The sequence below is a fragment of the Cervus canadensis genome, chromosome 1, assembly GCF_019320065.1.
Source record: "Cervus canadensis isolate Bull #8, Minnesota chromosome 1, ASM1932006v1, whole genome shotgun sequence".
NCBI classification, from domain to species: Eukaryota; Metazoa; Chordata; class Mammalia; order Artiodactyla; family Cervidae; genus Cervus; species Cervus canadensis.
In genome coordinates this window covers 117,528,394-117,635,830 of record NC_057386.1, presented here as the reverse complement: position 1 = coordinate 117,635,830, position 107,437 = coordinate 117,528,394, and the positions used below count along the sequence as shown (strand labels likewise).

General features: G+C 47.0%; 2 protein-coding genes across 7 annotated transcripts; one reads left to right on the top strand and one right to left on the bottom strand.

Moving 5' to 3' along the window:
• Positions 1-9,197: 9,197 nt before the first annotated feature.
• On the top strand, positions 9,198-86,952 carry BICDL1 (BICD family like cargo adaptor 1). Of its 5 annotated transcripts, XR_006263935.1 has the most exons (12): positions 9,198-9,792; positions 15,454-15,669; positions 59,993-60,109; positions 61,033-61,044; positions 63,838-63,984; positions 69,343-69,522; positions 70,149-70,367; positions 71,367-71,510; positions 76,695-76,825; positions 83,925-84,045; positions 84,840-84,948; positions 86,776-86,911. XR_006263935.1 is itself a non-coding variant. In XM_043439198.1 (11 exons), the coding sequence occupies exons 1-11, from the start codon at positions 9,355-9,357 to the stop codon at positions 86,935-86,937; spliced, it is 1,887 nt and encodes a 628-aa protein (XP_043295133.1). In that variant the 5' UTR covers positions 9,203-9,354; the 3' UTR covers positions 86,938-86,952. The 5 variants fall into 5 exon arrangements, 4 of the variants coding, with proteins under 4 accessions (XP_043295133.1, XP_043295156.1, XP_043295165.1 ...); XM_043439198.1 differs by lacking the exon at positions 84,840-84,948 and having other exon boundaries at positions 9,203-9,792; positions 86,776-86,952; XM_043439221.1 differs by lacking the exons at positions 71,367-71,510; positions 84,840-84,948 and having other exon boundaries at positions 9,211-9,792; positions 86,776-86,952.
• A 1,758-nt stretch (positions 86,953-88,710) lies between these two features.
• RAB35 (RAB35, member RAS oncogene family) lies at positions 88,711-106,183 on the bottom strand. 2 transcript variants are annotated; one of them, XM_043439246.1, is made up of 6 exons: positions 105,930-106,170; positions 100,601-100,651; positions 97,017-97,140; positions 92,145-92,269; positions 91,945-92,069; positions 88,711-90,943 (listed from the first exon to the last, which is right to left on the bottom strand). In XM_043439246.1, exons 1-6 carry the CDS (start codon positions 105,979-105,981, stop codon positions 90,815-90,817), a joined length of 606 nt encoding a protein of 201 aa, XP_043295181.1. In that variant the 5' UTR covers positions 105,982-106,170; the 3' UTR covers positions 88,711-90,814. The 2 variants fall into 2 exon arrangements, with proteins under 2 accessions (XP_043295181.1, XP_043295192.1); XM_043439257.1 differs by lacking the exon at positions 91,945-92,069 and having other exon boundaries at positions 90,837-90,943; positions 105,930-106,183.
• Between the last annotated feature and the right edge of the window lie 1,254 nt (positions 106,184-107,437).

Sequence of the window (107,437 nt, the reverse complement as noted above, 5' to 3'; positions counted from 1 at the left end):
TTTTTCCCTATTGGCCAATTTCAGTCAATTAAATTCTACAATTTGAGAGCATTCCTTTGGATGTTAAAACATTGTCATTATCAGTTGTGACTTCACCGGCATCAATCAAGTTCTTATATTGGCTGTAGTGACCAGTCCTTATGAACATGCAAGTTGGGTTATGTGATGGCCAGAGTGTGGGGTACTGCCTTTGGGGGTGCTGGCTTTGTCTTGCCAGAGCACAAAATCCTGGGAGTGTGGGGTGTGTGGAAACAGAGGGAGGGGCACCAAAGGAAGAGGTAAGAATAGATAATTCAAATAAACCCCTCACAAGTTGGTTTGTGCTTTGAGAATACGAGTTGTGCATATTCCAACCGAAAAGAAACAAATGTGCTCCATGAGGTCAGACTTTGTCTACCGAGAAAACTTGTGCAGTAGTCACGCCTTGGAGAATTTCCCGTCGATAACAAGATCAACATTTGATCAACAACTCTACAATGTAAGCACTATTTTTTTTTTATTGAAGTATAGTTGATTTACAGTATTATGTTAATTTCTGCAGTACAGCAAAGTGATTCAGTTTACCATGGGATATTGAATAGAATTCCCTGTGCTATGTGGTAGGACCTTGCTGTTTATCCATTTCATATATAGTGGCTTGCATCTGCTAATCCCAAACTCCCAATCCATCCCTCTTCCACTGCCTCTCCCCATGGGCAACTCCGTAGGTCTGTTCTCTATGTCTGAGAGTCTGTTTCTATTTTATAGATAGGTTCATTTGTTTTATATTTTAGATTCCACATATAAATGATATCATATAGTATCTTTCTCTGTCTGACTGACTTCACTTAGTATGATAACCTCTAGATCCATCTATATTGTTGCAAATGGCATTGTTTCCTTTTTATGGCTGACTAATACTCCATTGTATATACGTACCACATCTTCTTTATCCATTCATCTGTTGATGGACATTTAGGTTGTTTCTGTGTCTTGGCCTATTGGATAAACATCATTTTAAAACTTCATTTTCAAGTAGGAAAACCAGGGTTCAGAGGCATCTATGACCTGTCCCTGGTCTATTGTCTAAAAGGCTCAGAAATCTGACCTTTGCCAGCACATCAAGAGTAGGTTTGTATTTTAGAATTGGACTCACGTTAATTCAGATTATTAAGTCTAATGTTGAAAGCCAGGATGCCAAATTATTGACTTACAATGAGAAAGGTAAGCTCTCAAAGACCACGGTGCTGAGGTTCACATACCTAAAAGCACTCTCCCTATATAGGCACAAAAAGCAGATTACAATCAGATCACAGCTTAAAGAGCATATAACTAAAACAAAGAGAATTAGATGCATGAGCTAAAAGAGCATTCCTTGGTTTGGTTTTTGAGACGCACTCTGCCTGTCTTGCCAATGACTCAATAATACTTTTAAGTCCATTGCTGAACCATATTTGAATAGGACTCTCCATATTTATTTCTGTGATGCTTTTTTCTCTGTGCTTTCAAACAGACCAAATTCTCTTCTGATGGATGTTTTTTGAAATTGTGTTGAAGCCCTGAATTCAAGGCTTTCTCTGGCTTAGAAGTCACCGTATCTCTCTATTTCATTTGGTATATTTATTTTATATTGTTGTTGTTCAGTCTCTTAAGTTGTATGTCCGTCTCTTTGTGGCCCCATGGACTGTAGCTTGCCAGGCTTCTCTGTCCATGGGATTTCCCAGGCAAGAATACAGGAGTGGGTTGCCATCTCCTTTACCAGGGGATCTTCCAGACCCTGGGATCGAAATTGTGTTTCCTGCTTGGCAGGCAGATTCTTTACCACTGAGCCACCTGGAAAGCCCCATATTTATATCATAGATCTCTTTTATACCACCAGATAAGTCTTATTTATAAACTTCACAGAGCCTGGCTCAATCATTATATGAGGCAAGTCCTCAGTAATATTTGTTGAAAGGAGAGTGAAAGAATGAATAAGTACATCTCAATGACAGATGACTTAAATATAGCTCTCCCATCAATGTGGAAAACAGTATGACAGTTCCTCAAAAAATTAAAAATAGGATTACCATATGATCTGGCAATTCCACTTCTGGATGATGCTCTAAAGAAATGAAAGCAGGAACCTGAAGAGATGTTTGTACACTCATGTCCATAGCAGAATTATTCACAATAGCCCAAAGGTGGAAGCAACCCATCTGTCAACTAATGAAGGAAGTGGTAAACAAAATGTGGCATATACAAATGATGGAATGTTATTTGGTCTTTGCTACCACATGGATGAACCTCAAGGACGTTACGCTAAAGTGAAAGAAGGAGCTCACGAAAGGGACATACCCTGTCTGACTCCACTTGTATGAGTTACCTAGAATTGTCAAATTCATAGAGACAGAAGGTGCCCTGGCAGTTCCCAAGAGGCTGAGGAGAGAAGGGAATGGGGAGTTAGTTTTTGATGGGTACAGAGTTTCAGTTTTGCAATATGAAAAGAGTTCTATGGTTGGACGGTAGCGATGGTTGCCCAGCACTATGATGTATTAAATGCTTTTGAACTATACAATTAAACATGGTCACAATGGTAATTTTTATGTTATGTGAATTTTACCAGAACTGGAAAAAAAAAAAAAGCTCTTTCATGCTGACTCATGACTTGTGTTTTTAAACCAGCGCTGTCTCCACAAAACCAGTGTATCAGCTTCTCTATCTGTCTTCATGTAGTGCAGTGGTTTGTCTTGTTGCCTGTCATTCTGTTTGAGACTATGATATAATCTCCTATATTAGCAATATGGTATAGTTGTGCAACACAAAACACTTCAAAGTAAAACCACAAACAACACTGTCCCTACCTGCCAATTAAAAGGACAGACTTTCAATCAAGAAAATAAATACATCATTCATGGTGGATAAATAAGGAAATTTATATTGGGTTAACAACTTTAGCAATCTTAACATACTTGTTTTTTTTTTTTTTTTAAAGATCTGCAAGAAACATATGTACCAGCTGAATGCCGCTGAAGAAAATCGTTATAGGATTAGCAGTTTTCTGACCCACTTACTAAAAAAAAGCCGAATCGCTCAATTGAGACCCCAGGGAAATGCAGATTTATACCTTTGACGTATTACTTGGCTTTTCTTCAATTAACTTAAATTCTGTAACCAGTTTTTGAGTCTTTGCCATCTTCTTTTCTTTTAATTGGGTGATTTTATATGCCTTCTTGAATATAAGCCTTTGCAAATTCTTGGTTTTTCTAAATGCAAATGTATAATGAAACCTGCATACAGCTTTCTCCTGTGCAATTATTTTCTAAACCCATCAGGAGGGCTGCTTCTTTCCCTAATCCGTTCCTTTACTAGATTGGGGCTGGATGGGTGGAGTGGGCAGTCGAGAAGAGAAGTCCAGTGCTCTTTGCTTCCAGATGGGAATTGGGGAAGATGGGGAAGAGGGTCTCTCCACCTGTGGCCATAGGGGTCCAGTAAATGAGAGGCGCTTCCATTCCCACAGGCATGGAGCCATGATCAGCTGTTTCCTGTCGCCTGGCCTTGACTAATCCTTTTCCAACCACTGGGAACAAGCCTTTTCCTCCTGTCAAGTACTCTAGCCCCTCTCTTCCATCCAGTGTAGCTTTCTTTAAGAAGGTTTCTTTCAGTTGAGGAATCTCTTCATTTTCAAGCCCACTGATACAATTCCTGACCAACATCTCCACAACTCACTCTTACAACTGCTGTGTTTATGCTGATTACATGCTTGTCTTATTTCCCTGTACAGGCCAGACGTCCTCGGCCACAGCCAAATCCCAGGGCCTGATTGTGGAATTCTCTTTTTTCTGGCTTTCTGGTTTCTGGCAATAGCACCATCATTCTGTTGCCCCAGTCAGTAACCTCAGAGGCATTTCTGCACCCTCCTTTTTCCACACTTGCACTCCCTAATCTCCAACCAGTATCCAAATCCTAGCAGTTCTTTTTTGTTATTATTTTTTAGACTTTATTTATTTTTGACTGTGCTGGGTTTCTGCTGCTGTGTGGGCTTTTCTCTGGTTGTGGCAACCGTGGGTTACTCTCTAGCTGCAGTGCGCAGGCTTCTCATTGTGGTGGCTTCTCTTGTTATGGAGCATGGGCTCTAGGGCCCAGGCTCAATAGTAGTGGCACATGGGCTTAGTTGCTCTGCAGCATGTGGGGTCTTTTCCTCACCAGGGATCGAACCCATGTCTCCTGCATTGGCAGGTGGATTCTTTACCACTGAACCACCAGGGAAGCCCCCCTAGCAGTTCTTTCTTTATAACCTCTCTGACTTCTTTTCTGTATTTCCCTATTTCTTTCATCCCTTTCATGTAGACTCTTCCAGCTGCATCTTAACTGTTCTCACTGGTTCCCAGCTCCCACCATGAGCTCGTCCTTAACACCAGCGCCAGGTGGGTCTTCCTGAGCTACAGCTTTATTCAGGTCACTTCACAATTTTAAAATCACCAATAGCCCTCTGTTGTCTTGGGGTTAGCATTCAAGGCTACATAGGTGGAAAGACCACAGGTTTTATAAGCAATCTGAACTCTGCTCACATACCAACTCTGCCCTTTACTAGTTGCAGGGCAAGACCCTGACCCTCTCAGAACCTGTTTCCACATCTATAAAATGGAGATGATAATACCCATCTGGAAAGGTGATTGTAAAATTTAAGCAAGATAACGTAAGCTAACCCTTTGGCCTCCCATAGTAGGCTCTCAGTAAATGGCATCTTTCCTTCTTCTGCAAGTCAATGCCAGCCTGTCTTTACCTTTACAGCTTCATTCTTCCTCCTTGGTTCTTCTCCAACACAACTTCCTGCCTCCTGTGTCTTTGGAGAAGCGGTTCTCTCTACTTGCCTTTCATCTTTGCCCATGGAGTCCCCTATATCCTTTAAGGGCCAACGTCATGAAGTGTTCCTTGATCAATTTTGTCAAATACTGTCAGTGGGATGCCAAGGAGGGAGGTGAGGGTATGTTGCCACTGACATTGTTTAGAATCACCATCTCATAGTGATAATAAAAAGCATACAGGGACTTCCCTGGTGGTCCAGTGGCTAAGACTCCTCACTCCCAGAGCAGGGAACCAGGGTTCAGTCCCTAGTCTGGGAACTGGATTCCACATGCCACTACTAAAAGATCCCTCATGCCACAAAGACTTGGCACAGCCACGTAAGTAAATATATATATATATATATGTAAAAGCACACAGACTTTTTTTTCGCCTCACCACACAACATGCAGGATTTTAGTTCCCCAAATAGGGGTCTGAACCAACACTCCCTGCAGTGGAAGCATGGAGTCCTAACCAGTGGACTACCAGGGAATTCTCTGTGCTCAGTTATTTTATGCATTTATTTATCTATCAAGCACCCACACTGTGCCTACCATGTGCCAGGTGCCATTTTAAGTGCTGTATGTTTATGAAATCTTTTTAATAACAAGCTGAGGGAAAAGGGGGAAAGGGAGTGTGAGGTGGGGTTGAGGCCCCAGAAAGGACCCTGGGAGGGTGAAGGGAAACAATGTGAGGGGGCTGCCAAGATAAGAACCTAGCAATGAGACAGGCTGGGTAGGAGGTCCCAGCAAGGTGAGCTGGGGCACAGTGACAGGTAGCAGAGAAAGCTCCCTCCTACACCAGGCTGGGCATCGCACCTGCTAAAGACTGATGCTGCTGAGCATCAGCCACTAAATGTTTTTCCCTTAAAAATCAAATTGAGAATCCCTAGAGGTACACATACCACATTTTGCAAAATGTTGAGTCAATTCATCTCCAAAAAATATAAAAAGCTTTTGGGTAACATTTTAGGAATTTTTGAGAATTTTATGTTCCCACTACTAGTTCATAAATAAAATACAAAACTTTAAAAAAATGCATACGCACTTATAATTGCTGAATGAAAATACCAAGTGTAGAACTGCTTTATCACATGTTTTGCCAGTTCCTCATATTTCTTCCACACTTGACTTTTCAAAAACAAATTTTCTGGAATGTTTTGTCTTCTACACTTTCCAGTTTTTGCAGATCAGGAGGCTAATAAAAATAAATAACTTGAGGAAATTTAATGAGTGTTATCACATTTGGAAATATCAGGATTCCTAAGAAAGACTATTTCATGCTTTGCTCTTAGGGATGTGGCAGCACTTTAATGTGAAAATCCATCCATGGCAGGTTAAGATGGGTCTTACCTAAGTTCACCAGACTATCCAGGTACCAAAAGCAACAGTGATGCAAATATATTATAAAGGAATATAAAAATGATAAAATGCAAGGCTTAGTAACCAAGAGCAATTCTTCATATATTTCAGCTAAAACAAACATCACTACATTGAATGGAGAGGCAGATATAAAAATCCATTTTCTACTGTTTGTCAAACATTAAAGAGATTTTATAAAAATGAAAAATAATGCCATTCCTCTTGCTCATTTTTTAAATTTGGGAATTGCCTTGATGGGAGGGAAGTTTGGGTGAGAATGGATACACATATATGAATGGCTAAGTCCCTTTGCTCTTCACCTGAAACTATCACAACATTGTTTGTTAATTGGCTATACCCCAATACAAAATAAAAAGCTTAAAAAAATAAACTTGGGAATATATATCTTTTATTAACTATATTATGTTAACATTTAATAGGTTTATTATAAGTATTTAAAATCAGAATTAAAATTTTTCAGTTTTAATTTTAATACAGTAAATATCAATATCTAAGCCAATATAAACTAAAGATTTTTGAGATCTTCAATGATTTTTAAGAGTGTAAAGAGGTTCTGAGAACGAAAAGGGTAAGAACCACTATTCTAAATAGTTCTCCAAACTTGGGCTGATCTCCTTTGACTATTCACAGGAAGATAGTACTTTAGGGTCAAAGTTGTAGTAGAAAATGATTGCTTCCTAGTCAGTTTAGGCAGGGGAACATTGTGAGGAAGGTTCTTCAGAAATGAGAGTTAGCATTGTAAAAGTTCATTCTCACAGTAACAGGCAAGTCTAATAGAGTAGCACCACTGAGCTTAAGGAAGGCAAGACAAAGACTTCTGGGGAGAGAGAGGCTGCAAATCTGCTTCAAGGAAAAATAAATAGCTGAAACCCCTTTTGATTAGGATTTTGTTCGCTTTTGATATATGTGTCCCTAATCTATTTACAGGAGTAGCTTCTTTCCTGATCAAAAAAGACAAAAGGGATTTGCAGTTGGGTCTCACCATGGACCCATGATTTCTGCTCAAGGGGGCATAATAAAAAGTGCTAGAACAATGCATTGTTGGAATGATACCACCGTCAACTTTCAAAACTGGGTTCTAAGATGTGTGAACCCCTCTATTGTTCGTCTCCTTCTCAGTCAACTAGAGAACAGAGTCATCCCCGAATCTCAGGACCTTCAGGATTCATACCTTCATTTGGAAGGTAGAAAGTGATGTATGTACCTGACTTTTGTTTAGGCTTTGACTTTAATAAGGAGAAAAAGCCATGAGGAACCATTTGACTCATTTCAGCCAATTGGTGTCCTGAAATATTCCATCTCACTGTGATGAAAAGGATCAAACTGTGATCTAACTAGAAAGTGGATTGTTGTCCATAAGAAAGGGGAAAGAACAAGGACAAATTCTAGCCTCAGATGGGGTTGTTTCTGAAAGCAGGAGACAGAGCATCACCAATGAGGTCAAAGCAAGAACTGACTGGAATCACCCATTAGGCTCTTCAGTCCTTGATTTGATCATTGCAGGAAGCTTTCCTGATAGAACCGTGGATACTGACCAAGGCCATCTTGGTCACAAATTACTACTTACCTTCCTCAAAACTTGCATGTGAGGAAAGTAAAGAATAATGGTATATACGTGAACCCTGGAGTCAGCCTGCCTAGATCTGATTCTGTATATCTCAGGGCCTCAGTTTCCTTCTCTGTAAAATGAGAAGAGTGACAGTGCTGACTTTTAAGATTCTTGTGAGGATTATCGAAGATAATGTGTATAAAGCACAAGACATGGCACACACTAAGTGGCTAATAAACAGAAGTTACTAGGGAGGGTCTTTGCTTCACATGCCCATTTGTGAGCTTTCTTCCCCCGTTATTTCTCAACAGCACCCCTTTCTTTCGGGGCTGCTGATCTCTGAGGCTTCTAGTTCCTTATATCCCTGAGTCATCATCACTGAGATGCTGGCTTTCTGAACTCGTCCCTTCTACTGCTTTCTAGGGCTCCCTCTCCTGACTGCTTAGCTCTCGCGGGGGCTCAGACCCACAGTCCGTGGCTGCAAGTCTCCGTCGGGCTTGGCCACCCGTCTTGGAGAAACGTCCTCAGTCCCCTTTGGAGACCTACCACCTAAGACTGAGACCCATCGCACCCAGAGAAGCTCCCCAGTCCAGAATCCCGAGAGAGGTCGAGGGCGGGGCCCGGTCTCTAGGTGAGAACGAGGCTGGGGGCGGGGCCGTGCTCAGAGGTGCGCGCGAGGCCACACCCCGAGGTGAGCGTGCCGGGGGCGGAGCCACACCGCGAGGTGGACGCGAGGCCGGGGGCGTGGCCACGCCGAGGAGCCGCCCCGACCGTTAGGGATGAGCCGGCCGTCTCCGCGGGCTGCGCATGCAGCCTCCCCCGGGCGTGAGGCAGCGCAGGGGTTAAGGCTGCCGGCGCCACCTGGGCGCCGCTGAGGAGACCGACGAACCGGCGAATCGCGCGCGGGCGCGGCGAACAGGTGCCCGTGCGCGTCAGGCGCCGGCAAGGGGCGGGGAGAGGGGGCGCGGCCGGAAGCCCGGGGCGGGGCGCGGCGCGGCTGGCCCGGTGGAACGGGAGGGAGCTGAGGCAGGCAGGAAGGAGCTCGCCCGGCCGCGCGGCGCGCGATGTGGAGCCGCCGCCTCGGCGCCTGCAGCAGCCGCCGTCGCCGCCGCTGCTGCTGCTGGGGCTGCCGCCGAGCCGAAGGACATGGAGCGCGGTTGCAGAGAGCGGCCGCCGGCAGCAGCAGCGAGCGTCGCAGCGACAGCGGAGCGCAGCCCGCCCCGTGAGGCGCTGCCCGGCCGGCGGCGGCAGCGGGAGCAGCAGCAACAGGGTGGCTGAAAACCCGGCGGCGGCTTTCCTCCCCGCAACCTCCCCTCCCGCTTCGCGTCCCTGCAGTCTTCCCTCCCTCAGCCTTCCCTTTGCCACCCCCCCTCCTCCTCCTCCCCGGCGCGCGCCGAGCAGCTGAGCCCGGGGGCGGGGGGAGGGGGCGCGTGCCGCCGGCGCGGGGGAGGGGCGGGCCGGCGCGCGCCGCGCCCAGGGCTCGCGGAGACCCGAGGGGCGCGTGCCGCGGCGTGAGGCGAGGCGCGGGGCGCGGGGCGGCGCGGCGGGGCCCCTCCCCCCTGCAGCCTGGCGCGCGCCGGCCGGGCCGCACCGCTGCGGGCTCGGCGCGCGCGGGCCATGTCCGCCTTCTGCCTGGGCTTGGCCGGCCGCGCTTCAGCACCCGCCGAGCCGGACAGCGCCTGCTGCATGGAGCTGCCCGCCGCTGCCGCGGACGCAGTCGGGAATCCAGCCGCCGCCACCGCCGCTGCCCTCATCTCCTTCCCCGGGGGCCCCGGGGAGTTGGAACTGGCGTTAGAGGAGGAGCTGGCGCTGCTGGCGGCTGGGGAACGGCCGTCCGAGCCCGGGGAGCATCCTCAGGCCGAGCCCGGGCCTCCAGCCGAGGCGGCCGGACTGCAGCCGCCGCCCGCCCAGGATCCCGAGCTGCTGTCAGTGATCCGGCAGAAGGAGAAGGATCTGGTCTTGGCGGCCCGACTGGGCAAGGCATTGCTCGAGAGAAATCAGGACATGAGCCGGCAGTACGAACAGATGCACAAGGAACTAACAGATAAGCTGGAGGTGAGGACGTCCCTCCTGGGATAGGTGGGAAGCGGGGGTGGGGGGAGCCCAGGTACCCGCCCGCCGGCCCTGGGTAGCTTCGGAAGCCAGGCACTCACCCACCTCACCCCGCTCCTTTCTTGTTTATCCTGTCTTAACAGAAAACCACCTGGGAGGTGGGTAGCATGGAGGGTTTGGGGTTATCAGACGAGGGTATTCTTTGAACACACCTGGCTTTCCTACCCTTCTCGCAGCAAATGGGTCCATGCACGGCCCCAAACGCTGTGGGCCGTTCTACATATGTACTGTACACAGCATCTAAAATAGAGGTTACAGTATGACTAATTTATACAGCACTGAGGTGATGTCTGCACACAGGAATTACAGAGTCGGGAAGCATTTAAAATATGCCCCAGGTTTTCAGAGAGGTAGTTAATCGCTAATCAGGGTGTTAGCTTAAAGCTTTTTAGCTTTGGCGTTAAGGGCTTCCACATGCCCTTGTCTTAACTTCCCCTCAGCTCAGAATGGTGGGAAACACGTGCCCCTAAAGGAGCTTTATATAGCCTTCAAATACTCACGGATTGGGAAATATGGTTCCACTGCAGAAATCAGGTGAGCCTGGGCTCAGCATGTGACAGTTGGTTGTGATTTGATTTGGACTTCAGTATATTTTGTTTGTTCAGTACTTTTGTTTCTGTTCTGGGTCTCACACATGCAGTTAGATGGCCAAACGCAACTTGTGAGAACCATGTAACTTTAACCATTGTCATAAATAACCCTTAAAATATCTGTAAGATTTCTGCCAGTTCTCTGGACCAAAGTCTTTTGCTTCTGTTTTCTTGCCCTTAACTAGAGAAAAGGGCCTTGAAACTGATACAAGTGGCCACCACTTCTAAAAAAATTTTTAGTCTTTTTTTCTTAAGTGAAGATGGGGAGGTGCATCTGTGGCAGTGGTGTTGAGCTTATCTTTTTCTGTCTATGCATTTAATATTGTCTCCCAGTTTGGTGGCAATGAGTTCTTTTTATTCTTGTTACAAGAGAATAGTACAACCCTGAATAAAGTTTGAAATTGACCGTTGTCTGGTTCCATATCACTGCTACTGGTCAAATGGTCAGAGTGTAGATTCAGAAACTTTTCTCTAGTAAGTATGTCTGTAGTCCAGCGACATATCAAAAATAAGTAAGAGAGGAAAAAAAGGAAACCAGTGAGTGCCCTGTAGTTAAGTTGGCCTGTTAACTAGGTCTGCCAGTCGATGAACTCCTGAGATACCTCTCTGAAAAGTGGTTTGTGAAACCTATATATAGATTGCCAAAAAGCAACCCAGTGAATTGAATTGTTTGATTTCCACTTGAAGTAGATGTCTCAGACTAAAAGGGTGTCTGTTTTTGAAAAAGAGATTAGATTACAGACTCTAAATAGAAGTACTACTGCAGACATGTATGCTTGTGATTTGAAATCCCTTCAGTGAGAGACTTGATTAAAGAGACAGCTATCTTGAAAGGAACATCATATCAGTTGGTTTCATGAGTGATAGTTTTCAAGGGTAATCCTGAATATGTAGTTAAGCACATCCTGGGTTCCACTTGGAACCTTTATACATGTCTTTACCAAAGGAAAAAGATTTTCAAATTCTATAACAAGAAAGGTCATATTGTAGAAGAATAAATTACATTTTACTTTTTGCTATTGAGTTGATAGACAACATTAAAATAGTTTAAAACTCTTACTAACATATTTTTAAAAATCTTCACTCCTCTCAGGTCAGCATATGAACTCAAGTGTTAAAGGTTTATTTTTAATTTCTGGATGTTGGTTGCACAACAGTATGAATGGACTTAAGGCTACTGAACTAACAGTACACTTAAAAATGGATAAGGTGATAAATTTTATGTTATGTATGCTATGATCTAAGGCACTAACTTAAATTTATACACTTTTTTCTTCAGAGATTTAATCTTTATTTTTTTTTTTAAAATAAGTTTTTAAAGTTCAGGATTCTCTCTTTTCCCCCATTCCAGGTGAGAGTGAATTCTCTCTTAATGCAGAGGTAGTCTCTTCCCTAGGTTACGTTTTCTTCCCTCTTCCCTAGGCCAATTCTAATGGTTCTAGCACTACTTTTTTAAATTTTTTTAAGAGGCAAAACAAGTATGGTGGGACTTCCCTGGTGGCCCAGTGGTTAAGAATCTGTCTGCCAACGCAGGGGTCCGGATTTGATCCCTGGTTGGGGAAGTTCCACATACTGTTCAATATGGGCACCACCCCCAAAAAAAAGAAATGTTCTTGTTAAACTTTTTTGTTAAAAAAAAGTAAGGTGAAAATGATTACATAATTGGGTAGTAGATTTAGGTAAGCAAATGCAGGAGTCCTTATTTGCATTCGGTGCTTGATCCACTTAAATAGTATTTTTTTTCTTTGTATTGTTCAAGAACCATATCCTGGACTTAGGAGAATAATATGCTTTTTTGGTTCGTGGCAGAAGTCCATTTCTGTAACAACCAATTTTAGGTGAGCTAATGATACTCACTTCTTCAGAGTTTTAAATAAACTGTTTTTAGAATGGTTTTAGATTTACAGAAAAATTGGAAAGATAGGGCAGAGTTTCCATATGCCCTGCCCCAGTACTTGCCATAATTAGTAAACCAATGCTAATACATTATTAGTAGCTATGAGGCTATTTTGGTGGCTCAGATGGTGAAGACTCTGCCACCAATGCAGGAAACCTGGGTTCCATCCCTGGGTCAGGAAGATCCCCTGGAGAAGGGAATGGCTATCCAGCCCAGTATTCTTGCCTGGAGATTTCCATGGACACAGGAGCCTGGCAGGTACAGTCCCTGGGCTTGCAAAGAGTCCAAAACGACTGAGCGACTAACACTTTAACTTTTTCATTTAGTTTAATTAGATTTCTTTGGGCTTCTCTTGTGGCTCAGCTGGTAAAGAATCTGCCTGCCATGTGGGAGACCTGGGTTCGATCCCTGGGTTGGGAAGATCCCCTGGAGAAGGGAAAGGCTACCCACTCCAGAGAGAATTCCATGAACTGTATAGTCCATGGGGTCGCAAAGAGTCAGACATGACTGAGCATGTAGATTTTTTTAGCCTTTGCCAAATGTCTTGTTCTGTTTCATGATACCCTTACATTTAGTTTCTGTATCTTCTTAGTCTCTTTTTGTCTGTATCAGTTTCTTAGACTTCTCTTATTTTTGATGACCTTGACAGTTTTGACATTAGCTTTTTTCTTATTGAGGTATAATTGACAGACAGCATTATATTAGTTTCAGGGGTAGGTATTACCTTTTAAAGTACAATTTAACCCCAAGAAGCAGGGAATAGCATGGACAGAGCCTGACCGCTACACTTTCTGATATTCTTCCTAGAGTTTACTGGTTAATTTAGCACTTCACTGGAAATGTAATTCTAGGAGAAACCTTTCTTTTCTCAGAATAGACAGAAGGCTAAGTTCTGTATGTTAATTAATAGGAAAGTCTTGATTTTTTTCCCCAGAGTGTTGGGAAACCTGAATTAGGAAGAAATGTAAGGACAGAATAGATTGATCAGCACCACTTGTCCTCAACCCTGCCTCACTCCCTGCACGTGGATTAGATTGTTTTAGTCGCTTAGTTGGGCTGTTCACTAACAGCTGTTTGCTGAATATTTTTAAGTCTCTCTGTTCTTTTAGAACACAAGCCTAATTTATCTGGCCTCTCAGTAATACTGTGATTACTGAGTTCTTGCTGTTGCCTTCTGCTCAGTCTTTTCCATTTTTGAAAAACTCAATAAATCCAAGTATCACAATTTTAGAATTGTAATTACCATTTACTTCTGCATCTCATCTTTCTGAAGTTTGTATAGTGACTAAAACATCCTCATTTTTGGAAGTTTAGCAAAATGAGGGAAGCACAGAACAGAAAATTTTCATGCTGAGAAGTACAAGTCCCTCCCTTGAGAGAAAAATCTTTTTTTAGGCACATCTCAGATGTGAAATAATGAGACTGATTTTCTTGTATAACTATACACTGCCCCTTAAGGCTTTCCAAAAGAGGCATCCTAAAAAACATATGAAAGGTGAGAACTTGGATAGAATAAGAGTGTAGATTCACAAGGTGAAAAGATGTCTGAGTACGTTGAAGGAAAAGATGCAAATGCCCATCTTAGCTTATTGAAACAATCTCAGTGCTTGATAGTCAGCCTTTAGTGCATCAGAATTTCCAATAGAACCTAAATAGATGAATGGGTAGACAAACAGATGCCTTCCTAGGCCTCATCCCATTCTTTACTGAATCACAGTCTGGAATCAGTGTTTAGGTGGATATATTTTGAACAATTATACCAGAGATTTTCTGACAGCAAAAGCTGAGGGCCATTGCTTTACTTCTCATATGCATCTCTTATACTCTGAGGTATTTACTTGTTTTTTTTTTGTACTTGGTATGCTTTTTTTTGTTGTTTATTTTTTAAATCTGTTTGTTTATTTGGCTGCATCGGGCCTGAGTTGCAGCAGGTGGGGTCCTGTGTTGTGTTGTGTTGTGGACTCTCTAGTTGTGGCATGTGGGCTCTTAGTTGTGGGACAGGTTAGTCAGGGTGTCACGGAGGCTTAGTTGCTCCACTCTGAGGCATGTGGGATCTTAGTTCCTGGACCAGGGATTGAACCCACATCCGCCTGTATTGCAAGGTGGATTCTTAACCACTGGACCACCAGTGAAGTCCTCATCCTATGCTTTTTAAGTAGGAAAACATACTTGACTCTGAGAAGAGGCATTCGTATTTATCTTACAGAAACAAAAAGATGTTCTTATTTCCTTCAATCCAAAAAAGAATTCTTTTCTGTTGTTGCTTCTTCAAACCATCTGTACTTTTCCTGTATACCATTTGTCACACTGTACAACATAATACTTTTATCAACCTCTCACTAGAGTGGAAACTCCATAAAGGGAAAGACCAAGTCTCTTTTGCTCAACATTATTTCAATGGCTAACCTATAACAGGTACTCAAGAATGAATGAATCAGAAATAAATATGCAAGGATCATAGGCTATAATTTAATAAATGTAGGCCTGAACTTGCCTTAATGATTTTGAAATGCAGTGCTTTATATAGCAGCAAATGTTTATTGAGTTGTGATTTAGAACATTAAACAGTCAAGTGAGGGAGACCCCAATCCCAACTCTCCCATTTGCTAGAACAGACCTGAAGCTGGTTGCAGAATCTCTTCTGTTGCTTCATTTTAAAAAGAGGTAGTTGATCTGGAGGATTTCTGAAGTCCTTTCTGCTCTGAAAATTCTAAGTGCCTGGTATTATGCCAAGCATAACAGATGACAGCAAAAGAAGGTTTCTCAAGGGCTTGTTTTAAGTTGCTTAAATGTATATTTCACCGATTAATAGATGACTTACTAAATTTCAGGTGAGTTCCTAAGTCTAGAACCCCCCATGCCCAAGGACAGGAATAAACATAATAACATTAAGTATTTCAGTAGGAATGGAGTTCTCTTTGTGAAGTTAGCCTTCCTTACTCTGGCAGAAAGGGATATTTTTGCAGCTGTGAAATGGGCAACTTGTCCTATGGGGCAGAGTGTTTTGTTGTGCTGACTGACTAGGAAAAAGAAAAGTTAGAAGTGTATGAAAAAAGAAAAAAAATGAACGACTCTGTAATTTTTGACAGTTTAAAAATCCTCTTCATTTTCACCCAGCACTTAGAACAAGAGAAACACGAACTAAGAAGACGATTTGAGAACCGAGAAGGCGAATGGGAAGGGCGTGTGTCTGAGCTGGAGAGTGATGTGAAGCAGCTTCAGGATGAGTTGGAGAGGCAGCAGGTTCATCTACGGGAAGCAGATCGAGAGAAAACACGGGCCGTCCAGGAGTTATCAGAGCAGAACCAAAGGTTATTGGACCAACTCAGCAGGGTGAGTCATCAGTTAAGAACTTATGATATTAGAAAAAAAGAATTTATGGTATAAAACACTAAAAGTTAAAACAGAGCTTCTGTTTGATGTCAACATATATATGGTAAGAGTAGTTCTCGTTTTTGTTGCCTTTGGTATTGATACCAGTAAATGAAGTGTTTTTCACCTCTAAGAATTTCAGCTGTGGTGAACTAGGCATCAGGAGCAAAGACCCTTGCTTGTCACTGGCTAACTGTGAGCTTTTGGCAATCATTTAACTTGGGAGTCTTCTCATTTTTAAAATCTAAGAGTTTGCTTAATGATTTGATGTTCCTTATAGCGCTACAAGTCTGTGATTCTTTTACCTAGAGAAAGCCTGTCACTGGTAAAATTATGTTAATGCATTTAGTTCAGCTATTAAATGGTGCCATCTTTTTAAAAAAAAATAAATTTGCCGTTTTTCTTTTCTTTTTTTTAAATTAATTAATTTATTTTTGGCTTCCCTGGGTCTTAGTTGCTGTGCTTGGACTTTCTCTAGTTTCAGCGAGCAGGGGCTACTCTCTGGCTGCAGTGTGCAGGTTTCTCTTGTGGAGCGTGGGCTCTAGGTGCGCAGGCTTCAATAGTTGCGACCCATGGGCTCAGTAGTCATGACATTCGGGCTTAGTTGCTCCATGGCATGTGTGATCTTCTGGACCAGGGATTGAACCCATGTACTCTGAATTGGCAGGTGGATTCTTAACCACTGGACCACCAGGGAAGTCCAAATGGTGCCATCTTTAAACTGAAAGCTTACGGAAAATTTCTAGAGCAAATGATTTTCATTGTGAATGCACATTTCTTATTATTTAAATATGAAAGGAGGTATGTGTAGCTGTATATATAAAATGTGTTCTGTTTATTTCCACATTAAATAGAAGTTCTTTATTTGTACCTTTATAGTGTGGTGTCATAGAAGTATTAAGTAACCAAAGTTAAGATTGTAAAATCAATGCAAAGAAGGAGTATGAGAGCTGAGTAGGTGGAAATCTAACTTAAATACGAGCACACCTTTTAACAAATGCAGCAATGTTGTTAATGCCCTGGGTCTCTAAAGCCACTTACTTTTGAAAATTAAGAGCTGGATTTACTTTTATACCTCATGCCTTCTTATGTATTGAAAATAAAACGAGTTGTTACTCGTATTAGAGGAAAAAAGAACTACTCTGATCACATCCCTAAGCACAGATGTTCTCAGGAGAAATCTGTCTTTATCCATGCCCTTGTCCAAATGGTTAGTGTTTGGTGCTTAGGTCTCTGGGAAAGGCTCAGCTAGAGCAGCATGTGGAGTTATTTCACTAGGTTGTGTCTTAGTTGCTTCTCATGGGCACCTTGTGCTGTGCTTAGTCGCTCAGTCGTGTCCGACTCTTCGAAACCCCGTGGGCTGTAGCCCGCCAGGCTCCTCTGTCCATGGGGATTCGCCAGGCAAGAACACTGGAGTATTGTGGGAGCAATACTGGAAGGTTGCTGTGCCCTCCTCCAGGGGCATGGGGACCCTGAGACTGCTCCAAACCTCGTGCCTCACCAGGAAGTACAGAGTACATGCTAGCGGCAGAGAAAGGGAGAGGAAGGAGGAGAGGTGGAACCACGGGTGCCGGCGGGTAGAGGGGGCAGGGGGAGACCCGAGGAGGGAGATGCCAAAAACTTGGGAAAGAGCTAGTCACCGGAGCTCTCAGGATGTATGTGAAGGTGAGAATTCAGGTGGTGGTGGAGCTGCCTGCACGTTTCTCGCTAGGGAATCAGATCGCCATTTGATTGGCTGGAAAGGAAGGGCCGGACAGTTCTTCAGGAAGTCATTACAGGGCCAGCTCAGGAGCCTTTCAGAGTCAGTTCTAAAACCTTTTTCAGCAACTGGGAAGGGAATCTCTATCCTTTTAAGATTGTATAGGTTTTTGAGCCATCATCCATCATTCATGAAAAATTCTTTTTAAATTACTGATTTATGGCTGTGCTGGGTCTTCGTTGCTGCATGGGCTTTCTCTGGTTGCGGCGAGCAGGGGCTACTCTAGTTGCAGTGCTCGGGCTTCTCATTGTGGTGGCTTCTCTTGTTGCGGAGCATGGGCTCTAGGACGTGCAGACTGTAGTCCTTATGGCGTGAGGACTTGGTTGCTCTGCAGCATGTGTGATCTTAGTTCTTGGACCAGGAATTGAACTGGTGTTCCCCGCATTGGCCGGGACCCCTGGACAACCAGGGAAGTCCTCTCATTAAAGATTGACCAGGTCTGCCTGGCCAGATTGATTTATTTGTTCAAAAACATTTAATACTTATTCTGAATTAATTTTTCTTATGGAGACATAAGAAAGGGATACAACAAACCAGAACAGTTTAAGAGGAAATTATTTCTTGGGAGCTGAGTTCATGTTACAAAGTGACATGAGCAGAAGCCGCCTCAACTCTGCTTTTTGATCCGGTGGTGGGAGAAAGCAAGTTTTAACATGACATAGGGAGAGCCCTGAACTTAGAATTCAGATGCACGTTGAATCTTGACTCTGCTTCTTTACTGGGTGACCTTGTTTATGACTCCCTCTCCTCATCTTTGAAATGGGGGTAAAAAGTCGTACCTAATGCGAGTACTGTTGAAGTCGAAATGAGATAATGTGTTTATGTTAAGCAGAATATGAAGTTAAGAATTTGTTTCAGTGTTGATGGTTATTTTACTAAGGTAGTACTTTTATAGTTGAGGTTCCTCTGCCTAATTTTTCTGTAGACAATTCTGATAAGTGGTTCCCAGAAGAATATGGGAGGATAACATTTCCACTAGATCTAGATTCTTGTTATCTTCTCTGGCCTTGAATGTAGGCCCTTGGTGAGTTTTGTGGCTTTTTTCCTTTCTCTCTTTAAGCAGGCCAAGCCCCTTGGGTTTCCATCAGCAGCCAGTTTAGATTGCATTTTATTATCATTTTATTAACTGAGTATTCAGGAACTAAAGGAGTGGAGTACTTTGAAGTGAATTAAGATTCTCTTAGGACAAGTTAACAACCAGAAAAAGTAGTAGAAGGCCGTGCTTTTCTTACAGAGTAAATAATGTGTTTTTATAAGCATGAAATGTATGATATCTAAAATGTGTTGATATTTCCGTGATGCTTTTGTCCAGAGTATTTTTTTAATTGAAGTATAGATGATTTATTTCTCCAAAGTATTTTTTTTTGTCCAAATATTTTTAAATGTATTTCCTTTGCTGCTATGGCCTCCATGTTTTTTTTTTAATGTTTGTTTGTTGAGATAGGATTCATATACCATATTTGCTTTTTAACAGTGTACAGTTTCACCATCACCACTATCTAATTATAGAACATCTCACACCTCTCAAAAAAGGAAGCTTGTGCCGATTAGCAGTCATTCCTTGTTCCTCCTAACCGCCATCCCACACCCTGACACCTGAAAACCACTAATCTACTTTTTATCTCGATGGGTTTGTCTATTCTAGACATTTCTTGTAAATAGAATCATACATATGTGACCTTCTGTGGATGACTTCTTTCCCTTAGTATAATGTTTTCAAGGTATACCCACATTGTGGCATATATCAAAACCTCATTTTTATGGCTGAAGAATATTCCATTGCATGGATGCAACACATTTTATTTATTGATTCATTAATAAATGGACATTGGGTTGTTTCCACTTTTTGGCTCTTATAAATAAGGCTGCCATAAACATTCATATTCAGGTATTTGTATGACCAAGATTCTTTTCAGCTCTATAAATAGAATGCTATGATATATATCTCTTAAGCTTTCGGATCCATGTTATGATGATGGAAGGGATGGGAACTGTCCTAATTTTATAGCTGAGAAAAACTGGAGGGACCAAAAGATATGTGACTTATTTAAGGCTCTTCCAGTTCAAGAGTGATGAGGGTTCCTTTGCCTCAGTTTCAAATTTCTGAGGTAGCAATCAAGGTCACAGGCTTTGGAGCCCAGACAGCCCTGAGACCAGACACCAGCTATGCTATTTACTAGCTGGGTGAGTACAGGAAACTTTTTCCACTCTTTAAAATCTTAGTTTCGTCCTCTGTATAGTGGAAACAATAGTATTATTACTATTATCTGATGTTGTTATGAGGACTGAATGAGTTAATGTATGTAAACTCTAACTATGATGTCTAGCATACAGTGAGTGCTCCATAAATGGTAACCATCATATCCTCATCATGAAGATGAGATTTCTGCATCTAGTCCAATGTTGATTCTCTAATTTGAGAGGATGGAAGAATCTGAAGTGTCCCCAGCACTTATAAGCATGTAAAACTGTTTTGTCTAGGAGTCAAATCTCTTTTCAAAAATATTTGTGTAAAATTGACCCTCCTGGGAGTTGAGTTAGGTTTATCCTGTAGCACCTAGTATTGACATTGCTGCATATATCCTGAGGATACCTTTGTTGTTGTTCAGTCACTAAGTCATGTCTGACTCTTTGTGACCCTCTCATGGACTGTAGCCCACCAGGCTCCTCTGTCATAGGATTTCCCAGGCAAAAATACTGGAGTGGGTTGCCATTCCTTCTCCAGGCGATCTTCCCAATCCAGAGATTGAACCTGTGTCTCCTGCATTGCAGGTGGGTACTTTATCATTGAGCCACCTGGGAAGCCTTTGTTTCTTCTTTGTAGAAATGTCTATTTATGTCTGCTCTCCATTTTTCAGTTGGGTTGTTGTTTTTTTTTGTCGTTGAGTTGTATAAGCTATTTGCATATTTTGGAAATTAAGCACCTATTGGTCACATCATTTCCAAATATTTTCCCCCATTCTGTAGGCTGTCTTTTCATTTTGTTTGTGGTTTGTTTCCATTGCTGTGCAAATTTGTTTTTATTTCTGTTGCCTTGGGAGACTGACCTAAGAAAACATTGGTACAATTTATGTGAGAGAATGTTTTGCCTATGATCTCTTGTAGGAGTTTTATGGTGTCATGTCTTATGTTTAGGTCTTTATTTTTGTGTATGTTGAGAGGATATGTTGTAACTTCAGTGATTTACTGGCAAGTGGCCAGCTTTCCCAACATGGCTTGCTGAAGAGGCTGTTTTTTTCCATTGTATATTCTTGCCTTGTTTGTCGAAGATTAATTGGCTGTAGGTACGTGGGTTTATTTCTGGGCTGTACCACATCTTTATCCATTCACCTGTTGATGGACATTTAAGCTGCTTCCCTGTCTTGGCTATTGTGAATAAGGCTGCTGTGAACACAGAGGTGCATTATCTTTTTGAAATACACAGTTTTGTCCGGATATATGTCCAGGAGTGGGGTTGGTAATTCTAGTTTTAAGGAACTTCCACAATGTTTTCCATAGCCGCTGCACCAGTTTACATTCCCACTAGTGGTGTCGAAGATTCCTTTTTCTCCACACCTTTTCCAGCCTAGGAATGAGTGGAAAGCAGCCTGATGTGACTGTGGCTTAGGAAGAGGTCAGAGGGGAGTAGTCAGTGACCAGATGATGTAGGCCCTTTCCTGCCATGATACAGATTTGGGGTTTTTATTCAATGTGCTGCAAAGCCAGTGATCTGCTTTTGGCAGAGCAGCATCAAGACCTGATCGATAACTTTTAAAATTTTATTCTCACTACTTTGGGAGAATGGATTATAGGGGCTAGCAGTGGAAGCCTAGAGGTCAGGGAAGAAGCCACTCTCCAGTGGAGAGTTGATGGTTGCTTTGGTTATAGAGGTGATGAGAAGGGTTAGATGGGGTGTATGTTCTGAAGATAGAACCAACCAAGAGTTTTGAATGGAATGGATGGATGTGAGAAAGGGAGTTAAGAAAAGAATAATAAAAAATGACTCCTGGGTTTTCGTCTTGGGCTCCCTAGGGAATGGTGGCATCATTAACTTGAGAGGCCAAAGGCTAGAGGAAAGGTTGGAATATAAAATCGAATAATTACTGTTGGACAAAGTTTGATCTACCCTTTAAACATCCACGTTGGTTTCATATAAGTAGAACAGTGAAAATTCTGTTGTATTGAGGTGAAATATTGCGTTAAATTTCCCACAGCCATCTGGGCACTCTCAGTGCCTGAGGCTCTGTTTTATAGCGCCTTCTGTTGATTGTCCCCAAGAATTTATTCGGAGTGACTGAAGCTGTATGCAGATGAGTTCTCATTCCGTCTAGCCCTGACTTCTACCCTCTATGACCCCCTCTTCTCGTTTGTCCCCCACACTCTCAGCCGCTAGGAGAACCCCTCTTCTGAGTTGGTGGCTGTGGGATGACATGAGTAGGAGGAAGTTGGTGCAAGCAGGTGCTTTGTCTGTCTTCTCCCTGTTCTAAGCTGTATTCCTCAGTCTGCCTCTAATGTCTTATCCACACACAAAGAAGGTAGGATGCACACTAGCTGGAGCTAATCTTCCCTGAAAAGACTAATTTTCCCCTGAAGAGTAAACAGATCCCTGTTCTTTAAACAGCTCGTTTGGGATTAGCAGCTCTGCATCCGTGTACTTTTTGAAGCAAATTTCTCCCAGGTTTCTTTCTCAGGGTTAAAGGCTTTAAAACTGTGACTTTTGTGGCTCTGCCTGGTGACACACAACCATCCTTGTTTCTAGAACATTTTAAAGTGAACAACAGCTGCTCATCAAAAGTAGTTTTAATTACTGAATGGACTTTTGGGGGCAGGGGCCTGTATTTTACTTGTCTTCTCCTTAAAGTCTGTTTCATTTACCAGTTTTGTGTTGTAGAAAAAAAGACATGGCAGTTTTTAGTCAGCTTATCCTTGAAAGAAGTTTTGAAGACAAGATTATTTCCCAGCCAGACAACAGTAATTCAGAGTTCCAAAAGGACACATATGGGATCTCCTCAGATCTCATTACCACTCTGTGATGAAACTGGTAGCAATTATTCTTCATTTGACAGATAAGGAAACTGATCATCAGAAATTCAGTGAATTACTCAAGGCTTTAAAGTGGTTATGGATTAACTAGTGGTGTTAAGATTGGTTTTTGTACCTTTTCTAAGAGAGGTGGTCAATCAGAAACAAAAACCTTCTCACATGTATTTCCATCTCACTGGCTTGTTTTTTTTTTTTTGTTGTTGTTGTTATTTGCTGCTTGTTGTTTTGGATGCCCCTTAACTTCAGAGTCACTGAGTAAAATGAATCCAGAGGTTTAGGGTCCACTTTCAGCAGCTTGTGTGTGTTTTATCAAGGAGGTGCTATGAAGATTGAGAAGGATTTGTTAAGAGGCTCATTTCAGCTAGAAGAGAATAGGGGTTTTTGCCTATCGGAGCTCTCTGTGAAGACAGCATTTTCAGCTTTTTCCAGATTGGTACTGTTGCTAATTAGTAGGTTAAACACATTAAGGTGGTAATTGCTTGTTCGTTCAGCATATGGGTGTTTTTATGGGTAGATTCGTATCTTGATTATTTGAGACTGATCTTAATTATTTACCCAGAGAGAACCGTGCCTGATTCAGGAATCTTAGGTTGGTTCTGTTAGTTACAACTATATCGTGTTTTGATTATCTTTTTCAAAAGAGGAGAGCCAGAGGTTCTGGCACATTAAGTCTTAAGTTTGGGGGGTTGCCAGGCCCAAGATTTAGATGAATCACTGTGGGAGTAGGTTTTCTTAATGCTGCTAGATTTGACTTAGTACATTGATAGTCAGCCTTTTTTTTTTTTTTTAACCTTGAAATCTGGGTTCCCTTGGTCTCTGTAGACAGATTAGTGTGTTGTGTTGGAGTGATGGAAACAGAGTTAAATGAGCTGCCCCTGCCTGGTGTGAGGTGAGGCCTCTAAGTTTTATACCTGGCAAATGATTGCAGGTAATAGTAAGATTGGCCTTTACTGGCAGAGAAAACAAAAAATGGCCACAAATTATGCACTCTTTTGTTACCTATGCTGGCTGACCTACAGGCCTGGTCCCTAAATATTGTTGCCTTGAAAAATAATGTATCTGTATCCAGTGAGTAGACATAATCAGTAGAAAAGCTGATAATGTTTTAACCGTGATAGCGTCTTCTCCATTGCTCTTCATTGGCATTCAGGACAGTGATCCGATGTTCTCATATACTTTTTAGAATTGAAAAAGAACTTCCAGTCTAGCTGGACTAGACTAGAAAATGTTTGTAAATGTCCTCTTTTCAGAGATTCCACTAATTTGACTATTTTTAAAATTTTGTCACACTTTAAAGAGTCATTACCAGAATACACATCATGTGCTCTCTTGAGATGAGGGCCACATTAAATGAGTGAAAGACCGTTGGTGTCTCAGGGTGTGCTGCCAGCTTACATTGCCTTTGTGCCCTCTCCGTTAACTAAATAGTATGACACTGTTGTAAGATGAGCTGTGTAGAAACTGGCCGCATTTGTAACTACTTCAGTGCTTGAAAATCAAAGCTAAATCCACAAATACATTGATACTGAATAAAGCTAGTACTATCATCCTTATCCTCCAATTTCAATTTTTTTAAGACCTAGTTATTTTTAATGATCTTATAAATCTTAGTTAAATTTATAAAATATTTAATATTAATAAAAGGTTACCCTTATCTGTATCTGTTTATTGAGGCTTCTTATAAGATTATATATGGGAAAGCATATGGAGAGGGAAAACCCACCCCCACCACCACACTCATAACTTGGACAGCTATTGGTTTAGATCAGTGGTTCTCAGACTGGTCAGAGGAGCCACAGGTTTCTAAGAGGTACCTCAGAATAGTTTCAAGGAAGGAAGATCTGTAAAGGACATTTCGCTGGTGGATTCCTGTCCCTTCCCCCATTTCCATTTCAACCTGAGCAGTTTTATGTTTCACGCATTAAAGTTCTGCGTAATATTTTATTTGGAAAAAATGTTTTTTCACCTGTGTATTATAACATGTTTGTAAATCACTGATCCATTAGTAAGTAGTTAAGGAAGCTGAGTGGGATGGCAGACTGTTGTAACAGTGCTACGTATACCATCTTGTTCCAAACAGAGAAGCTGTTGGTCTTTTTGTACTCAGGCAATATCTCTGATAATCACAGATTTGAATAAATTCCTTTGACACTATAACCTGGAATAGAATTTCCAAAGAAAAAGGATATGTTTTTCAAATTGCCCTAGGGTAGTATGGTGGTTTAGTCTCTAAGTCGTGTCTGACTCTTGGGATCCCATGGACTGTAGCCTGCCAGGCTGCTCTGTCCATGGAATTCTCCAGCCAAGAATACTGGAGTGGGTTGCCATTTCCTTGTCCAGGGGGTCTTCCCAACCCAGGGATCGAACCCAGGTCTTCTGCACTGCAGGCAGATTCTTTACTGACTGAGCTGCGACACACATTCATTTTTATATTAAGTAGGGTAACAATAACTGTTATAACAGATTAACCCTGAGATCCCAGTGGTTTTTGTTTTTCATTTTCATAAAGTCCAAATGGTGTTCCTCTTTAGACATGAAGGAAAAAAAATGGAATTCTCCTTTAATGGAAAGGGTTGGCCTGGAAAACAGAAGACCTCAGTTCTAGCCCATGCTCTGTCACTAACTTTCTGAGCTTAAAAAAAAAAATTTCACTCTGGTTCTCAGACTGTGACTGTAAAATGAAGGAATTGAACTAGATGGTTCTTCCACTCTCTAAATGTCCATGTGTATAGACTATTTATGTGATCTCTATTGAAAAGAAAATGCTTAAGGGAAACATTCTCACATTTATGTGGTATATTGAGAATCTGGGAGCTTTATAATGTTGCCTTCTTTACATATAGAACATATCCATCCTTCTCTGAGACCGGAGATGGTTTCTTCTCTCAACAAATTCTTTCCTCTGTATGATGAGAAATAGAGGTTGAAATGATTGGTGCCACTACAGAATGTATTTTCCATTCTGGTCATGACGTGTAAGGTACTTTCCATGCACACGGCTGATACTATAGGCAGCGAGGAGGTGTTTACATGCTTTTCCTGTTTAAAATTAAGCAGCATGGTACAAGCTGCTTTTTTTTAAAAAAGCCTGACATTCCCAGTTCTCTACAGATAAGTCAGGTTTTCCACACTGCCCTAGTATCATTAGTCACATTCAGTGTTGCGTGTTTATCATTCGCTGAACTGGAAGAATTCCCCCTACACACACCTCTCGTCATCAGTTGCTAGGTTACAGCTTTTTACACGGTCCCAGTCTGGTGATGTTTCTATGGATACCAGTCATTCTTTCCGCTATGACATTGCTGTGGTCAGGCTCATAGTGTAGGGAAGACGTAACCATGATGTCAGAGGTGTTTTAGCACATGGCCTTCCCTCTAGATTCATGATAAGACTTAAGTAATAGATGTCAATTTCATGTTTTCTAATATTATATAAATTAACTGAATTTTGGATATACCTCATCACTTAAGATCTTTATTCCATAATTATTTCACAGAAATAAAACTAACAAAGTTATAAACTGTGCACAGAAGACCTTCTGTTCTCTGTCCATCCAACTCATACTCCACACAGTCAGCCTCTTCCCTCCTGAAGGGAGGGCTGCCGACAGAGGATAAACATTAGCTTGTCCTCAAAGGTTAGGGGCACTGACCTGTGATGCTCTTTCTCAGACTCAGTTTATCTAAATGATAAAGCCTGAGGTCTATATTTCCTTGCCATTTAATCTCACAATGATGATGTTTGTTTTCCTGCTAGGCTTTAGACAATATGAAGGCAGGGACTGTGCCTTTAACTGATTTGTATCCCAACAATGCTTGGTATAGTGCCATACACATGGCCACAATCCTGAAAAGGTTTATTGATCTGAAGACTGAAAGTGTAGGTAATTACCACTTTGACTTTAGATTTCTAACATAATGTTTTAAGATGGTGAGAATTCCTTCTTACTACAATTTTGAAGGTCAGGTTTAACCTGTTACTTAGCTTCTACTGTCTGACTCTTTGATCTTACACTTGAGGAAACAATTAGGGCCTTAAGAGGATGTGACTCATCTAAGGTCACAGAGCAAGAAAAGCTGTGGTTTATGCAAATAGGTGTTATAAAAAGTCTATAAAACAGTGTTTAAACTCTGCGGTAAAATTAATTCTCTTTACTTAAGCAGTAGTGTTTTCTTTTATGCAGTCTGTATACAGACAGATTATTGAAAAGGAACTTCAGTGTTTAATAGGAACTCTATGAAAAGCATATCAGTTTTTATTTAGAGTCGATTCAAAGCCTTGCAGTCTATTTTGATATTTGACTTATTCTTCAAAAACCAGATTGAAGTTGAACATAGCATAGGATTGAGGCCACTTTTTCAAAATTAACATCCTATTTAAAAACTGGCAGAAATGAATTAAAAAGTCATTCCTTGCATGCACTTCCTTAAAGTGAAAGGAATTTATTTGTCAAATAGAATCCTTTGGGGGAAAAACAAAGTGAATGAAAAATGTGTCTTCTGAAACACAGACTGCCAAAGATGTTAGTAATGGACTCTAACTGACAGTGGGAGAGACAGACAGATCCCAAGAGCACTGGAAAAAATGACAAAGCAGAAGCTCTCAAGAGATGAATTGTAATTCAACATGAACCTCCCCTCCTTCCTGGGATCAAGGAATCTGCCCCCTCCTTTTTACACTGTCACATCCTTTGTTGAACTTTAGGCAATAATCACACCTTTATCTTCCTGCATTTACGCTCTGCCCCTTCATTTTTTCCTTTTGTCAGATTACCTTCTTCCATGGAAGTTCTGAACAACTCATTGCTTTCTGGGGACTCCCCTTTGCCAACTAGATAAAGTTGAGGCTCCTTGGCATGGCATTCGGGCCCTGAACCATCTGGACCCACACGTTTCCAGCCTCATCTCCCACTCCCTCTCTATGCCCTGTGCTTCGACCGGACTAGCCTGTTTCCTGAGAATGCCCTGTGCTTTCCCACCTTGCTCTCTCCTCTTGTTGCCACCTGTTGGAATTTCCCCAGGCCGTAAAGCCAAACTGAGTTACTGCTTCCCTCATGAGGCCTTTGCTGTTTGTTCCCCACCTGTTTTAATCTCTCCTCTTACTGACCACCAAGAGCACTTCAGTACTTTTCTTCTGTCACTTATGTTTTGTCATCTGTTCCGGTTAATTCATGTCCTTGATTCCATTGAGTCGAAGGCTGTGTGCTCAGGGCATCTCCTGCAGGAAGCTGAGCACCTTGATGAAATAGAGTGAGTATAAGACGACATTCACAAGTCAAATAGGCATATACTACTTAGTTCTGTGGTTCAAGTGTATAGTAAATATAACTGTTACTAAAATTTTTTACCCAGAGAATTTCTATTTTACTTCGTTTATGCACCCTCACTCTTGCTGAATTCCTTCACTATTGTCTGTATCACTGGTTCCCAGTCTTTCAGTATGATGACCCTCCTCTTTTACAACTTTAATCCAGTGGCCTTCTACAATATTTTTGAATAATGTTTTTGAGATATGGGGCTTCCCTGATAGCTCAGTTGGTGAAGAATTCGCCTGCAGTGCAGGAGACCCTGGTTCGATTCCTGGGTCGGGAAGATCCGCTGGAGAAGGGAGAGGCTGCCCACTCCAGTGTTCTTGGGCTTCCCTAGTGGCTCAGTGGTAAAGAATCCGCCTGTGATGCAGGAGACCTGGGTTTGATCCCTGGGTTAGGAAGATACCATGGAGAAGGGAAAGGCTACCCACTCCAGTATTCTGGCCTGGAGAATTTAATGGACTGTATAGTCCATGGGGTCACAAAGAGTTGGACACAACTGAGCGACTTTCACTTTCATTGAGGTATAATTTACAGTATAAAATTCACTCATTGTAAGTGTAAAATTCAGTTATTTTTAGCAGATTATAGAATTGTGCCACCATCACTGTGATCCAGTTTTAGAACATGTCTATACCCCTGCCCCAGCAAAAGTTGTCTCCTGACCTTTTGCAGTCAGTTTCCACCCCCAGTCCCATTCCCACCCTCAGCCCCAGGCAAACACTAATCTGCTTTGATCTGTATTGATTACCTTTCCTGGATATTTTGTATAAATAGAATCAGACAGCAGGTAGTTTTTGTGTCTGGCTTCTTTAGCATAATGTCTGTGAGGTTCACTAACATTGTAGCACATACCAGTAGTTAGTTCCTTTTTATTGCTGAATAGTATTCAATTGTGTGATTATACTATATTTTTATTGGCTCATCAGTTGGTAGATCTTTGTATTGTTTCTAGTTTTCAGCTATTATGAATAGTGCTGCTTTGATCATGAATTTGATTCCTGTACAAGTCTTTGTGTGGACATTTGTTTCATTTCTCTTGAGTGGAATTGCTATGATATATCTCTGTATAACTTTTTAAGTAACTGCCAAACTGCTTTTCAAAGAGGCGTGTATAATTTTATATTCCCACAAGCAGTGCCTGAGAGTTCCAGTTTCAATACAGGAGGACCCCTTCTTAATATTTTTTAAAATTATATACTCTCAAGTGATAGCAGAGGTTATTTTAGTATTTGCAGGTCGATAAAAAGTAAAACTGACACAGAATTAGTGATACTTCTAGAAGGATATATATATCTCTTATCACAACAACATTTAATGACATGATGTATTTTGTCTATAGGCAGTGCTTTGTGTGCACTGGGATAGCAATTCAGTGCCCCCAGGATTACAGTTGGGTGTTACTGGTCCAGATAACTGGTTTAGTACTAAATGTAAGCTATCTTTTTTATCCATCTTCTGTAAAAGAGAGACCTGTTTCGTAAAGTTGTTTAGAAACTAAAACATTTGGCTCCTAACTGGTACTCAGTTAGTGACAGCTGTTACTGCTGGGGATCGTGTGACTTGTAGAGCACAGGCTTTGGAGCCTTACAGGTGAGAATTCTAACTTTCCTGAACCAGGCTAGAGGAATAGCAGTCTCTCCTTTAGTCTAAGTGCCTTTGAATGGAGACAGTGTAAATTCTTAGAAACACTGCTTTTCATGCTTATTCCTTGCTGACTTCAAAATGCTGTTTGTTTTCTATCCATTTAGTTTGGTCTCATCTTTTTTGGATTGGAACCTTCTCCTCCTCCCTACCCTCCATTTATCAAAGTCACTTAGTGAATGCTATTCTTGTATTCTAAAGCTAATTCTCACCCCTGATTGCTTGTAAGGATCATCCAGGCAGCTTTTGCACTGAATTCTGATTCTTGGGTCCCACCCCCCAGAGATTCTTTTTTAGCTGCTCTGGGATGTGACCTGCACATCAGGAGTTTTTTTTTTAAGCAGGTAATTATAATGTGTAACCAAGGATGAGAATTACTATTTCTGATGTGAAACTAGGATTGGTAACAGCTGTTCTTGCCTACTTGAGTATCAGCAGCCAGTGTTACAAGTTTCTTAATTCCTTCATCAGTAAAGGCATTAAGCAGAATAGTCTCTGAGATACCCTGTTAGAATGACACAAAGCCACTGGAGGAACCTCTGAGATAAGCACTTTCTTCCACCTCAGTGGTGCAGTCAGTGTCTAAAAGGAAGTTGCGTGGAATGAAAGCAAAACCTAAGCCATGCTGAAGTTAGGGCATGTTTCATCCATCATCACTCCTAGGAGACAAAGCGGCATAGTGAGATGGATTCAGGTTTTGGTACTGGATGAATCTGGGTTTTCTTTGTTTCTGTTGACTACTAGCTGTGTTGACTGAGATTCAGGGTTTGCAACTGCACATTTTTCATGTGGACAAAAAATAGGGATTATTAAAAGCACAACCAGAATCACATTATACACCCTACAAGATTGTTAGGATTGTAGACTATAGCTCTTATCATACTTCCTGGCTTATTAAAGAGTATCAACTCATGCTAAAGACTGTCTTTGACTCGTTTGTATCTCTGGTGCCAACCACAGTGCCCTAAAGCTCAGAAGTCTGTAAAATTTGATGATGATGTAGAAAACAAAATTTGGTTTTATAAATCGATGTTTTCGCAGGTAAATAATTAAGAGAGATGTGGCACTCTAAAATTAGTACTCAGCAAGTAAATGTTGCTACACATTACTTTAATGGCAATATCCCTTCATTTTTGTTTAACGTGATTCATGGCAGAGTCATGCAATGTCATATAATGCAGGGACAAAAATAGTAGCACTTCAGTATTTAGCAAGAGATGGCTTTAATGATTACAGCAGGCGTGATATGAGCAAGAGAATGGGTATGAGGACAGCTGTGAAGAATAATCAGGCAAGTTAGTATCAGAAAAATCAGACATTAGGACGGATAGATAAGCATAAATCAGAAGATATAAGACAAGTGAAGTTCATCATGTATTTTTTTTTCCCTAGCTCTGTCTGCAGAAGAACCTAAATTAATCAAATGCTAGTAGTGATGAGTACCCCTAATGCACAGATTTTACTTCCTATATCATTCCCCACTAGAAGGAACCAGGGCTCCTTGGAGAAAAAGAGAAATTCCAAGTCTGGAGTAGGAACTCAACAGCGTAAGCCTGAGAAATCATTTTGTGCTAGAAGCAAGACAGCTTTGCAAAATCTAATGGAATAATTATATGTGTACTTCAGTTTAAATCAAACAAGCTAATGGAGTTGTGTCAAAGGACACCGAAGGCAGTTTGAAAGGACCTACGCTGGCTGAAGTTGTGACAGTTGGAGCATTAGGGAGAATAGTGGCTGCAGTTGATTAATTCACATGAATATGTAAAAACCCATAAGCTCTCAGAAAAGAGAAGCTTCCCCCATCCCACAATTGACCATCTTAAAAATTACTCTAATATCAGCTGCTTACTCTAAATATTGATAGAAGGAAATAATTGACCGTTTTTCTAGTAGCAACTGTTTTAAGGTAACTGAATAGGTAAAGAGGGTATGCTCTTTTTTTTATGTAAGAATGCCAGCTAGTATTTGGAGAAGTAATGGTATAATTAGAGAATCACCATTTCAACTCCTAATAAAATATCTGATTCAGGCAAAAATCATCTGCATATGATAAAAACTATTAGGTGAAAGGTAGATGGAGAACTGGAAATATCACCCCACAGATTATTTGGTTATTTCAAGGGGAAAAACACAGCTTTACAGCAGAGGGATTACATTTTTAAAGGATTGTTAGAAGAAGACAGAAATAAACCAGGAAGCAAAAAAGAGTATATGACGAATCCATGGCTGATTCATGTCAATGTATGACAAAAACCACTACAATATTGTAAAGTAATTAGCCTCCAACTAATAAAAATAAATGGAAAAAAAAAAAAGGAGTATATGACGGAGGTAGTAAGTGGCCCACAAAGCCTAAACTATTTCCTGTCTGGACCTTTAAGGAAAATTTGCCAACCCTATTTTAGGGGAGCAAGTTAATTGATTTTATAAGGAAGCAATTAGACAAATCCAAACTGATTAACTTTGCCATATACCTGAAATGAACACAACATTATAAATCAACTATACCCAATAAAAATTAAAGATAAAAAATAAGGACTTACCTGGTGGTCCAGTGGTTGAGACTCTGCACTCCCAATGCAGGGGGCCGGGGTTTGATCACTGGTCAGGGAACTAGATCCCATATCCCACAACTAAAGATTGAAGAACCCGCATGCCCAGCACAACCAAATAAATAAATATTTAAGAAATAAAGTTTAAAAAAAAAACAGCATGAGAAAAAAAAAACGAAAAAAGATTAAAAGAGACTTGAGGTTTATTCCTGGGTATTTTTGTTGTTGTTGCAGTAAATGTTTTCTTAATTTTCTGATCTTTTGTCTTTACTGTATAGCAATGCAAGAGATTTCTGTGTGTTAATTTTGTATCCTGTGACTGTACTGAATTCATTGATTAGCTCTAGTAGTTCTCTGGTGGCATCTTTAGAATTTATGTGTACAGTATCATGTCATCTGCAAACAGTGACAACTTTACTTCTTTTCCAATTTGGATTCCTTATATTTCCATACTGTTCTCCAGAGTGACTGTGCCAATTTACATTCCCACCAAGAGTGTAGGAGGGTTCCCTTTTCTGTACATCCTCTCCAGCATTTATTGTTTGTGAATTTTTGTTGCTGACCTTTGTGATCAGTGTAAGGTGATACCTCTGGTACTACCTTGTACTACCTCATTGTAGTTTTGATTTGCATTTATTTGATAATTAGTGATGTTGAGCTTCTTTTCATGTGCTTTTTGGCTGTCTGTATATCTTCTTTGGAGAAATGTCTATTTGGATCTTCTGCCCATTTTTTTATTGGGTTGTTAAGTTGTTAAACTTAGATTTGCATGAGCTGTTTGTTTTGGAGATTAATCCCTTGTCACTCTCTTCACTTGCGAATAATACCCTCCAGGTTCATTTATGTTGTTGCAAATGGGGAAATTTCATTCTTTTTTATGACTGAGTAGTATTGCTGTGTGCACGCATGCACGTGTGTATCTACCACATCTTCTTTATCCGTTAGTCTTTTGATGGACAGAATGGTACTTGACAACGTTCCCAGTGTGAGTTCCAGTTGCCCCCTGCCTCTTGGGGGACTTGACAAGTTCAGCAGGTGTGTCTGACTCAGGCTCCTTTCAAATTGCTGCATCTGCCTTGGGTCCTGGAGCAGGTGGGATTCTGTGTGCACCCTTTAAGACTGGAGCCTCTTATTTCCCACAGCCCTCTGGGTCCCCTAAAAGTAAACCCCACTGGCCTTCAAAGCCAAACATCCTGGGGACTCATCTTCCTGGTGCAGGACCCCCGGGCTGGAGAGCCTGATGTGGGGCTCAGACCCCTTGCTCTTGGGGAGAACCCCTGTAGTTACTCTCCCATTCGTGGGTCGCCCACTTGACGGTTTGGGTCTTAACTATATTTCCACTCTGCCCCTCCTACTCACCTTCTTGCAGTTCCTTCTTACCTTTAGCCGTGAAAAGTCTTTTCTGGAAGGTTCAGGTCTTTTTCTCATCAATAAGTTCTCTCTAAATAGTTGTAATTTTAGTGTGCTTATAAAAGGAGGTGAGCTCAGGTCTTACTCCTCTGTCATCTTGGGAATTCTTTTTGGCCATTGACTGTTTTTTCCCTAGAGATGTATTTATTTTTGTGACTGTGGTGCTGTGTGCAGGCTTTCTTCAGTTGCGATTTGCAGGCTTCTTGTGGTGGCTTCTCGTTGTAGAGGACGGGCTCTAGGGCACGTGGGCTCAGTAGGTGTGGAATCTTCCTGGATCAGGGATTGAACCCATGTTCCCTGCATTGGCAGGCAGATTTTTAACCACTGGACCAGGGAATCCTCCTGGCTGTTGGCAGTTCTTATTTAACTTATTTTTTAATTATTACAAAAGCAGTGCATGTATCCTGAAGAAAATTAGAAAATAGAGACAAGTGGAATAATGAAAAAATAAAAACATCACATGTCCATCTTCCAGAGATCACCGTTGTTAACAGCTTAGTGTAAATCTTTAGGAACCTTTTCCTAGGTATGTGTAAATTTATCTATACTTTTTTAAACCAAATCATTTCATATGCTGCATGTATTGTTTTGTAACCTGCTTTTTAAATTAATGACCTATGCCTTTTTACTACAGTAACTTTTCATTATCTTAACTTCAAGTTCATATTCAGATTTTCCCAATTAATCTCCAAAGATGTTCTTTTACTCTTGGTTTGCAAATCAGGATCCAATCCAGGATCATGCATTATGTTTGTTGTAATATGTCTGGTCCCTTAAGTGTTATTTATTCTAGTGCAGTTCCTCTTTTTCATTGACATGTTGAAGAAACTGGGCCAGTTGTCCTGTAGAAAGTTTCAGCCTCTGAATGTGTCTGGTTGCTTCCTCATAATGACAGTTAAATCATTCTTCTATTCCCTGGCATATCCTACTAACTGGAGGTTATATATTACAGCTTGCTGGATTCAAATCAAACATTTTTTACCAGAAGATGTGCACTTATGATGATGATGTGAGATCCCCTGTTATTCAGTTGTGTTGTCTCACTTTTGACAAGACGTGTAATCTGTGGAGTTTTCAAGCATTGACTTTTTCTTCATTACACTTTTTATTTGTACTGGAGTATAGTCAATTAACAATGCTGTGAAAGTTTCAGGTGGATAGCAGAGGGACTCAGCCATACATGTACATGTATCCATTCTCCCCCAAACTCCCCTCCCCTCCAGCCTGCCTCATGACACTGAGCAGAATTCCTTGTGCTGTATAGTGGGACCTTGTTGGTTATCCATTCTGAGTATAGCAGTGTGTACATGTCCACCCCAGACTCCCTAATGATCCCTTTCCCCCGTCCTTACCCTTGGCAGCCATAAGTTTGTTCTCTCAGTCTCTGAGTCTGTTTCTATTTTGTAAATAAGTTCGTTTGTGTCATGACTTTTTAGATTCTGTGTGAGGGATGTCATACATTGTTTGCGCTTCTCTGTCTGACTTCACTCAGTATGACAATCTCCAGGTCCATGCAGATGACGTTATTTCATTCTTTTTAATGTCTGTGTAATATTCTATTGTATATATGTACCACATCTTCTTTATTTCTCTGTTGATGGACATTTAGGTTGCTTCCTTGTTGGCTATTATAAACAGTCAGGCATTGACTTTTGAAAGATTCTGCTTTCCACACCACCAAACACTGGAACACAGTTTCTCATCCTTTGTGGTCACTGAGCATTTTGATGAAAATAGCATATCACCAACTAAATCTTCACATGTTTCCTGTGGTTGCCTGTGGTCATACGGTTTTGATTCATAGAACCTAGAGTTCTGATGTTGGAAAATGAGCCAATATTACTTTTAGACTAACATAAATTGTATTTTATCTCTAAAAATGAGATTAGGAAGACTTTAAACATAATGAATAAGATTGCCTGACAAACCAAGAATTGTCTTTTAATGAGTACGGGTTTAGGAACATGTGAAATACAATCAAAGCATAAAGTTATGATACTAGAGTTAACTAAACACAGAGGGGTTTGAGAGCTGCAGCCTTGTGGTGGGTGTCCTTCCCTGAAGTGTGAGTGCTGGGCTGGAACAGAAGTTTCTGGTCCTGGGCAGTTGATCCCTAGAGAGACCATGACATGTGACTCTGGTTGGCATATAAGGACATCCATGAAACTCCCAAACTAGAATTTGGCTTCATATGCCAATTTCTTTGAAAGGATTCAGGGGTCAGCAAACTTTTTATTTATTATTTTACTGTCGCTGGTGATCAGGAGTCAGCCTGGCTTAACTGAGCCCCATGGTCTAGGTCTTACAAGCCCCAGCATAAGCACACCCCCCTGCCATACAGAGCAACCACTCCCCAGACTTTTGTGGTGATCGTTCCTTACCTTTGCTTTCTAGTTAGTGTTACTTGCTAAGTGTGAATCCATAAATAACCCTGTTTTGTTTTGCCTGTTTTGGGATTTTTGCACCAATGGATTCATACAGCATGAATACAGCAACTTCTTTTGCTTAACATTTTGTTTTTAGAGTTCATCTGTGTTGATATGTATCTTAGGAAATTCACTTGCTTTGGTGTATTGTATTCCCCTGTGTGAATATATAACATATCTATTTTTCTGGTTAATGGTTGTTTATGGGTTTTAGCTGTTAACAAATAATGCTGTTATAAACAATCTTGGATATCCGTTCTGGTGGACAGAAACACGTATTTCTATGGATATACCCATAGGGAATTGCTGGTACATAGAGCTTTGATGGCTTCTCTCATTATTCTTGAAGATAGATTCCTAGAAGTAAAATTAGTGGATCAGAAAGTGTAACCATGAAAGGTGATTTCAGGACTTTTATGAATTTACTTGATAATCAGGATAGCCTTTATTCTAGTTTAATTCTACAGTGTAAACTAGCTACACTTTGTTCAGTTGGCAGCAAACTATAGAATCAAGAATACAACCAGTTCCTTGTATTGTGAGCATCAGACTTGTTTTTTCCCTCAAGTTCATCTGGTAATGTGTTTTTCCTTTTTCTTCTTTCTAATTTATCCCCCCTCCCCCATTCTCTGCTTCCCCTTTGGTAACCATAAGTTTGTTCTCTCTGTCTGTGAGTCCATTTCTGTTTTATAAATAAATAAGTTCATTTGCACTATTATTTAGATTCTGCATAGAAGTGATATAATATTTGTCTTTCTCTGACTTTCTTCACTTAGTATGATAATCTCTAGGTCCATCTAGAAGTGTACTTCTGTCATGCTTCCTAATACCCATTCATGTGAGTTTATGTAGTAATTAACAGCTGATTGGAAGGAAACTTAGAACTGTTGAATCTCATTGTATAGAAATCGTAATTATCCATGATCAAATGTATAAATACATTGATTCAGTATGCTTTTTTGAGGATTCACTTTTCAGAACTTAAATTCTATCAGTTGAATGTTTTAATACATGTGCTTCTCTTTCGCTTTAGCAAACGTGAAATGTGTTTGTTCACTTACCTGTTCCATGTCCTCCTCGAGTGCGGGACTGCCTCCTAGTCAGTGCCTAGCATCTTGCCTTTCCCGTGGGGGACGTTTAGTAACTGTTGGAACAGTACTGGACTGTGACGTTATTGGGAATTACTGCCGTTTTGGATTTTTGCCCTTCCTTCATATGTGAGGTGTGTTAGTGACATGATCATTTTGATTTTTATAGCACCTTCTCCTCCATCTGGGAGCTCTCAGGTGACAGGTTATTTGGATTGTTTTCAGTTTGGAATAATTATTCTGACATTTAAATGAGCCTCTGTCTGAATGGGCCCTAATTTTCATTTCTATATTTTTAAGCTTCCCTGCTCTGAAGAATTTTCTGACTTATTAGACTGCAGTTAATTAATCATCTCCATCATTCCATCCCAGATAGACATGGGAGATGACAGAAAAGAAACCAAAACAAGTTTAAATGGAATAGTGCTTAGCCATGAGATTGCACCTTGTACCTGAGAGCTTTAGCAGACATTAACTAATTGATTTTCCAACACATTGGAGAACTAGGAAATGGGTTTCTATTATGTATTTAACGGCTGAGAAAGTGAGATATGCTTTTGATCTCTTAACTCTTCCTGAGAAATGGACATTCACTTGGAACAACTTACTTAGTTTAAAATCATAGACATTTTTGCAGCAAACTTTCCATAATAAATTTCTAATCTGAAGTTTTTGAAAGAGGCTCATCCTCTGACCTTCTGTTTTTCTCAGAAGACAACTGAGTCAACTTTAAGGCTTACGGGTTCCATTTTCATGAAGCCAACACCCTCGGCAGTTTCCAGAAGCAGTAAGCTCCTCTTGCTCTCTCACCATCTTGGAGAAACAAGAAAATAGACCAGATGCCAACTCAGAACACAAAGTAATATCTAATTGTCCCTGAAGGATGATTTGGCCTTGGGTAGAGTTAGTTTGTCCCATGTGTTGGAAGGCCTGAGGAGACAGAGGCCAGATTGCTTACTTGAATTGCTTATGTTCATCCAGTTAGGAAAGGAGTCCAGTGACAGCCAATCCCTGTCCCAGGGCTCTTTGGTTCTTAACCTTTTTTCTATCAAGACACATGTTTAATTTGTCCAGAGGACAAGCTCTAACTATAATACCTTTTTTCTTCTAGTCATGAAAATATAGTGAATGAACATTTTGAATTTGCTACTATTGAAATTTTTTTGAAGACGTGAAATATTAACTTCATTACACTATTAGTAATAACAAATGTCTTGCAATATACCTCGCAACTGATCAAGACCAAACAGTGTGTTCATAGAATATAGCTTTATATAAGATCTTTTATTTTTTTCAAAGTAGTAAATGGACATTGTTAGAAATCTTTCAGTATGTTTGATTTGTTAAAACAACAAAACAAACAAAAGCCCCAGCAATGTCTGCCTCCCCACTTGTTTATATCCAGGGTAGTCCTTTTTATTCATTTTTTTCTCTGTTGATTTTCTTTAAGTCACTTTTGGCCAACTGATTGCCTGTTGTGGGCCAAGCCCTTGCTGAGTCCTGGAGAGGTGCCAAGAGGCAAGCCTCCCTTTCCTTGAGCAGCCAATAGTCAAACGGTAATGATTGTTCTGAGGAAATAAACTTGTACTGGGGAAATCACTTAACCTCTGCAGAATTTGGTTTCCTCATCTAAATAGTGGGTTAATGATACGTGCCTAACAGGTATGATTATGAGGACTTAAGGGAATCATTCACGTGACAGTACCTTGCCTGGTGGAGGGCACGCACTCAGGAACTGTTGATTCAGTTTGCATCTGGGAAACCAGGCAAAACACTGTCATTAGATAAGTAAATTATGGCATGTAGGCTATTAAAAAATGTGAATCAAGAGATAGAACTGAGAGTTGAAAGCTGAGGTTTATTAGGAAAGACTCTGTGGAGAATGTAGGATCTAAAGAGGCTCAGAACTTAGGTGATAAAGCTGTAGGTATTATCCGGGTAGGGAATGGATTGGCTCTAACTTGGAAGAAGGGTTTGGGCTTCACTACTTAAATTTCACCAGTTTCTTATCCCCACATAGTATCTGTATTGCTTCCCCAGTGACTTCACAGAAAATAATTCTGTACCCAGTGATAAAACCCTATGGGGCTAATCCTTGTTAGCATTACTGCTATTTCCATGGCAACCATCAGATGATATATAATCTTAGTGAGGCAAGATGTGAGAAGTATTTTCATCAACAAATGTCCAGATTTACTGGTGGAACGTCCAGTGGGAGATTACCTGACCACTTAGCTTCTGTCTCCAAAGTCTAAACCCTGCTCTTCCCCGTTTCTGTGTTTGACATTTAGTCAGAGATATTTTTTCCAAATAGGAAAAGGAGTACGTCAAGGTTGTATATTGTCACCCTGCTTATTTAACTTATATGCAGAGTACATCATGAGAAACGCTGGGCTGGAAGAAGCACAAGCTGGAATCAAGATTGCGGGAGAAATATCAATAACCTCAGATATACAGATGACACCACCCTTATGGCAGAAAGTGAAGAAGAACTAAAGAGCCTCTTGATGAAAGTGAAAGAGGAGAGTGAAAAAGTTGGCTTAAAGCTCAACATTCAGAAAACTAAGATCATGGCATCTGGCCCCATCACTTCATGGCAAATAGATGGGGAAACAGTGGAAACAGTGGCAGACTTTATTTTTCTGGGCTCCAAAATCACTGCAGATGGTGATTGCAGCCATGAAATTAAAAGGTGCTTACTCCTTGGCAGGAAAGTTATGACCAACCTAGACAGCATATTGAAAAGCAGAGACATTACTTTGCCAACAAAGATCAGTCAAGTCAAGGCTATGGTTTTTCCAGTAGTCATGTATGGATGTGAGAGTTGAACTCTAAAGATAGCTGAGCACTGAAGAATTGATGCTTTTGAACTGTGGTGTTGGAGAAGACTTGGGAGTCCCTTGGACTGCAAGGAGATCCAACCAGTCCATCCTAAAGGTGATCAGTCCTGAGTGTTCATTGGAAGGACTGAGGTTGAAGCTGAAACTCCAATGCTTTGGCCACCTGATGCAAAGAGCTGACTCATTGGAAAAGACCCTGATGCTGGGAAAGATTGATGGCGGGAGAAGAAGGGGACGACAGAGGATGAGATGGTTGGGTGGCATCACCAACTCAATGGACATGAGTTTGGGTGAACTCCGGGCGTTGGTGATGGACAGGGAGACCTGGTGTGCTGCAGTTCATGGGGTCGCAAAGAGTCAGACACGACTGAGCAACTGAACTGAACTGAACAGATATATTTTGTTTTTAAAGTTTTGCTGTGGATTTTTTTCTAATAAGGGAATGTAGTTATGCTTGAATTCCATTTGAATAGTTTTTGCAAAATGGGCATAACCGATAACTTGAATCTGAGGGAGAAGGCTTTTATATCTCATTTGTAAATATTTTTGTGACTATTGATAGTTTGTTACTACTGGTAGGTAATTAGGTAGAAGGGTAAAATAGACTTGACTCGTCTTCCATCAATTTTACTCAAATGAAAGATTTAAAATAAAATTATTAATATTTTCCTGCTGAAAACAACTCATCCTGTAATATGGGGGATGAAAGAGCAGAGGGCAGGTGGGGAAAGGAATCTCGTAGAGTCTTACATTGTTATTGCTGTGTTTAGTCCCTCAGTCATGTCCAGCTCTTTGTGACCTCATGGACTGTAGCATGATGGGCACTCCATCCTTCACTCTCTCCCCAGGGTTTGCTCACCTTCATGTCCATTGAGTCAGTGATGCTCTCTTATCATCTCCTCTGCTGCCCCTCCTCCTCCTGCCCTCACTGTTTCCCAGCATCAGGGTCTATTCCAGTGACTCTGCTCTTCGCATCAGGTGGCCAAAGTATTGGCGCTTCAGCTTCAGCATCAGTCCTTCCATTGAATATTCAGGGTTGATTTCCTTTACAGTTGACTGGTTTGATCTTCTTATTGTCCAAGGGACTCTCAAGAGTCTTCTCCAGCACCGCAATTCAAAAGTATCAATTCTTTGGCACTCAGCCTTCTTTATGGTCCAACTCACATCTGTACATGATGACGGGAAAATCTGTAGCTTTGACTATACAGACCTTTATCGGCAAAGTGATGTCTCTGCTTTTTAAATACACTGTCTAGGTTTGTGATAGCTTTCCTTCCAAGGAGCAAGTGTGTTTTAATTTCATGGCCGCAGTCATTGTTCACAGTGATTTTGGAGCCCAAGAAAATAAAGTCTGTCACTGTTTTCACTTTTTCCTCATCTATTTGCCATGAAGTGATCGGACTGGATACCATGATCTTAGTTTTTTGAATGTTGAGTTTTAAGCTAGCTTTTCACTCTCCTCATTAGCCCTCATCAAGAATCTCTTGAGTTCCTCTTCACTTCCTGCCATTAGGATGGTATTATATGCATATATGAGGTCATTGATACTTTTCCCAGTAGCCTTGATTCCAGCTTGTGATTCATCCAGCCCAGTGTTTCACATGATGTACTCTGCATGGAAGTTAGGTGTACAGCCTTGAGGTACTCCTTTCCCAATTTTGAACCAGTCAGTTGATTCATGTTAGGTTCTAACTATTGCTTCTTGATCCACATATTGGTTTCTCAGAAGACAGATATTCCCATCTCTTTGAGAATTTTCCACAGTTTGTTGTGATCCACACAGTCAGAGGCTTTAGCATAATCAATGAAGCAGTAGATGTTTTCCTGGAATTCTCTTCCTTTCCAATGAATATTGGCAATTGGATCTCTGGTTCCTCTGCCTTTTCTAAACCCAGCTTGAACATCTGGAAGTTCTGGCTCATGTACTGCTGAAGCCTAGCTTAAAGGATTTTGAGCATAACCTTACTATCATGTGAAACGAGTGCAGTTGTATGGTAGTTTGAACATTCTTTGGCATTGCCTTTTTGGGGGATTGGAATGAACACTGACCTTTTCCAGTCCTGTGGCCACTTCTGAGTTTTCCAAATTTGCTGACATATTGAATGCAGCACTTTAACAGCATCATCTTTTAGGATTTTAAATAGCTCATCTGGAATTCCATCACCTCCACTAGCTTTCTTCGTAGTGATGCTTCCTAAGGCCCACTTGGCTTCATTCTCCAGGATGTCTGGCTCTAAGTGAGTGACCCCACCATCATGGTTATCCCAGTCATTAAGACCATTTTTGTAAAGTTCATCTGTGTATTCTTGCCTCCTCTTCTTACTCTCTTCTGCTTCTGTTTGGTCCTTACTGTTTTTCCTTTAGCGTGTTCATCCTTGTGTGAAATGTTCCCTTGAGGTCTCCAGTTTTATTAAAGTGATCTCTAGTCTTTGTCATTCTATGTTTTCCTCCATTTCTTTGCATTGTTCATTGAGGAAGGCCTTCTTATCTCTCCTTGCTGTTCTCCTTAACTCTGCATTCAGATAGGTATATCTTTCCCCTTCTCCCTTGCCTTTCACTTCTCTCCTTTCTGCAGCTATTTGTAAAGCCTCCTCAAACAACCATTTTGCCTTCTTGCATTTCTTTTTCTTGGAAATGGTTTTGGTCACTGCCTCCTATAGAGTGTTACAAACCTCTGTCCATAGTTCTTCAGGCACTTTACCAGGTCTAATCCCTGGAACCTATTTGTCACCTCTACTGTATCTCCCAGAGTTTGCTCAAATTCATGTCCATTGAGATGATGATGCTATGTAACCACCTCATCCTCTGCTGCTCCTTTCTCCTTTTGCCTTCAGTCTTTCCCTGCATCCTGCATGGAGGTGTTAGTTAGTGTTAAGGTGGTAGTCATTTTGCTTTATATAAGGATATCAAATCAACATGCTGTTTACCTTAAATTTACACAATGTTACCTGTCAATTAAATTACAATTAAGTTGAAAAACAAGGTATAGATTACGTGAAGAGATAAGTGAGGACTGACAGAAAGTATTGGTTCCACATATGACAGAGCAAAGGTTGATAGATTTGATGTAAGTAAAGCGCCAACAAATCAATTTCAAAGAAACTAACAACCAATCCAATAGAAAAATGAGCAAGAGATGTGAACAGTTAGTTTGTAGCAGAGGAAGAACACCTGAATTTATACAAGCAAAGATACTCAAGCTCATTCCTAAGAGGAGAAATGCAAATTAATACTATTTTTCACCTACCAGGTTAGAAAGGCTAAAAAAAATTAATCTGACTAACTGTATTTCTGAGGGTATAAGGAAACTCAGACAGGACAAGGGGTAGGGCATAAATTGATGAAACCTGTCTGGAGGATAATTAATAGTGACAACTGTATTTAAATTGTAAACATCCTTGACTGGGTAGTTCCATTTCTGTGAATTTCTCAAGCAAGTCAAGGATATACTTTGCAGCATTGTCTGTAATGACAAATGATAGGAAACACCCTACACGGTAACTCAAGAGCACTTTTCCTGGGTGCTGTAACAGAGCATCTCCCACACAGATTAGTTCAGTTCAGTTCAGTCTCTCAGTCATGTCCGACTCTTTGCGACCCCATGAACTGCAGCACACCAGGTCTCCCTGTCCATCACCAACTCCCAGAGTTTACCCAAACTCATGTCCATTGAGTTGGTGATGCCATCCAACCATCTCATCCTCTGTCGTCCCCTTCTTCTCCCGCCATCAATCTTTCCCAGCATCAGGGTCTTTTCCAATGAGTCAGCTCTTTGCATCAGGTGGCCAAAGCATTGGAGTTTCAGCTTCAACCTCAGTCCTTCCAATGAACACTCAGGACTGATCACCTTTAGGATGGACTGGTTGGATCTCCTTGCAGTCCAAGGGACTCCCAAGTCTTCTCCAACACCACAGTTCAAAAGCATCAATTCTTCAGTGCTCAGCTATCTTTAGAGTTCAACTCTCACATCCATACATGACTACTGGAAAAACCATAGCCTTGACTTGACTGATCTTTGTTGGCAAAGTAATGTCTCTGCTTTTCAATATGCTGTCTAGGTTGGTCATAACTTTCCTGCCAAGGAGTAAGCGCCTTTTAATTTCATGGCTGCAATCACCATCTGCAGTGATTTTGGAGCCCAGAAAAATAAAGTCAGCCACTGTTTCCACTGTTTCCCCATCTATTTGCCATGAAGTGATGGGGCCGGATGCCATGATCTTAGTTTTCTGAATGTTGAGAGCTTAAGCCAACTTTTTCACTCTCCTCTTTCACTTTCATCAAGAGGCTCTTTAGTTCTTCTTCACTTTCTGCCATAAGGGTGGTGTCATCTGTATATCTGAGGTTATTGATATTTCTCCCGCAATCTTGATTCCAGCTTGTGCTTCTTCCAGCCCAGCGTTTCTCATGATGTACTCTGAATGTAAGTTAAATAAGCAGGGTGACAATATGCAACCTTGATGTACTCCTTTTCCTATTTGGAACCAGTCTGTTGTTCTATGGTTCCATTAGAACAGTTCTAACTGTTGCTAACTGTTCTAACTGTTGCTAACTGTTGCTTCCTGACCTAAATAGGATTTCTCAAGAGGCAGTCAGGTGGTCTGGTATTCCCATCTCTTTCAGAATTTTCCACAGTTTATTGTGATCCACACAGTCAAAGGCTTTGGCACAATTACTAAAGCAGAAATAGAGGTTTTTCTGGAACTCTCTTGCTTTTTCGATGATCCAGCGGATGTTGGCAATTTGATCTTTGGTTCCTCTGCCTTACCTAAAACCAGCTTGAACATCTGGAAGTTCACAGTTCACGTACTGTTGAAGCCTGGCTTGGAGAATTTTGAGCATTACTTTACTAACATGTGAGATGAGTACAATTGTGCAGTAATTTGAGCATTCTTTGGCATTGCCTTTCTTAGGAATTGGAATGAAAACTGACCTTTTCCAGTCCTGTGGCCATTGCTGAGTTTTCCAAATTTGCTGGCATATTGAGTGTAGCACTTTCATAGCATCATCTTTTAGGATTTGAAATAACTCAACTGGAATTCCATCATCTTCACTAGCTTTGTTCATAGTGATGCTTCCTAAGGCCCACTTGGCTTCACATTCCAGGATGTCTGGCTCTGAGTGAGTGATTATCTGGGTCATGATCTTTTTTGTATAGTTCTTCTGTGTATTCTTGCCACCTCTTCTTAATATCTTCTGCTTCTGTTAGGTCCATATTATTTCTGTCCTTTATTGAGCCCATCTTTGCATGAAATGTTCCCTTGGTATCTCTTAATTTTCTTGAAGAGATCTACATTCTATTGTTTTCCTCTGTTTCTTTGTATGGATCACTGAGGAAGGCTTTCTTGTCTCTCCTTGCTATTCTTTGGAACTCTGCATTCAAATGGGTATATCTTTCCTTTTCTCCTTTACTTTTCGCTTCTCTTCTTTTCACAGCTGTTTGTAAGGCCTCCTCAGACAGCTGTTTTGCTTTTTTGCATTTCTTTTTCTTGGGGATAGTCTTGATCCCTGTCTCCTGTACAGTGTCACGAACTGCCGTCCATATTTCATCAGGCACTCTGTCTATCAGATCTAGTCCCTTAAATCTATTTCTCATTTCCACTGTATAATTGTAAGGGATTTGATTTAGGTCATATCTAAATGGCTTTGTGGTTGTCGCTACTTTCTTCAGTTTAAGCCTGAAATTGTCAACAAGGAGTTCATAATCTGGGCCACAGTCAGCTCCCGGTCTTGTTTTGCTGATCGTCTAGAGCTTCTCCATCTTCGGCTGCAAAGAGGATAATCAGCCTGATTTCAGTATTGACCATTAGGTGATGTCCATGTGTAAAGTTGTGTCTTCTGTTGTCAGAAGAGGGTGTTTGCTGTGACCAGTGTGTTCTCTTAGCAAAACTCTGTTAGCCTTTGTTCTGCTTCATTTTGTACTCTTAAGACCAAACTTGCCTGTTACTCCAGGTATCTCTTGACTTCCTATTTTTGCACCAGTCCTGTATGTGAAAAGGGCATCTTTCTTTTTTTTTTTTTTTTTTGCTGTTCTGGAAGGTGTTTTAGGTCTTCATAGAACCATTCAGCTTCTTCGTCATTAGTGATTGGGGCATAGACTTGGAGTGCTGTGATGTTGAATGGTTTGCCTTGGAAATGAACTGAGATCATTCTATTGTTTTTGAGATTGTACCCAAGTACTGCATTTTATCCTCTTTTGTTGACTATGAGGGCTACACCATTCCTTCTAAAAGGTTCTTGCCCACAGTAGTAGTTATAATGGTCATTGGAATTAAATTTGCCCATTCCCATCCATTTTAGTTCAGTAATTCATAAGGTGACAGTCTTCACCGTTGCCATCTCCTGCTTGACCACATCCAATTTACCTTAATTTGTAGACCCAACATTCCAGGTTCCTATACAATATTGTTTTTTACAGCATTGACCTTTACTTTCACCACCAGACACATCCACAGCTGAACCTCAAGAAGTTCCTGCTTTGGCCCAGCCTCTTCATTCTTACTGGTGCAATTACTAATTGCCCTCCCCTCTTCCCTAGTAGCATATGGGACACCTTCTGACCTGGGGGGCTCATTTTCCGGTGTCATATCTTTTTGCTTTTTCATACTGTTCATGGGGTTCTTGTGGCAAGAATACTCGAGTGGGTTGCCATTCCCTCCTCCAGTGGACCACATTTTGTCAGAACTCTTCACTATGACCCATCCGTCTTGGGTGGCCCTGCAGAGCATGACTCGTAACTTCATGGAGTTACATAAGCCCCTTCACTACAACAAGGATGTGATCCGTGAAGAGGGTAGAGTCTTACAAGCCATGATAAGGACTTTGTTACATTTTATTCTGAGTAAGATGGAAAACTTCTAGATGCTTTTCAGCAGTGACATAATATGACTTGGGTTTTTAAAAGATTGCTGCTTGGAGAGTAGGCTCTAGGAGGACAAGGCTGGAAGCAGGGAGACCGCTTAGGTGATGACTTCCTGCTTTCAGTAGTCCAGGTGGGCGATGATGCTGGCCAAGCCTAGGGTGGTAGAGTGGGGACAAAGAGTAACGGTAGGATGCTGGGTATTTCTTTTGCTCCAGAAGTACTCATGATGCTTATGCCAAGCAGTGTTCTAACAGTGCTTTAAAAAACATCAACTCATTCATGCTCATAACAACCCTCTGAGGTAAACTTAAGAGGTACAGCCCACAGGATTTGTACATGGATTGAATGTGGGTAGAAGTGAAAAAAAGGAGTGTGGGCTAATTCCTTTGTGTGGGGCTAAAACTCCTAAGAATGGAGTTGCCATCTGCTGAGAAAGGGGAGACGCAGGAGAAGAATGTTTGGTGGAGGCCCTAGAATTGGGGGTTCAGTTTTCATGCCCGTTGAGTTTGAGATGCAATCAGTGATCTAGCTGGACATGTGGAGTAGGCAGTTAGCTCGAGGAGCCTGAAGTCAGGGAAGAGGTCAGGGCTGGAGGTAAATTACACACGCGGTCTGAAAGCATTCAGGTAGAAGTGCCCACAGGAGGTCTCAGAAACCTGACCCCAGCTCGGTCCGAGGGATCTGTTCCTGTGGGTGTGGCTGTAGAGTGACATTTTTATTAACTTTCACATCAGACTTGCATTTGAATACTAGCTCTGTCATTTACTAATTAAGTGACAAACTGTGTAACGTAATCTCATTTAGCTTCACTTTCTTCATTCTGTAAAATGGGTTAACAGGACATATCCCGTAGCACTGTTAAGATAGAATGAAATAACGTATATTACCTGGAGCGTTGCTTGGACCTGGAAAGCGCTTAGTAAGTGCTCATTGTCTTCCTTCTCTTCAGATTTAGTTTGTTGCATTCAGTGCAAACTAACAGAACAGGAGCTTCCCCTCAGTTTTAATATAAAGCCCGAGTGTGCGTGTGCTTAGTTGTGTCCGAACCCGCTTCTCCTGTGTCTCCTGCACTGGCAGGCGGGTTCTTTACCTCTGTGCTGCCTGGGAAGCACCCACATGTTCTCTTGGGAGTGCCTACTTAATGACAAGTTCCGAAAAGGACTTAATTTGAACCTGTTTCCTTCAATCAGTAATAACTTTATAAAAGAAAGGGCTTTTGTGAGGTCTATAGAAGGCACAGGGGAAGAAGTTGTGGGTTCTGAGTATTAGATTCCACACACACAGGCAGACTGAAGGCATAGGTAGAAGCACCAACCAGCAAATCCTCAGATCAGTCACGGGTAATTTACATCCAAGTGGAAGTAAATCCGCCTGAGTCGTGGTGATGACCTATGGGGGAAAGAGTGCCCTTTCCTGAGCATGGACTATTTAAATCAAAGGGAATTATCTCATTAATTACCTGCTGATCCTGCTGGGAATTTGCTAAAGGGACACTTCTGGGATTTATCTTAATCCCACTTCTATTTCCTCCAACCTTAGCTTGACCATCTCAAAAAGTACACACTTAAGGTATTCAGATTTTATCTCATACAGTAAACACTTGAGTACCTAGTATGTGCTGTGTATGTTTGTAGGCAAAGATGAATATGAGATACAATTCCTGTCCTTAAGTCCTTCACAGTGTAAGAAAGAAAACACACATGTAAACAAATAAACAGACTATGTAGTAAGCAAACAGAAAAGAGTATGTAATACTCAAAAGAGCATTATTACAGGACTGCAAATAATGTAATCATTTTAACCTAGGAGATTATGAAAGTGATATAAGGGTCACCTTTGAACTGGGTCATTAAGGTTAAGAATTTATCAGGTGAAAATTTTCAGGGAAAGATGTTCCAAAAAGGGAGCATGCCATAAGCAGAACCATAGAGGCATGTACAGAAAAAAAAAGGAAAGGACATAGTTTGATGGATAATTTAAAAAATAATTTTATTTCTTGTCTGTGTTGGATCTTCATTTCTGTGCGGGCTTTCTTTAGTTGCAGAGAGCGGGGGCTATTCTCTAGTTGCAGTGCTTGAGCTTCTCATTGCGATGGCTTCTCTTGTTGTGGAGCACGGGCTGCAGGCAGGCGGACTACAAGTAGTTGTGCACAGGCTTAGTTGCTCTGCGGCATGGGGATCTTTCCGGCCCAGGGATCGAACCCATGTCTCCTGCATTGGCAGGCGATTCTTCACCACTGAGCCACCAGGGAAGACTGATAATTTTGTTTTTATGTTGGTGGGAAGTGAAGGAAGTGACCACCAATTAGGAGAGCAGATTTTCCTTAATCCTTCTCCAGGTCCAAACAGTTAACATTGGAACATTCCAACCTTTCTTAAGGTCTAGATGAATCCTCTGGTGGGCCATATGACCAAAAGAAATAAAAAGCATTAAAAATACTAGCATTTTCTCTCTTAATTAGGATTAGCCATGACAGTTATTTTCTGAGGGAATCCTGAATGTGTCCCTGGGATACCGCTGGTCCTCTGTGAAGGACTCCTAGTGTTTACTTAGCCCAGCCCTGACCTAAATTAAAATTTGTTAAGTAGAATGTCATTCAAAGTATCTGTCTTCCCCCTCAGCCTTCCTGTTTATCATGAAAAGGTTCTCAGTTTCTCTTCCAAGTACCTCCATGTAATCTTTTGAAAGCATAAACATTTCAGATTCTGGGAACTCTGCAGCCCTTATGGCGTTTTCAGCCCTGAGGGAACAGGGAAGCCTGTCTAGGTTAGACATGTCCTTGCAGACAGTGCAGTTCCTCAGTTTAGCTGGGTAGTAATTCTTTTAGCTTAGCTTCAGGTCCGTGTCCTCTCCCCTTTACCCCTGAGACCTTTGAGGTTTCTCTGTGATCACCACACCACATCCATGGGTAAAAGAGAGCGCCTAGATTCTCTGCAGCTCGGCCTCAATTCGGGCTGTCCTCGCCATCAGTCTCTGCCACATTTTCTTAGGCTGTTGAGACCTGCCCTCTTTTACATTTAAACCTGACAATTTTGTTTTTATGTTGGTGGGAAATGACCACCAATTAGGAGAGCTACACTTTATCCTAATTTTACAAGTGAGGAAACTGAGGCACAAAGCGTTGCGAAGTTTTCTTGAGGTTGCACAATCCTGTAATTGGTAGAGAAGAAAAACTGTTCTTTTTAGAGCCTGAATTTGGAAGACAGTTTTTCCACAAGAGTTGAGTCTTATTCATCTCTATCTTCAATTAAAAGCATATAAAGCAAGTGTTTCATCCATGTTGGAGTTAGTGCAAAGCACCAGGCCATCAAGTGAACACAGAGGATTGTGTCATTTTGGTTTGGAAAAAAGGATTAAAAAACAAAAAAAAAGCTCTACGTGAATCAAAAGCTCTGATTGTGAGTACAGTGTATTGGCAATATCCAGGACCTATTTTATGGTATGGGTCCTTGTAGGACATTTAAAAATGTAAAATCCTTTTCTCTGACTTCTGAAATATTTTTTACTTAATGAGCAGTAGGGATCTGACATGGAGTAAAGGCCCTCCTCCAGAAACAAAAGCAGACTAATGTTTGTCCTTTTCTCTTTTTCAATTAAAAGCCTGTACTGCCAGAGTTGCTGGCCTTTGATACTGAGGGATTATGTTTTGATAGTGATTAAAAGGATGACAATAAAACTGTTATTGTGCTCTAACTTTAAAGTTCATTCAAACAGAATTAGACATGGCCCCTATCTAGTGGGTGTGCACCTTCTAAATGTCAAGGAGCAGCTTTCCACATGTCTCATGTAAGCAGGCATTCCCTCTCATGAGTAATACACACTGGTGGTGGCATCAGACTTTCTTCATTCTAGAGGATGAGTTTTTGGCATCTTTGAAAAGCATCTAATAGTGACTCTTCGTTATTGTCTAAAAGGAGAAAAAAATGGTATTGAAATGGAAAGAAACTAAAAACGGTAGTCATGTGTGGTCTTAGGCAAGACCTTACTTTGGTTCACTCAGGTCACATCAAAGGCCTCACTCTGTTGACCCAGGCCTCCGTTTCATCAACCACCAAATTAGGGGTTAGGACCAGGTAGTCTCTGAGGTTTCAACTTTGAAATTGCATGCTTTCCTTTGAGCAAATGTCAGTATTCTATTTGGAGTTTTCACTTAATCTTAAATAAGAGTAATAGCAATAACTTATTACATATTTAGTCTGCACTAAACATTTTATCTACATTACTTGACTAGAGAGGGATGCCTTCCAGGCCCCAAGAGGGGCTTTGTCTAACACTTGGAAATGAATTGTCCAAGGAGACACACTTGCTGATGAAGCAAGACACTGTTGAAAAGGGGCCCCTTGAGTGGAGAGCAGCAAGGTCAGGGAACCCAGGAGGACTGCTCTGCCTCTTGGTTGGCAGTCTTGGGTGTTACGGAGGACGGGTTCATTTCTGGGTTGTCCCTGCCCCATCACCTTGCTTGTGTCCATATATGGTCTGACTCAGGGCTTTTCCAGGTGGCATGCAACTCTCCCGGTGAAGACAGATTCCAGCAGAGAGTTTCCGGGAGGTTGGCGGGACATACTATGTATGGCCCAGCATCTCCTCCCTCTTTTCGGCCCCTCCCAAATTTTTCCGGTTGGCAACAGCTTGTCATTTCCTTGTTCCTTACTGGAACCTTCTCATGAGAGACAACTTGTGCAAGTGGTTGTTTTCATCCCTGGTCAGGGCAGAAGGTTTCGGTCCATGGTTCCCTAACATTATTTCATCTTAATGCTAAGGTAGATCTTCTACTCAACCATTTTTCAGATGAAGAAACTGGGGTACAGTGGCTGTATAGTTTTCTCCAGATCACTCAACTGTATGCTTTGCCTTCCTTAAGATGTCTTCCTTAAGACGTCTACCATATTTTGTCTTGAGCTGTTTGTGCATTTCTCATACCACCTGTCAGCGCGTGCCAGTATTCTGTACCTTGTATTGGCTTTCTTCGTGAGCGTTCACCTCATTCTCCTTCAGTTGCTTGAGGGTGGAAATTGTGTCTTGTATTTTTTGTATACTTCATAGGGACATGAAGCTTTGTAAATATTCAAACTTTAGAAGTTTAAAAAATAAAATACTCTTCCCCCTCAGTCTTTCTAAGCTTATGCTGTCTGAGGTTTGTTATAATTGTATCACTCTCCCCAGCCTCACTATTACTAAAATTTCTGATCTTTATTTGATGTTAATAATACACCTTTTTCCTTTCACCTTTGTCCCTAGGTTGATATTTTATGAGTTTATCTATTTTTAAATAAATAACTTTATTTTCCCTCATTATTAACGATAATACATACTACTGTCGAATATTTCAACTTTACAAAAAATTCTTTTCCAAGGCAAACATTGCTAGGAATATCATGCCCTAGAGGTAATCTCTGATAGTATTTTGATGAACAGCCTTCCAGGCATTCTTCTATGCATGTGTGCACCTCAATAAACATATACATATAATTTCATGTAAATAGGATCAAATATGCTTTTTAAAATATGTTACATTGTTGAAGTCTTTGCACATTAAGGCAAGTAATGGATGCATGGGTGACTCACTGGTAGAATTCTTGCCTGTTGCACTAGTGCAGGTAGATTATATAGTATTCGATTGCACTGATACATACAGTCTGCTAATGGTGGACACTTTGGTTGCCTCTAGTCTTTTACAAACAATGCTGTGGTGAACATTGTTCTACAGAAGTCTTGAGTACAAAGTGAGTCTCATCTGTCTGCATGACATACCTGCACTAAGATAGCATTAATTAGCAAAATAGTACAGCAGATGTCTATAGCCACACCATTATCATGTAACACCATAAATTTGCAAGAACCCAATAACCCAGCATGACTAGACAGGCAAATATCTACCTGTAACAGGTATGATATTTGGGTTGCTTAGGAAAACTAAGATTCCCATTAAGCTAAAATAAAAAGAAAAGCTTGATCAACATGAAATTTATCTTCATTTTGTTAAAATCTTAAATTTTTCACTTGAAAGAATTGTTAGATATTTGTTTCTGTATTTGCTTTGGACAAACAAACAAAAAAGTAGTGGTTTGCGTAGTCTAGAGAGGATATTCTGTATTCTAAAGTGAAAAATAGAACCTGATAGGAAAACTGATTATCTGATAAAATATAAACCATTCATTGTACAAATATGTTTTAAGAACCAGTGATGTACTAAATAATGTTGTGGCTACTAGGACTCAAAGTCTAGCAGAAGAGAGGTTGAAATAGTAAATTATACTTCAAACTCGTTGAAATCCAAGATGAGAGACCAGGAAAAGAAAATGTTTTTCTTTAAAGAGTATTAACCAGCATCAGGTTTGGTTTTGTTTTCTCATTCTCTTAACTTTTCTCTGTCACCTGCCTTGCTATTAAAATTTAAGTTCATTTCTTGTGATTTGTTTTTCCATCCTTTCAAAAGTCATTCTCCCTAAACTGGTATCTCACTTGTTTTACCTTTCAGTTACTTGTTATGTGATCCTTATGGATTCCTTCTGGCTCTCAGTTTCATCAGGTGTGCAATGAAGGAGTTCAGTAACTGGTTTCTTTTTTCTAGTAGGGTTCCTGCTCTGAGATTTTGAGAGACCAGATCTGGCTTAGACAGTAAAGAATCTGCCTGCAATGCAGGAGACCCAGGTTTGATCCCTCAGTCTGGAAGATTCCCCTGGAGGAAGAGAATGGTTACCCACTCCAGTATTCTTGCCTGGAGAATTCCATGAACAGAGGAGCCTGATGGGCTACAGTCCATGGGTTGCAAAGAGTAAGACACAACCTAGACTGAGGGACTAACACTTTCTGTCTTCCTCACTATTGTATCCCTAGTTTGTAGCATAAATCCAGCCACTGAATAAACTTTGTTAACATTTTTACTTTAATTTGGGGGTGTGTGTATCTACTCTGGTTCTTTGGAGATTTTACTTTTTTTTTTTTCATCCCATGGTACCTATATTACTATACATTTAGACTTGATTCTTTTTTAATTGCTCAAGGGCAATTTCTAACAGCCATGAAAGAGATACTTTCAGACATTTTTTGAATACTTACCATATGCCAGGCATTGCACTATCCACTGGCAATACAAAAATCAATTAGACACCATCACCCCCAGTCTTAGAAGGCTGAAAATGTGGTCAGGGAGAAAGATGTAAAGGGATAGCTGTAATAAATGTAGTGTGTGTTCTGCTAGAATTATGTGTCCATGGCGCTATGTGAACTAAAAGGATTGTTTTTTATTGCTAGACATCTTGTGCCATTTTCAGACTGGTTGGTTGGTTGTATTTTATATTTTCCTGTTCCATAGAGATATTTTTAATCATGCCTTTTATTTATCTAAACACAATCACAGTTGTCTTATAATCTGTAATTGATAATTCTAGGATCTGAAGTCATTGTGAATCTGTTTCTGTTGTTGCTTATGCCAGTTCTTGCTCATGAATCTTTGTTTCCATGTGTATTTTTGTTTTGTTTTACTATAATCTGCTTATTTTTATTAGAACATTATTTATGGAGATTATTTGATTTTGGATGATGTTACCATCCTTCAAAGATAACTCGTTTTCTCCTGCCAAGTGTCTAGGGGCACTACCAATCAGGTATTTTTTGTTGTTGTTGTTGAACAATGTTAGCCTTACAGGGAAGTTAGGAAAAAAAATAGATTCTCATATACCCTTCTGGTTTCTCCTAATGCTAACATCTTGTGTAACCATAGTAGTTATCGAAACCAACAATGAGGCAGTATTAGGCAATCCACATACCTACTGGGATTTTGCCAGCTTTCCCACCTTTGTCCTTTTTTGGCCCAGGATCCAGTTCAACCTCCCATGTTGTATTTAATTGTCATGTTTATTTTGTCTCCTTCAATCTGTGATAGTTCTTCAGTCTTGGTTTGTTTTTCCTGAAGTTGGTATTTTGAAGAGTAATGATGGATTATTTTGTAGAAAGTCCCTCAATTTTGGGTTTGTCTAATGTCTTGTCATGACTAGGTTATGCCATTTTGCAAGGTAGCACAGAAGTGCAGCTGTGTTCTTCTCAGTGTTCATATTGAGGACACGTCATGTTGACATTTTTTTTTTTAACTGATGACATTAACTTCTAAGGTAGTATCTGCCAGGCTTCTCCACTGTGAAGTTACTCATTTCTTCTTTGTGATTAGTAAGCCTTACTGGGAGATACTTTGAGACTGTATAAGTACCCTGTTTCTTGTCGAATTTTTGCCACCAGTTATTAGCGTCCATCCTCTAGCTCTTGCCTGCAATGGTTACTGCTGTGAGGCTTGCCTGCTGGTGATTTTCTGTTTTCAGCCTTCCTTCTACATTTATTAGTTGGAATTCTCTGTAAGGAGGAGCTGCCTCTTTTCCCTCATTAACTAATTTATCCAATTATTTACTTATCATTGTGGACTCATGAATATTTATTCTATGCATTTTAATTCATCACTGTCATTATTTGTTTTATTGATCAAATGGTCCCAGCCTTAGCCATTGGGAGCTCCTTCAAGTTGAGTTCTATGTCCATTCAGTGTACCTGTCTCATTTTTTGAGCACTTCCTTTCTTTCTGGCATCCGAAGATGGTCTAAGCTCATCTTGTATTTTTCTTCCCCCGACCCTGAAACAAGCCATTTCTCCAAGGAGCTTTGTTTGGTTCATTTCTTAGAGATTAGTGTATAAAAACCAATGTGTGCACTAAGATGTCATTACTTTTGGGCCCTTGTGGAAGACAGAATTAGGGAATGAGTGTGTAAAAATTTACCTCATTCATAAACAGATGCATATAATCATTTTCTCAATCTCTCCACTTACATATATATGTGTGTGTGTGTGTGTGTGTGTGTGTGTTAAACACCATAAATTCATTCTAATGTCTTCAATTCTAATCCAGTACCACAAGGTTCATGTTAGCCTTCCCTCTTTCCTTATTTGTAACTTGTTTTTCCATAGGAGAACCTGGTTCTCATTATCCATGATACATTTACTTATTTGTTCAATTCTATTAAACACATTAATGTTAGAATTGCTAACCCATACATCTGTGAGAAGCAAGTTATGACCTACAGTTCTGTAGCTCTGTGTAGCTCTTTCTTCCTGAACCTTATAGTACAGAGTCAGAGGATTGTTTTCCAAAGCCATTTAGCTAAGTTATTTTCTTCTCCACCCACTTTACTTGTGGTTTTGCTGTTCATTAGTGGTGTAGTTAGGTTTATTTGTTACTGTTTGTGTTCCGTTGGTTGGTTGTAATAATGTGCCTGTGTGAAGCATTCTTATGACTCCATCACTATCTTGTCAGCTCTTTGATGCTTTTAAGAAGTCTTTTCCATTTTATCCAGTATTGTTAGCTGTTTTCAGTAAGAAGGTCAGTCCAAGTAACCTAACCCAACATATTACCAGAAATGAAACCTTCCCTTTGGAAAGGTATTGGTAAAAATCTTAACTATCTTTTACATTAAGTAAAATATAAATACATAACAAACTTAACTTCTGAGTTTTATTTTTGGAAGGCTTTGGGAGGAATTGGCACACTGAAGCCTAGTGAGAACAAAAGACCATCATACATTTTTGCATTTACTTACTGTCTATTAAATGGCTATTGCTTTTAGTACTATAAATACCCAAGACAGTAAAAAGGAGGGTTATCATATAATATGCTCTCATTAGACTGATGGCACCCATTAGCAAATTTGAAAGTTTTATCAAGAACAATAAGACCTTGAAAATAAGAAAATAGAGACTTTTGGTTAATTGAATTTTCCAGTTACTCATAGGCTAATCATAAACCCATTTTTGCTTCAAATTGGTGTAGATTTCCTCTTCTAAACTATAATCATCTACTTTTTTCAGTTTTTGCATTCCACTGGAAAACTCAGGCTTTCCATTCTACTTCTATTAGTAGGAAAGCTCTACTACCACCATCACAGTGACATGTATTCATTATAAGTGCAAAACCTGGGAAAATCCCAGATGCCTAACAATAAGGGAGTGCTAAAGGAAATCATAACTTATCTTCTTGATGGAATATTATGCAGCCATTTAAAGTGATGATTAAGAAGTATAATAATAAATAATTGGGCTTCCCAGGTGGTGCTAGTGGTAAAGAATCCGCCTGCCAATGCAGTAGATGCAACAGACACAGGTTGTTTTCCTGGGTCAGGAAGATCCCCTGGAGAAGAGCATGGCAACCCGTGGACATGAGGAGCCTGGGAGGCTACAGTCCATAGGGTTGCAAAGAATTGGACGCTACTGAAGCAGCTTATAGCGCATGCACACACAGTAGTAAATAATGTGGAAATGTTTTTGACACCTGATGTTTGTTTTTGATATCAAATATTTTGATGCTAAGTGAAAAAAGAAAAATCTGTATAAGCAATATGATCATGAGTAATTTAATTGTACACACACATGTACATACACACAGTAAGATTGGGGAAAAAGCAACAAAATGTACTTTGAAAACAAACCCATATTCTGCAATGGGGTTCTGTTACAGACATTGAAAATTGAAAAATAGGGTCTTTCCTGGCAGTCCAGTGGTTAAGACTATGCGCTTCCACTATAGGGAACACAGGTTTGATGCCTGGTCATGGAACTAAGATCTCACATGGTGTGGCCAAAAAATATAAATAAATAAAAATAAGAAATTGAAAAATAAATTTAATTATTTTTAAATTCATGTCCTAATGCAGCAGTTTTCAACTGTAGTAAATTACAAATGGTTTTTAATAATTCACCCTTTGTCTTAAATTAGAATAAATTCAAGGTTGTTGCTCTGATGTCACTTTCATTTTGTGAGCTTTTTTGAGAGGGAGCAAAGGAGAGTAGAAAGGGAGTGCTGTGTGTTGGGGCTGAGAGTGTGAGGGTAGGAGCTGCAGGTCTGGGTACAAATCCCGGCCCCAGCACTGACAAGCACCAGTGTGCTGTGTTCGTTATAGAAGTAAAATTGACTTTATAATCTTTCTGATACTTTATTTAGAAAGCATTTAGAACATAAGAGTTATGGACAAACTTTAGCCATCATTATTTCATTTATGAGACGAAACAGCTAATACTCATTCTGTTAGATCTAAAATATCTGTGCCAGTTTCCATCTCTGAAAAAGAAGGAAATAATATATTTTGGAAGGTGCATTAGCTCCTTGAAGATGGTGCTTATGTCTGATCGATGTGTTCCTCTCCATCACCATCACAGACGGGTGACTGGCTGCCTGGCTGGAGGTGGCCAGGGTGTTGTGGGCGAGCCCAGAACCAGGAGGGCGCGGGCAGTGCCCCTCCCTCTGGGCCTCCACCTCCTTCCTTGTCTGCACAATGAGGCCAGCAATTCCTGCTTCTCTGGGCGGGCGGTTGGAAATTCAAATGAGAGCTGTAGGTCAAAAGCCTGTGTCAACGGTATACCCTTGGGCACATCTGAGGAGTCAGACATTTTAAAGAGTCATTATAACATAGTGGTTAAGAGCTGAGACTCTGGTGTCATGATTCCAGGAGGGAAGAGACAAATTTTATTTCTAGGAAGGTTGCTTTGAGAGGAGACCGTCTACAGGAGCCTTTCTGATAACAGCTGGGCTGTATTTGTAGTCCCCCTAAGTGCATCTCTTAGGTTTGGTTGTCTCATGATTCATGTCAAGGTGGTGATGCTCAGAATAAGGTCGCAGCTGCCTGAATTACCCATTGCTTTGTAATCTCCAGCATATTTGAAACTCTGATAGTCAACTGAATTTCATGTAGGTGACCAAACTGCAGCATTTATAAGAGGAAATTTTCTTTATGGGCCCTAAATTCTATTCAAAGAAATTTCAAGAATCATAAATAAAATTACTTAGTATTAAAAAAAAGAAGAAAGAAAAAAGTCTAAATTGGACTCACAAAGTTGGTTTCAGTAGTGAGTGATAGAAACAGGAAAAACTACTTCAAGGTACTGTATAAGAAGGTAGTATTGAAGTCCTAATTTCAGAGTAAGATAGCCCCAAATTGACCATTCTGATGCTGTCGTTCACTGAGATGTGGGACAAGTTCCCTCACCTCCCTGAGTTTGTTGCCTTGGGTGAGGGTGATAGGCCCCACTTTGGTTGTGACAATTGAGATAAAGCATTTAGCACAGTACTTGGCACATAGTAAGCACTGGGTAAATAATGCTCATGTTATTTTTAGGTAGGAGTGACTAATACTGTGTTTCTAAGTGATTTGGAAATAAGCTGGTAGTGTCTAAAACTAAATTTAGAATAAGAAGAAAAAAGATGGTTTGATTTTTCTTTTGCTGTGTGTCTTGTAATTGTTTAAAAATTAGCACTGTGGATTGATTCTTGTGGCTCTTTAGTGTGGGGGCAGGGAGAGGGGGATGTTTGTTGAATCTATGGGACCAAAAAAAGATGGACAATGGATTACATAGCACTTGAAGATAAAAGGAACTATTGAACGTGTGACCATTATTGTGAGAGCCTCGTTGAACAGCTCGCCTACCATTTCAAGATTATTACCACCCGCCTCCTCTGAAAGCCTTCCCTCACCATTTCTGCACGCTGTGATCTCCCCTGAGAACCCATAAAGCTTATTGACCCCATTTGGCCTCCCAGAAGCACTGAGGCAGTGAGTTACCCTGTCCTGTGGCTGTCCTCCCCAGGGCAGTGCTCAGGGCTCTCTTCTGTGGGCTGAGCTGGCCAGACCCTCAGGGGAATGACAGGACTCGTATCTTTCTCCTGCATATGCGAGAGAAGGTGCCGGCACACTGAGTGGTCCTTGATGTTTGCTGGGTTTCCATGTTCGAGAATAAACAGATTAGGGTGGGAAAGGAGCCCCTCGGCCAGCACTCCCCGGAGAATCAAGAGGTGCAGAAAACGTCCTTGAGAAATGAGCAGCAAAAGTCTTAACAGACATGACAGGGTATTTTAAATAGTGCCCACATTGACTGGGAGTAAGAGGTAAAGATAGATTATTTGCCTGGCCCCCAATAAGGAAATGGATGGGGGAGATAAAGGGATTTCTAAGGTTTAGGTATATTGGTCTTATTCTTTCATGTAAAATAGTGAGACCGTCTCTCAACTTAGTAGATGTTTGTGGAGCTTCTGCTGTGTGTTGTGCAGAGTCATAATGATAATAACTAACATTTGAGAACTTACTATTTTCTAGGCCTGTTTCCTCTGATCAGCAAAGTGGTCCTAGACCTAGACAGAGTCGTTCATGCTTTAGGTAGGAATAGGGGTTAGTCTTGTTTGGGCATGAGAGAACAAAGCGAACAGGGTAGGAAACCGGTTGTTTCTCATCCTGTACTTCCTGTAGAGTAGAGTTGCAAAGAGATGTTTGAGAAATGAAAGGCAAAATTCTGAGCGGCTTTCCTTTGTACAACCTCTGAATCAGCCCCATGGTCTCTTTTGCTTACAGGCATCAGAAGTTGAGAGACAACTCTCCATGCAAGTACACGCCCTCAGAGAAGACTTTCGGGAGAAAAACTCGTCAACCAACCAGCACATCATCAGGCTGGAAAGCCTTCAGGCCGAGGTCAGCCTCCCCGAGCAGCCATGTTGGGCAGAAGGACTTTTCTCACTGCGGGAGCTGCACCTGGCCTTTTAGACACGGAGTCCTCTGAACAAAAACCTGCCCTGTCTAACATCTCTGGAGAGAGATGTCTGTGAGATACTGAATGGGGATCACTTGACCATGTTTCTCTGGGTAGCCTGTTGTCTAGAAAAGTTAGGTTGCTCAGAGTTACTGCTGAGTGTGCTGAAATTAGTAATGACCTACTTTTTACGGAATATGTTGATCCCTCCAAAAACATCCTAAATGGAAGATTGGAAAGAGAATCTTCCCTTTCTCTGTTCCATTTGGGTCTGGTTCAATCCCTCTAAATAGGACCTATTATTCTTACCTATAAACCGAAAGTAATATCTACTTCATCGGGTTGAAGTAATCTACTTCATACTGTTGCTGAGAGGATTTGATGAGTTAACACATGGAAAGCACTGTGTGTGGTGTTTAGAAGAAAGTAGTGTTATTGAAAGCATACGAGAGGCCAGACAGAATCTGTGGCCCTGAGCAAGCCAGAGGGGGAAAGTAGCGCTGAGGGGACGAATCTGTGAGGACCAGGTTGTGGGGAGGTGAGGAGCAGGGGAGGGTCACATCACCAGCCCGAATGGGCCTCTGTGCCGGGGAGGCTTCCACCTCCTCTGCTCCCAAAACCCCTCAGCCAAGTGTCTGAACAACAGCCCTTTGACTGAGTTACATTTTGAGTGACAGTCCAGCGCTACCACCATGGAAGGAACCAGCCTGCGAGGTCAGACCCAAGAGGCCAAGATGGCTGCTCTCCTGCTTCATACATGACGAAAAGATGTTTTTCCTAAAGTCTGTCAATATCTTCTCTTTTCTCCTGGCTCTCACTCCCTTCCTCCCTCCCTTCCCTTGGAATTCCTACGGGTATTGAGCAGCAGGTCCTTGAAGTAAGTAGTTGGTGCTGGTGGGTTTGGCATGCCTGTCTGTGACGGTCTGTGTGCATGACGTGCTGCTCAGCCACCTCTGCCGAGGTCCAGCTCCCTCCCGTTGCCTGTCTGCCTAGACCCTCGTGACACAGGGTCATGCCCACGAATGTTTGTGGCCAGATTGGGTCCCAAGTTTCAGGGTGTGTAGGATTGGCTGAGGGAGTTAGCTACCTAATGCCAATTCCCTGCTTCATCTAGTAACACTTTTACGTTTAGAAGCCAAGCTATGAAATTGTTTATTTCAAATAAGTCACTTCACGTAGCTCTGAACTTCTGAGTTTGTTTTTTTTCTGTTAAGGGGTGGGGTTGTGTATCAGAACCAGATTACCTCGTGACTTCCCTGAGTGGAACTTGGGAACCAAAGGTGATCCACGGGAGGGAAAATGTGAAGGTCAGAGAGTATTTAAATGAAACGCAGCTAGAGTAAGAGCTCCCTTCGCGTGAGCAGCGTCACATCAGTGTGGGGAAGAGTGGGCCATTCACAGGGCTGCTCCTGTCGGTCCTTCCCTGGGTGCACACCTGAGAGACAGTGTTCCTTTGTTTGGCCGGATACCTGATCCCTCTGGACAAAGGCCTCATACTTCATTTCCCCAGGACGGCATCCCATCCAGTTGTGGGGAGGTGGCCAGGGAAGAGTCATGCCCTCTGAGCAGGAATTCTAGTGCAGAGAGTGAGAACAGCCAAAGAGCAGAGGGGAGGCAGGTTTCAGAGGACTTGGGACACTCATTTCCAGATCTCTCCTAAAACGATCTGTGGTTGGTCCCCTTAGTGAACTGTCATCATTGCTAGACTAGAGAGCATGGAGCACATCTTAACCACACCAGGAGAAAACTCACAAGAAATGGGGTGAGAACTCAGTCTAGCAGGGAACTGATAACGGGAGGAGCCGGGGGACCTGCAGGACTCCAGGAGTCCCCCAAGGCCACTGGCAATTGAGGGGACTCAGGAACGTTCCTGTAGCCCCCTGAGCGGGGCAGGGCTCCTGGGCTGAAGCATCGCTGGCCTGGGGGCATGCTGGGTGACTCTCACCCTGCAAACCTTGAGGCCACAGAAAACTTGGCATCTTTTTCCTCTTTTCCTCTGTTTTCTCACTGAAATGGAAGCAACAGAACAGACCTTCCTAAAAGAAAGTCTGTATCTCTCTTGAGGCTGGCTGGATACTCGGTGTATAAACATATCAGTTCAGTTCAGTTGCTCAGTCGTGTCCGACTCTTTGCGAAACTGTGAACCACAGCACGCCAGGCCTCCCTGTCCATCTCCAGCTTCCAGAGTCCACCCAAACCCATGTCCATTGTGTCGGTGATGCCGTCCAACCATCTCATCCTCTGTCGTCCCCTTCTCCTCCTGCCCCCAATCTTTCCCAGCATCGGGGTCTTTTCAAATGAGTCAGCTCTTCAAATCAGGTGGCCAAAGTATTGGAGTTTCAGCTTCAACATCAGTCCCTCCAATGAACACCCAGGACTGATTTCCTTTAGGATGGACTGGTTGGATCTCCTTGCAGTCCAAGGGACTCTCAAGAGTCTTCCTTAGCACCACAGTTCAAAAGCATCAATTCTTCGGCCCTCAGCTTTTTTTATAGTCCAAGTCTCACATCCATACATAACTACTGGAAAAACCATAGGCTTGACTAGACGGACCTTTGTTGGCAAAGTAATGTATCTGCTTTTTTAAATATGCTGTCTAGGTTGGTCATAACTTTCCTCCCAAGGAACAAGGTCTTTTAATTTCATGGCTGCAATCACCATCCTCAGTGATTTTGGAGCCCAGAAAAATAAAGTTAGCCACTGTTTCCACTGTTCCCCCATCTATTTACCATGAAGTGATGGGACCGGATGCCATGATTTTAGTTTTCTGAATGTTGAGCTTTAAGCCAGTTTTTTCACTCTCCTCTTTCACTTTCATCAAGAGGCTGTTTAGTTCTTCTTCACTTTCTGCCACAAACATATCAGCCTGTTTAATAAAAGGAGAAAGATGGCTTCTAGTCATAAGTTTCTCGCTGAAGCAGAAGATACCTTGAGTAAAATCCGTTATTTACTTGTCAGTGTCCTGTTCCCTCCCTGGGCAGGGGCTGATGCAGGCACTGCTGGGTTTTCTGTATCCTGGGGCTCCTCCATTCACCTGGGGCCCTGGGTCTGAGCCGTGACCTCTAGTGCCAGTCCTGCCAGCAGTGGGGAAAGGACAGAGAGAGAGAAGCATATGAGGGTGCAGTGGCCCCAGGGGCTGTCCTGGGCCTTGTCTTGTGCTCAGGACTTGAGAGAGAAGGGTCCCACAGGTTAGGTCCCACTACCCCACCAGCTGTTGGGTTGGAGTACAGCCGTAGACAGGGGACTTCCCTGGCGGTCTGGTGGTTAGGACTGCACGCTTCCACTGCAGAGGGGCACAGGTTTGATTCCTGGTTGGGGAACTAAGATCCCGCATGCTGCATGACACAGCCAAAAAAAAAAAAATGTTGTGGGCAGCAAGGTGGAGCCCTTGTCTGTGTTATCTCTGGAATTTCCAGAGCACTGACCTTCCTTGCCTCTGCCTGACACCCCACATTCCAGCTTAACTCCCACCCCTTCCCAGACTGGTGTACGAAGGGGAGGGGTTTCCTCCTCAGCTGGAGAGTTCACAGCTGTTCTGGCCGGCGAGGGGGCGCCGGGGCAGAGCACTGGAGAGATGCCTGCCTTCGTGTTCCGGGGCTGGTCCCCCCTGCCCTACTCGTCAGCCCGGGTGTAACCCCACACCGCCCTGTGGCTCTGTCCCCGCTTTCAGATCAAGATGCTGTCGGATCGGAAGCGGGAGCTGGAGCACCGTCTCAGCGCCACCTTGGAGGAGAACGACCTGCTCCAGGGGACAGTGGAGGAGCTGCAGGACCGGGTGTTGATCCTGGAGAGGCAGGGCCACGACAAGGACCTCCAGGTGCGGGGGCAGAGGATGGGCTCAGGGCCAGGCGCGCTCGGCTGCCCCGCCCCGAGGAGAGGCTAGCGCACGGGCAGTGGGCGACGCTGAGGTCTCTCCTTGAGCCGGATATGGGCCTCTTCAGGCGTGGCTAACTGGCTGGTCATTCTCTGCCAAGAACAAGTGCGCTGCTCCAGCAGGTCATCCTTCCAATTTGTTCTGAGCCACTGGCCCCAGGAGCAGTTTCACGGAGTTCTTTCTGGGCTGTTAACATGATGGGAGCACCCGCAGTGCTGTTCTGCCTCCTGGGGTTTGTGGAATCTGTGGGAGACTTCAGAGGGAGCCCGTGACTGTGCTGGGCCCACTGTGCTCTCTGCTGCTGCTTCCACAGCCCCCTGCCTTTAGTGGGCTGGCCCCAAGCAGAAGCCCAGAAGCTGCCCACTGAATGCAGCAGGACAGATCCTGATTCTGCCAGTTGCTAGCGAAGACACAGGCTGACCCCTCTATGAGTCTAATTAGCCTCTTTTTTTCCTTGGTAAAAGAAATTGTTTCATGGCTGTATTTGTCCTTATTTGGGAACTGCCACTAGGCCTCAGCTGAATCCCAGAGCTCACACCTGACAGGAAACAACCCCTTAAACACTCTGCCTCCCCAGAGACAGTGCAGCTCCTGCTACCGAGAAAGCTTTGCTGTGCTGACCTGGGAGCCCTGGGCCTGGGGCTCCGGGCCCTGCTTCCCTGAGGTGTCCTCCGAGCGTGCCAGGGAGCAGAGCCGATTGCAGCAGTGCTGTTTGTGTGCAGGTGGTCAGCCAGGGATATTCCTGGGCCAGGTGGGTCCCTGCCCAAAGACCAGGCTGCAGAAGGCCCCCGGGCTCAGCAGTCGGCTGTTGAGGAAAGCCCTGGGTCTCGGGATGAGGAGATGTCTTAGGCTAAGGTCATGTGATACCGTCAGTTAAACAGCCCTCTGAGTGATGAGCCTCTTTAAGGGAAAAGTAACATTTTTTCTGTGTTTTATACCTTCAGCTCGGAACTTTCTGTAAAGTGGGGCCTCAGTAAGTGTTGAACAGAAAATGATGCTGGCTAAAGCCTCACATCAGTTTTCCAAATGGAAAGGAGTTTGCTCTTAAAGTTTATGGTGATAACAGCCATGGACATTTGTCAGCTGCTTTGCACAGAACAGTGTTTTTGCAGATGTTCTAACACTGAGGCTGAGAAAGGTGAACTCTCTGTCCTAAGTAGTGTAGTAAGTCCTGGGTAGAATCCAGAAGGGGACCCTCCTGCCTGCTTTGCTTGGTTCTCAGTGATGACTTCCTGTGTATCACTTGCCTTTCAAAGTCCGTGTCTCACCAGTGTTTATTACCCCATCAGGTGCCCTCCTGAGGGTTGCTGAGGTAGAGTATGGAGAGGAGGAGGAAAAAGTACAGAAAAATGGGGAAATGGCCCTGCCTAAAAAAAAAAAAAATCTGGTTCAACATGAATTCACAAGTAAAAAGTCGTTATTTCAGATCAAGGATGGGAGACCTGGGGGTGAGGAGGAGCCAGGACCAGTGTGGACCGTGCAGTGCTTGGCTGGCACGTGGGCTGTTTGTTCTCCAGCAGCCAGAGTCCCCAGTCACACCTCCTTCACATCCTCACCCCTTGCACACTCGCTGCCTCCCGATTGGGCTTCTTCAAGAATGGGAGTGCAATGCCTGCATCAGGTCAGGGAGGTCCCACCTTGGGACCTCTGCATTGGGGAAAGCTGCATTTATGGACTGAAATCTCTTCTTTCCCAACTATTTGTAATTTTTTTTTTCCTCCTCTAGTCATATAAAACTCTCTTTAAGGTGTTGCTAACTAGTTCTGTTGCTGAAATGGCCTGTACTGATACAGAAATAGAAGTTTTAGCTCACTCAGGGAGTAAGTGAATGGTCCTAAATCAGACTTGTAGACTGTAGAGCTAGTGGCCTTGGAATGTTTCTAATCCCCTGGTTTTAATCCTTTTCCTCAGACACGGGATGAGAGAAGGGCTGAGTGGGCAGGGCAATAGGCTGCCACAAGCAGAGTAGCCCCCTTTGATCTGGCTCACTCTGTAACTGGGGTTCTACTGTCAAAAACAGATTTTTAAAACACTGATCAAATCCAGCTCTGATTTTTTTTTCCCAGTCTGAGAGGGATAAAAATGACTATTGAGGGCCCAGGAAATTTAAAAAGCAGGCATTTTGCTAAACTCTTAATACCCAGTAAAGGATTTGTCCCTCAAGAGGGCCACTTCACTGCTCTGTTTCATACCCATTGAGTGTCTGCACACAGATGTGTGCAGGGGCCTTGTCCCAAGGAGTGGGTGGCTTTCATCAGCAGAGAACGCAGGCCCTGCTCCCTGTGGGGATCCAGGAAGCAAATGACCTGGAGTCTAGGCCTCGCTGACTCTGGGTGTGTGCCGTTAGGCACATCACTTAATATCAGCCATCTCAGTTCCCTCAGTGTAAGACGGGGAGAGTACCCCCACCTCTGCCCACTTTAAGGGCATGAGTGTCCTAAGCTTGAACTTCGCATACTCTTCAAACAAGACATTTGGTGTCTTCCTCGGTCACATATAAATTACATTTAGTTTCATCTTTGTTCTATAAAGGGTGATATTTCTTAACGTTAAAAGGTTATTGTATTTAATAGACTCTTCCTTGGTTTGGTTTTTCTGAATTTATTTATGGATCAGTTATTGACCAGAGAGGGCAGACCTGTCCTGGTGTTTGTTCTCTTGCTGTTACAATTAATTAAGCACCTTTGAGTGTGTGTGAGTAATTGAACTAATGTTGTCCAATACCTAAGAACTTGTACTTGTCGGTGCTGAACTTCCCCTGCTGAGATGTATATGTAAGTTGTCTAGAAAATAATTGCAAAGCATTTTATCAATTTAATATGCCGTTTGTAATTGTGCCAAAGGCTTCCTAGGCATATCTTTAAAAAAAAAAAAAATCAACCTAATTTCTTCTTTCTGAGTTTCCTCAAAACCAGAGCTGGAGGAGTTCCCACTGGACCAGCAGGTATTGATGACCCACTGGAACCATGCAGGGCAGGCTTGCCAAGTCCTTTGTCATTCCTGTGAGCAGCCAGGCTCCAAACCCTTCCTAGTTAAGGCACATCCAGACCACTGGTGCCATTAGCCAAATGTTCTCTGATACTGACCAGCAGAGGAGAGGCTCCCAGGGCACCCAAAGGGATAGCTGAAGGCTCTGCAAGGCAGCTTGCTCCATTCATGAGACCCACAGAGCTCTGAGTTGCTGCCTGCTGCCCCTGGGACTCTGCATCTCTGCAGGGGCCACAGGCCTACCTTGATGACAGTCTGGAAAAGAGACTACGGCATTCCCTCTTCTTAATGAACAGGGGTGACCGAAGATGCTATTTTATTAAAGGATTAAAATAACTAAATTTAAATCCCAGGAAGTTCTTCTCCCCATCCCCACCTCCCAAAGTATATTTTCAGTCGGGGGACAGCGGGGTGAGCAGTCCTCAAGTACAGGAGTAGGAAACATTGCTCCTGTACATAGTATGTGAACATGTGCATAGCAGTTAGCAAACAGATTGATTCTGCAGTTGGGGTCTGTTGTGGTGAGAGTAAGTGCAGTGATGGAGTGTACCAGTAAGAGTGTGGCATTTAGCAGCCGTGGTGGAGGCTCCTCTTACATTCAGCAGCAATAACCTCATCAGGTGGCAAATGCCCTGTTTGGACTCCACAGGGAAGGGGCCACAGGGAATGCAGAGAGGGCTGAGGTAGTGGCGGTGAAAGACGCGGAAGGAGCCCTGGTCCGTGAGTCGCGATGCCTGCGTTGCCGTCCCCTCCACACTGGCGTCGCTCTCCTCCTTTGAGCCGCACATGCTGTGGAAATCTGTCACACACGTGCTCCTAAAATCTGTCCCCCGCCAAGGGCCTTCCTTACCTGTAATCCATGAGGTGTGACACACAGTAGGGTGAGACTGCTTCTCCCATGAGTTTGGGAACTCTTGGTATCACTGCCCAGATGTTACCTCAGATCCTGCCTCGAGCTCCTTTCCAAACAACCCTTTTCCCCTTGACGTTTTCAGTAAAGTACAACGTGCATGTAGTAAAGCATACAGACCTTAGGTGTGTAGCCCATCGAAGCTTTTATCGGTACCTGTGTAACCACCATCCAGGTCAAGAGAGCCTGTCATCAGCACCCGCAAGTCTTCCCCCTGCACCCTCCCAGTCAGCGCACTGCGCTTCCTCAGAAGCAAACCTCTCTTCTAACTTTTATCTCTTTTATCTCAAGTTTTGGAACCTTGTATAAAGAGAATCGTACATTATAAATTGTTTTGTGTCTGGCTTTTGCTGAACATCAGTGTCTAAAAAGTTCATCCACGTTGTGGCATAGAGAAGCAGCGTGCTCTTCTGTGTTCTTTGTGGCGCGCTGTACAGTATTGCAGGGTGTGAACATATCCATTCTGTTTTTATTGGTGTTCAGATTGTTCCTGTGTGTGGCTTTTATGAATAATGCTGTTGTGAATACCCTGTGTGTCTTTCATGTACATTTTCAGTCATTTATTACTGGGTCTGCACCTAGGAGTGGAACACCTGCATCAAAGGATACATGTGTATTTCACTCACTAGAAATTGCTGAACAGTTTCCAGAGGGGCAGTTCATCTTCCATTCCCACCAGCAGTGAGAATCCTAGTTATTTTACATCCTCATCAAAACCTGATATTATTATTCTGTTGCTATTACTTATCTTAGTCATTCTGGTGAGAGTCTAATGGTGCCTTATTTTGTATGCCTGTAGGTTGTGTGTCCAACTTTTTATTCTGGAGAATTTCAGACAAACTCAGAATAGTGCAGTGACACCCCACGTATCCTACTGTCCATATCTACACGCCATCCATCCCTGGCCAGCCCCACCCTAGCTTCATGACATCCACTTGCTCCCCTCTCATTATTTTGAAGTAAATCCCAGAATTTTTGTAATTTCATCTGTAAGTAAAGAATACTTTACAGATAAGAACTTTAAAAAACATAAACACAGGACTAGTACACCTAGAAAACTTAGCCATATTTCCTTAGTATCAGATATCTAGCCAGCGTCCAAGTTTTCAGTTGTCTTAATAATATCATAATTGTTCTTCACATTTTTATTTTGAGTCATGTGGCAGACAGGCGATATGTTTCTTAAGTCTCTTTTAATCTATAGATTCCCCTTTTATCTTTTTCTTTTTGAAATTTATCTGTTGAAGAAGCTGGGCTATTTGTCCTGTAGTTTCCCAAATCTGTATTTTACCGACTGCATCCCCTGAACACCTTCTAGCTTGCTCCTCCCCCGCTCTGTATTTTCCTGTAAATTGGTGGTCGGGCTCGGCCCCCTCACCCCCCCTTTGCTGTCTCCCCGAAAGCTGCACCAGAGTCAGCTGGAGCTGCAGGAGGTGCGGCTCTCCTACCGGCAGCTGCAGGTGAAGGTGGAGGAGCTGACCGAGGAGAGGAGCCTGCAGAACTCCGCCGCCACCAGCGCGTCCCTCCTGTCTGAGATAGAGCAGAGCATGGAGGCCGAGGAGCTGGAGCAGGAGAGAGAGCAGGTGCTGGCGTCCCCCTGGCCCTCCGGCTCACCCCACACCTAGGGTGCCGTGGTCTGCACGTGTGTGAGCCCCTTAGCCTGCTGGCTGGAGATGTCCTGAGGTGGCCGCTTAGGAAATGCTTGTTGACTAATCAGCCTTAGAACTCTGGTATTGACAGGGTTCTGGAACATTTGTGATCCATCTAATTGGTTTGTTTTCATATTACCCATAACCACTCATTCCCCTAGTTATATGGGGACTTCCCCCAAAAGTAACGGACTATATCAAGAAGTACTTTATGTGCAGCTGGGAGGGACCTGAGGGCAGGGGGTATAACAACTGGGAGTCTGTGCAGTTGTGCGGGAGAAGGAAATGGCTATCCACTCCAGTGTTCTTGCCTGGGGAATCCCATGGACAGAGGAGCCTGGCGGGCTACAGTCCATGGGGTTGCAAAGAGTCAGACACACCTGAGTGACTAAGCACCCAGAGTTGTATGGGGCCCAGAATAAGTATATGTTTCCTGGGACAAGTAATTAAAAAAAAAACAACTTCCTAGAACTAAATTCTTGGATTCGTGTACTAGAAAAGGATGGCTGCTGGCCATCTTCTCAAGAGTCCCTAACCAGGAATAACTCTCTGTGGGGCAGTTGAGACTGCAGCTCTGGGAAGCCTACTGCCAGGTCCGCTATCTGTGCTCGCACCTGCGGGGAAACGACAGCGCTGACTCGGCCGTCTCCACGGACTCCTCGATGGACGAGTCTTCAGAGACGTCGTCGGCCAAGGACGTGCCAGCCGGCAGCTTGCGCACTGCCCTGAACGAGCTCAAGAGACTGATCCAGAGCATCGTGGACGGCATGGAGCCCTCGGTAAGAGGCTGCGATGAGAACTCCGGGCTCCACAGGGCTTGGAGGCTAAAACCAAGTCCAGAGGGTGAGGTTAGCCCTGGAACCCGGAACCTAATAAAGTCTGCAAGAATGCCTTCTGAGCCCTTGTCGGAGCACACTCCCCATGGGGGAGCAGGCACAGGGTCCAATGTGGGGTTGGGGGCCCCCAGAGTCCCTCCCTGCAGGCTCAGGGTGCAGACGAGGCCTCAGGGCTTCGAGTGTGAGCACTTTGCTGGGAGGCTGTGAATGTAGAAATTTGGCTCCTGGTAAAAACTTCAAGTTGTTTTTCTGTTGCCCACTGGTCCTGGTGGTGGAGGTAACTGTGAACAGGCAAACTTAAAAGATCTGAAGCTTCTGCTCAAAGGCTAGACATGAGGAAAGTTGAAACGATCAACAGCCGGGCCTTTTAGAATTCTAGACGTGGCTCCTCTGGTGCAGGAGAGGAGCATTCCCATGGGCTTCCCCGAGTAGACTGGCCTTTCTTCCAGCCTCGTGTCAGATTCCTGCCAGACTCCCCCTCCATTTACACCCACAGCTTGCGGGCTGTTGTTTCTCCTCAGGTTCCTCCTCCTGCAGGACGGTTGCGGGTTGCGTCTCTCTCCCTGTATTAGGTGAAGTTAGGTGAAAGGGTGGCTGTCCTGCCGAGGTGGTTCGTGGGATGCACTGTAGTGCAGAGGCCGGGTCAGTGTGGGAAAGCAAGCTGGCAGAGGGAGGTGGGCTCTTGGCGCCATGCAGTTTCCCTTCTTCAAAGCCTGAAACAAAATAAACTTCTAGTTATTGTCTGCACATTGAAGTTGAGCAAGACAGCCTCTCTTTTCTAACCTTCTATTTCTTCCTTCTTCTGCTTCTCTTTTTTCCTCCCATCCCCTACCTTGCTCTTCCCCAAACTGAACCATCTCCCTGCTCCCCTCCCCTCTTCATCTCTCCCACTAACCATCTCCCCACTCCCCTCCACTCTCACCATCTCTCTACTGCTGTCAGAGCTCCCGGAGAATTGACGATGACTCCTTAGAAGAACAGATAAGGCAGACCAGTGAGGATTCGAGAGCCCTGAGGGAACTCATGGAGGGGGAGAGGGGTAAACTGAGGCAAAGCCTGGAAGAGCTGCAGCGGCTCCACAGTCAGGTGAGCACCCCGTCCTCGGCCCAGTGCAAGGTGTGCAGGGGCTCCTGCTCCCTGGGAGCCCGTGAGTCCCCCTCTCCACGTCTCTCTGAGACGGGCTCTCCTCTGATGGTCGGACCCTCGGGTAGTGACCTGAAGCTGAAGTGAGCTGAGTATCTTCAAGAGAAGTCAGTCCTCAGGTTTAGGCCACAGTGAAATCGTTAGGATTGAGAATAGCTGAGGGACTTCCCTGGTGGTCCAGTGGCTAAGACTCTGTGCTCCAATGCAGGGGGCCTGGGTTTGCTCCCTGGTCAGGGAACTAGATTCCTTATGCCACAACTAAAAAGATCCTGCCACAACTAATAGCTGGCCCTCTACAGAGCCTGAATAACTGGGTGGATTCTGATAGATAGAGTGCCACAGCTCCCAAGCCACATTTGGATGTTTGTCCAGCAGCTTCTGAACAGGGAAGTTTGCAAACCAGGAGACAGTTGGTCTTTGCGGGCCTGAGCTCTCTTTGTGAGTGCTGTCACCTCAGCCAGCCTGTTTTTCAGCTTTCGAGGCACTTACTGCTGCTCTTGCTGTTCCCTTCCTATTTGATCATGATCTCATCTCTCCAGAATACTGGAGAAGGACATCTGTATTCTGATCTGAAAAGTTTTAAAGGGCTTAGGAGCAGCCCCACCCAAAAAAGAGCTTCTAAAATCTACATAGGAGATAAATAAAAGCTCTTCCTTTTGCCTGGAGTCCTGTATGGAGGTTTGGTCCCATTAGCGGGGGACACCAGACAGGTTCCCCTCTAAACACCTTCCCTCCTTGTCCAAAGCTAGTCCTCCCTTCCTGCTACAGGAAGAGGTTGCTGAAAGATGGAATTTAAGCTGGGCTTTCACTTCAGTATTTCTTAAATGTAAAGGAACTTATAGAAATAAACATCTGTCTTTTGGGGTTGTACCCATTAGACTTCCTGGTATTATTCTCTTGGAAGATACTGGGAGACAAGCCATTACTGCTCTCTTTTTTTTGTGAGTGACCAGATAAGAAGGGCAGAAGGATGCTATTGAAAGCTGTATATTGTTCCTGACCAAGCCCTGGGGAGTAGGTTTGGGCAGCCAAAGACACTGCTGCTGCTGCTGCTAAGTCACTTCAGTCATGTCTGACTCTGTGCATAGACAGCAGCCCACCAGGCTCCCCCGCCCCTCGGATTCTCCAGGCAAGAACACTGGAGTGGGTTGCCATTTCCTTCTCCAATGCATGAAAGTGAAAAATGAAAGTGAAGTTGCTCAGTCGTGTCCGACTCTTCACGACCCCATGGACTGCAGCCTACGAGGCTTCTCTGTCCGTGGGATTTTCCAGGGAAGAGTACTGGAGTGGGGTGCCATTGCCTTCTCCAGCCAGAGACACTTTTGTGCCTAAAACCTAAGACCCTCTGGTGGTCGTTTGCCCAGAGGGGTTGGCGACAGGAGGGATCATACCTTCCAAATGGGAAGAATAAAATGCAAAAGAAAGTGGGCCTTAAAGTTATTTGGATTAATAAAAGCCTCTTTGTTGCTTCTAGAAGCCCAAGAGGGCATTGTTTGATCCAGAAAAATAGGTAGAGGTTGCTGAGAGTCTGCTATGGAACTATTTATATTTAGAAAGCCACCTCTACCAGGGAATTTTCCTTAAAAATTCAACTGATAACTGATTTAGGTCAATTCCTATGGATTCCCTTTCAAAAGAACACAAGAGAACCCATCAAGTAGATGGTTACATTCAGTCCCACATAAGATACAGAGTTGGGCCTCTGCCAGGCTCAGTCGCTCCCCACAGGCTCAGTCAGGGCCGCAGAACTCTCAGCCAAGTTGCATCATCCAGGAGCGTCCCTCGGGAGGAACGCCGACTCCCAGGGCAGTGGGTAATGCAGGGGGAGTTGGCAGGGCCGTGGAAATGGCAGCTGTCAGGGGGGGCAGGGGTGCCTCCTGCTGTTAGCTCAGCACATGCGTGCCCCGAGACCCTGAGAGGCTCAGGTGGATGTAAGATGAGGGCAGTCAGACCAGCTTCGTACCCTTTGGGGAGTCTGACTCAGGTGACGTGGGACTGAGGTCCGACCTCACCAACAGATGGCCCCACCTCCACTCCCGCCGTTTTCCTGCCTGAGCAGTCTCTGCTGTCCTGGAAATGAGGCCAGAGGTAAAAGGTGTGTGGGACCTCGACAGTGAAGTGCCCACAGTTCCCCACCCCTCAGAAGCCTACCCAAATTCTAAAGTGAAAGAGAGCCCAGGTTTAATTGATCATCACCTGTTTGAAGCACAGCCTCGTAGACAGGCCTGCAGACTTGCCCCTGCCCTCCTGCTGGCTGTGGAGAGCTCCGTGCCCCATCCCTGCAGCTCCCCAGGGAGGGCTGGCCGTGGGCCCTGGAGCTGCTGCCCGGAGGCAGGAGGACCTGCTGGGCAACGTGACAAGTAGTTCTCCCAGGCCAGTAACCAGGTCCTGGGAGGCACAGTAAGAGAAACAGTCCCACCCCATCATTTGGCTCCTTTATGCTTGACTGAAGCACATGCCAGTTACTCCAGGGACGTGAACACTCAGGGGAGCGTGAGCTGGGAGCAGTTGAGGCTCTCACTGATGAGATCTGAGTGCCCCCTCCTCTGAAATCTCAGCATGTTCTGTCTCCTCCATCCTCCCAGCCATTGTCCCCCTCAGAACTTCATTCTTTCACACCTTGCCTTTAGTCATCACTTCCCCAGCCGTCACATGGTCTGGAGTGATCTTCTGAAGCACGACTTGAAGGTGGGACACCCCTTGCAATACTCTCAAACCCTCCTGGCCCCACGGTCTGGCTGCGTCCCACCATCCAGCCTCCGCTCCTATTGTTTCCCTCTCACCGCCTCTGCTGTAGCAGGATTGAACATGGGTTCCAGATGGATGTGGCCCTTGCGTTCCCACAGCTGGGTCTTTTCTCCCAGTCTTTCTCTCTCCCTGGAAGACTCGCCCCTGCACATACAGCCCTCCTCATCCTTCAAGTTCCTGATCAGGTCTCACTTCCTCCTCGAAACTCTCCTGCCTCCCTTGCTCAGGGAGTCCCCGGCTCTGCTTTGTCATGGTTACCCTCACTCCCTTCTCACCTTCCCCGTCCAGCCTTAGTGGACCGCCTGCAAGGATAGACTCCAGGTCGCACACCCCTCTCTGTCTTCTGAAGCGTCTAGAGCAGGCACTCAAATGATTGTCAGCCCTGGATGTATGACCTCAGGATGTTTCCTTTGATGCTGTTCAACTTCAAGGACACCCACCTTAATGGGGAAGAGTGGATTTAGGGGTGGCTGTAACCTAAGTCAGCAGTTAAACCGGCTGTTAGCTGGAAGGCCCTCGTGGAGGGGAGAGAAGGGGTGGCGCTTACGCTCTGAGCTGGGCCTTTGATGTTATTTATTTCATTTGATCCTAACAACAACTTGATGGTGGGGAATAGTTCCATTTATTCCAGCTTTTTATCAAATTCACGTGTAACTCCGAGAGGGTAAATCCTTTGTCACTTCTAAGCTGGCAGTCTCTACCTTGGTCAGGTTTTCCAGGCCACAGCAAAAAATTCTTGTGGAGTCTTATCTGGAGACTATGACATGTTGGCATTTCCTGCCTAGCACGCAGTTTTATCTGTCTCTGACTCAGCTGGCAGAACACCTGGCTGGCTCTTGGCCACGTCAGGGCTCATTTGGTCTGAGGAGGGCTGGCTGTCTCCGCCAGCTGCTTTCTGGGTCTTGGGATCTGGCCTGCCAGGCTGCGGAACCTGCCAAGAATAGGGTGAAGCCGGGCTTCTCACCTGACGCCTTGTCTGCCTCAGAGCTCTGCGCCTGCCTGCCCTGGCCTCCCCAGGCGCCCAGCACCCCGAGGCTCCTCACCGGAGCTGTCCCCACCATGGAAGCTCAGAGCACCAGGCCCGACATTCCCTGCCGTGCACCAAGAGGGCAGGGTCAGGCGTCCTGGCTCCAGTCGATCCTATCGACTGTGAGAAGGAGGGCTCCCCGCCTTCCATTCATTGAACAAATATTTATTGAAAGCTCTACCAGGCAGGGTTTCTGGTTGCAGACAACTGAAACTCACTCTACTTAACTTGAGCAGAAAAATAATATACTGGAATTAAATCTGAAACGTCACAGAATCAATAGGCAGGCTGGAGAACTGAGCTCCAAAACAGGAAGGAGCCATGGGAAGTGGGGTGACAAAGCCATCTGCTCTCCATGGAGTAATCTCCCACTGGCCAGTGGCTTTGCTGCACCCCCAAAGGTACCTGTAGCCCCAGGTACCTAGGAAAGGAGGTCTCTTCCTTGGCTTCCTTAGTAGGTGGGCATGCTCTGTCTCCTACCGAGGCTCCTGCAACTAGGAATGCCCCAGATAGGAAGGAATTCTGGGTGCTTGACAAGCCCCAAAATGACAACCTTCCACTGCACAGGCACTTGGGGATTAAGCATTGTTTCTGGTCAGGGTCTGAGACGCGCAGATGGATAGGACATGCTTCTCGCCACGGCAGAGCACAAGGGGTGCGAGAGGTCGCTGTGTACAGTGGGCGGGGTAAACTGGTCACCGAGGGAGCCACCGGGAGGGGCGCCTCACCACCCAAGGTTGACTCCCCGTGAGTGGGCTCTGGTGCCATTCATAGAGGCGTGGACCACAGAGAAGGTAAGAGGCTTGAAGTGAAAGGTGACAGTGTTGTTTTTCTGCCTAAATTCCCTGCGGCTTTGACCTGGGGAGCTGAAGGAAGAAGACAGGAAAGCCAGGCTGCATCTAGTGCTGTCACAGAAACGGGAACCAGGTCCCAGGCTCTGGGGCCAGCCAGGGCCCGTGTGGGGCACAGGGCAGTGTTCCACGTCGAGTGGAAGATGACTGGAAACAAAACTCGAGTCCTTATCCCCCTAAATGTGTTCCAGGGCCCTGGTGCGCACGTGGTCTTCACTCAGCAGCTCCCAGAGGGTGCCTGCAGGTGAAGGAGGCACCATGGTGTGCACAAGGGAACTGGGCCCCCGGGTGCAGCAGCTCGGGGCTGAGCGCCCCCGTCCACCCAGCTCCAGCCTCGAGTGTGGTCCCCTCCCTCCTGGAGCAGGGGCAGTGGGAAGTCACCAGCCTGCCCCACACACAGGCCCTGAGCCCGCCTGGGCCTGTTCTCTTCTCCCTCGGGAGGGAGACACCCCAGGCCGGCCGCAGTGATGTGCTGTGTTCATCCCCTTCGTCTCCCATTAGGTGACACTGCTGAGCGTGGAGATGACCGCCCTGAAGGAGGAGAGAGACCGACTCAGAGTGACGTCTGAGGACGAGGAACCAAAGGAGCAGCTTCAGAAGGCCATCAGGGACCGGGACGAGGCCATCGCGAAGTGAGTGGGCACAACTTGTTTAACTGCAACTGCACGTATTAATAACCCGAGAATGTGCTCAGTCTTAGGTGTTCAATCACACAGAAGAGTTTCCCTGCTACTCGGGAATTTCTCACTCCCCATCCCATTCTTCTTCCCAGACAGACACTACTGGTAAAAGTCGGGTATGTGTTTTTTGCAGATTTTTTACATATGTGTATGCAGGTGTATATGCAGTGCAGTTTTTGTGGACTCTTTAAAAAAAATCAGCAAGATGATGCTCTACATGTTTTTTTTGTTGTTTGTTTTCACTTATATCTCAGCATTCCGATCTCACTATGCATGCTCAGTTGCTCCAGTCATGTTGGACTCTTCAGCCCCGTAGACTGTAGCCCTCCAGGCGAGAATACTGGAGTGGGCCAATCTCATTTTATATACACACACACACACACACATAGTTTTTTTTGCTGTTGTTTTTGTTTTACTATTAATCATAGACATTTTCAAGCATACACGAAAGTAGAAAACATGAGACGAATTCCAACCTACCTACCTCAGTTTCAATGCTGATGAACAGCACGGCCAGTGTGGTTTCATCTGTAGCTGTCCATTTCTTCCCCCTCCGCTTCTGGACCATGTTAAGGTGGATCATGAGACATATCATCTCATCCATAAACATTTTCACAGAAATCTCTACCAGAGAAAGACTCTTTATTGTAAAACACACGCCAGAAATATCACACATGAAAAAACTTCAATTTCTTAATATCATCTAGTATCCAGTGTTCAAATTTCCCCAGTTGTCCCATAAATGTCTTTTTATACTTGATAAGAATCAGACGCCAAACTCCAGCATACTCTGTTTTGTTGTTATGTCCCAAAAGGTTGTAACTCTTCCCCTTCTCTTTTTTTCTTCGATTTGCATTTATTGAAGAAACTGGCTCTTTTAATTCATAGTTTTCCTACATTCTGAGTTTGACTGCATCCTCAGAGTGTCACTGAACAGTTTTCTTTGTCTTTGTTAATTTCTAGTAAACTGGGTCACTTTTAAATAATGTTTTGGGATTTCTCTGGCAGAGAAGAAATGCATAAATGCGTTCTTGTACATTCAAAATATGTGGCAGTACAAAGGCGCAAAGACCATGTTTATTTCCCATCCTCCCGAAAATTATCTTTGTCACACATTCAGTCTGTCCTGTTTATTGAGTCTAAGAAGATAAAGGGTACTAAAATTGTGTCTGCTTTGCAGGCTTTATAACACATTAATAACAACATTTGTGCATCACTTTACTGCTTACAAAGCATCCTTTAATCCTCCTAGCCACAGCAAGAAGTGGAGGCTTTTAATCCCAATTTTACAGATGAGGGCGTTTCCCCAGGATCGCAGCTGATGCTCATCGCTGGCCTTCACCTCAGTCTCAGGCTCCTTTTCCCTCACCTCAGGGCTACTTGGCAGAAAGCTAAAAGGAGCTTATTTAAAAGAATTTGTAGATAGATACCATTTGCCTTTTTTAAGAAGTAATATGACATTTTAATTTCTGACTTTAAAATTCCCTACATCTTCCCCTTTTCATTTTCATACACCATTGTTCCCTCCCTTCTGTTCTCTTCAGTCATTTCCATCATTTCCATTTTGGTTTTACGTTTGGGTCCCCTTTTCTGTCTGGTCAGAATCTCCTATCAAGTTGTCTTTCAATTTCCAGTTCATTTTGGAATTATCCTTGGTGAGAATCACAAACCTACACTGTCTTTGCCATTCCTGATTCAGTTCAGTCGCTCAGTCGTGTCCGACTCTTTGCAACCCCATGGACTGCAGCACACCAGGCCTCCCTCTGCATCACCAACTCCTGGAGTTTACTCAAATTCATATCCATTGAGATATGATGGGATCGGTGATCCCATCCAACCATCTCATCCTCTGTTGTCCCCTTCTCCTCCTGCCCTCAATCTTTTCCAGCAGGGGGGGTCTTTTCTAGTGAGTCAGTTCTTTGCATCAGGTGGCCAAATTATTGGAGTTTCAGCTTCAACATCAGTCCTTAAAATGAATATTCAGGACTGATTTCCTTTAGGATGGACTGATTGGATCTCCTTGCGGGCCAGGGGACTCTCAAGAGTCTTCTCCAATGGATGTAGTTACTGAATACTTGAATTGTTCAGTTGCTCAGTCATGTCTGACTCTGCAACCCATGGACTGCAGCACGCCAGGCCTCCCTGTCCATCACCATCTCCCAGAGCTTGCTCAAACTCATGTTCATCAAGTCAGTGATGCCATCCAACCATCTCATTCTGTGTCGTTCCCTTCTCCTGCCCTCAGTCTTTCCCAGCATCAGGGTCTTTTCCAATGAGGTGGCTCTTCGCATCAGGTGGCCAAAGTATTGCAGCTTTAGTATCAGTCCTTCCAGTGAATATTCAGGATTGATTTCCTTTAGGATTGACTGGTTTGATCTCCTTGCAGTCCAAGGGACTTTCATGAGTCTTCTCCAACACCACAGTTCAAAAGCATCAATCTTTCAGCACTCAGCTTTCTTTATGGTCCAACTGTCACATCCATACATGACTACTGGAAAAACCATAGCTTTGACTATACAGACCTTTGTCAGCAAAAGAATGTCTCTGCTTTTTAATACGCTGTCTAGGTTTGTCATAGCTTTTCTTCCAAGGAGCAAGGGTCTTTTAATTTCATGACTTCAGTCACCATCTGCAGTTATTTTGGAGCTGAAGAAAATTAAGTCTGTCACTGTTGCCATTGTTTCCCCAACTAGTTGCCATGAAATGATGGGACCGGATGCCATGATCTTTAGTTTTTGAATGTTGAGTTTTAAGCCAGCTTTTTCACTCTTCTCTTTCACCTTCATCAAGAGGCTCTTTAGTTTCTCTTCACTTTCTGCCATAAGGGTTGGTGTCATCTGCATCTGAGTTTGTTGATATTTCTCCCAGCAGTCTTGATTCCAGCTTGTCTGGCATTTCTCATGATGTACTTTGCATATAAGTTAAATAAGCAGGATAACAATATACAGCCTTGATGTACTCCTTTCCTAATTTGGAACCAATCCATTGTTCCATGTCCGGTTCTAATTGTTGCTTCTTGACCTGCATACAGGTTTCACAGAGGCAGGTAAGGTGGTCTGGTACTCCCATCTCTTGAAGAATTTTCCACAGGTTGCTGCTACCCATACAGTCAAAGGCTTTAGTGTAGACAACGAAGCAGAAGTAGATGTTTTTCTGGAACTATCTTGCTTTCTCTGTGATCCAGCAGATGTTGGCAATTTTATCTCTGGTTCCTCTGCCTTTTCTAAATCCAGCTTGAACATCTGGAAGTTCTCAGTTCATGTACTGTTGAAGCCTGGCTTGGAGAATTTTGAGCATTATTTTGCTAGTGTGTGAGATGAGTGCAATTGTATGGCAGTTTGAACATTCTTTGACATTGCCTTTTGGGGGGATTGGAATGAAAACTGACCTTCTCCAGTCCTGTGGCCACTGCTGCATTTTTCCAAATTTGCTGACATATTGAGTGCAGCACTTTCACAGCATCATCTTTTAGAATTTGAAATAGCTCAACTGGAATTCCATCACCTCCACTAGCTTTGTTCATAGTGATGCTTCCTAAGGCCCACTTGACTTCGCACTCCAAGATGTCTGGCTCTAGGTGAGTGATCACACCATCGTGGTTATCTGGGTCATGAAGATCTTTTTTGTACAGTTCTTCTTTGTATCCTTCCCACCTCTTCTTAATATTTTCTGCTTCTGTTAGGTCCCTACCATTTCTGTCTGTTGTGCCAGTCTTTGCATGAAATGTTCCCTTGGTGTTTCTTTTTCTTGAAGAGATCTCTTATCTTTCCCACTCTATTATTTTCCTGTTTCTTTGTACTGTTCACTTAGGAAGCCTTTATCTCTCTTTGCTATTCTTTGGAACTCTGCATTTGGATGGGTTTATCTTTCCTTTTCTCCTTTGCCTTTTGCTTCTCTTCTTTTCTCAGCTATTTGCAAGGCCTCCTCAGACAACCAGTTTGCCTTTTTGCATTTCTTCTTCTTGGGGATGGTTTTGATCACTGCCTCCTGTACAATGTTATGAACCTCTGTCCATAGTTCTTCAGGCCCTCTGTCTATCAGATCTAATCCCTTGAACCTGTTTGTCACTTCCACTGCAAGGGACTTAATTTAGGCCGCACCTTAATGGTCCAGTGGTTTTCCCTATTTTTTTCAATTTAAGTCTGAATTTTGCAATAAGGAGTTCATGATCTGAGCCACAGTCAGCCCCTGGTCTTGTTTTTGCTGACTGTATAGAGTTTCTCCATCTTTGACCGCAAAGAACGTAATCAGTCTGATTTCGGTATTGACCATCTGGTGATATCCATGTGTAGAGTCGTCTCTTGTGTTGTTGAATAGCAGTGTGGTATTTTGGAGTGAGACCATACTATTATGAATAACAAAGGGTGAAATTGTGTCAAATAATTAGGGAATAAAATGGTAAAATTAGGGTGCTAATTGTGGAAACCCAGTAAGTTAGAAGTAGAGTCTGGTTTGTCAGCTTCTCTCAACTAGAGAAACAGAAGAGAGCTGGCCATCGGGCTCTGACCACCCTCCATCTGCATAGGAGGTGGGGATACAGCCAGAGAAAGTGCCAGGGTGTAGGAGAGCAGAAGAAACAAGTTGTCCAGTCCCCTCCACTAAAATGAGTGCACCTAGCTCCAGCACCTGGGTGACAGGAAATTGCCAAGTCTCCATGAAACCTTGAAATGCATGCCCTCACCTGCTGCCCGCGGAGGCTGAGTCAATCTCCTGGAGTCTGACTGAACAGATTTGTGAGTTCTCCCTCCTGAGTAGGAAGGGTTTTGGAGTGAGGCCCTGTCCTTCCTGGCCCTGCCCTTAGAGTGTTAGACCACTCCAGGAGGGTTCTTTTTCTGTCCCTCACAAATGAAATTCCGGGTGTACAGAATTCAGACGAGACCTAAGGAATCATTGAAGTGTGGGTTAACCATACATTTGTGTAAGGTCGTGAGTTTTATATACATCATCTCCGATCTTGGCTGCATTTTAGAATCTTCCCCGCCCCCAACCCCAGGGCCCTCTCCAGAACAATTCTTCAGTCTGAACCTCTGGGTTGGGGGCAGCTCCCACCCCATGATTCTAATATGCAATAAGGATGAGACTCTCCCCCAAGAAGAATAACTTCCCTCTCTTCACTGGACAGCAAAAACCTTAAGGTGTTCAGAAAAGTTAACAATTTTATCTCCTTGCAGGTGAAAGGTCCTCAGTGAAAAGAAATCCTGGGCTGGCATCTGCCTTACACAAGCAGAGGGTTCAGTTGCTAGTGGTTTCATTTATACAAGGAATTCGCCTAGCCCTCTGAAATATTCCTTTTTAAAACTGATTAATGTCTTGATCAGGGGCTTCTGCAGCTTTGTTATTCTTGTTTTGTGCTGTCTCATGAATGATAAGCTCCAAGATGCCCTAGTGAGCAAACGTTCGGAGGGTGCCGTCCCAGGCTGTGACTGACACCTAGGCCCCCAAGGTGGGCCCAGCTCGAGGGCCTTCCGGAAGGAAAGGGTTCCGCTCTGTGCCCGGCGGGCTGCAGTTGCCCCTGGACCTGTGCCACTCCGCCTGCGGCGTTAGTCAGCACTTTCCGGGGTCTTCAGGCTGCTCGTGGCGCCACCTGCCGGGAGACGCCTGTAAGCTCAGGAGGTTTCCCTGCCGTGGGGCACCAGGGGTTTGCGCTGACTTTCCAGGACCGTGGGGTGGGCCAGCCGGGGCGTCCGTGGCAACCGGAGCCAGGCAAGGATTTCCGCCGCTCGCGACCAGCCAATGGCAGCGGCCGTGACGGGAGCAGTGTGCGGCATTTGAGACACCGGCGCTCATTGGCCAGGCTCAGCTCGTGTCCCTGCAGCCGCAGTGCGGGTGGGCGGGCCCGCTGAGAGCGGCCTGGAGCGTTCGGGATGCGTGGGCAGGGCGCTGTCCTGGAGCCCCGGGGTGTCGAGGTCGGTGACCAACTGCTCGGTGGACTTGAAGCCACAGAGGAAGTGCTGGTCGCATGGTGGCCCGAACGGTTCACCCCAGCTGCCTTCTAGTCGAGCTTGGCTTTGATGGGGGCTGAGCAGCCCCTGAGGGTGGGTCCTCACAAGGCCATGCACATTGGTCTGTGGCCCTGTGTGATGAGAGCCGTTTAGTTTTGCCCTTTTAATGTGAAAGGTGTCAGTCCCTGAAGGGCTAAATACTCATTTGGCACTGGACGACCACTGCCACCTTATAGAAGCTGCCCAGCTAAGGCTCTGCCGCTTTATCCCCGTTACTCGGTATCCCTGCAGAGTACCTTTGCATTGAACCACCATGGTTTAGGAATGCTGGGGAAGGTGAACAAAGTAGTATGTAAAACACATCAAAATGTGAAAATACAAAATGCAGAAGTGCGGGAGCAATTACTCATCAATGGTCATCATTCCAAGAGAACCAAGTAGACATTTTTGGGTGTGACCTTCAAATATACACAGGCAGCTTTTCTTGTACAAAGCTAGTATATGTGACCTTGTCTCTTGGTTCTTTTTTACACAGCATAAATCACGAGTGTTTCCCCACTGTCAATAAATATTCAACACTGTGGTTGTTACGGGAGGTGACTGTTCCATCATATACTTTGCCCTGGGCCCCCTACCTGTTGGCTACAGTGAGCACCTGAGCTGTGCTGCAGTGTGGCCACCACTGCACACACCCTCAGAAGAAGGGCTTGCTGGTGGAAAGGGGGCACCAGTGGGTTAAGTCCAACTTCCATGGGGACTGGTATTTTGGGGGAAAGATGAAGGCAGCAGCCCTTTAGTGCTGTGAGAGGTCTTTGAGCTCTGGGTTCCAGTCCTGACTTAAGTATCCTCCTCTCTCAATCACTTCACGATGGCGATGTCAGATAATCCTTTCACCTACAGCTTGTTTATGAAAGTTGAGAAAATGTGTATGAAAGCATGTTGCCCACTTTCCAGGCCTCTAGAAGTAACACTGTAGCTACAGTTACTGTTTGTTGTGAGTTTGGGGTCAGAGACTGTTTCCTCATCCTTCAGACACCAGGTGCCCCGGGCAGAGGACCTGATGCTCTGGCACAGGGTGTCGGCGCTCATCCCAGCTTGTGTGTTTCCAGGAAGAACGCTGTGGAGCTGGAACTCGCCAAGTGCAAGATGGACATGATGTCTCTCAACAGCCAGCTGCTGGATGCCATTCAGCAGAAACTGAACCTCTCGCAGCAGCTTGAGGCTTGGCAGGTAAAAGTCTGTGAACCCAGGCTGAGTGTAAGGATGGGTTTGTTACTGGAGGGTCCCGTGTGTGCGGGTGAGCAGTGATTCGTCTTCACTGTGTGAGTCGGGGCTCCAGGCCCCAGGCCCTGAGCACCTGGAGGAAGCCACTTTCCAGAGCGAAGAACCCGGCTATGCTAACCTCCAGGCTTGAACAGGGGCCTCCTTCAGCCGCTTGCCTTGGCCTTGTTGAAATTAGCTCTGAAGACACTGCTGTCGACGCGGAGGGCCCAGGAAGCCCTGCATGTCTGACTGGAAATTCATTACTGGATGCATGTCGTTCAGGCACCCTTGGGTTATCAGCGGCCACTGCTCTTCCCTTTCTCAGAGGCCAGCTTCCTTCTTCCACTGAGCACCGTCCCGGCGCAGGTCTGGGGAAAGTGAGTCAGTGTGTCCGTCTCTAGCACCACGGGTGTCAGAGTCCCATCAGCCTGCCCTGTCCCAGGCCCCGACGCGCTCCCCTCTGGGCCAGGGCCACGACTTGCTTTTTGTTAATGAGATTAGGGAAGTACAATTTCAGGATATGGGTGTAACCATTCATGTTTCTCCCCAAGAAATCCTAACTGGACAGATGAAAAGGCCCCTGCAGCTTTCCCAGGCAAGCCCCTCGCAGGGGGCAGCTTAGAAGTGACTGTTCCTCCAGGGCCCTGCCTGGCTGGCTGCGGGAGCGCCAGGGTCCCCCCACCCCAAGAGCTGCTCCCCGCCTCCCAGCCCGCTGTGTCCTGGCTCACCGCGTCTGTTCTTCTCTTTTCTCTCGGCTACAGTTTGCTTCCTCAGGGCTTTTTACTATCTGGCTCCTTTGGTTTCTGATCTAGTGGCCTTTCTCAGTTCCCGTATCAACAGCTTTAGTTGTACACCCCTCCTGCCTTTGAGGTGAGCTCTTCAAGCCCCCACCCCCTCACCTCTCCTCTCCCGCCATCACGGTCCCGCCCCACTGCCCCCTCATGCTCACCATGTCGTGTGTGTCGGTGCTGGCGTCGTCTCGTCCGTGTGCCATGCCATCGCGCCCGGCCTCCCCCTCCCTCCACCGTCACGTCTGTGAGCGTGAGCGCGGCAGCACGTGGCCCGGTCCCCACAGGCTGACCCGCCGACGCTGGTTTGTTGGTTCCATCGCCTCACAAATGGGCTGTTTTATGGACGTGACCCAGCATGGAGTTCGAGCAGCTTGTGTGTCTGTCGAGTTTTGATGTGATAGATTTCATGGAATTACTTTGCTGAATCTTACAGTATAAAAAAATGCAGTTTGCAATGTACCAGAAAAAACATTAGCAGCTTTGAAAGGGTTTCTCTCGGAAGGACCCTGTGACGTTCCTAAAGTTGCATTTAACATAGATCTTATGGCGCACGTCCCAAGAACAGAGCACTGGGCCGAGGATTTGACACTGGGACCTTCAGAGTGAGGACCGTGTCACTTGATGAGGAGGGGGTGTAGGTAGGAAGCTGTATGTGAAGAAGGGGGGAGGGGAGGAAGGCAGGAGAGCAGGACATGAGCGAGGGGTCTGCCTGCCGCCACCTGGTGACACGCTTAGGAAAAGTCCCCAAGTTTCACATGGAAACTTGCAGACATCTGAGTGACTGCGAGCTTAGGTGTGTGGGAGGTGATGGACAAGCTGGTCAGCCAGCAGCCCAGCCGGCCCTCTTCCTGTGCTCACCGAGGGAGCGGCTGCCCCAGTCTCAGGAGTGCCCGCCACGTGCGGCCTCCGCGTCTCTGCGCGTGCACACGGCAGCTGACTCGCTCCAGTGTTCAGCCCGCGGCTCGGTCTTTTCACCAGGACATCGCAGAGCCCACCCCACAACGCCCGGCTTTAGGGTAAAGCAGCTGGGCCAACGCTTGTGTTCCCGGCTGATGTTAGAAAGGGCTGCTTGTTTCTAAACCTGGACTTTTCATGGTCTGTTAACGGCAGGACGCCTCTGTCCCGCACAGACTCAGTCCAGCGAGGAGAGCGGAGCCGCTCTGTTCAGCAGCGGCCGTGGGGTAAGAGCTGGTTCTGGGAGGTGAAATCATCTCCTTTGCAGCGTTAGCTCACTGGAGGGAGAGGCGCAGCCTCACTGGGGAAGCGCCTAGGATGGAGCACGACAAGCCTCGAACATGGCGCCGCCCCAGCCTCCACCAAACAGGGGCCCCATCCGTGGGGGCCGAGCGTGGATGGTGGTCAGAGGAGGCACCCGGGAGCCTTGACCGTGCATGTGGGCCTGCCAGGGGCACATGGGCACTGGCAGCTCAGGCTGGTAGGAGCCTGAAGGGGGCAGAGGGGCGAGAAAAGCCCCGAGGCCAGGCCGTGAGGCTGGAGGGCTGGCAGGCCGAGGCCACCCTGGGGCTGCGGGAGGGGGACCAGGTGAGGGGGGCGCACTCGGCCCCCAGACACACAGGAAGCAGGGTCGAGGGGCCGCCCGCAGGCTGAGCAGGGCTCGGGGCGACAGACGGGCACCCACGGCGGCCGCTCCCGGGGCAACAGACACACACCTGGTCCTGGGTCGGCCCGGGAGTAACACCGCGCAGCCAACCAAGCCCCGGGAGACCGGGAGGGCGGGCTGCCGCGTCCCCGCTCGGTGCTTCTTGGTCTCGGGTCAGGGCAGCCGTGGCCGCAGGCGCTCGCTCACGTCCCCCTCCATCCTCTCCTCTTGTGCTGCCCCGATCCGCTGCCTCCCCGGCCCGTCCCGCGCCGGCTCAGCATCCTTACCCCACCCGTCTGCCCGCAGGATGACATGCACAGGGTCATTGACCGGCAGCTGATGGACACACACCTGAAGGAACGGAGCCGGCCTGCTGCCACCCCCTCCCGGGCCCCAGGCCTGGGGCGTGGGGACGAGCCCAGCACCGCTGAAGGCAAACGGCTCTTCTCGTTCTTCAGGAAGATTTAAGCCCGGAGGAGTCAGGCCAGCGAGGACGGGCACACTGACGCCGACTCAAATGGGGGTGTGGGCCAGGGCCCAGGGCAGCACGTGCGCCCGCCAGTCCTGCTGCGCTGGGCCGGGCTCAGCGGCCGCACTGCCTACTCGCCCAGGGGCCACATCCTCAGGAGGCTCCACCGCCTCTGAAGGCGGCTCTCACCGGGGCAGCCCGAGCCGTGTCCCCACTGCCGGGCCCGCCCAGGGGTCCACCACTGCGGAGCGGGGCTCAGGCTGCTTCCAGAGCGGCTGCCGTGCCCGGCTCCAGGCACCGCTGCCCTTCTGCTCTGGGCGGGGAGAGAAGCGGAGGCCCTTTCTGCACACCCGAGGCCCCAGCTGCCCGCTGCGGGAGCCTCGTCCTGCTGGGCACCAGGCACTGGGCCTGGACCCTGTCCTCCCACAGCCCCGGCCCAGGAGGCAGCCCCTCACCCGCATGCATGCGCCTCCGGGCCCGGAGCCCCAGCCTATGGGCCTGATGGCCGGCCCTTCTGGCCACAGCGGGCCCGGCCGTGGCTTAGGCTGCCCCCAGCCTCAGAGGAAGCAGGGCCTCCTCCCCACGCTCTGCTGCAGGCCTTGCTCCTTGGCAGGGCCCTCTGCCGGCTCAGCCCTCTCCCCTTCCTGGCGCTGGGCAGAGGGCCCCCCGGCCCCCCACATACACAAGTTCTCGGCTCGGCCGAGCACGTCCAGGCCACAGGACGGCTCCACAGGGGTCTGCGCTCAGCCACGCCGCCAGGCAGCGTCAATTCCACAGGGTGGACGCCTCCAGAAACTGCCCACCAGGCCCATGGGAGGTCACCCCAGCAACCTCCCACTCCTGCTCGTCCTCAGCAACTGCTTCACCTTCTCTGCTGAGGCCCCGACTCGGACTCAGAGGCACCGGGCTGAGGCCGCCCTCAAGCTGCTTTACAAGGATCATCTCCCTCCCTCACGGGGAAAGCACAGCAGGGATGCGTGGAAAGAATGTACCTACAGATATGTACAGACACAGTGCTGCACACACAGCGCTGTAATTTTGTATGTAGCAACCATGTAAATACATGTATGGATTTTATAACATACATATTATATATGAATCTATAAAGGCATATTTTTAGAAAAACAGCACACCACTGCTTCTTTTGAAAATAGTCTAAGAATAAAATGAATTTCTACAGAGTTTCCTGCCTCAGTCACTGGGAACCTGGGGTGGTGTCTGGGCAGAAGGCAGTGTACAACTTCGATCCGCTGGCTGGTTATGTAAAGGCAGAGTACCCCACACACCTGGGAGGTCACCTCATATGTTGGTGCCAAGTCAGTGGATTCAGCCCAGAAGAGGCACACACACCCCCCACCCGGAGGGTGAAGGCAGGCATCAGTGACAGTTTTGTGAGCCGTGACCCAAGGGGCCATGTCCACCCCGGCCCCGGGCTCCCAGCCAGCACTACAGCTGCCTGGCTCCAGGCGGGCAGGCCCAACAGCTCGGCATAACCTCGAGGTAGAGAGAGGTTACTATAGGCACATCCGTCCAGAAGAAACACGGCACTTTCCCTGGCGTCTTACCGTGTGTGCTGCAGTCAGGGGGGAGCTCAACCTGGACCCACCTTTTGCAGACAGAGCCACTCTGGCTTCTGAAAGTGTCCCTGGGCCTTGGCGGACACTTGTGCGGGACTCAGACCAGAACAGGCAAGGGCTGGATGCAACGGGTGGGGAGCATCCAGGCCCACCCGGGGCACAGCTGGAGGAGAGCAAACAGACCCTGCAAGAAAATTTGGCAGCTTGAACCTTTATTTTTAGTATTTTTTTTTAAAAAGCATAATTAGAAACTTTCAATACAGAAATAATCCTAGCAAACCATTTAAAAGTGTTGTTGTTTGACAGCAAGTTCACATCAGGTCCACCAGGACGCCGGTCCAGCCCTGAGTCCCCACCCCCCCACCCCCCATTCATGCGTGAGACACTCCTCGGACGGGCACGCTGCCATCACCGAATCTCCCCCCACCTGGGTCTGGGTGTCCAGCAGCCGGAAACCACGGAGGCTTCTCGCCCGCACTGGAAACTTGCAGGCCCCCCACCTTATTGCCTAAATCTGCGAGCTCTGCCACACCGGCGTCACCTGGACGCTCAGGGCCGAGCCCCGAGTCTCCACATCCTCCAGGGACCCAGGGTGGCTGGGACAGTCCTGAGGATGGAGACCGCGCTATGGCCCCACGCACCCAATCCGACAGGGCTGCCTACTGCCAGCCCCCAGCCCTGCCTCCCCAGGCCCGGAGCACCCCCACCTCGTCCCATGGCTCCAGAGTGAGGAAAGTCTGTCACCCAGAACCGCGGGCTTTCAGCAGTCTGGGGGAAGTGGAAAGACAGGTCAGAAGAAACCCCCCGTTTTTATTGATTAAAAACCCATCAACAGTGACATGGGAAATCTGCAGTGAATCTGTGATGTGATTGTCCAATCAGGGCTTGACCTGGAAATCGCTTAGGAAAGGAAATCTAATAAAACACATCATGGTGCTAAAATAAATTATTCCCAGGTTACATGATCTTTCAAGGGAAAGGTGAGTGAAGTGTCTCAAGGGGGAGAGGGAGTGACCGTAATGACGTGCAGCAGACCCTGGTCATTCCTCCAAGGGCACCAGGGGGAGTCACGGCTGGCACCCAGCCCAGGCGGCCACTCCTTACCACCCGCCAAGAAATTCTCATGCTGCCTTTGTACTAAAACAGTCCTGTCAGGGACCCAAGGCTGCCTGCATCCATCTCAGAGGCACCATCCCCAGGGCCCAGCAGCCCGACACCCGCTCCCCATACTGAGGAGTGCCGGGTGCTCACTGGAGACCCAGGACTCCAAGGGAGGCCCCTCCTTTCCCATCAACAAATGGCCAGAAAGGCAGAGCTTCTCGGCCAGGAGCCCAGCTCCGCGGTGACAGGAAGCCATTCGTTTTTTCTAAAAACACTGGACCCAGAGTGGGGAGGCCGCAACTTTTGCTGCTGTGCCAACCAAACCTCAGGAAGAGAAAAAAAAGTATAAGGAACTTAATTCATTTGATTTGGCTTCACTTTTATCTGTTAAAATGACGCTCCTTAGCAGCCCCCCCACCGGCAAGCCCATCCGTGCACGAACACACCCCTACCTTTCTGTTGGAACCCAAACAGGTTGGTATATATAAGTCAGAAGCCATAGCTCCCCTGGGTTGTAGCTGAGGTGTCTGGAAGGCAGGACAAGAAATCTGTGGGCCAAAGGGCAGGAGTGATCCCTCCTCTGGAAGTGAAGGGCCAGGCCTCCAGGGGGACCCCCGGCCCACCTCAAGGCGGGATCCCCCAGCTGCCGGCGGTGACAGGCAGGATGGGGAGGGGCAGGGACGGGCCCTCCATGCGGGGAAGACGCCGACGCCTGCGAGAGGGAACGAGTCCCGTGGAGCCCACGGCACCAGCCCAAGTTGGCAAAAGGTACGTGTTCTAGAATGTGATCCTGTCCTCTCTGGAAGCTGCTGGCGGTAAGTTGGGGTGGGGTGGGGAGGGGAGGGGGTGTCGCAGCAGGCTGGCACGAAGGAGGCAAAAGCCGGAGCAGGACGAGGGCGGCGCGCTGGTTAAAGCGATATACACTATGTACAGACTCCGGTTAATCAGTCCGCTCGGCTGGCAGCGTCCTCGCCGGGGGCAGGGGCGCCGGAAGGGAAGGGCAGGCCGTCCCACACCTTCTTGGCACTCGAGGGGGCGGGGAGGAAGTCCCAACGGCGCCTCCCGGCACCTCCCGGTACAAAAACGTGGAGAGAATTCTTTAAATAACAGCACGGAACTGAGACTGTCCCCCAGGAGGAGCCCCCGGCCCGGGGCGGGGGCGCGGCCGCAGCGCAGTCTCTGCAGGGGGCTGGGGGCATTAGCAGCAGCGTTTCTTCCGTTTACTGTTCTTCGTGAGCTTCACCACGTCGTTCTGTTGCTGCTGCTGCTGTTTCGCCAGGTTGTCCTTCTTTGCCCGGAGGACCAGTTCTGTGATGCAGTTGAACATCTGTGAGGGTGAAGGAGGCAGGGCGGCCTCAGAGCCGGGAGGAGGCCCTGTCACAGCTGCGCCCCCTCCCGCCTCCCCGGGGCCAGCCTTCCAGTCCACTGGGGGCTGTTTCTGCACATCTGTCTTCAAGCCCATCTTGAAGGAGGCAGTGAACGACAGAGGTCAGAAAGGAAAAGCATCAAAGACCTCTGAGCTGTGTCTCGGGGAAGTCAGCCTCAGGGATTCTCCAGCCTTTCTGTGAAAGGATAAAGAGCTCCTTTCCTTCGGCTGACACCTCGGATGACACAAATAAAGTTGCCCCTGCACTGATGACGAACCAGAAACAGCCAGAGGCTGCCCACTCCACACTACCTCACCACACGTCCCGCTGAGAACCTTCCCCAGACCACGCAAGACCACCCCCAGCTCGCTCCACTCCCGGGGAAGGAATCAAGGACAACCTAGGGGGCAGGGCTCACCCCACCCCAACCTACACGAGAACAGGGGAACCTGGAAAGGGCTCAGGGCCCCACCACAGGCCCCAGTGGAAAGGCCCACGGTGTGACCCCAGCCGGACACAGTGGGGGATCAGCCTCCCGGACCTCTGGGCTCCAACCCCACTGGCAGGACCCTCCCCAAGGCTCCCAAGTGCTTCCAGCAGCCCCAGCACAAGCGGCACTCAGCCCGCCTGGGGTGTGCTCGGGCTGGCCTGGACACCCACCCGAGCTCTGCAGGCCAAGGTCCAGGGAAAGAAAGCCAGAGACCGGGAGAGGGAACAGTGGGGGGTGGGGAGGACCGAGCAGACCGCGCCCGCCTGTGGGGGCAGGCCCACATTTGAGGCAGCCTCTCCCTCAGGACTGCTGAGGTGCGAGGTGGCCCCGGCAGGGGGATGCCCGGGCGCAGAGCCTGGCACACACAGCAGGCACTCCATCAGTGGCCGCTTCAACGATGCTGTCTGTCGGCTACCCGGGCGCCCCAGGGGGCTGTGCCTGCGCCCCCATCCCTTCCGGCGCAGGCCTCACCTCTTCCACGTTGACATTCTCCTTGGCACTGGTCTCAAACAACTGGATCCCCATCTGCCCAGCGAACTTGTAGGCGTCTTCCGTCTCCACCACCTTGCGCTCGGGGTCGTCGTTCTTATTTCCCACTGGAAGGCAGGGCAGAGTCAGCCCGGGCCCCCAGCCCTGCTGTCCTCCGCCCCGCCCACTGCCCAGCGCCTCACCTAGGATCCGGCACACGTCGTCACAGTTCTGGTTGATTTCATGAAGCCATCGCTTCACGTTGACGAAGGATTCGGCGCTGGTGACGTCGTAGACCACGATGACCCCGTGGGTCCCCCGATAATACCTGTGGGACCAGGGTCGGTGTCAGAGCTGCGGCGTAACCAAGGGCAACTCCTTCGCAGGACCCACCAGCCCGAACGGACCGTGGGTGGGGAGGGCGAGGGGCTGGTGCATCCCCCCAGGCCCGGAGGCCTCAGCTGGACGTCGGGGCCTGGTCAGCACTGCCACTCACCCTGCTCCCCGGGCACGGTGCGTAGGGAGCACCTGGCCCTGCGGGGTCAGCCAGATTGTTCAGAGGCTGCGGACTGGCATGCGGACGGCATGAAACTTAAGTTCTTGTTTCTTTTTTCAAGTTCAGGCAATGGGGCCTTCCCTGATGGTTCAGCGCGCTAGATCCCACCAGCCGCAACTACGACCCCAGACTGCTACAACTAAAGGTCTCGTGCGCCGCAACCAAGACCTGGCATAGCCAGGTAAACAAGCACAAAAAGAAAATACTCAGGCAAGGTTTGCATTTGACAGCATATTATCACTGTGCTCTTTAACATCCAAGAAAGTTTTTCTGTCCTCAAATCTGTCTTAGTAAAATGCCATTTCAAGGACAGGCGCCACTTGTGAGGCCTGCCAAGGTCTGTTCACACCCTGGGGGATGGGCGGGCACCTGCCCTCCTGCCACTCCAGGCGCGTCCAGGCTGGGCCTGAGGTCAGCGGCAAGGGCTTCAGGAAGGAGGGGTTGCCTCAAAAGTTCAGGGGGACAGACGCGGAGCATGGGCCTCATGCTCTTCCAGAGAGCCAGCACTGACCCAGCGGCCAACACGTCACCTCACCCGGCACGCAGACACACTCACTCACAGGAGCCTCTGGGCGGGGGGGGGGGGCGGGGAAGACCCCCCTGCCCACAAGAGACGGGCTCAGGGGTGGACAGCAGCCTCCCCAAGCCAGCCCAAAGCGCCCCCACCTCCTGGGCCTGCAGGACAGCAGGCCCTCCCCGGTGGTGGTCCTGAGGCAACACAGGCCCCGCGAGGACGGAGCCGGCCGGGCCGCACGTGCACTGCGTTCTCAGCTGCCCGCCCAGCAGCGCTCTGGCACACTCCTCACAGCCCCATCACACGACAAAGTCAACCGAGCTCCATCTCTGAAAGGCGGTGTGGACCTGGGAAGGTTACTGCACGCACCTCATGGCGCCTTGGTTCCCTCAACTGTAAAATGGGGGTACCAGGATGTAACTCTGGGGGTGGCTGTATGACTAAGGCGATAATACATGTTTCCACAAGGGCCAGCTCTTATTATCATCACCATTAACAGTCCTTCAGCGACACTCCGGGCCCCACACACAGGCGGAAGAAAACCAAGGGCACTGAGGGCGGCTCCCTCGGGCTGGCCACCAAGGCGGCAAGAGCTGCCCGCTCTCCACCGACACCCCAGCTCACGTCCCCCGGCGCTTCACCTGCCCACAGCTCTGCCTTCCTGGGGACAAAGCCCTGTCCTGGGCAGCCTGAACAATCGAGCCATCCACACCCTGCCCCCCTTCCCTGCCGATCATCACCTGGGGGTCGCCCACCTGAGCAGGTGCAGGAGAGCAAGCCAGGAAACGGGGAGAGGAGGGAGACAACTGTCCCCTGCCAGCAACAGACATGCCAACAGCGGACTGCGCTTCCCAACCGAAGATGTCGAGAAACGGCGGAGGGAGGGCCAGTCTGGGACTCGGGGCTCGGGCCTCCCATTCCTCCACCATCGGGCACCACGTCCACATGCCACAGCTTGGCTCTGTGCCAACACGACCGCGAGGCTCGCCGCTCACCCGCTACCACAGACAGGAGGCCACCACATCCCCACGAGGACAGGAGGCTGGGTGAAGGAGCTGCTGGAAGCCACGGCCTCTCCTACCACCACCCGACCTGCGCCCCCAGCCCCACCGCTTGGGGTCAGCAAACCCCAGCTGCCACAGGCAAGAATTGGTGAGGGGACAACAGGGCGTTCGTTCTCAACAGGTGGACAGGATGCAGTTTTAGTTTCTCTTTTAGAGCCCTGAATCAGAAAGGGCCACGCTATTGCCCCCAGACTGCCCCACCCCTGACCTCTTCCCAGCTCCTTCCCTCAGCAACACCCACCCCCCCAGTGCAGCGCACCCCTCCCCCAGCCTCCTGGGACAAACCCAGCTTGCCCTCAGGCGGCTAAGGAACTCCAATTCCCCCAAAGGATGAAGGAGGCAGCTCAGCCCCTTCCTGCTGCCCTGGAGGGAGCTGACCCCAGCCTGCTGCCCGGCCTGGAGCATCTCTTGTGGCCACAGGCCCAGCGTCCTGGGCTGGTTTTAACTCACAGGAGCCACCACAGCATCTGCCGCTGGCGCAGCCCTGGTCCCTGGGGGTGGGGGGCCAGCAGAGGGCAGGGCCGTGGACCCATTAAAGTGCGGGTCCCCAACCTCCGGGTCGCGGACCAGCACCTCCTGTCAGATCAGAGGCGGCATCAGATTAGAAATAAAGAGCACAGTAAACGTCACGTGCAGCACTTCCCTACTGGTCCAGTGGCTAAGACTGTGTTCCCAATGCAGGAGGCCCGGGTTCGATCCCCGGTTGGGGAACTGGATCTCACATGCCACAATTGAGAGTTCGAATGCCTCAGTGAAGACCCAACACGGCCAAATAAATAAATAAATTTAAAAAGTATATGTCACATGCTTGAACCATCCCCAGGCCATCCCCCCCACCCCCAGACTGAGGAAGAACCATCTTCCATGAAATTGGTTGCTGGTGCCAAAACGGCTGGGGCACAGCTGAGTTAAACTCAAGAGCCTTGGCATCAGGCAGACCTCAATTCAACTCCTGCCTAACTGACCAAGTCAGGTCCCTCCACCTTCTGTGGGCCTCAGTTTTCTTGTCCGTATACTGGAGAGAATCACAGGACTTTTTACCGGGATTAACCGAGATGAGGCAGCCACAGTCCCTGGCAACAGTCCTGGCCTAGAGGAGGACCCCTGGTCAGTGCCCACACCTCGCGACACATCCAGGCCTGGAAGCCTGGGCGGCCCAAGCTCACGGCGCCCGACTACCCCGAGAGCCTCGACTCCAGCTGCCCCTCAGCTCGGGCCTCGCCGGCAGCCGCTGACACCAAGGGGCTCAGGCAGCTCATCAGAGGTGGCTGCAGAGACCTGCCCTGCGAAGCCCCCGGGCTCTCGGGGAGGCGCGAACCACAGCGCGCGTGCTCATCTCGGGGCCGGCCCGGTGACCGGACCCCCTCCTGCTCCAGGGCGGCTCAGGCTCCGGCCCCCAAGCCCCCTTCACCAGCCCACCCGGCTGGCACCCCCGGTTCCCCCGCACTCCCAGCCACCACCCTGGGGGTCTTCACCCCCACACCTCGCACCCCTGGGATGCTCGGCAGCCCCGATGGGCGGCCAGCCTGGGGGCCGCCCACCTCCACCCCACAGGGAGGAGAGGGACCTTGGTGGCACCTCCCCGAAAGCCCCTCACACAGGACCCGCTGCGGGAGGCAGAGGAGAGGCCCGGGCCTGGGCCCGGCTTCTACTCTGCACACACCCCTCAGACGCTCCCTCGTCTGTAAAGGCGATGAGAACACCAACTGCAGGGGGCTCCACGGAGACTTCCAAGTGCAGCCCAAGCACCCGGGACCTGGCGTTACTGCAAACCCTGCAAACCCCGAAGACAAGCCCCCTGGGAAACTAGAGAACAGAGACTTTAAGCAACTTGCCCAAGGTCACACAGGGAGCAGAAATGTAAATTCCGAACCGCCTGCCTTCAAAGCCCTGCTCTTTCCCGGAACCTGTTCCAGTAACAGCCCAAGAAGTGAGCCACTCCACAGGACCCTGCAGTCTGGTGCTCCAGCCAGGTTTCCTCCCGTTCACAGCGGAGAACACAAAGGAGGGCGACCCGGGTCTGCCAGTCGCTCAGTCACGTCCGACTCTGCGACCCCATGGACTGTAACCCGCCAGGCTCCTCTGTCCCTGGGATTTCCCAGGCAAGAATACACGAGTGGGTTGCCATCTCCTCCTCCAGGGGATCTTCCCGACCCAGGGACTGCACGAACCCAGGTCTCCTGCATTGCAGGCGGATTCTTTCCCATCTGAGCCAGCAGGGAAGACTCCAGGGTGCGCTGGGCCCCCAGTCAACAGCTTTGGGAGGCAGCGGGGGGCGGGCCGCCCAACAGCCTCCCACCTACCAGTGCTCCTTCAGGACCCCCAACAGAGAGACGCCCCCTCCACGTCGGGGTGGTGATGGAGCTGGCACCCCCAGCAGGCGAGCTGACACCAAACAAGAGTACCCTCGCTGCCCGAGCGTCTGACCGCCTGGTGAGGCCAGCACCGACAGTGTGACCCCATTTTAAAGACAAAGGAGGCACTTCCCTGGTGAACCAGTGGTTAAGGCTCTGCCTTCCAATCTAGGGGACGCGGGTTTGATCCCTGGTTGGGGAACTAAGATCCCATGTTCCATGAAGCTACAAGCACTGAGCCCACGCTCCACAGAAGGGGAAGCCCGAACACCACAACCAAGACCCAGCGCAGCCTAAATAAATAAATAAATACACAAATCTTAAAAAAAATAAAGACAAAGGAACCAGAGGCTCCGCTGACCGATGCACGCTGCCCTGCCAGCCCCAGAGGGAGGTGTGAGGCTGCTGCCTGCCACGGAGGGACCGCACGCGCCCCGCCGCGTCTCAGGGCTTCAGGGGAAGAGCCATACCCGGCCAGGAGCGCACCTCCCCACAGCCTCAGGGGCGCCCAGAGCCACTTCCCAACATCGGGGGCGGGTGGTCTAAGAAGGGGCAGGGGTGGAGCGGGCTGGGCCAGCCTGACTCACGTGGAGGTGATGGTGCGGAAGCGCTCCTGCCCGGCCGTGTCCCAGATCTGCAGCTTCACCTTCTCCCCGTTGATCTCCACAGTCCGAATCTTGAAATCCACTCCGATTGTGGTGATGTAACTGCCTGCACACACAGGGACATTAGCACGGCCCAGGGCGCCCTGGTCAGACTGCGTCCTCAACAGCCCAAGTAACCCTGGGCTCCACCCTGCCCAGCTCCTCCAAGTGCCTAGAGGACACAGCCCTGGACAAAAAAAGAGTCTGAGCCCCAAGGTGAGGGCAGGAGACAGGACACAATGAAACAAAGTGAGAAGACCACTTCAACAGCAATGAAGCCACCAAGGAAATGAGAGAGCAGGCCCTGACTGTGGAGGGAAATGCTCCACCAGAGTGGCCTGGGAACCGCGGGGGACCACAACACACTCTGGGTTTCTCTTTTCTACTCCATTCTAAACATTTTAAGTGACCCACAAAATTAACTTTCTAAAACATAAACAAGACATATACACACTGTTGTATACAAAATAGATAACTAATAAGGACCTACTGTATAGCACAGGGAATTCTACTCAGTACCCTGTAATGGCCTAGAAAAGAGTCTAAAGAAGAGTGGGTATATGTGTATATATGACTGATTAACTTTGCTGGACACCCGAAACTAACACAGCAATGTAAATCAACTGTAACCCAATTACACACACACACACACAGAGTCATGCCCTGCAATCTGAAAAACTGCTCCAGGCAGCAGAAACAGCAGTGTGTGTGTGTGTGTCTGTGTGTCTGTGTGTGTGTCTGTGTGTGTGTGTGTGTCTGTGTGTGTGTGTGTGTATCTGTGTGTGTGTGTGTCTGTGTGTGTGTGATGTGAGGTTGAGCACATGTAGGGACGCAGGCTGGAGTGGGGGCTCCAGGCCAGCTCCAGGCAGCAGAAACAGCAGTGTGTGTGTGTGTGTGTGTCTGTGTGTGTGTGTGTGTGTGTGTCTGTGTGTCTGTGTGTGTGTGTGTCTGTCTGTGTGTGTGTGATGTGAGGTTGAGCACATGTAGGGACGCAGGCTGGAGTGGGGGCTCCAGGCCAGCTCTCGGCTTTTGTGCCGTTTTCAGGAGCTTGGACTTTCTCTTGTGTGACAGGGAGGCATTGAAGGGTTTAACCTAAGCATGAGCGGCATTGTAAACAGCTCTCCAGGGGCATCTGTGTGAAAGATGGCGCTAGAGAGAATTTCTGGCGACAGAACAGTCTCATCCAGGCTCTCAAAGGCCCGAATGCTAGGAAGCAGGGGTCTGCAGCCTCCGGGATTTAATGCCTGATGATCTGAGGTGGAGTCGATGTCACAATAATAGGACAAAAGTGCACAATATGGATAATGCGCTTGAATCATCCTGAAACCCTAACCCCCACCGCACCCAGTCTGTGGGAAAACCGTCTTCCATAAGACTGGTCCCTGGTGCCCAAAACGCTGAGGACCGCTGCTAGGAGGAGCCCACATGCTCACCCCCTTCGGAGCTGCCAGGGTGACCCGGGGCTGCAGACACACACACCGACTGCATCAAGAGTGGAGAGTGGCCAGGAAGGACCAAAGCTCAAAGTCGGGCGGAGCTCAAGGAAGGCTCTGGGGCAGAAGTCACATTTGGGCCTGGACAGAAAGAACAGGTATAATTTCCAAGGCTGCGACCAGGCTGGGGAAGGACATCCTCGCCAGAGGAAAGGCCGGAGGCAGAAGCACGGAGACCAAGATGGCCTTGGCTCCACGGGGACTGGGTTCCGCTGAGGAGAGCGGCCCAGCACCCAGTGCCGTGGGCCCTTGAAACTCGGCTGACTACAGAGCGAGCGAGCGAGCTGGTGAAGACACAAAGGAGAACGAGAGACAGCAGGAGGAAGGAAGCTGGACAGGGGAGCTGAGGACACAGTATGAAGACCACCGGTTTTCATCGGGGGTTGGTTGAGGCCCCCCAACCCCGCCCCCCAGGATGCCTGGTGATGCCTGGAGACATTTTCATGTCACAGCTGGGTCGGGGGTGGAGGATGGGGGGCGCTCAGCACCCCTCTGCACACAGAACAGCCTCTACAACAAAGAACTGCAGGGCCCAGAGTGTCCGTGGTCCTAAAGCGGAGAGACCTTGCTATGAGCTCGGCTCACTTAAGAGAAGTCCGCTGAGGTTTTTAAACAGAAGAGACCCTGCCAGAGACAAGACGAATTCAGCAGCCTGACATGGGGTGGGCAGGAGCTACTGGGATGCCTCAGGTGAGAACCAACCACAGTCCGAGCTGGTAGTAAGAGTGGAGAGGAGACGGGCCGCAGCAGAGAGCCTTCTGAGAGCTCTGAGCTGACAGGGCAGAGGGGAAGGTTTCCCAGCACGGTGGCAAGTGCCCGCTGGCTAGCACTCCTGAAGAGCAAGGACAAACCAGCAATGTTTACTGAGAGCTTACTTAGTCCCGGGCCATCCTTGCAATAACTCTGCACGGCAGGGATGGTTATCAGCTCCTCTTTTAAAGATGAGTTGAACCTCAGTCACACTCACAGTGACGCAAAGAATACAACTCTTTCCAACGTCACACCACCACTGTCAGGAGAAACCCACCTCTCCCCTCAGAGAGAGGCGCCTGCCACATAACCACTTCCCTCCACGGCATAGAAGGGCATTCCTTCAGTCCTCGGTCAGAGAGGCCAGGCCAACCCGAAGCCTCTGCACTGAACCAATGAGCTTCCTGGTGGGCCACGTTTTCATTGGCGAAGCTCATTGGTTCAGTGCAGAGGCTTCGGGTTGGCCTGGCCTCTCTGACCGAGGACTGAAGCAATGAAAACGTGGCCCACCAGGATCGGGGACACAAGATCAAACGGGCAGCACCTTCTGCCCATCAGCTGAGCAAAACAAGAGACCACTGAAACCCAGCGGCGATCAGCACCGACAAGGGGCTCTTCTGAGCCCTTCAGCTTCGCACAGGTGTCAAAGGCCCATGGGCAGGGCCTGTGAAAACCTGAAGAGCACATACCCCCCGACCTCATAACTCTGCTTCTGTCCAGGAATAAACTCAGTGCCCTGAGAAATGCGGCACCATCTGAGACAGGCTGCCAGAAAGCATGCGCCCATCAAGAACACTGTTGGTGAACCACGTGCACCCCTGCACAGCCACTCGAAAGAACCACAGGGCCTCGTGTCGACGTGCAAGGACGACCCCCGACGAGCTGCGGGGAGGCCAGCGGCCGCCCAGCGCAGGTGGGGGTGAGGGGGAGACACCGAGTGCCAGTGCGGGCCCCACGGCAGGGTGGGGGGCCGGGAGCAGCGTTCCCTTTTCACGCTGTTGAGTCTTCCTGTTTGACTCTTTACAAAGCCATGTCCCAAGCGGCAGTTTTTTTTTTCTTTCTTTTTTCAATGTTGGGGCACAAAAAAAGACCCTGAGTAGAAAAATGATGGGCCTGCAATTGCTTTTTTTTTTTTAAGAAGATAGCTGGAGACTGACTACAGAGACTTCTAGCCTACTCGCCACGCCCCCCTTCCATCTGGTGAGGCAGAGACCAGGGTGTACTGGGGCCAGGGGAAAGGATTTAAAACCCAAACACCCAGCAGCACCCCAGGGGCACACTCACCTGAGAAAGTGTTGTCTGCGAAACGTAACAGTAAGCTGCTCTTGCCAACACCTGCAGGAGAGAGAGCAGGGGGTGAGAGGCGGCCTGGGTGTCTGCTCCAAGCCCGACCCCGCTTCAGGGAGACGGGCGGGGTTCCGGCTCTCCAGATGCACGACAGCACCCACCTCCCTCCCAGACAGCCTCCCACCGGAACACCTCTCCCCTTTCCACCTCTGACCTTGCCCCCAGGGTAAGCCCCAAGCTGCCCCCAAGCCAGAGACGAGAAAGGGGTCCATGCCCGGGTCCAGCAACCCCTCGAGGAGACCCAACAACAGGAATGAGGCTAAGGCCGACCCAGTGCTCCTGGCCCCCAGGTGTGTCCAGAACACCGTCCGGAGAAAACACATCATGTGCGGTCCTTCAGCTTGGTGAGACAAGGGGCTGCACGGCTGGTCTGTAGGCCAGGAGAGGGAGGCCAGACAACTCGAAGCCACTGCCGGCCACTCTCCCCCCGGCCGATGCCACTGGTGGGGAAGGGGCGTCCGCCTGACACTCCTCAGTCCGACAGCTCACAGTGCTCAGACCACTTCACTTACCACAGCCTCTCCTGTTCCAAGGACCGACAGAATCCTCGTAAGGATTGCTGCCATCCCATCAACATCCACCCCCGGCAGCATGAGCCCCCAGGGACACGTGTCCTGTCCCGTCCCCGCTGGGTCAGCCAAGCACGGCAGGAAGCCCGCACGCACACATGCCCGCGAGCCCAGCTGCATCTCTTAGGAGGAGGCACCTGAGGCTCCGAGAGCTACACGCTGGTCTCGGGGCCTCGGCAGGGCTGGGGGTGGGTGCTGGATCTGAGTCCTGCTGATACATGCTGCTCTGGGAGTCTTCCTGCATCTGCTTCAGGAAGTGGAATAATAAAAAGACCTGGGATTTCCCTGGTGGCCCAGGGGCTAAAACTCTGCAATCCCAATACAGGGTCCCCACAATACCCCCCTAGTTGGGGGTCCTACATACCCCAACTAAGACCCAGCACAGCCAAGTAAATAATATTTTAAATAAATAAAGAGACCCAAAGTGGCTGCTCTGTCTCATTCCTATTAAAGAGTTTTAGCAGCACTACTAAAAGCAAGGCCCGGGGTCTCAGACACCGCCCCTGCACACCCAGAGCAGAGCTAATTGTGAGTACATGTGTGTGTGTGTGTTCCCCAAACCCGCAGAAGGCGCGGCCTCTGCCCCTTCCCCAGCTGACCCAGGCATTCTCCCTGACCATCTCCTCTGGGGACCTCTCCCAGCGATGCCCAGAAGACCTGGTCGGCCTCACAGAGCGAGCCAGGCTCGGACCGTCCCGGAGGCAGGCTGGCGCCGCTCTGAGCACACAGGTGCCGCAGCCCCGGGCCGCCGCTCAGCGTCTGTGCGCGCAGGGCCCACTTCCTCATCGCTGCCCCCGCGAGGCTTCCTGCCGGCCGGGCCGAGGGCGAGAGCAGGTCCCGGGCCGGCCCCTCGCGGCGGCGCTCTGCCCCACGCCACCACCCCACGGGCCACCGGCTCCCTGCTTCCTCCCGGAGCCTCCTGGCCCGCTTACTCAGCGAAAACCTTGTGTCTGGGCCACAAGTTCCTGAGTTCCTCCAGGAAGGGGATCCCGCCTCACTCGCCCTGCACGGCCCTGGGGCTGGAAGCCGGGCCCAGCATTTAGTAGGCACCAACAGAACACTGTTCAGTGAACTTCTGACTAAACCAGGGCCGATCACAGTCGGCCATGCCACCTGACGCTATGGCTGCAGCAGGAAAAGAGCCCCAGCGCAAGTGATCAAACTTCGGCGGGGGGGGGCGGGGGGGGGGTAGCAGAAGCCTAAGGGATGGGGGTACGCCCTCTGCATGAAGCAGGAAAGCAGCAGCGTCCCCCCCAGCCTGGCCTTGGGGGTGTGGGAGGGGGAAGGGTGGGGCTTCATTCACCCCAAGCTCATCTGCAGAGCTGCTCAAAACCACTACAGTCACCACGTCAACTGCTGCTTCAGGCCGACACCCACCTCTGGCCTGGCTGGTCCCTCTGGAAGAAAGGGAAACCTACCCTGAGAAACGCGTTTCCTAAATGTCTCTGAAGAGGCAGCCTTGGGAACACACGCAGCACCCACAGAAGCAGGGAAGTGCACGGTGCCGATCGGCCTTCACCTCAGCCGAAGTCAACAGCCTCCCCACGGCCACCCTGGCCCATCACCCTCGACCCCGCAGGGAGTAGAAGCCCGGCCCCTGTTGCCTTCTGGAAGCGGGGAGACAGACTCATCCTGTAGAAAACGGACCCTCCACTCTCCGTCTCCACCAAAGCCCAGCCCTCCCCGCTCTGCCCCTCGTCCCGCACAGACGCTCTGTCCTCAGAAGCCTGCGCCGCAGGCCCCGCCGGGCTCCTCCATCTGCTCCAGCTCCTCCACTCCTCCTTGCTTCAGTTCTCGACTGCCGAAGACCCGAGAGCTTTGAGTAAGGTGTGCTCAGCTTTAATCCTGGCTCAGTAACTAACTCATTGTACAACCTCAGACAAGTCACTCCCCTCTCTGAGCCACAGTTCACTCAGCTGTGGACTCAGAGAGGCTTTAACTTGATCTCCAACACAGCCTGCAGGTTCTAAGAATGAGTCTGGTCAGCCCCCTGGACCGGACGAAATGCTGTTACAGAGCCAATGTCAGAAGCCCCTGAGAGACCGTGTACAACCTTGGGCACAGAAAAGAGATGCAAAAGCTGAGGGGATGTATTCCAGAAGCAAGTACAATGTGGCAGAGTGGGAAGAAGAGCTCTAGTTTTCTACAGAAAGACTAACATTCATCGAGGGCCTACTGTTTGCCAGGCCCGACACCAGCTGCTCACAACGCATCATGTGCATTAACTCCTGGTTTTGCCCTGGAGGAGGGCATGGCAACCCACTCCAGTGTTCTTGCCTGGAGAATCCCATGGACAGAGGAGCCTGGTGGGCTACAGTCCATGGGGTCGTAAAGAGTTTGACACAACTTAGCAACTAAACAACAAACAAGTTTATTATTAAACTATTTTGCTCTTTGTTGAAAAAACAACAACAACAAAAACTCCTGGCTCTACCTCTGAGGAGCCGTGCAACTTGGGCCAAGGCGACTAGTCAGCTACTCTGAGCCTTAGTTTCCATATTTAACAAACCACACAGGCAACAGGTAAGAACCAAATGAGAGAGTGTCTATGAAATCGTTTGAAAACCCTTAAGGAAGCATCACATAAGAAGCCAGATTGAGGGGAGGGCGAGACGCCAGTCTACCTTGCTCAGCTGCCAGAGCTTACCATGAACTTCCAAGGCTACCACCTCCCAACCTCATGACCACTGGGCGTTGAGTGTCAGCCCACTGTCAGGGAACGTTAAACTGCAAAGCCTACATCTCCTCTACTCAACACAGTCTACATGCTCAGACTAACCAGGGAGTCAGATCCATAAGTCAGATCACTTGACCCAGTGAGTCTTCTCCCACAACTAACTTCAGAGTGAAAAATCAATACACCAGCAGAATGTATGGTGAAAAAGAAGGCCCAAACCATGGCCTGGGTTTCACTGGGAAGAAGAACTGGGGAGAAGGTGCATCTTCTGGCTAAGCTTATGCTTTCCATTTCTGTGGGGCTACACGCAGGCCCCAGGCCTCTTGCAAAGGGATAGGGACCTTGAGCGTGGTAAGCTGACCTAAACTCCAAAAGGACAGAAATCACCTTGGTGCCAGCCCCTCCAGAACCGAGGTGAGGGCTGGGAACAAAGCTCGAAAGGCATAAGCGTGCCAGGACCCTGGGAAACGCCCAAGGCCGTGCTGGTCTCGAGGCTACACAGCTGGTCTGGGTTTCTCTCATTCACACCAAGAAGAATTCATGCTCCCCTGGCCACAGCTACTCTTCATCTCCCTCATTAGCCCTTAAACTTTTCTCCCTTCCATGGGCAACCACAGAAACCTCAGCCATCCTTCACCTGCTCCGAATCACCAGCCACGTCGCAATCCATCTCCACAGTGAGACCACAACCCACCCACTCGCCTGCTTCTGCCAGGGCCCTGACACAATGCTCCCACTTCAGAGCCTAACAACCCCTCAATTTGGTCCCCGCTTTCCCTAACAATCCATGGGCTCCACCACCGACCTGGCCTCTGCCTCCAGTCACATGATACCGTTGTCAGCACTCAACTCAGGTCTGGTCTGTAAATATGGCACGTTCCCAAGCCTCCCTCCCCATCGTAAAACCCCAGCACCTCAGCTATGCTCCTATAAACCTCCCAGGGCCTGCCTCCCTGACCTCTTGGTCACCCCATAAACCTGCTTACCTGCCACACTCCAAACACCTCTACAACCCTCCACCCTTTCTCAGAAACAAGCCTACCTTTTCTAAAGATGTTGGATATTCATTCATTCAATACATACATGCTAGGCACCGTCTGGGTGCCAGGCACTGGACAGGGACCTAGGAGCTCTCCAGGAGGGCACACTCTTTGTAATGTTGGCTGACCCACCTCCGGCTCTGTCCAGCAGACCAGTGTGCAACAGCAAACACACGGGGAGCGCTCACTATGTGCCCGGTTCTGCATACTTCGCATGCATTATCTCCTTGAACACTCCATCAGCCCAGCGAGGCGGATCCCACTATTGCTCCATTTTGCAGATGAAGACAGGGAACCCCACAGAGAGAATAATTCAGCAGGAATGTGCCAGACCCGGCGCGAAGTGCTTTACCTGTCTTACTTCATTTAAACTTCACAGGAATCCCATGAGGCAGGTTCTGAGATTACCGCGCCCCCCCTGCACCCACTTTCCCCAGGAAGAAACCCAGGCTTACAAACGCTACTGACAACCACACACCAGAAGCTCCCTTTCCGCCAGGTCCAGTGCGAAGCACTTTTCCAGCTTCATCTCACCCAAGACTCACGCACCACCCAGCGAGGTAAGTCCCCACCTCTCAGATGAGAGAACCGAGGTTCGGAAAGGCGAAAACAACTCGCCCAAGGTCAGGGTGAGGAAGCTGGTAGTCCCGAGACTCGAACCCGGCTCCCTCCAACTCCAGAGGATCGCGCGACTGGACCAAGGTCACACGTGGGGCAGAAGGGCCGGCGCGGCGAGCGGACCGGGAGCCTGGACCTGAGCCCTGAGCGCCCGGCCCCTCCGCTCCGCGGCCCCGCGCCCCGGCCTCACCCCGGCGCGCCCCGGAGCCCCTCCGCGCGCCCCTGGGGCCGCCCGGCCGCCCCGCCCGGCCGCCCGGCGCGGGCCGGCACCTCCCCGCCCGCCCGGCCGCCTGCCCTCCCCGAGGCCCCTGCGGGCCGCGCCCGGCAGGGCCCACGCCGCCTCCGGCCGCCGCGGCCCTCACCGCTGTCGCCGATGATGAGCAGCTTGAAGAGGTGGTCGTAGTCCCGGGCCATGGCGGGCGGGGGAGGCGCGCGCGCGCGCGAGGGCGGGCGGGCGGGCGGGGTCGGTGCTGGCCTCGGGATCCGCGGCTCCCTCCGGGCTGCTCCGGCAGCGGCGGATCCACTTCCCGAACAAACAGCCGGAACTGACAGAAACACCTCCCTCCGCTCCCCCTCCTCCTCCTCCTCCTCGGCAGCGGCCGCCGCTGCCGCCGCCTCGCTCCTTCCCGCCCCGCCCCGCCACTGCGCAGGCGCAGCGCCTGGCCGCGCCTCCGCGCAGCCGCAGTGGCGGCCGGCCGCGCCCTCTCGGCGCTCGCGCACGGCGCCTGCGCCCTGTTAGGGGCCCGCGGGCGCGGGCTGGTAGTGCCCGTCGCTCTTCGGCGACCGTCGCCGTCGCCGCCACCCGCCCGCCGTCCGCGGCCTGCTGCGCGGGAGACTCCGAGAGCGCACCTGCGGCCAGGCCCTAGCTGCAAGATTCCCGGAGTGCCGGGGGAGGCCGGCCGTGGCCCTGGGTGGACTTGCTGCTGCTGCTTCATCTTCAAGACCCGCAAGCGCTGCGGAGAGGGACCGACTGGCACGCAGCGACCGGGCGGGGCGGGGCTTACGCCAGGCTCCCGGCTCCTCGGGACTGGGGACTCGGGACACTCCGCCCCCATCTGCCTGGACGCCGCCTCCGAGGTGCTGGCTCCGGGCCCCCCGCCGTGTCCCGGGGCCCGTGGACTGGACGCCGAGGGCGGCTGGAGGCTGCGGGAGTTTTTACCGAACCGTGTGAGCAGTGTGGCTTTTGACGGCAGCGCTGGGGCAGAGTCACAGCCCAGCCCCGCGATCTCTTGGAGCCTGAGATGCCCCGTTGGTAAAGCGGGCCGAGAGGTTCCAGATTCCGAGTCCCTGCAACCTGACGCTGAGCCTGCGAGATGAATGGCCTGGTGTGTAAGATGCACCCTTGAGATCGATAACAGCAGCGCCCTCAGCTTCAGTTGCACCCCACCAACAGATAAAACTTCTGCAGATTGTGTGGTAGGAAGACCGGGGCTGCCGACGTTAAGCGGTATTCAGTTTATCATCAGCCCTAGGGTTTTGTTTTTGTTTTTTTCCGGGTTTAGAGTAAATTCCTGACTGCCCTAAAAATAGGTTGCGCCTACTGCCATCCTCGTTTGTAGAATTGCAGGGAGAAAACGTTACTGATGAGTTCTGTGTAGCTCCGTCCCTTTATAGTCAAGTACCTGCTAGATATTTCTTCTTATTTTCCCAAACTTATTTTGACTTTCTACAAAGTAATGCCTGTGGTGGTGGTGTTTTTTTTTTTTTTTTAATGTACAGAAGCTTACCAGAAAGTACAAGTTACCATTTTCCCCCTCAGACCCACCCCTCGTAGGTTACTAAGTTTCTTGATACCTTAAAATGGTTCACAAATATTTGAATGAATAAATGTCTTTCACTGAATTGTCTTTGCCTGTGGAACACACATGTA

What these genes read in the sequence shown, in the direction of transcription:
- BICDL1 (XM_043439198.1), top strand. Translation starts at nt 9,355, where the DNA reads ATGTCCGCCTTCTGCCTGGGCTTGGCCGGCCGCGCTTCAGCACCCGCC. An exon ending in TGGAGCAGGAGAGAGAGCAG is followed by an intron (nt 69,523 to 70,148) that starts GTGCTGGCGTCC and finishes TCTGTGGGGCAG; the next exon opens with TTGAGACTGCAGCTCTGGGA. An exon ending in AGCAGCTTGAGGCTTGGCAG is followed by an intron (nt 84,046 to 86,775) that starts GTAAAAGTCTGT and finishes GTCTGCCCGCAG; the next exon opens with GATGACATGCACAGGGTCAT.
- RAB35 (XM_043439246.1), bottom strand. Translation starts at nt 105,981, where the DNA reads ATGGCCCGGGACTACGACCACCTCTTCAAGCTGCTCATCATCGGCGAC. An exon ending in CGCAGACAACACTTTCTCAG is followed by an intron (nt 97,141 to 100,600) that starts GTGAGTGTGCCC and finishes CTGTGTGTGCAG; the next exon opens with GCAGTTACATCACCACAATC. An exon ending in CGACGTGTGCCGGATCCTAG is followed by an intron (nt 92,070 to 92,144) that starts GTGAGGCGCTGG and finishes CCTGCCTTCCAG; the next exon opens with TGGGAAATAAGAACGACGAC.